The sequence below is a fragment of the Tenrec ecaudatus genome, chromosome 6 (genome assembly GCF_050624435.1).
Source record: "Tenrec ecaudatus isolate mTenEca1 chromosome 6, mTenEca1.hap1, whole genome shotgun sequence".
Classification (NCBI taxonomy): domain Eukaryota; kingdom Metazoa; phylum Chordata; class Mammalia; order Afrosoricida; family Tenrecidae; genus Tenrec; species Tenrec ecaudatus.
The window spans coordinates 85,345,754-85,449,833 of record NC_134535.1 but is presented as its reverse complement, the minus strand read 5'-3'; the positions used below and the strand labels follow the sequence as shown (position 1 = coordinate 85,449,833).

Here is a 104,080-nt window from a genome sequence, read left to right as displayed (position 1 = left end):
TACCATGGTTCCATCGACCATAATCAAGTTTACAGTAATCTCTGTCTCATAGTAAAGCTAGCTGTTCAGTCCCTTGCCTGTGGCTGGAGGTGATCTGTCAGGGATTTAACCTGACGAGATGCTCTGAAGTTGGATGGTGGACTCCCAATATCCTCCATAGCCGTCTACAAATTGAATATTTACAATTTAAGTTCTGGTACTGTTTCCTTTATCATATTTGGATATTGTTACAGACATCTTTGGATCACATAGATTGGTGTGCTTCTGTGTGGACTTGTTTGATACCTCAGTTAGATGGCTGGTTTTTTTACTACAAATCATTAAGACCCCAGACAGTATTCCAGTTGGTAACTGGGCATGATCCTCTTTCTTCAGCACACTTTGTTGTAGCACCCTTATCTTCAGTGATATGTTCATGAAAGCGAGTATTGAGCAGGGTCATGTTATAAGAAGTAACTGTGCCGGCAAAGAATAAGTGAAACTCACTATTTGCATATATGATCCTTTTTAAAAATCATTTTATTAGGGGCTCATATAACTCTTATCACAGTTCATGCATACATCAGTTGTGTAACGCACATTTGTACATTCATTGCCCTCATCATTCTCAAAACATTTGTTCTCTGGAGAAGTCTAGGGGCTGTCCCCAGTACCAAATACTAAGTGGATGGCTACCCCTCCCCCCAGAAGAATTCATTTCAAAGGACGGCATTGAATCTGCAGCTCCGGGAGAGAGACATATCTGATCGGAGCACATGGGAGCAGATGAAGAGGGAGTAGGAGAGAGTGGAGCCATCCTGGCCCACCAGGCCTTGAAGACGATGACCCCAATTAGAGCAGCCAGTCCACAGAGAGGACCACATGGCCAGCCCCACTGTGAAACATGATGCCCCACACTGACCCATAGCCCTATAGGGGACAGCACCAGAGACACAGGGTAGGAATTGCGCCCAACCTAATCCTGCCACATTGAGGCAAAGCACTGGGGGAGTGCAGTGGAACAGCACGGGAATGGAGCGGTAAGGTCCCCAGGGAATGCTGAAGGTGGACTTTGGGGCCAGGGCATGGTGCCTCAACAGACTGGACTGGAAAACACTCGTAAAGGCCAACAAACGATCCTTGAACTAACTACAAGCAAAAAAAATTGCTCTCCACTTAAGCCCCTGGCATCAGGTCCTCATTTTTACCCTTTCCTCCCCGCTCTCCCCTCCCTCATGAAACCTTGATAATTGATAAATTATTATTTTGTTATATCTTGCCCTGTCCAACGTCTCCCTTCACCTACTTTTTGTTGTCCGTTCCCCAGGGAGAAGGTCACATGTAGATCCTTATAATCGGTTCCCCCTTTTTAACCCACCCTCCCTCTACCATCCCAATATCGCCACTCACACCACTGGTCCTGAAGGGATCATCCGTCCTGGATTCCCTGTGTTTCCAGTTTCTTTCTGTACCAATGTACATCCTCTGGTCTAGCCAGATTTGTAAGGTAGAATTGGGATCATGATAGTGGGGTGGGGAGGAAGCATTTAGGAACTAGAGGAAAGTTGTATGTTTCATTGATGCTATACTGCACCCTGTCTGGCTCATCTCCTCCCCAAGACCCTCTGCAAGGGGATCTCCAGTGGCCTACATATGGGCTTTGGGTCTCCCCTCCGCACTTCCCCCCCTCATTCACTGTGGTAACATTTTTTGTTCTGATGATGCCTGATACCTTATCCCTTCAACACCTCGTGATAGCACAGGCTGGTGTGCTTCTTCCACGTGGGCTTTGTTGCTTCTGAGCTAGATGGTTGCGTGTTTACCTTCAAGCCGTTAAGACCCCAGACTATCTCTTTTGATAGCCGAACACCATCAGCTTTCTTCACCATATTTGCTTATTCACCTGCTTTGTCTTCAGCGGTTTTGTCGGGAAGGTGAGCATCATAGAATGCCAATTTAATAGAAGAAAGTATTCTTGCATTGAGGGAGTACTTGAGTGGAGGCCCAATGTCCTTCTGCTACCTTAATACTAAAACTATAAATATATGCACATAGACCTATTTCCCCATCCTCATATATAAATATATTTGCATATATACATGTCTTTATCTAGACCTCTATAAATGCCCTATGCCTCCCAGCTCTTTCCTCTATTTCCCTTGACTTTCCTCCTGTCCCACTATCATGCTCAGTCTCCACCAGGGTTTCAGCAATTCCACATTGTTACATTACCCTTGATCATGCCCTACCAGGCCTCCCAGACCCTCCTCACCACCAATTTGGATCACTTCTTGTTCCCTTGTCCCTGGGTTTGTTAACACCACTTCCTTTCCCCCACCTCCCCCTCTCCCATGTCCTCCCGGAACTGTCGGTCCCGTTGTTTTCTCCTCCAGATTGTTCATCCAGCCTATCTTATTGAGACAAACCTGCGGAGATAATAAAATGCACAAAACTAAGACAGAGCAAAACCAAACAACAATATACAACAGAACAACAATAACAAGCCAATGACAAAACAAAACACAACACAACAAGAAAGAAAATCTTGTAGTTAGTTCAAGAATCGTTTGTTGACCTTTACGAGTGTTTTCCAGTCCAGTCTGTTGGGGCACCACGCCCTGGCCCCAAAGTCCACCTTCAGCATTCCCTGGGGACCTCGCCGCTCCATTCCCTTGCTATTCTTTTGCACCCCCTTAGTGTTTTGCCTCAGTGTGGTGGGATCAGGTTGGGCGCAATTCCCACACTGTGTCTCCGGTGTTGTCCCCTATAGGGCTATGGGTCAGTGTGGGGTGTCGTGTCTCACAGTGGGGCTGGCCATGTGGTCCTCTCTGTGGACTGGTTGCTCTAATTGGGGTCGTCATCCTCAAGGCCTGGTGGGCCAGGATGGCTCCACTCTCTCCTACTCCCTCTTCGTCTGCTCCCGTGTGCTCCGATCAGATATGTCTCTCGACCGGATTTGCAGATTCAGTGCCATCTTTTGAAATAAATTCTTCTGTGGGGAGGGGCAGATGTCCACTTAGTAGTTGGGATTGGGGCCGGCCCCCCAGACCTCTCCACTGGTTCCCTACTCCACGCCAGCATGTTGCATTCACATCTTGGAGCACTGAGTTGAAGTCTGGTCCCTCTTTCCCTGTGGAGATATAAACAATACCCTCCCCTTGGGTGGCTTAGTACCCTGTGCCCCCGATACCCATTTGTTTTATTCTTTTTTTTTCCTTTCCCCACCTCCTTTTTAGTTGTCTACCATGTGTATATATGATCCTATGTGTAGAAAACCCAAAAGCCTCCCCAAAAAGCTTACTGAAAACAATTGAGGCATTCAGCCAGGTAGCAGGATACAAAATTCATAACCAGAAATCAATTGAATTCCTGTATACCAGCAAAGAGAGCTGTGAAAAAAGACATTAAGAAAATAGTACCGGCCTTAAGTGGAGAACAAATATTTTGAGAATGATGAGAGCAATGTATGTAAAAATGTACTTGATACAATAGATTATGTATGGATTGTGATAAGAGTTGTATGAGCTCCCAATAAAATGATTTTTAAAATACCATTTACAGTAACCACACAAAAGAAGAAATACTTAGGAATAAACCTAACTAAAGAAACAAAAGACTGGGGTGGGTGGGGAGGCAAAAAAAAGAAACAAAAGACCTATACAGAGAAAACTATAGAGCATGACTACAAGAAATCAAAAAAGACCTACATAAATGGAAGAGTATCCTATGCTTATAGGCAGGCAGACATTATTGTGAAAATAGCAATACGACCTCAAACAATATACAGATCCCAATCTTTAAAAAAAATTCTTCAAAGAAATGCAAAAACTAATTACTAATTTTATATGAGTATGCAAAAGACCATGATAAGCAAAGGACTTAAAAAGAGGAACCAAATAGGAGGCCTGGCATTACCTGACCTAAAAACCTACAACATAGTCACAGTAATCAAAACAGCCTGGCACTGGTACAGTGAGAGAGACCAATAGATCAGAACAGAAAACCAAGCCATAACTGCATCAGCCTCGAGGCAACTAAACTTCAACTAAGGGCCTAAAAATATCCAGTGGAAGAAAGACAGCCTTTTCAACAAATGATGTTGGACAAACTAGATTTCCATATGCAAAAGAATTGAAAAAGAGACCCTTATCTCTCACCATACACAAAAATGAACTCAAGATGGATTAAAGACCTAAGTGTAAAGTCCAAAGCTATCAGGATCATCAATGAGAAAGCTGGAGCAAATTTGAGTCCTCTTATAGGACATATGTAGACTATCAAGTATAATGGAGGCACACAGCAGAAGACAAGATAGGTGACTGGGACATGCTGACATGCCATCATTTGTGCACATCAAAAGACTTTATCAGGAGATGTGAAATAAAAACCTACAGATTGGGAAAATTTTTTACACATTGGACAAGGGTCTACCAAAATATACAGACCTCTATAACAGCTCAATAAGAAAATGTTTAGCAAATGACCCAATTAAGAAATAGGAAAAAGACATCAACAGACAGTTCACCAAAAATGGCTAACACATGAAAAAATGTTCAAAATCACTAGCCGTCAGGGAGATGCAAATTAAAACCGCAATGAGATATTACATTAAAACCAAAATGTGGGGAGGGAGGGGAAAAAAAAAAGAGGACCTGATGCAAGGGGCTTAAGTGGAGAGCAAATGCCTTGAGAATGATTGGGGCAGGGAATGTATGGATGTGCTTTATCCAATTGATGTATGTATATGTATGGATGGTGATAAGAGTTGTATGAGTCCCTAATAAAATGTAAAAAAAGAAAAGAGGAGAAAAAAATGATTAGGGCAAAGACTGTACAGATGTGCTTTATACAATTGATGTATGTATATGTATGAACTGTGATAAGAATTGTATGAGCCCCTAATAAATTGTTAAAATTAATAAAATAAATTTAAAACAAAAACAAAAAACCAAAATGTTAGTCTAATTAAAAAAAACTAAACCAATAAATGCTGCATAGGATGTGGAGAGATTGGAACTTATGTACACTGTTGGTGGACTTGTGAACACCCACACCCCTTTGGAAAATGATGTGGCGATAATAAAAGCAAGTGGGAATTGAAATCCCCTACAATCCAGCAATACCACTATTAGGCCTATACCCCAACGAAATGAGACACAACAGTGGTGGCTGTGTGCTCTCGCATGTCAGAGCACAGTTCTCAACAGCCAGAAACTGGAGGCAGCCCACATGCTCAACAGTAGAACAGTGGATAAAGAAACTATTGTACATACACACAATGGAATGCTTTGTACCCCCAAAAAACAGTGATGAAAGGCCACATGACATGGAACTTCCTGGAAACCATTATGCTGAGTAAAGTTAGTCACAAAAGGACCAATATTTTATGAGTGCACTACGATAAGGAGAAACACCAATCAAACCAATTTTAGAGACTAATTCCCCAACAAAAGGTTAGAAAGGCTACCTTCTGACCATGAACCATACATCACTCCCCTCATGTGCACTTCAAAAGAACCACCAGGAAAGAAGAGACCTCATATTGGCTGGGGTCACTCCTTCAAGCAGGGGGAAAGGGAGAAGAACATCTACTTGATGCCACACAAGGCTGCGACGGATCAACAGGCCCTCCACAGCCGTGAGAGCAGAACCTCACTGCAAAGTCAGGTTGAGACCAGGGGAGGGGGCTCTACATTCCAGAGGAGGCACTGCTATTTCTGTTGGTGGGTCTGGTGGGTGAATGGGTAGGGGCAACCTCACATGGAGAATGCATGCCAAACAATGATTGTAGGGAACAGGGGACAATAAACCTGATTTTATGTTCCTGGATAACACTACAAGTAAGTTTCCACCCAACCCTCAGTGAACCACGCCATCCCCCTGGGGTATGAGGTGATTGCATGGATAACATCAGTAGTTTTTCCAATGGCATAGAATGTAAGATACTGCTTATCTGAGGAATTTATGCAAGTAGTCAACTGTCAGATGTAATCCATGAGTTGCTTTGTACAGATGGATTTTTTTTAACAAATTGATTTCTTAATCGATTGAGGTCTGTTTACATTGAACATGGGGGTTGGTACTAGGGGGAATTTTCCTGTAACATTTCTTACAAGGGCAGATCCTTGCCTATCAGATTAATACTTGTCATATTAATGTAAGGGGAGCGTTGAGATACTAAATATATGGTGTTCTAGGTCCCCTTTCATTGGACACCCACTGAGCCAGGAATCCCATCCCAGGTCCAATGACAATTTCCACAGTCTTGGGGTGAGCCTCCTTGGCTTCCTTTCCCATCAGGGAATTTCAGTTCTAAGTCCAAGGGTACAAGTGGTTTTGAGGTAGAGCCCAGTTCATTCAGTCGGACTTCTACATCAAGTCCTTTTCGTGGATGTGGCCCTTGGGGGATGCCCTGTTCCCTGGAAGGCCGGCGTCTAAGGTCATCATAGTGCTTGGTCCGTGGCATGGTTCACCGAGGGTTGGATAGAAATATAATCAAAGTGTCTGCTCAGGCGCATAGAACCCAGCGTAATCTCCCCTTATGTTCCCTGCAGTCACTGTTTGGCATGCATTCTCCATGTGAGGTTGCCCTCCCCATTCACCCACCAGACCCACCAACAGAAATAGCAGTGCCTCCTCTGGAAGGTAGAGCCCCTCCCCTGGGCTCAACCTGACTTTGCAGTGAGGTTCTGCTCTCATGGCTGTGGAGGGCCTGTTGATCCATCGCAGCCTTGTCTCACTGTTGTGTGGCTCTTCTCCCTTTCCCCCTGCTTGAAGGAATGGCCCCAGCCGATGTGAGGTCTCCTCTTTCCAGGTGGTTCTTCTGAAATGTACATGAGAGGAGTGAAGTCTTTCTATCCTTTAGTTTTGGAATGAGTCTCTAAGATTTAATTGATGTTTCTCCTTATAGTAGTGGATGTATATAATATGTGTTCTTTTGTAATTGTCTAACTTCACTCAGCAAAATAGTTTCCAAGCCCTTCTATGCCATGTAGTGTTTCATGCTTTCATCACTGCTTTTGGTTTTTTATCATTGCGTTTTAGGGATTCATAATATTCCACTGTATGTGTGTTCTATAGTTTCTTTACCCATCCTTCCACTGTTGGGCATTTGGGCTGCTTCCAGTTTCTTGCTATTGTAGACTGTGCTGCTTTGAACATGGGAGAGCACACCTCCACTCGAGTTGTGTCTCATTTTGGGGAGGTATATGCCTAATAGTGATATTTCTGGATAATATATTATTTCAATTCTCAATTGCTGTAAGTATCGCCATATTGTTTCCCATAATGGTTGTATGTACTTACAAGTCCACCAACAGTGTCTACGAGTTCCAGTCTCTCTATAATCTGTCTATAGAATATTATGTTTAAATGGGGCTGGTACATTTTTAGTATATTTTAGTTTTATCCTGTTAGGCACAAACATGTTTTTATTATTGTTTTTGTTTTTAAATTATGTATGGTTAAAGAGGTGTGTGTAAAGATGTCAAGTTAACAGGGGTGGTCAATGAAATTTCGGTCATTTTATGTCTACTTGAAGATATGTAAAAGCGTAGGGTGGTATAGTGTCCAACCTATCGATCAGCCGCTGCCCGATGGGGCCTCCTTGTGGCGTGGCCTTGTGGGAAACTAACACGGAAGGAAATATGATGGGACTCTATTCCCTAACTTATAACAGAGGGAATCTGGAAAGCCAGTATTCCACAGTAGGAAAGCCACCACTTTGGTTAAGTACATTATTCTGTTTCAAATACCCTTTCCACAGATTCTCCCATAACAGCTATGCTGCCTTACAGTGAGCACGTGGTTGATTTTACCTCCCCATAGAAGCAGACATCCTGTTGCTATCTCTTCCCCCTGTGTCATGGAGCTCCCCACATACCTTCCCCCAATGCTGGTATTAGGTTTCCTCACCTGTGAGCTCAGGGATGTCACCTTGTGACATATGTAACTACTGAATACGCATGTCTTCTGGCTACCTATAAGTATCCCAAGATTCTCTCTCTTCTCCCACCTCCATGTGGACCATCAAGAGAGGCTGAGGTGAGCAGGCTACCATGAAATGTGTCTGACTCCTTCATTGTACTCTCTCTCCTATCTCTCCTATTCTCTATGACTTTACTATGATCTTTACATATTATAACCGGACAATTGCGCCTGCTGACCCTTTGGATGTTAGAGGCTGGTTTCCTCTGGCATGGCCATCTCAGCATGTGGGTCCTGGGGACCTCCCCCTCTCTCTCTGCCTTCACTTTCCTGCTTGCTGGCCAGCCTGAGAGCTGCCAGAACCCTAACATGTTTCCACCAACCTTGGATCCACGTAACTTCACCCACTGGCCTGGGATCTTCCTCCATTCTGCAGCATTGCATGTGACTCTCTGAGTCTGCAGATGGATTTAGTGACCTATGGACTTGAGTTACACTGAGCTGGGATACTTTCTTGATGCACAATTTTTCCTTGATATCAAGCTCTTTCTTACACATATATGAGTGTTACTGGATTTCTCTAGTCAACCAGCTTAACACAGGTATATTCCACTCAAGTTTCTAGAACAACTGGAGAACAAATTTGATGCAGTGAACACTAATGAGAGAACACCTGATGAGATGTAGGGGGACATCAAGGAGATCATTCATGAAGCAAGCAAAAAGTCATTTAAAAGGAAAGAAAAAAAATCAAAGCGGATGTCAGAAGAGACTCTCAAACTTGCTCTTAATCATAGAGTAGCTAAAGCAAATGGAAGAAATGATGAAGTTGAGGAGGTCGAAGACAAAGTAAACTTTTATAATGAAATGTGAAAAGGCCAAGAATTACAAAACCAAAAAGGATGAACACTAAGCATATCTTAAGCTGAAAAATGAAAAAAAAATCAAGCCTTGAGTTGCAATATTGAAAAATTCTATGGGAAAAATATTGAATGATGTCGGAAGCACCCAAAAAAGATAGGAAAAATACACAAAGTCACGGTACCAAAAAGAACTCGTCGCCATTCAGCTATTTCAGGAGGCAGCAGATGAGCTGAAGGAAGAAGTCCAAGCTGCACTGAAAGCATTAGCCAAAAACAAGGCTCCAGAATTGCTGGAATACCAATTGAAATGTTTCAACAAGCTGATGAAGCACTAGAAATGCCTCCTCATCTGTGCCAGGAAATTTAAAAGACAGCTACTTGACCAACTGACGAAGAGATACATACTTGTACCTATTCTAAAGAAAGGTGACCCAACAGAATGATGAAATTATAGAACAATATCACTGATAATACAAGTAAAATTTTGCTGAAGATCACCCAACAAAGATTGAGCAGTGTATTGACAAGGAGCTGCCAGAGGATCATGCCAGATTCAGATAAAGGAGTGGAGCAAGATCTGGTGGATGTTGGCTCCAGACAGAGACTACCAGAAAGATGTTTCCTTGTGTTTTATTGACTGCCAAGACATTTGACTGTGGATCATAACAAACCTTGAGAAGAACGGGAATTCCAAAACACTTGATTGTGCTTATGCAGAACTTGTACATGAATCAAGAGGCAGTTGTGCATAAAGAACATGGTTTAAAGTCATGAAAGGTGTGTGTCAGGGTTGTACGCTCTCACCATACCTATTCTGTATATGCTGAGCAAATAATGAGAGAAGATGGATTATATAAAGAAGAATGTGGCATCAGGATTTGGAGGAAGGTTTATTAATAACCTTCGATATGCAGATGGCAAAACTTTGCTTGCTGAAAGTGGAGGATTTGAGGTGCTTCTTGATAAAGATCAAGGATTACAGCCTTCAGTATAGATTACAACTCAAAGTAAAGAAGACCAAAATCTTCACAACTGAACCAACGTCATGATAAATGGAGAGAAGATTGACGTCAAGGATTTCATCTTGCTTGTATCCACAATCAGTGCTCATGGAACTGCAGGCAAGAGATCAAAAGACATGTTGCATTGGGTAAATCTCTTGTTATGAGACTTCTTTAGACCCCCTCCCAGGGGGATGGACAACAGAAAAGTGGGGGAAGAGACACATTGGTCAGTGTAAGACATGAAAAAAAAAGAAAAAATAGTAATAATTTATAAATTATCAAGGGTTCCGAGGGAGGAAGGGAGAGGGAAAGTGAGGAATTGATACCAAGGACTCAAGTAGAAAATGTTTTGAGAATGATGAGGGCAAATTTGCTTGACACATGAATGTATGTATGGATTGTGATAAGATCTGTATGATCTCCCAATAAAATGATTTTTTAAAAAGACTTCTTTCGAGTATTGAAAAGCAAGGATGTAACTTTGAGGATGAAGGTGCCTGAACCCAAGCCATGGTATTTTCAATTGCCTCATTGACATGTGAATGTTAAACATTGAATAAGGAAGGTAGAAGAAAAAAATGATTCAACTAAATTGTGGTGCTTGCGAACAGTATTGAAAGTTCCACGGACTGCTAAAAGAACAAAGATCTGTCTTGGAAGAAGTATGGTCAGAATGCTCCTTAGAGGCAAGGATAGTGAGACTTTCTCAAGAACTTTGGGCATGTTATCAGGAGAAACCAGACCCTGGAGAAGGACCTCATGCTTGGTAAAGTCGAGGGGCAGCGAAAGAGAGGAAGGCCCTCCAGGCCATCTCATTGGCACAGTGGCTGCAAGAATGAGCTCAGACCTGTGAACAGTTGTGAGGATGGCACAGAACTGGGTAGTGGTTTGTTCTGTTGTACACAGCGTCACTGAGAGGTGGAAACGGCTCAAGGGCACCCAACAACAACATCATCTTGGCTCCAGCAAACTTTCAGGTTCAAGGTAAAAAGTTCAACTCAGTAGGCTATGGTGACTGGTGTTTGGGGTGACTACAAAGAGGTGAGCTTGACAGATTTTTCTCAAAGGACACAGAACAACAATGGGGCTTATTTTGAAAAGGTTTTAAGAAAATTGTAAATTGTGGGGGTGAGAAAAAGTCCAGGCAAGTTGTTGCATTGAATTTTTTTTCCATCACAACCATGCACCTATTTATTCTTGTAAAGTAACAAGGCCTACCCTACAAGAATCTAATGGGGAAACCTTACCTCATCCATCCTAAGCCCTGATTCTGCCCCTTCAGGCTTCTTTTTGTTCCCCAAACTCAAAAGAACATTTAATAGTACCATTTACACCCTCAAGAATGCCAAAACTTGTTTTGAGAATAATGATGGCAACAAATGTACATATGTTCTTGACACAATGGATGGATGTATGGATTGTGATGGGAATTGTACGAGCCCCCAATAACATAATTTTAAAAAAGAAATTTAAAAAAAAGAATGCCAAAACTGCCCCTTTGTTGTGGTAGGATTTTGTGGGGACTGGTTAGAGAGATGGAAACCCCATCTCCAGAAGTGTTTACACCGAGTTGGAGGATATGTCAAGAAACTCTCTTCACATTTTGATAAGCCATTAAGTCCATTCCAACTCACAGCAACTCTGTAAGACAGAGTAGAACTATTCCTGTGGGTTTCCGAGACTGTAGCTTTTTACAGGAGTAGAGAGCTTCACCTTCCTCCCTCAGAGCAGCTGAGATGGTTTCGAACTGCTGACTTTGTGGTTAGCAGCCCAACATATAACCTACAGTGACTCCTTAGTTTTGTTTCATAAAGGTTCTCTGACTTTGTAGCAATACTTGTCAGCTTACATCTGCGTAGAGTAATATTAAATACCATGTCTTATGAAACAGACAATAAAACAATTTACATGTTACACACAAGCTTTCATGTTAAATGTTTCCACCATTTTTACATTTGTTATGTTAATATTATTTCCCATGTTAGTATTATATTAAATGTATGCTACATTTCAGCAAATATATACCACTTATGTTAAAGTTAAAATTATGAAGATTACTACTACAAACTTAGGACCTGACTTTGTATGTAAATGCTATACAATTAAAAAGTAATATGTTTGAACTCCTCACTTTTTTGTCCCCTGTGACTGGAGTTTTCTTTGCTTTTACTAGGACATGCACAGAAATACACTTTTTCTTTTTTTGTTTGTTTGTTTTTTGCGGGGGGTGGGGGGGGGAGTTATAGCCACTTTATTCTGAGTTTAACCTTTGTGTGTGTGTGTCAGTAGTGGAACGATCCACCCTTTGTACTTGCAAAGGGTGAACAGAATGCTACTATATTTCTCTAGGACATTTATAAAGAGTTATCTTCGAAATACACTTTTTCTTCTTCTTTTTTAATCATTTTATTGGGAACTCGTACAGTTCTTTTTTTTTTAATTTTTTTTTTACTCGTACAGTTCTTATAGCATTCCATACATCAATTGTATCAGGCATATTTGTACATATGTTGCCATCATCATGTTCTAAACCAATGGTTCTCAACCTGTGGGTTGCTAAGACCGTGGGAAAACACATGGTCTTAGGAACCGAGATACCGCTCCTCTATCCATCTCCAGGCGGGTCTGCCCACATGAGTACCTGGCGTGAAGACTGTTATTCATGCTACACCCTGCTTCAAGACAAAATTTCATTTATTTGTCATTAGAAATAAATATTTCACAATATATAATTATATATTGTTTTGTGATTAATCACTGTGCTTTAATGATGTTCAATTTGTAACAATGAAAATACATTCTGCTTATCAGATATTAACATGATGATTCATAACAGTAGCAAAATGAGTTATGAAGTAGCAACAAAAATAACTTTATGGCGGGGGTCCTCACACATGAGGAACTGTGTGAATGGGTCGTGGCATGAGGAAGGCTGAGAACCGCTGCCCTAAACATTTATTTTCTATTTGAGCCCTTGGCATCAGCTCCTTTTTATGCCCTCCCCGCCCTCCCGCCTTCATTATCCCTTGATAAATTACAAATTATTGTTTTCATATCTTACATCGACCTCTGTCTCCCTTCATCCATATTTCTGTTGTTCATTCCCCTGGGGTGAAGATTATGCACTGATCATTGTCATTGGTTCCACCTTCCTCCCCTTGTACCTTCTCCCTACCCTCCTGGTATCGATACTCCCAATTCTGTACCTGAGGGGTTTATCTGACCTGGATACCGTGTGTTGTGAGTTCTTATCTGTACCAGTGCACATGCTCCAGTGTAGCTAGAACTGAAAGGAGGCAGGACGGGTCATGATGCTGTGGGGGGGAGGGGAAAGGGGGAGGTGAGAAAACCTCAAAGACCAGAGGAATACAGTGTGTTTCATTGGTGATATACTGTGCCCTGGTTGACTCATTCCTTCCTTATGACCTTCCTGTGAGGGGATGTCCTATTGACTACAAATGGGTTTGGGGTCTCTGCTCTGACCCCCTTGTTCTCAACAATATGATTTTTGTTTGTTTGTTATGTGTCTTCTGATGCCTATTACACGGTCCCAATGACTCCTCATGATCGCATAGACGGTGTGCTTCTTCCATGTGGACTTGTTGCTTCTCTGCTGAATGGCTGCTTGTTTAACTTCAAGCCTTTAAGACCCCAGATACTGTATCTTTTAATATGCAGGCACAAGCAGCTTTCTGCATATTTGCTTACGTATCCATTTTGTCTTGAGCGATCATGTAGGAAGGGTGAGTATCACAGAATGCTAGGTTGTGAGAACAAAGCATTCTTGCATTGAGGGAGGACTTGAGCAGAGGCCCAAAGTCCGTCCACTTCCTCAATGTATTGCCATCTAAATATATGTACCTAGGCCAATACCTCTATTTTTATGAATCAATATATTTACATAAGTGGACACCTATGTTTATACCTCTATCCATAGCTTTGTTTCCTAGATCTTTCCTGTTTCCTTTTACCTTCCTCCAGCCCCACCATCACACTCTCCTTTCTTCTGCCTCTTAGTAATTCTTCTCAGCTAGATTACTGAAGAACATACCCTTGTGTTTGTATCATGGCAAAGAGCACTGCTGACCTGCTTGGTTGTAGTTGCTGGATCAGTAGGCATGATGTACAAGATGATTCTCTCAGAATGAACCGGAGGCCTGTTATCTACTAATATACTCTAACCTTAAGGAGCCCTGGTGGTGTCAATGTCAGAAGTTGGGCTGTGATCCAAAAGGTCAGCAGTTCAAACCACCAGCTGCTCCAAGAGAGAAAGATGAGGTTTTCAACTCCCATTAACAGTTACAGTCTCAGAACCTTACAGGGGAAATTCTACCCAGTTTTAGAAATTCACAGGGCAAGTTCTATCCCGCCCTGTAGAGTTGCGATGAGTCAGCATCAACTCGATTGCAATGCGTTTTGAGGTTTAGAGAATCTGTCCTTGTTCAGTAAACTCACATTAGATCCAGTTACATATAGGGTGATTGTGGCAAGTGTTAAACTCCACAGGCCTCCCTCACCTCTTGTGTTATTATAAAGTAATTATACTTTCTACTCTTGTAAAGAGTTGCAGTCTCAGAAACCCATGGGCAGTTCAGCATCAATTCAATGGCAATGAGATACTCCCAAGAGTTTCAACAGAAAGGCGCAGCAAAGCACAGATGGTTCTGTGACGTGCGGACTGCAATAGAGAACTTGCCTCTTACCTGTCCCTCACTCTGGGACTGTTTTAAGCAATTCACAAGAGTGGTGAGGTTTTGGATAGAATGCAGCATCCTGTTGATCTCCTAACAAACCCACTTCCCCCTTGCCCACCCCAGTCTTTCTAACCCCAACTTCTATGTCCATCGATTTAAGGCAACCGCAGATCCTGACTCTTTTTACTCTTACACAAACCACCCGCTCTTGCACGATTCCCATGTGTTATCCACTCTTGTCTCTAGAACTATTCCCTGGCCCCCTTTCTTTTGGGGTGAGTTTGCTTTGTTAGCAATACTCCTTTAGGTGATTTGACCCTTTTATGTCCACCTGCTCTTCCGCTTTGAATATTATCCCATATTCCAGTCATCCACATTCTTTTCCGGCCCCTTAGCTAGAGCTTTAATAGTAATGATAAAAATAAACCTATTCATATTCATGTACTTCACTCAAAGCACTATTACCATCATGATATTTTTAAATCATTCACAAAACTTTGAAGAATAGACTTTTTTTCCTTCTTCTTTCCTCCTAGTAGGTGTGAGTGTGTTAACATTCCTCTCAAAAGGGCCCACGTAAGCTTTCCTCATTACAGACGTACTGAAAACTCACAGTGAGTCAACACATGAAATCAAACATGCTGCCAGTCACAGCCTCCTTCCTTCCTTTCCCACCTCATTGTCCCCGACACCCCCAGTGCGCTGGAGTCCAGGCCTCTCTAGGACTGAGTAGAACGACCGCAATCCTGTAAATCTTTTACAGAAGGACTGTGTCCCATGTCACTCCTGCAGAGCGGTGGGTGGGCTCGACTGCCAACTTTTGGGTTAGCAACTGAGTGTCTTATCGCTATGCAGCCAGGGCTTTTCCCTCTTGACAAAAGAGCCAACACGGGGACCCAAGTAGACGGCTCATACAACTCCTATCACAGTCCATGCATACATCAATTGGGTAAAGCACATTTGTACATTAATTGCCCTCATCATTCTCAAAACATTTGCTCTTCACTTAAGCCCCTGGCATCAGGTCCTCATTTCCCCCTCCCTCCCCACTCCCACTCCCTCATGAACCCTTGATAATTTATAAATTATTATTTTGTTATATCTTTCCCTGTCCAACGTCTCCCTTCACCCACTTTTCTGTTGTCTGTCCCCCAGGGAGGAGGTCACATGTAGATCCTTGTAATCAGTTCCCCCTTTCCAACCCACCCTCCCTCTATGTTCCCAGTATCGCCACTCACACCACTGGTCCTGAAGGGAGCATACGCCCTGGATTCCCTGTGTTTCTGGTTCCTATCTGTACCAGTTTCCATCCTCTGCTCTAGCCAGACTTGTAAGGTAGAATTGGGATCATGATAGCTTGGGGGCCGGTTGGGGGAGGAAGCATTTAGGAACTAGAGGAAAGTTGTATTTTTCATCGTTGCTACATCGCACCCTGTCTGGCTCATCTCCTCCCCAAGACCCCTCTGCAAGGGGCTCTCCAGTGGCCTACAAATAGGCTTTGGGTCTCCACTCTGCACTCTCCCCTTCATTCACAGTGGTATGATTTTTTGTTCTGATAATGCCTGATACCTGGTCCCTTTGGCACCTCGTGATCGCACAGGCTGGTGTGCTTCTTCCATGTGGCCTTTGTTGTTGCTGAGCTAGATGGCCACTTGTTTACCTTTAAGCCTTTAAGACCCCAGAAGCTATATCTTTTGATAGCCAGGCACCATCAGTTTTCTTCGCCACCTTTGCTTATGCACCTGCTTTGTCTTCAGCGGTTGTGTCGGGAAGGTGAGCATCATATATCCTCAATCTTCAAAACTCAGCTTTATATCAGATACCCAAAGGCTAAAATTTAGTTCAAAGGGACTAGCTTACACTACTCGAATTTACCATGTCTCAATTTCCTCACCTGTAAATGAAGCTCATAATGCCTGCCTTCAAATTAAAAAAAGAAAAGAACCAGTGTTTTTGTTTTGTTTTGTTTTGTTTACATTTTATTAGGGGCTCATACAACTCTTATCACAATCCATACATATACATACATCAGTTGTATAAAGCACATCTGTACATTCTTTGCCCTGATCATTTTCAAAGCATTTGCTCTCCACTTAAGCCCTTTGCATCAGGTCCTCTTTTTTTCTTCCCCACCCTCCCCGCTCCCCACTCCCTCATGAGCCCTTGATAATTTATAGATTGTTATTTTGTCATATCTTGCCCTATCCAGAGTCTCCCTTCACCCCCTTCTCTGCCATCCGTCTCCCAGGGAGGAGGTCACATGTGGATCCTTGTAATCGGTTCCCCCTTTCCAACCCACTCACCCTCTGCTCTCCCAGTATCGCCCCTCACATCCCTGGTCCTGAAGGTATCCACCCTGGATTCCCTGTGCCTCCAGCTCCCATATGCACCAGTGTACAACCTCTGCCCTATCCAGTCCTGCAAGGTAGAATTCGGATCATGGTAGTTGGGGGGAAGAATAAGGTTTTATTGGCACTTCATTCACATATCATGCAATTCAAGAAGAGTTGTATCATCTTTACCACAAATGATTTTACATTTTCTTTTTCCCATATTCCTTGTTACTCATGTAATTGTTTTCTAATTTTGGCAAAAATATACACAACAAAACATTCACCAGTTCAATAACTTCTACATGTATAATTCATTGTCATTGATTATGCTCTTCATGTTGTGTACAACCATTATTGGTATCACTCTCCAAACTGTTTTACCACCATGAAATTGAACTCAGTGCCTCTTAAGCAAAAAACTCTTCCTCCTTCATCCATGCTAACCACCGAAGTCAAGTTTGCTTTCTTTCCTCTTTTTTTTAAGTAGTGCTCTTGATTCAATCCTCTTGGATCATACATGTCCATAGTTAAACCACTTCTAAAACAGAGTTGTATACACAGCATGACAGTCAGCACCAATGCTCCTTCCCCCCTTCTTGATAAACCATTGCATCAGTTATTGTCTTTTTTTTAATTGTACAACTCTCATCACAATCCATACATACGTCAATTTTGTAAAGCACGTTTGTGCATCCATTGCCATCATCATTCTCAAAATATTTGCTCTCCACTTAAGCCCTTGGCATCAGGTCCTCATTTCCCCCTCCCTCCCTGTTCCCCACTCCCTCAAGAACCCTTGATACCCTATAAATTATTATTTTGTCATATCTTACACTGTCTCCAACATCTCCCTTCACCCAATTTTCTGTTGTCCATTCCCCAGGGAGGAAGTTATATGTAGATCCCTGTAATCGACTCCCCCTCAGTGATTGTCTTTATGCATCCTTCTGTACTTCCGAAACTAGGAGCTCTACCAGAAACAATAAAAAGCTAAAACAAAATGAAATGAAACTGAAAGAAAAAAATTAGTAAATTATAAAAAGAGTATGAAAGAAAAACCACCAACAATATTTTATTTTTATTTATTCATTAATTTTTTTGACTGACAATATTTTAGAAACCAGAGAAGAAATTTCTTTCATGGAACTATCAAGAAATACTTTAGCATTGAGCAAATTCAGCTTGGGTCAGGAGGGAGGTCAACGGGCCAAATATTATACTATGGTTCAATTCACCATAATCAAGTTCACAATAATCTCTGTCTGATAGTAAAGCTGTTCAAGTTCCTCACCTGTGATTAGAGGGGATCTGCCAGAGGCCCAATCTGACCAAACACTCTGCAGATGGATTTTGAGTCCCCACCATCCTCCATAGCCTTCTATAAATTGCATGTTCCCAATTTAATTCTCTGATACTTTTTCCTTCATCATATTTATATTTTGTTATTGTCATCTGTTGGGGAAAGGCCAGCCCCCCACAACTAATCACGGGTTCAGTAAGCGCAATTGTACGGTTAGCAGTTAAGATACATAAAGATTATAATAAAGTCATAGTGGATGTAAAATAGAAGAGAGATTGAAATCATGGAGTCAGACACATTTCATGGTAGCATGCTCACCTCAGCCCCATTTGGTGGTCCTCATGGGGAGAGCCGGAGAGCGAGAGCAAGGGCCAGCGAGATATATATTGTGAACCAAGGCTTATAACTACTTAGGGGGGCATGATTACAGATAACCACATGTCACAGTAAGGGGCAGTACAATAAGCACACACATCATAGGGAGGGGATGTACGATAGGCATAAGCATGACAGGAAGGGGATGAGCTGGGGTGTGCACATTTGAAGGGGCGGAACTAGAGGTAAACATGTGACAAGATGGGCGGACCCTAGATTCATGATTGCGGCCTAACCTCGTCACCCTTGGGTGGGCTTGACCTCTCTGGGGTCTCCTACAAGGAAACAGTCAACTACTGTCTTTATCAGAAAGGAGTGGGCCCTACTTGTGAGATAAACAGTGTGACTGGTTGCTCTAGATGGCTGATAAACCTTCTGTTGACCTCCAAATGTATAGCCATTTGCCATGTGTAGCAAGCGGCTAAATTTGGCATATATTTACGGGAGACAACTTGGGAGAAATCTTTCTGTTTCCCACAGTCATTTTGATTCACACAGGCTGGTGTGCTTCCTCCTGGTGGACTTAGTGGATACCTCACTTCATAGCTGAATGCAAGCCTTTAAGACTCGAGATACTATTCCAATTGCAAGAACCATATGCTTTCTTCACCACCCTTCCTGCTTATTTAATGCTTGGTGGCTCGAAAGCACTCCACGGGAAAGGCAAACCAGCTGGTGATCTGCTCCCATAAAGAATAAGGGCAAGAAAACTCAACATTTTGAAAGCAATTTAACCATGGAAGTATATGATATGTGAAAACTATATCAAGAAGACTACTAACAAAGAAGAAAGAAACCAAACTTGCCGAATGGTGACCATGGGTGAAGGGGAAAGAGTCGTCGTGTAGGGGCGTTGAGTTTAAGTCAGTGCTAGTGGAATACTTGGGAACGGAGATCGACAATGGTTGCACACATGAAGAGTACAATCAATGGCATGGAATGGTAAAGGTAGAATTTGTGAAATTGGATGTTTTGTTGCGTATATTTTTGCCACAATTAGAAAAAAATATCATGGTAGTGATTGTATAAGTCCTCTTGATGTGGTTGAACAATTGAAGTGTTCAATTGTATGATAGCTGAGTTATGTGCCAATAAAACTGTTGGGAAAAATAAAGTGGTACCCAAGGCCTCTCCCACCCCGCACATAATATAATAATTACATGAATAATGATGAGTCCAGGGAAGAAGAAAGTGGTCGAGAATTGAATATGGTAATGATTGTACAACTCTCCTGGAAATGGTTGAATTATTGAATTGTATGGCATATGGATGAAGTGCTACCGAAACTGTTTAGATAAACAAATAAACAAGCAGTAGTTACAAAATAAAATGCTAAAAATAATCTAGTGGGGAAGTTCCACTGTCACATGGGGTTGTTGTGAGCCGGAATCAACTTGACAGCATCTGATAACACACATTTGAGAACTGTTCAGCAATGCTTGGGGAAATTATAAAGCATATATAACTTACTATTTACAGAAACTTTTCCTATGAGAAAAATATTTTTAATTATTTTATTGGGGGCTCATACAACTCATCACAATCCATCCATCCATTGTGTCAAGCACATTTGTACATTTGTTGCCCTCATCATTCTCAAAATTTTCTTTCTACTTGAGCCCTTGGTATCAGCTCCTCATTTGTTCCCCTCCCTCCCCGCCCCCACCTCCATCTTTAACCCTTGATACCTTATAAATTATTATTTTGTCATATCTTATACTGTCCAACATCTCCCTTCACCCACTATTCTGTTGTCCATCCCCCAGGGAGGAGGTTATACGTAAAGCCTTATAATCAGTTCCCCCTTTCCACTCCATCCTCCCTCCACCTTCCCAGTATCGTCATTCTCAGCACTAGTCCTGAAGGGATCATCTGTCCTGGATTCCCTGTGTTTCCAGTTCCTATCTGTAACAGTGTACATCCTCTGGTCTAGCTGGATGTGTAAGGTATAATTGGGATCATGATAGTGAGGGGAGGAAGCATTTAAGAACTAGAGGATGATTTAAAAAAAAACTAGAGGATGTATGTTTCATCGTTGCTACACTGCACCCTGACTGGCTTGTCTCCTCCCCTCTACACTTCTGTAAGGGGATGTCCAGTTGGCTACAGATGGGCTTTGGGTCCCCACTCCGTATTCCCCTTCATTCACATTGATAGATGTTTTGTTTTTTGATGTGATGCATGATACCTGATCCCCTGGACACCTCGTGATCAGACAGGCTGGTGTGCTGCTTCCATGTGACTTTGTTGCTTCTGAGCTAGATGGCCGCTTGTTTACTTTCAAGCCTTAAGACCCCAGACGCTGTATCTTTTGATAGCCAGGCACCATCAGCTTGATGAAAATATTTTTACCCACTACGCAAGATATTTGTGCAAAGATAGGGTAAAGCAGGGAAAGCGTTCATTTTAACATAGATTTCTTGAGGAGGCTTCAAAGGATATTTCATCCACATCCTGAAGCCTGGTCAGATCTAGTTGCACACAGAATACGTCTGACCTGTGACCAGAACTCTCATGCCCATCAGTCAGTAGATTCCTTCCGCTCTCAGACTCACCCTTCTTGCTTCTAATACCGGCTGTCCCTGCAAATTGAGCTCAGCTTTTAGCGGTTGGTCAATTGATGCCATCGTCTCTAAAGTGCCTGGCTTTTCCCTTGTCTCCCTTGCCCAGGGAAACACTGCCTTCTCCTTGGGTGAATCTCACTCTCTGCTTTGAGCGCTGGTCTCCTGTTTACCCACTCTTCCATTTGTAGCTAGAGCTCCTCTTCACCCAACTCTGGGCACTCAGAACCCAGGCTCAGGCAACTCGCTGGGAGTGGAAAGTAGGAAGAGACGACCTTCCTTCGTGTTCTAAGACAGTGGATGACACCTTTCCCTGCTAACTCTCCAGTGCCTGCCTTCTCGCCATCTGAGCGTCAAGACCCGGCATTCTAGAGGCCTGCCTCACACCAGCTTCTTCCACTGCTGCCCCTTTCTTCCCTGTGCCAGAGGCATTCACGCCATGGAGTGATCCTTGTTCCACATGAAGGCATTCAGAGAAAGGCTACACTCCAGGTCTTTGGACACAGCTGAGCATATCACACATATGCTTTCATTTCTGGCACCTGTCAGAAGACACAGTCGATGTCCTCCCACCCCCACTCTCCGCAGGGCAGTATTTTCTGCTAATCTCCTAGGTCTCCTGGTCTGTTTTCTGGCGCGCCTGGTTCATGTAGCGGGGCGATACCCTTCTCAAATTCCAGCAGAGGGCAGTGTTGTCCTGGCTTTTCAAACAAGTTCCTAGAACTCGCCCGAACTTTCCAAATCATTCTCAGTTGCTCTTGTCTGGAGTCAGAGTAGAACTGTGGTCCATGAAGTTTCTGTGGCAGGTCGCCAGGGCTTTCTTGTGAGGCGTGCCTGCGTGGACTCAAACCTCTGATCTTTCGGTGAGCAGCTGAGTGTTAACTGTGCCGCCCAGGGATTCCTAACAAAAGGAAATGATTTCCAGTTGCCGCTGACTCACAACAACCCAACAAGACTGCGTAGAACTGTTCCATAGGGTTTCCAGGGCTGGAATCTCCACTGAGGGAGACTGTCACGTCAGTCTCTGGCCTAGCAGCTAACGGGTTTGAACTGCTGACCTTCCACTTAGCTGAGTACTTAAGCACTGAGTCAGCGGAGCTCCACCCAATGGATGAACTGACTGGAGTTCTAGAAGCGTATCTTGGGAAGCACCCACATGGTCTCTTAGTTCCTTTAGACACATATCCCCTATTTTCGCCGGAAAGTGAGGAAGGAGCAGAGGGACTCAGGATACTCATAGCTGCGGCCGTCAAAGCTTGGAAGTGGGCCCACCTCCTGTCGGGCTGTGTGACTGTCTGTACTGCAGCAGACTGGCCACTTTCCCCACCGAGGCTCAGCCATCCCTTTCTGGCTTTTCCCATTATGACTGGTCCAATTCATGGGCAGAGTAGCCCACCAAATTCCAGTTTTCGCTCTTCCCTAGATACTGGCCACAGGAAATGATATTCCAGTTTGGGTGGAGTTCAGGGTAGCAGTGCTCTGCCCCTGGATCAAGGTAGTGGTCAACTAGTCATTACACAACTCTTGCTCCCGCCGCCCCCACCAATTCAAGTAGTGTGGGGAGAAAGGCATCCTTGGCAGGAGACTTCTACATCAGGAAGTCAATCAAGAGGTCAGTTCTATTAGTCCGTGTTTTCCTTAGTCCTGGGTCTTTTCTGGAAGCCCTGATTAAATATTTCAAGAAGTAATTTAGCATGGTGGTTAAGAGCATGGGCTCTGAAGCCAAGCTACTTGGACTAAAATTATAGTTCTGCTAAATGCCAGTTATGTGACCACAGACAAACTCCCAGGCTTTTCTCTGCTTCCTTTCCCTATTTGTAAAATACATATAACGGCGGGCGGGGGGCAGGGAGGGAGGGGAAAAATGAGGAGCTGATACCAAGGGCTCAAGTAGAAAGAACATGTTTTGAGAATGATGATGGCAACAAGTGTACAATGTGCTTGACACAATGGATGGATGTATGGATTGTGATAAGAGTTGTAAGAGCCCCCAATAAAATGATTTTTAAATGCAGATAATAATAGTACCTACCTTATAGAGTTGTACAAAGCACATTCAGTAAGTGTTAGCTTTTTAAATTATTCTTATTTCCTAGAAAATCCACCTCCTCCATCCATAGTCTGTAACCTGTGCGATTCAAGTCCTCCTTTGTCTCCTGTTCAGAATCCTGAACCCATGCATGACTCTGAGGAAGGACATGCAGGTGAAGGAGCTGCTGCCATATAGAAAATGTGCCCCTGGGGTTGTTGGGGTTCCCTAAGTTCATGCTCCTGATTAGCATGCCTACTTCCTCCCAAAGCCCTGAAAACATCCTTGCATCAGGGAAGACACAGGTACAAGGTCATCTTCCAAACACACTTCAGCCAATGCATCTTTTTTTTTTTAAACGTTTTATTAGGGGCTCATACAACTCTTATCACAGTCCATACATATACATACATCAATTGTATAAAGCACATCTGTACATTCTTTGCCCTAATCATTTTCTTTCTTTCTTTTTTTTTCCCCTTTTCTTTTTTTACATTTTATTAGGGACTCATACAACTCTTATCACAATCCTTACATATACATACATCAATTGTATAAAGCACATCCATACATTCCCTGCCCCAATCATTCTCAAAGCATTTGCTCTCCACTTAAGCCCTTTGCATCAGGTCCTCTTTTTTTTTTCCCCTCCCTCCCCGCTCCCCTTGTAATTTATACATCATTATTTTGTCATATCTTGCTCTATCCGGAGTCTCCCTTCCCCCCCCTTCTCTGCCGTCCCTCTCCCAGGGAGGAGGTCACATGTGGATCCCTGTAATCAGTTCCCCCTTTCCAACCCACTCACCCTCCACTCTCCCAGCATCGCCCCTCACACCCTTGGTCCTGAAGGTATCATCCACCCCGGATTCCCTGTGCCTCCAGCCCTCATATGTACCACTGTACAACCTCTGCCCTATCCAGCCCTGCAAGGTAGAATTCGGATCATGGTAGTTGGGGGAGGAAGCATCCAGGATCTGGGGGAAAGCTGTGCTCTTCGTCGGTACTACCTTGCACCCTGATTGACCCATCTCCTCTCCTAAACCCCTCTATGAGGGGATCTCCAGTGGCCGACACTTGGGCCTTGGGCCTTGGGTCTCCACTCTGCACTCTGCACTTCCCCCTTCATTCAATGTGGTATATATATATATATATATATATATACACACACATATATATACACACACACATATTCTTTTTTTTTTTGCATGATGCCTTATACCTGGTCCCTTTGGCACCTCGTGATCGTACTCAGCCAATGCATCTTAATGCTCCAGCCAACTTCACCAGACTAGTGCTCAGCATCTGATAGGATCTCTTGGACTGTGGTCATTTTCAGTGTCCCATGCTGTGACATTTTCTCTCAAGCTGACCCCGAATAAATTTCCAGACATGGTGCTGTTACTCTGTGTGTGGGAACATCACCAACGCCAGTACCGCTGCACGTATGGTTTGTTTCATGGTGTCTGTCACCACTATGCACCAGGCATCTGGGAGTACCAGGAAAATGCCCTCCACCAGAAGTTAGGGTTCTGGAAAGAGCTGGGTGATAGTTGTTATGAGGTACCAACAAGTTGGTTCTGGCTAATAACCCTATGGACCACAGAACAAAGCGCCGCCTGGTCTTGTGCCGTCTCCGCAGTCATGGGCTATGTCTGAATCCATAGATGCAGCTACTACATCTTCCTCTTTACCAAGCATAATGCTCTTCACAGACTGGTCCCTCCGGATAGCATGTCCAAAGTACCTGAGAGCAAGTCTCTCCACCCTCCTCAGGAGCATTCTAGCTGCCCTTCTTCCAAGGATGACTGGCTCAGTCTTCTGCCAGATTTGTTCAGTATTCTTCACCAACACCATCAACCAATTCTTCGTCAGTCTTCTTCATTTGTTGTCCAGTTTTCTTATGCATATGAGACAATTGAAAATAGCAAGGCTTGGGTCAGGTTCACCTGGTGCTTACAGTAAAATCTTTGCTTCCAAACACTTGAACGAGGCCCTCTGTAGCACACGTCCCCAGTAGAATTCGTTTGCTTCCTTGACTGCTGCTTCCACGGACATTGATTGTGGGTTCAAGTAAAATGAAAACCTGGACAACTTCCCTTGTCTCTCCATGTATCCTAATGTAGCTGATCGGGCCAGTTTGAGGATGTCTGCTTTCCTTTATGCCGACTCGCAATCCATACTGTAATGTTGGAGTGCGGCCCAAAGGCTGCAGACTTGGATCTTCATCAGGGAAATGCTTCAAGTCCTCGTCATTTTCAGCAAGCAAGAGAGTGTCACCTGTGCCTTGCAGGTGGTTGACCAGGCTTCCTCCTGTCCGAATGCCATATTTTTCAGGCGGCATCTTGGATTATTTACTCAGCACGTAGATTGAGTAAGTGTGGTGAAAAGCTACAATGCTAACATCGCAAACAGTTTTCCTGATTTTTGACCATGCACTACCCCCCTTGTTCTGTTAGAATGGCAGCTTCCTCGTGAGCACAATTAAATGTTCTGGATGGAGACCTATTCCTAACATTCTTCCTAACATTGTGGGAGCCAGTTATCCCTAGTTCCAACCAACAGAGGCAACAGATAACTAACATTATGTCACCGCCCCCCCGGAAGATCTCTAATACTAAGAAACCTACACCACTAAGTTGCACAGATGGAAGATCCACCCAAGCATGTTTGCATTGTCCCAGATGTTACACCTGCCCCAATCAAAGCATTACGTATGGCCTTGAACATGACAACCCACAATGTATGGCCCAGTTCTAAACACAGCTGTTTGGGACATTTCAAGTCTATTTACCACTAAAAACCATATGAATTATATTATTAACTGGGTTGGTGAAAAACCTGCTGAACCGGAGTGGACGTCTGAGTCCGGTTTGCTCTCTGCTGTCAGATCTGCTTGCCCTGCCACCAGACCCACAACGATGCTCTCCAAACTCGCACACCTGCAGGCGGCCACCCTCCTTCGCCGGGGACTTCACTCTTCAGTGGCCTCTGGCATGTCCGTGGCCACTAAAAAAACCGTCCAGGGCCCTCCGTCCCCCGAGTACATTTTCGAACGGGAATCTAAATATGGAGCACACAACTACCACCCCTGCCGGTGGCCCTGGAGAAGGGCAAAGGTGTTTACGTCTGGGTCGTAGAAGGCAGGAAGTACTTTGACTTCCTGAGTGCCTACAGTGCTGTCAACCAGGGGCATTGTCACCCCAAGATCGTGGACGCCCTGAAAAGCCAGGCCAAGAAACTGACCCTGACCTCCAGGGCGTTCTACAACACGGTGCTCGGCGAGTCCGAAGAACATGGCACCAAGCTCTTCAACTACCAAAACCTCCTGCCTATGAACACAGGCGTGGAGGCGGGGGAGACCGCCTGCAAGCTGGCCCCTAAGTGGGGCTACACCGTCAAGGGCATTCCGAAATACAAAGCAAAGATCATCTTTGCAGCCGGCAACTTCTGGGGCAGAACGTTGTCTGCCATCTCCAGCTCCACAGACCCGAGCAGCTATGATGGCTTTGGGCCATTCATGCCAGGTTTTGAAATCATTCCCTACAACGACCTGCCAGCTCTGGAGCATGCTCTTCAGGACCCCAACGTCCCCGCGTTCATGGTGGAGCCCATCCAGGGGGAGGTGGGGGTGATCATCCCCGAGCCGGGCTACCTCGCAGGCGTGCGCCAACTCTGCACCCAGCACCAGGTTCTGTTCATTGCTGACGAAATACAGACCGGCCTGGCCCGGACTGGCCGGTGGCTGGCGGTTGACCACGAACGCGTGAGGCCAGACATGGTGCTTCTGGGCAAAGCCCTCTCTGGTGGCTTGTACCCTGTCTCTACGGTGCTGTGTGATGACGAGGTGATGCTCACCATCAGGCCTGGGGAGCACGGCTCCACCTATGGAGGGAACCCCCTGGGCTGCCGAATGGCCATCACCGCCCTGAAGGTTTTGGAAGAAGAAAACCTGGTGGAAAATGCTGAGAAAATGGGTGCTCTCTTGAGACACGAGCTCATGAAGCTGCCTTCTGATGTTGTGACGGCTGTCCGAGGGAAAGGGTTATTGAACGCGATCGTTATCAAAGAGACCAAAGATTACGACGCCTGGAAGGTCTGCCTCCGCCTTCGAGACAATGGGCTCCTGGCCAAGCCGACCCACGGCGACATCATCCGACTTGCGCCGCCGCTGGTGATCAAGGAGGATGAGATCCAGGAGTCCGTGGAGATCATTCACAAGACCATCCGGTCTTTCTGAGGCGGTCCTCGCCGCCGGGGCCGCTGGGAGCCAGCCGAGGGTCTGCTGGGCGCCCTGTCCTTCCACTCCCACTGTCCCCAGGGACTGCCTGCCTTGCTGTGTGTAGCTCAAGCAGGTGGATCTCGGCCTGCACTGGGCTGTGTAGTGGAACCAGGACCTACTGGCACCTGCATCCTGTTCAGTGTCTTCTCCCTGGCAGCCTTCTCTAATCAAGCCCTTTGCGGATAATTTCTGTGTAATTGTTAGAACTCCTCTGCCGGGACGAGTGTCTAGTCTTTAGAAACAGCTTCAGAGCTGAGGCAGGGTACGTGGTTAAGGTACACTTAAGAGGGTGTACACTTAAGAGGGTGGGTGTCGGTGCATGTAGGTACCAGGATGCAGTCTGTGGACGTTAGTATTTGGAATCACAAAATGTTTAATATTTCCAAATGACTATTAAGTGTTTGATTAATTTGTTCAAAACAATAAATGTATTTCCAAAGTGAAAAAAAAAAAACCTGCTGAACCAACAAATGATGGGTTTTCCTACCTTGTCACAGTGATGTTTGCCTATACATCACTCATTACATCCAGACCATGCCCTTTTACTGCAGCTGTGGCATGATTCCCCCCCCTGATGCTTTCCAAATCCTGGCAGCTTAAGGAAGCTATAGGTTACCAAGAGTACCTTTCAACTTCCCAGGCAGTGATGCAGGAAGCATGCCAACCGTTGCTTGATTCGGAGGAAGGCATCCAAGTAGGTGACACTGCCCAGCATAGCCATATGGAAACCTGGTTGCCAGCTACTTGGAAAGTGAGATCACGGAGACCATCAGCTGGCTGTGCCCTTAAGGACTATCAGTCAGAGGCCTCAGGACCACATAAAGAGCTTCCGCCGTCACTTGCCCGCAGACCAGCAATTACTCATGGCTCTGCCATCTGGTGTTATATGACCTTGGGCGAATTACTAAACTTGTCCGTGCCTCTGTTTCCCCGTGTGTAAAAGAAGGATAATAATAATCCCTACCTTACAGACTGTGCCAAGCATCTTCAGTAAACATTAGCTATTTTTATCTCCTCGAAAACCCACATGCTCTGCTTTACCTCCTGTCCCACTGCCCACTTAGGAATATGCTCTGGTGCTTTCTCCTTGAGTTACAACTATGTAAGCACCAACATTCTGCTACCTTCATGCTGCCCAAAGTCAAATGGTCAGATTCAAATGACACTGACTCCAGGAACATGGCTATAGCCCAAGGTAATGTGCAAATCAGCTCGCTGGTTCCATCCAGGATTCCAGAACCAACCGTACACTCTGAGCACAACTTCAATCTCACCACCACTCCAAGGTCATAGGTGAGGATTCAGACAGTGGCTCTTCTGGTGGTGCCGCTCTGAGACGGAGTGTGTTAAAGATGCTCATTGGAGGGTCAAAGGGAGGAAGGACAGAGGTGAAATCATGAACAACAAACCCCAAACCAAACTCACTGCCATTGAGTCAATGCCGACTCAGGACAGCCCTGTATGACAGAGTAGAACTGCCCCTGTTCTGAGACTGTACCCCTTGGTGAGAGTAGAAAGTCCTGTCTTTCTCCCTCGACAGCTGGTTTTCAAACTGCAGACCTTGTGGACCTCAGCCAAATGTGTAACCACGACTCCACTAGGGCTCCTTTGATCATGAACCTGTGAGGCCAAATCAAGAAGAAGGGGAGCAAGCAGGAGCTGGAGGAGAATTCCAGAATAAAAGTGGCATTCCCACCCTCTCCCTCAACTAAGTCTGTGCTTGTCAGCGAACCGCTCACTTCCAGTGAGAATGGCAAATTCCGATCCAACGCCTGACAAACATCAGTAACCGTGAACAATACAGATCTGATGGAGTCGAACAGGCTGCCGCTCCCTGAAAAAAACAGAAGGGACGCCTTGCAAACCTCAGCTGCAGGGCCAGGTTTTAATCTGCAGCTGAAACTGAAGGGGCGGAGCGGGCAAGGGGCCTAGTCCTTTTCTGGTTTGAGTGGTGGAATGGATGAAAGGCACAACTATCCACTCATCCGAGGTAGGAATCGTTTGTTTGTTTTTTAACGTTCTTTTAGGGCTCACACAGTGCTTATCACAATCCATACACACATCCATTGTGTCAAGCACATTTGTACATTTGTTGCCATCATCATCCACAAAACATTTGCTTTCCACTTGAGTCCTTGGTATCAGTTCCTCATTTTCCCCCTCCCTCCCTGCTCCCCACTCTCTCATGAACCCTTGGTACTTTATAAATTATTATTATTTTGTCATGTCTTACACTGTCCGACGTCTCCCTTTACCCACTTTTCTGTTGTCCATCCCCCAAGGAGGGGGTTATATGTAGATCATTGTGATTGGTTTCTCCCTTCTCCCCCCATCTTTCCCTTACCCTCCTGGTTTCGCGACTCCCATTATTGGCCCTGAGGGGTTTATCTGTCCTGGATTCCCTGTGTTTCCAGTTCTTATCTGTACCAGTGTACATGCTCTGGTCTATCCGGATTTGTAAGGTAGAATTGGGATCATGATAGTGGAGGGGAGCATTAAAGAACTAGAGTGTTGTATGTTTCATTGTTGCTATACTGCACCCTGACTGGCTTCTCTCCTCCCCTCGACCCTTCTGTAAGGGAATGCCCAGTTGCCTACCGATGGACTTTGGGTCTCCACTCCACACTCCCTCTCATTCACAATGACGTGATTTTTTTGTTCTTTGATACCTGATCCCATCCACACCTCGTGATCGCACAGGCTGGTGTGCTTCTGAGCTAGATGGCTGCTTGTTCACCTTCAAGCCTTTAAGACCCCAGACGCTATCTCTTTTGAAAGCCGGGCACCATCAGCTTTATTCACCACATTTGCTTATGCACCCACTTTGTCTTCAGCGATCGTGTCTGGAAGGTGAGCATCATGGAATGCCAGGTTAATAGAACAAAGTGTTCTTGCACTGAGGGAGTACTTGAGTAGAGGCCCAATGTCCATCTGCTACCTTAATACTAAACCTATAAATATATGCCATAGACCTATTTCCCCATAGTCATATATAAATATATTTACATATAAATGCCCTTTGCCTCCTACTTCTTTCCTCTGTTCCCTTTTACTTTCCTCTTGTCCCACTCTCATGCTCAGCCTTCATTTGGGTTTCAGTAATTCCTCTCGGTTACATGCCCTCAGTCAAGCCCTGCCAGGTCTCCCACGCCCTCCGAGGCAGGATTCTTGGAGCCACTAAAGACCAGGTAGTCCCTCTGCTCATCCCTCCACTAAGTCTGCTTTTAAATTAAAAAATTTTTTTCTTGCCATATAATTCATAGGCCATACAATTCAGTGGTTTGAATATATTAAAAAGAGCTAGCTATGCTTTCATTACCACAATCACGTTTAGAACATTGTCTTTATTGTTGTACTCGGTGTTAACAAGTCATGCTCTTTTGTGTCTTACATTTTTCTCAAAACCATCCACTCTTGTGAAGGGTTCTAAGATACACGCTAACCCTGGCTTGCTTAGGCAGAACGTGGGCTTATGAAGGGTTTATTGAGGGAATACATTAACAACTTTGGTAAGAATGGAGAATGGAACTAGACCAGATGTATTTTATTGGTTTAGCCCAAGCTCTATGCCCATGCCCGGCTGCAAAAGAGGCTGCCCTGCGTAGACGGGCGGGTCTTTCCCGTTCCTAGAGAGCAGTGGTTCTCAACCTTTGGTTCAAGACCTCTTTGGGAGTCGAATGACCCTTTCACAGGGTCGCCCAATTCATAACAGTAGCAAAATGACAGTGATGAAGTAGCAGCAAAAATTTATGGTTGGGGGGGTCACAACATGAAGAACTGTATTCAAGGGTCATGGCATTAGGTAGGTTGAGAACCACTGATCTAGCGCTACCGGCTTTGCTTTATTCAGAGGGGATTCCCAAACAACATGAGGGGTTGATTTGCTAGGAAACCACTGCACTGCCTTTCCAACCTCAGCCTCTGCCCCTCTGCTCTTCATCTGAAAAGGAACACTAAGTCCACAGCCAGCTTTCTGGTGCCTTTCTACCACTTCATCACAGTAGTCTGGATGCCAGGATTAGGGATTACCACAATGGTACTCTGTCCCAGGGATTCTTTTTGATTTACCCTCCAAGGCATCACTCAGCATAAATTCTTCTCATACCAATTGAAGCTTTGCAAGTATGCAAGCCCCAGGAAAGAAGTATCCACCAATAGAAAGGTCTTTAAAAAAAAAACAACAAAACCCTACACCAAACCTGTGTATCTATCCAATATTCTGGTCCCACCAGGAGACCCCTCAAGGTGAGGTTCCAGTAAGAGATGGATGAAGGAGGACTTATGAACACTAAGCTTTCCCTCCTCCCTCCCTCCTGTCACAACCCTTGGATTTGACTCGGAAAGCCTGAGACCCGGGAGTCAAGCCTGCTTTCATTTCAGAGCAACAAGAACCGGAGTCCACTTGGCTTCCCCACATCGTCTCCGAAGATGGGAATTATTCTGTGCACCAGAACAGCTACCGAAGATACCAGGAAGCTGTACAGAAGGTGTTGTTAAAAACATGTAAGTATACATCTGAGCCCATCAAAAATTGTCTGGGATCTGATGGGTCATGGGTAGTCGCAGAGCCAGGAAGAGAGTGGGCTTGAAGAGTCAAATGGGAATGGTAGCATCACTCCATCAGCTTGGAAGCAGGGGGCCCAGTGTGAGGCCTCGTTCTGCCTCACTTTGGATGTCGCACTGCAGGAAAGTCACACATTATTCTTTTTTTAATGTGATGTGGGTGAAAGTTTAAAACAAATTGGTTTTTCCATTCAACACTTCATACATATTTTGTTTGGTATATCATACTTTATTAACCAGCTTCATTTGCCAAATAAGTGGGGGTGGGGGGGCGGGGTGCCTGCTTATAATCGCACAGAATTAGTGAAGATTCCATCAAAAATGCACTAATTTAGGAAGCTAGTTTGTACACTATCATGTACTATTTCTGTGAGGCATGGTCAACCACGTACTGGCTTTGGAATTGGACTGTTTAAACTCCACTTGGACCCAACTAGCTGTGTACCTTGGGGAATGATACTATTCTTAGCATTGTTGTGAAAGTCAGAGGAGAGGCACCTTTACCAAAGCCTTTGGACCAACCACTGATTCGGGTATCTACATGGTGAACCATTGCAGGGCGTCATGTTGTGTGGAAACAGCCAGTCCCAAGAAGGCTGCACAGGAAGTGAGCTCTGGGCCCCGGTGTAGCTCCATTTGTGTTGCATGCTAAAAATGACAACACTATAGAAACAGAGAACAGACGACTGGCCTCCAAGTCCACAGGGTCAGGGTGGATGGAGGAGGTGGGTGTGGGTGTGGGTGTGGGTGTGGGTGTGGCTGTGAGGGCACAAGGGGAGGGTCCTGTGCTAATGGAATTGTTCTGTGTCAGTAGCTGAGCTTGGGACACTGAACTATAGTTTCACAAGGTGTTACTGTTGGGGGGCAGGCGGAAATAAGTTAACGGTACCCAGGAGCTCTCTGGATTACACCTTTGAACTACATGTGAATCTATTAAAAAACAACTCCAAACTCACGCCACTGAGTCAATGTTGACTCAAAGCAACCCTACAGGACAGGGTAGAACTGCTCCTGTGGGTTCTCAGACTGTCACTCCTTATGAGTCTTTCTTGAAGCAGCTAGTGGTTTCCAACTGCTGGCCTTGCAGTTAGCAACTCAGTGCATAACCACTACACCGCTAGGGCTCTATTCGAATCTAAATTTAAATTAAAAAATACTTTCAGAGCAAAGTTTTCAAGAAATACAAATAAAGGTGATTATTTGTCTCTAGTAGCAACTATTTTTACATTTATCAATTCAGAGGAAAACAGCTAAGCTAAAAATATAACATCCGAAGACATCAGAATTTTTTTAAATGTATATAAAGACTATATACTAGGAAATATAACTCTAAGTGAAGAAAATACGTAAGACTTTCATGTAAAATTCACTGGTATAATTAGATTAGATTTATCCAAATTAGTGAAAAGAAATTAAAGCACCAAGGTAAGTCTAGTATCTTTAAATTTTTCAAAGTATCTAAGGCAGTGGTTCTCAACCTTCTTAATGCGATGACCCTTGAATCCAGTTCCTCATGTGGTGGTGACCGCCCCCAACCTAATATTATTTTCGTTACTACTTCATAACTGTCATTTTGCTACTGTTAAGAATCGGCTGACCCCTGTGAAAGGATCATTCGACTCCCAAAGGGGTCTTGACTTACAGGTTGAGAACCACTGATCTAATGTATCATGGCAAGGATCCCTGGTGATGGAGTGGTTGCATGTTGGGTTGTGACCCAGATGGTAGGCAGTTCAAAACCACCAGCAGCTCCCCAGGAGAAAGGCTGAGCTTTCTATTCCCATACACAGCGACAGTCCCGGAAGCACACAAGCATCTGCAATGAGCCAGCACTGACTCGACGGCAAAGCAAATGTAAGATGTGGAGCATGAGAGGAGGCACTTGATAAATGACGAGTAATATCCAAAGATGAGGTGGTATCATTGTTGAGGTTTCTGTTGTTGTCTAACGGTTTTGTACTTGTATTTTATTCATATATCATAAAATTGAATAGTGCAGTCATCATTGTTGAGTTTTAAAGAACTACCCAGCACATACAAAGGATGGCACTGTTTCAGAGACAAAGAAAAGGAGAGAGATGAGTAAGCCCCCAAATAAGAAAAATAATGAACCAGTGGGCCCCATCTAAGAGGCTCACTTTCTAAGAGGGTGTACCACTTGCTTCCCACCTCTCAGCCTATGGGCAGAGCTGTCTTGGAGATGTGCTCACTGGCAGTGGGAAGAACCAAGACTGATGCGTCTGACCGTGAAGGCTGTGAGAGGTCAGAATCCAGAAGTGAGGCAGGCCAACAGGGGGTGGCACCCACATTCCCAGGATCTCTCAGCACCTGATCAGGCCCAGCTGCTGGGCTGCACTTGTGCTGCTTTCATGCAGCAACCGGGAACAGAGAGCGCAAGGAATTTGCCAACCTGCGCATTCTCCAACCCATTCAGTCCCGAATCAGGTCTTCAGGGTCCCTTTGACTGATGCCCAGAACTTCAGCTTCTGGCGGTCACATGATCCTGGAGTGCGTCCAGAGGACACCGTGCCGTGGATCCGGGGCCCCCATTACGGTCTCAGGAGAAGTCCAGTGACCAGGTGAGGCTGGGAGGGGTTGTACGGCCCCCTCACCTGATGTAACCCTTGGATATGGCTTCATCTCAGCTCTGAGGTGGGGAAGAGGAGCTGAGGTTGGGCACTACCAGGAAAAGCCGGCACCTGAATCTAGGCAGTAGGGGCACTCACAGGAGTAAATGGCCTGTGTCTTTGGGTGTCCCCTGCCCTGTGTGGAACCCCTGAGCAGACGCCAAGATGTGTCTCCAGACTTCCTATGAGAGCCCAGGCTTGCTGCATTCCCTGCAGGACTGCCTTCCTAGCCCGCCAACCACCATCCATCAGCAGTATCCCAACTTCCTCTTCACCACCCCTGTCCACCTGCCTCATGGCCAGTCTTCAGGACTATATTTAGAGAGGCCCCCCACCCCTGTTCCAGTCTGGCCAGGCTGAATCTGACCACCTTCTCTCACCTTTCCAGGTTCATGAATCACTCTATCCTCAATGACAAGCTCTTCTGTCTGTATTAAGCAAGTCATGTCTGCAGAAGAACCAGATGGACCGTGGAGGAAGTATAAGTGTGGGGGGTGGAGTGGGGTGATGATAGCCTGGTTCAGACGACTGACTAAAGAGAAGGGGCATCCGGAAAGCAGAGTAAACAGCTTGGACTAGAAGACACTCGTGTGTTCTGGAAGGTGTGTGTGTGGGGGGGGGGCGGGCAGGGAAGTGGTGGGCCATTCCTGTGAGAGCAGGAGGGAGAGGTTCCTGTGGGAGCCAGACCTCCCTGTGAATGGCTTGGGAGGAGTCTGCACATCAGGAAGGCCCCTCCCAGGGAGGTTGAGATGTCACGTGTGACAAGGGGACCTCATGAGACTGCAAGGCCTAGCATCATCACTCTGTGAAGACACTGCAGTTGTGCCTTGGCAGGAGGGAACCCAGGCGAGCCAGCCCTCTGGCGACAGACAAGAAAGTTCCATTTCTGACCCCGCCGGAGGCCCAGGACAGTCCCAGAGAACGGAATTTTACAAAGAAGTTGATTTTATTGATATTTAAATATATTAAATATTTCACTGAAATACATGGTACACCCTCCCCTCCCACCTCCCACAGTGGTTACATTATAAAACCAAAGTCCGTGGGCCTTCCCTCCCCTGTCCCCCCCCACAGCCTCCCACCTAGTGGTGAGAAAGAGGGCCGTGGTAGCCAGGAGAAGTGCATGGCTGGCACTGTGGTACAGGGAGCCAGGGTGTGGACAAGCCCCTCTCACCTGGCAAGAAGCAAAGGCAAGTCCCCCAAGGGGTGCCCCGCATTCCCCTCCTAGCCAGAGAGCAGCGGGTTTTCTGTTTGGACCAACGAGTCCCCTTCTCCTTCTGCCTGGACAAATGAAGTGCCTGGTGCCCCATTGAGTAATGCAGGAAGACCCCTCCTGCCTCAAGACAGGCAGTACCAAGTCAGAAACCAGCCCCCTGTAGGGAACTAGGGTCAGAAGGTGCCATGAGCTAGGGTCAGAGAGCCACCAGGCCCTTCCATCCCCCATACCTAGCCACTCTGGGGACCCCTCTCTAGTCACCTCCAAGACAAGGATCTCCAAGAAAAAATTAGGCTGATGCCTCTGGCTTAAACAGGCACAGAGAGTCCAAGGCACCAGTTTAATTCGGGCCCTACCCAAGGAGACTGGGAGGAGGAAAGGGGTAGAAGAAAAGCAAGGCTAGGAAGAGAACCTAGAATCCACTCTCCTAACCCTTCCACCAGCCCTTGCAGGCTTCATTCATCTGGGGAGCTGGGGACATGCTAGAATCAGGCTGAAGGCTAGTGAAGGGGAAGGCAAAGGTCAAGGTTCCCCTGCCCACCCCCTAGTACCGAGATCGGGGTCCTCCGAGGGATCCCTTGCTCCCCCATCCCCAAGGCTTACCATGCCCCAAGACACAAGGCGGGGGACCCAGGAAATCCTGAGCCTTAGCCCACCGAACCCCAGGCAGTTTTAAGTGCACAAGGCGCTAGGGCTGAAGCAGGCTCTTGGGTCCCTGCCCCAGGCAGGGAGACTGTCATGCTGCACATTTGGCCCCCAAAGGGCACTTAGGGTTTTGGCACAGAAAGGACTCTTCTCCCTGGGGCCACCCTTCCTTTTGCTACCACACCCCATCCTACTCCTGTGCAACCTGGGCACCTCTCCCCACCCCTGGCTACGGGGAGCCCGGCCTTACTCCCAGAAGTCAGGCCGGCAGGAGAGAGGCAACTGGGTGCATAGCTGAGGAGCAGGAGCACAAGTACACACACCGACCAGGAAAGCATGGTGACAATATGTACCACAGATCCATGCATGCCCATGAGTGTACACACACGCACATACTCATGCCATCCCTAGAGCCAAACCAGGGAGGGTAGGTTTGGGGTCAGGGGACATCTTCCTTCATGCCCTGACCTGCCTATTTGGCAATGGAAGAGGGCAAAGATGCTCTGTGCCCCCTTGCCAGCAGACAGCGAGAGAGCTGGGGCAGAGTGCCTTGACCCTGCCCATGCCAGGCCCATCAGGGCTGGCACTACCTCTCACTGGTCAGCCTGCTCTCTTTGGCACCTGCAGGTGAGCTTCCAGCTCCTGATCTTCTGCCATCCTCACACATGCCCTGGCTCTCCGCTCGGGCATTTTCACAGTTACCAATGAGGCCAGTCGCCCCTTTGCCGAGAGCCGTGTAGTGGCTGCAAGTCCCTTTGTTCCCCTTTGGAGACAGATTGTTGACCTGGGTTTTGGCAAATGGAAACATGCCTCTGAAATAACGGGCAGAGCAGGGTCCCTAGGGCGTCCCCCTCCTCTGCCCAGGCAAGAGGAGACCCAGCTGGGGATACAGGCATAGCAAAGGCAAGCGTGGAATAGGCACTCCTCATGCCTGCCCCAGTCTGTGTACAAAATATTCCCAGAAAAAAGAGGGAGAGAGAGGGCCCAGCCCTGAGCCTGCCGCCCAGACAGACAAGTCAGGGTCAGGCCTGGTGAGCTGCCATTGTAATCAGTCTCTCAGAGAGGAAGGGGCTTCCCCTGCCTCCACTGCCACCTGCTCTTCTGCTCCCAAAAGCTGTGAGAGAGAAGCAGGAACAGCCATGGCCCAGTTGAAAGAAAGAGTCACTTGCATAATCCTCTGGGTAGTTAGTCCCTTGCTCGAGCCAGGCTGAGGCAGAGGAGCATGGTCGAGCACAGCTGGCTGGCCTTTCCCCTGTGTGGCTGGCCGGGAGCCTGCCGTGGTTCCACCAGTAAGCACAGAGCCTGCTCAATGCCCACCTTGGTCCCTTCTGCCGAGTCTGCAGCCAGGCCCTGCTAACTGCTCGGGCCCCCATTGAGGAAGTAGGTGGTCATCTCCCCTTTGCCCTTCACCTTGACCACCCCTCGGCACTCCAGCTGATAGCCCTTGGAGGCTAAAACCTGGTACAGGTCCGTGGTCACCTGGGGGTTGGGAAAGGGGACCCATTTGGCCTGGGTTCCTGCCAATTGGGTTTGCAGGAGCTCAGGGCTTCTCTAAGCACGGGGCTCCCCCTAACCCCCACCCCCACCCAATACTGCCTCCCTACCCTTGTGCCCACTATCAAGGGCAGCAGAGGGGGCCCGACCTTGCTCATATCCCCCCTCACCTGGATTCGATCAGGGACCCCCGTGCTGTCCATACGGCTAGAGACATTGACCGTGTTCCCCCAGATGTCATACTGTGGCTTCCGAGCACCAATGACGCCTGCCACCACTGGGCCCATGTTCAGCCCTGCGGGAGGGAAAGCACAGCAGGTGGCAGCATCAGGGTCAGTCCAGGGACACCTCACACCGCCTCTGACAGAGCAGAAAAGTGCCAGCCAGCTTCCTGGTTGTCAAAAGGGGAAGGTCTGGGCAGCTCCATGGCTCAGGAGCTAACCTCCCAGCTGCCCTCCTGCAGCCTTCCAGACTGGCTAGCACTCTGCCTGGCTGGCTTCAGCCCCACACGGGGTGCCATCACCCCCACTCCACAGATGGGTGTGGTGGTCGTTTGTGACTGTCCTGTCCCTTCCGACTCACGGGGACCCCAGAAGAGCAGAGTAAACCGCTCCACAAGGTTTGCACGGCTGTGGCCTTTCAGAAACAGGCGGCCAAGCCGCTCTCCTGGCCAGCCTCCCAGTCTAGTGCTTAACTGTCTGGGCCACCTGGGGGCTTACTGGATGAATAGCTGGATACAATGTCACCGAAACTGAGAAAAGGTAGGCCGCTTACGAAATTCGCCAGTTATCGAATGGCCCAAATTTAAATCCCAACTCTTGGACTCCAGAACCCATGCTATTATCAACTACTCCACTATAGTTCCTGTGACTATCACCTGCTTCAGTAGGTACTAATAGTACGTAACTTATTAATATTGTTATCTACTATCTGCTAGTTCCTCGGAAAGGAGCCCTGGGATTGTAAGGGTTAAGTATTGGGATGTTAACCCCCAGGTCAGCAGTTCAAAGCCACCAGCTGCTCTAAAGAAAAATGAAGCTTTCTACTCCTATAAGCAGTTATGGTTATATGGAAACCCATCAGGGCCACGCTACTCCATCCTATAGGGCCTGCTCTGAGTCGGAATCCACTCCAAGGCAGTGAGTTTGGTCTGGTTTGGAGTTCATCTGCAAAGAAATTCATCTTAATCAGACTTGCCATAGATAAGGGCCCTGGAGTTCAGACAAACCTAGTTTGGAATCTCAGCCTCAACCCTGACCAGCTGACCTTGGGTGAGGTAGTGACTTGACGCTCCCTGATAGCCCCCATATCTCTGGCTGTGGTCGCTGGGTGCCAGTGAGTTGACTCTGACTCGGAGCTCACGCCAGGGCAGAGCAGAGCCACCCGAGGGTGTCCCAGGCTGGACTCTACAGGAGCCCACTGCAGGGCGTTGCTCTGCCGGGTCACCAGGAGCTTCAAGCCACCAACCTTCTGTGAGTCACACACTTCACCGTGGCGACACTGGGCCCATTGCCAATCTAATAACGGGGATGATAGTAATTCCAGGATTCATATGTGCTTAAAAAGTAGGGCCTAGCACATAGTAGGGACTTGAAAAATGAGCTCAGTTCTTAACATCAAGGTGTAGTGGGGTATGCATTAAGCTGTTATCTGAAATGTCAGTGGTTCAAATCCCCCAATCAATCCACAGGAGACAGAGAAGGTTGTCTGCTCCTGTGAAGAAGGTGAGAATTCTTAACCTGGGGGTCGGATGACCCTTCCACAGGGGTCGCCTGATTCATAACAGTAGCAAAATGACAGTTATGAAGTAGCAATGAAAATAATGTTATGGTTGGGGGTGGGGGAGGTCACCACCACATGAGGAACTGTATGAAAGGGTCTCGGCATGAGAAAGGCTGAGAACCACTAATTTAGAGTCTCATAACCTCGAAGAGGAAGATCTGTCCTGTCCAACAGGGTCACTATGGGTCACAATCAACCCAGTGGCAGTGGTTTGGTTCTTAAGGTTTGGAACGTCAGCTTGACTTGATACAGGAGGTGGCAGGAAGGAGACACCCCTCACCCCCACCGCCACCAGGCACCTGGCGGAGAATCAGTGATCCCATCCCCAACCTGCGGCCTTGCCTCCACCCAGAAAGCGTCCAGGAAGGGCGGCCGGCCCACTCACCAATCTTCATCTGGAAGTTGTTGAAGGAGTGCTCGTTGATGTGCTCCATCTGCGCCATCAGGCGCATGGCGTAGTCGGCCAGAGCCGTGACGTGAGAGCGGCCCACCTGGTCATAGGTGCTAGCGTTCAGCCCGGAAGCTGCCATGTAGGTGCTGCCAATGGTCTTGATCTTCTCCAGCTGCCGGAACCGCTCCTCGCTGATGATCTGGACACCACCGGAGACCCGGCTGTCACAGCACAGAGGCCCAGCCCAGCCCTGGCCCAACACTCACTCACTCCCATGCCTTGCCACTAAGCCACTGATGCACTGAGCCACCAAGCAAAAGGATGAGACTGTCTGCTCCCATGGAGATTCACAACCTCGGAAGCCCAGGACAGACGGTTGGACTCTCCTACAAGGGCTGTTCTGAGTTGGAATTGACTCGATGGCAGTGAGCTCCTATGACTGAGCCCTCTTCCAGCTGTGACTCTCAGTGTGGGACTGAGGAGCTGGAGAAAGAGGTCTCCTCTACCAGGTGGCCATCAAAGACCCAGGCCGGGACTTGGGCAGAGAGCTCTAGGTCAACTTCAACTGCTCTTTCCTAGGACCCAGAGTCTCAAAAAGGACACCACCCATGGCAGGCAAGTTGATTGGAATGCAGAGCAACTGCACGTGATACAGAGCAGAGCTGCTCCCCGGCGTGGTATTGCCCTGGCTGCCACCTCTACAGACCACAGTGCGTTGTGGGGGAGGAGGGTGCACATGGTGAGGTGTTCAATGGCCAGCTCAGAGGCATCTTGGAAGACAGGCCTGGCGGTCCCTTTCTGAAGCGTCTCTTCCTGGAGCACCCTCTGGGGCAGTTCTGCTCTACAACAATGGGGTCGCCAGGAGTCACAGCTGGCTCAATGGCAACTGGCGACAACCATCTCGACCGAGGCAGAAAACCAGGCCTTTTTCTCAAAAGCCATGATGTCAGCAAATGGGTGCACACAGCTGCCACGGCCCAGGCAGGCCAGCCTGTGGGGACACTGAGTCCTCGAGGGAGGGAGCGACTTCCCTTCAAGCCCAGAGCAGCCTCTTCCTCACCTGGACGCTAGCACTCTTCCTCCAGTTTGGCCTCCGCTTCCTACCCAGGGGACCGTCATGCTTGCTGGTCTCTTCCCACAGATTCTAATGTCCTCCACCTCCCCCTTCTATCACAGGAGGCCCCTGACCCAACCACCTGTGTCATCTTCCTGGGGGGCCTGTCCTCCCGCCATGCCTCCGCTGTACCCACACTGGCTCCCCCTCCTCACAACTCATGGGTCTCATCTAGTCTCCCTCCTTCCAGTGCTGCCCCCCCCCCCCCATGATGTTGGCCTTCTCGCCACAGTCCCCACCCCACCCCATCCTGCCCAGGCCCCAAGCTTGTCTGGGCAATGGGACAAGGCACCTCGTCAAAGTCGGCAATGATCTCATTGAGCAGCCTCAGGCACTCGACACCCTCGTTGTTGGCCTCGAGCTCCACGTAGAACTCGGAGAAGTTGGCGATGGAGGCGAACATCACGGCCACGCACTCACATGACTGGTAGTAGAGCTCGTCGTTCCGGCGCTCACGGGCCAGAAAGTGGGCGGCCACGTCCTTGGGCAGTATGTTGTGCAGCAGCCGCCGGTTGTAGGCCTGGAGCTCCTCCATCTCCTCCTTCTCCCCAGTTGCCTGCGGGCACCCTGCCCATCACCTATTGCCCAATGCTATGGAGGGGCAGGTGCAGTGCCATGGCCTGGGTAGGGCACCCCAGGGAGCCATGGGGAGGAAGGGAGGCCCACAGCACAGGCAGAGGGTGAAGCATGAGGACGGAGGGGTGGGAAGGGGGGTGCCAGGGCAGGGGGCTTGGGATGAGCAGAGAAGACACCAGCAGGAAGCCAGGGTGGGTGTGGGGTGACCAGTGAACCAGAGGGGTGCTTCCAACATCACCCAGACTTGGAATGGAAGCTCTCAGGCCCACCCTCACTCCCCTGTGGGCCCGCCCAGTCACCTGCAGTTTCCAGAGGAAGTCCAGGCGGGCAGTCGACTCCACCTGCTGGGCATGCAGATACAGGGCCAGGGCAAACACCAGCAGGATCACTGGGGTCATATACTTGAGGGCCACCCTCCCCGGAGCTGGGCTGAGGGTAAGCAGAGGCATGCTCAGCGTCAGGAGGAGGCAGGTGGCCGCCCTCACTGCCCCAGAGCCTCACTCACCAGTCCAGCCCATCAAAGGTCCCATTGGAGGAAGCCCTGGCAAGGAGACAAGAGCAATGCCATCAGTGTTTGCTGCATCACAGGTAGAGCACAGCAGGTGACAGAGACCACACGAACCAAGCACGTGCCACACGGAAGGCATCGGGCCAGCCCTCAAAGTCGTCAAGAAGGGGTTAAGGTTACTGCTGGCTCCTCTACTTACAAGGTCTGTGGCCTTGGTCAAGTTGCTTCCTCTCTTAAGGCTCAGCTTTCCCGGCCAGAAACACGGGAGTCAGGCCAACAGTAAGGGCCTTTGATCAGCCTGAGTTACAGCACTCTCTAGAGCTACCCCGTGCCAGGGCTGGCCGTGCCATTTTACAGATGCGAGAATGGAAGCTCAGAGAGGTTACCTCACCTATCCAAGGTCACACAGCCCATGAGAGGCCAAGCAGCAATTCGAGCCTAGGGCACTCGGCTCTGCAGGCTTTTTCTACCACCTCAAGCTGTAAAAGCCCACCACAGCTGAGTCGACTCCGACACACCTAATCTACGGGGCAGAGGGACCACTCCACAGGGCTTCTACGACTGTCCACGTTCACGGGAGCAGACAGCGAACTTCTCTCCCAAGGCACGGCTGGTGGATCTGAACTGCTGACCCTGTGCTGGGCAGCCCAGTGGCTAACCCACTGCATCACGATGGGTGGGTTTGAAGGAAAAAGCTCATGTGCTGCCCCAGGAAAAGACCTCGGGCAGGAGTCAGATGTTTTGGTCCCCACCTGTTACCCCACTCCCCTTGCCCCCCCTCCACACCACCACCAAGCAGCCGTGTGATGTACAGGTGGTCACGTGATTTTTACAGCAGTGAAAAACGAAAGCGCTATGAGTGGGAGGGCACAGTGTCTAGTCTGGAAACACAGGGAGCCCTGGTGGAACAGTTATTCGCTGGGCTGCTAACCGTGAGTCTAAACCAGCGGTTCTCCACCCTCCTCATGCCGAGACCCTTTCATACATGTCCTCATGTCGTAATGACCCCCTCCCCCAACCATAACATGATTTTCATCGCTACTCCATAACTGTAATCCTGCTTCTGTCATGAATTGGGCAACCCCTGCGAAACGGTCATTTGACCCCGCAATGGGTTCACGACCCATGGGTTGAGGACCACTGGTCTAAAGCAACAGGCATTTTCCAGGATTGGGGTCTCCTTGGGGTGACTGGGGGGGGGGGTCATACACTGGGAGCATCTGCATCTGCTTCAAGGGAAAGATGCATGTCCAGGGCAGGGGACCTGGGATGGGCAGTAGCATGGCACTGGCAGGGGCAGGGGGTTCCTGGAGGCCCTCGGGGGCTGAGAGCAGACTCACAAGCCGTGGACGCCAAGCAGCAGATCATAGTTGTCAAAGACAGTGGCCGGAGGACCGAGCAGAAGGACCACCAAATAAATGAGCCCCAGGACAAGGGTCATGGCCAACTTCCCGATGCTGCTGATGTGCAGGAAGACGGAGCTGGCCAGCAGGCTCAGTAGCATGTTGCCCAGGAAGTACTGCAAGGAGGGATGGTGGAGAAGGCAGCATTAGGTGAAAGCTGAGACCATGGTGCCCTGGACAGGGGAAGCCTGCACTCCCCTCCACAACCCTCAGACCCCACCATCCTTATCCCTCCACTACACCAGGCTCCTGGGCTACTTATGGTGTTAGGGACTCTGGTGAGCTCATGAGTCCCTGGGCCCTGTCACAGGCCTGGCCTGGAGGGGTCCATAGCTGTACCAGTCAGGACCTTCCCCTACCCCCCCCCGCCCCCGCCTGAGCACTGCTCTGACGGACACCTCGGGGAAGCTGCAGGTGGGTGCGGTGCCCTCACACAGGGAAGTATCCAGGCCCAGGGAGTAATTGAGCTGCTGCAGGTGGCAGGCGGTGATGTCGGCAGGGGTTAAGTTTAACATCTGGGCTGCGCAGGTCCGGATGGGGATGTGGTTACATGTGAACTGTAAAGGCGGGGAGGCGTTTCAGGGTTTCTGAGGAGGGTAAGCGTCTTGAGGGCCACGCCCAGGGCCCAAAGTTTTCACTGAGGCATCCAAAGCCAAGGGAAGAAAACAGGGGAAGGGCCGTGGGAAAAAACCCCACCCCCCTTCTTCCGGACAGTGGCTCTTTGCCCACCCCATCTCCCCACCCCCAGTGTCCAAAGCAGCGCTTGACCAGCACAGAGGTGAGGCATGTCCCACTAGACGTTTACCATGTTGGCGATAGCAGAGGTGAAGACGAGCAGGACGGAGAAGATGCCAACGGCAGTGCTGTGTGCCCGTGAGCGGACGATGCTGCGGGACAGACGTTGCAGGGCCTTAGGGAACAGCTGGAGGCAGGCAAGAGACTGAGAGTTGGAGGAGCCCCAACAGGCGGGGCAGAGGCCGGCAAGGGTGGAGCCACCTCTTCCCTCGAGACCCCAGCTGAACCTGCCAGGCAGGCTGGCAGGCAGCCTGCATACCGAGCCGCAGGAGTACACGGCACAGATCAGCACGGTGACCAGCAGCAGCACGAAGGTACCAGCAGAGACGCCGAGCATCAGGTGGGAGCTGGGGAGACAGGGCCGGTAGGCCGGCCGGGGTAGCATGAGTCTGCACGGCCCCTGACCCACCCCGAGGCTGCAGGACTTGCAGGCCCAGGGACTGAGGACCAGCATGGGCACCGGGGCACGTTCTGGAGGGGCAGCGAGTAGAGGTGCAGGGCTCTCACCGTGGGAAGACCAGGAGCTGGATGAAGCAAATGAAGCAGAAGACCAGCAGGGCACAGGCTACGTAGGCTCCGAAGCGGGGGTCCACCTTTCTTGAGTACTGAAGTAGAGAAGGCTGAACTGGGGGCTGGGCCAGCCCTCGGGGAGGTGGGGCTTCAGGGGGCTGGCTACACACTACCAGGGCCTCAACGGGGAGGAGGAGCAGGTGGTCCAATTAATATTGACCCACCCCCGGCTCTGGCTGTGGTCCCCTTGGCATCCCCCAAAGCCCTCTCCTGTGTCACCAGTGCACAAAGGTCCCTGCCTGGACCCGCCCTGTCCCCAGCTGTCCAGCTGCCCTGGTGGGCCCACACCTTCTTCTCCAGGTCCTCTCTCTGGAAAGTGAGCAGGAAGCGGCGCACGTGGTCCTTGCGGAGTTGGTCGATGCTGCGCGCATCGATGGCCCGGCCCAGGAACTCATCCACCTCATCCTCGGGGTTCAAGGCATCCTGGGCGCCCCGGCTGATGGCAGGGGATATGGCTCGGCATGGAGTGCCAGAGCACTGCCCATGGGGGGCAGGGCCCACCCAGTGCCCCTGGAGTGTGAGGCAGGCAGTGGTACCTGCTCCCAGACTATCCTCGGGCTCCCCACAGCCCGATCCCAGGGGGCAAGGACCTTCTCTCCTGCCTGTCCCCCCTCCTTCAAACCCAGACTCACTTGTCTTTGCTGGAATCATCAATACCCTAGAGAGAGAGAGAGAGAACAAGAGTGAGGTGAGGGGCAGGCCATCACCATCCACGGCCCCTCCCTCCAGCCCTGACACTGTGTGCGCTAAGGGATTCCCCACCGCATCCTCAGGGGAGGGCGAGCAAGTGAAATCACCATCCATGCCAGGGAGCCCTGAGCGCAGCCTCAACAGGCAGACAGAAGAGGGAGGGGCGTAGTGCTAGGGAGGTGCCCTGGTCTCACCATCTGCCGGAAAGCCTTGGAGTCCTTGGTGCGGGAAAAGGCGCGGTCAGGCACCCAGCGTGGGATCAGCCCCTCCATGGAGTTGGCCCGAGTCCGCTGCAGCTTGGCCAGCATGGCCTTCTCCTCTTTCTGTGCAGGCAGTGTGGACACAGGCTCAGAAGAGAGACCCCCTCGACCCCCCCTGCAGCAAGGCCTACGCCTGCTCCTCCAGCTCCCCGAGGCCCGCCCCCGGTCATGCCCAGGACCTGACCCGCTTCTGGCTGGCACCCAGGATGAGGAAGGTCTCAATGTGCTGCTCCTTGAGGTATGCGTTGCGCTCCCCGCCTCGGCCCAGCTCCACCTCGTAGTCCCCATTCAGGTACTGCAGTGTGGCCCGGGTGATGTGGATGCGGCTGTGTGGTGGGATCCAGAGGGTGAGACCTTGCTTCCCGCCTCTACCTCCCCTCCTGTCCGGTCCTCCCCCCACTGCTGCCTGGACCCACTCCACGCACCCGGCCCGGCCCCCTGCCTCCATGTGGTTGGCTAGGGTCACGTCATTGGACCACACGTCGAACTGCCATTTCCGCAGGCCCAGGACCCCGCAGTGTACACGCCCACTGTGGATGCCGACACGCATGTTCACGTTCACGCCAGTCACTTCACGCACCAGCCTGGGAGGAGGGGGCTCCGGCTCAGCTCCTGGCACAGCCTGCCCCACTCCCACCTTACTCCCCTCGGGGGCAAGCCAGCCAGTAAGATGGGGAACCCAGGGGCAGGAGCAGGGGCAGGAACCGTGGCTGGACAGGTGCACACGGGGCTCAAGGATGACGTCTGCATTTGCCAGCAGGGGCTGGGCAGCATCTTGGGGCACTTGCTCTTGAGGTGTCACCTCAGCCCAGCCCAGTGCGCATCCTCTGAGGGCCCAGATCCTCCCCCACCCCCACCCTGGCCAGAGTCTGTGTGTGCACGTGGGCTTGCACGGACTGGAGGGCAGCAGCCTGAGAATGTCCCCAGAGAAGAGGCCATGCCCCTGCCCAGTGAGGGGTCTTGGTGACAGAGGGTGGAGGGGTGTGGGAGCCCAGGGCACCACAGTGCAGGAAGCCTGACATTGGGGTGCTGCTTACGAGATGGCCTCGATCATATCCACCCCCATCTCCACGCAGCAGTGGGCATGGTCAGCTCGGGCCTCGGGCAGCCCTGACACGCAGTAGTAGCAGTCCCCCAAGATCTTGATCCTCAGGCAGTGATTTTCCTGAGGTGGGGAGGAGAGTTGGAGGGAGGGACCACCTCTGGTCTTGCCCCCTTCCCCAGGCTGCCTAGCCCACCCGCTTCCCTGCAGACTCCATCAGCCCCGGCACCCTCACCGCGGCAAGCTTGTCGAAGCGTGCAAAGAGCTCATTCAGGGTCATGACCAGCTCCTGTGCAGTGCACTGGGAGGCCAGGCTGGTGAAGCCTTCGATGTCAGCAAACAGGATGCTGGGGGTGACACCAGAGGATGGAGGAGTCATGTACCTGGAAAGATGTCCAGACCCTGCACCCCTCCTGGCCCTTCCCATGGCCACCCTACCTGACATTGTCATGCTTCTGGATGTAGATCTTGTGGAACATCATGTCTTCCTTTTTTGTGTTGATGTCCTCTTTCATCTCCATGGCAACATGCTGGGGCAACACGGACAACAGCAGCCGCTCCTAGACCAGTGGCTCCGTCAGGGCACTGCTCTCCCCTGCCCCACAACCCACCCCTCTTGTCCCTTACATCTTCAGGGACCTCCCGGGCCTTTCTGAAAGCCTGAGCCTCTCTTCAGGACAGACAGTGGCCTGCCCCGACCCTCAGCAGATATATAGCCCAGCTCTGCCCCTTGGGCAGGATGGATGCCCCGTGTTAACAGGACCACTGATAAACAGCCCAGGAGATGACCACACGGGGCTCCCACGAACCAGACAGCAGCAAATATGCTCCGGGGAGCTGGTGGGCGGGTCAGGCCCAGGGAGGCCCTGGCTGGGGCCCTGGGGAGAGTGGGGGGGGGGGGTGGTGTAAGCAATAGCACCTGCTGCCGATTCTCGTGCTGCAGGTGCAGCCGAGCCTGGATGTAGCCACGGGTCTCCTGGAAGGCCTGGCGCTGAGACACCTCAGCCGGGTAGTGTGTGCAGATGCCCACGATATTGGTGCACACGAACAGCAGCACATTGGCGCCGAGCTGTGGGAGGGTGGCGGAGGCAGGGAGGGTGACGACCTTCCTGATACCCTCCCATCCACCCACTCCAATGCCTCCTTGGAAGCTCCTTTGGGGAGGAGAAGTCAGGGGCCTGCAGTTCAAGCCCCACTCTCCTCACAGGACTCCTGCCCCTACCCAGCACACAGCCACAGCGAGAAATGAGATCCTTTCAAAGCTCCCAGGAGAAGACACCCCAGAGGCCCGAGGACCCAGCTTCAAAAACACCCCAAACAAAAGGCAAACGTGGCCCCTTCTGCATGTGACTCTCCTTAGAGGTCAACACTCAGGAGACCCTGAGCTGGACTCCTGTGAGTGACCCAGACAAGTGACCACATCTCCATGGGCGTCATCTGCCCCTCTAGCTCCTGCACTCAGGGGTAGTGGGTGGGGATGGCTGAAAACTCTTTGGCTCCTCCCCGCACTGATATAATGGACAAGAATTGTGATCACTAGTATTCTGATCACGATCACGTCACTGTGACTGGTTTATCGGACCGCTAACGGTGTTACAGGATTGGATAGGGACACCTGCCATGCATTTCTGACAGTCTATGAGTCAGATGATCAGATAGGATTTTAAAGGCAGGGGCCCAGGCAGAGAGGGTGAGTAACTCGCTGAAGATCATACAGCTCCACATATCCAGCGGGGAATTTGTGTCCAGAACAGTTAGATTCCAAAGCCTGAGTCCAAGCCCTACTGTCCAGTTCCCTCCAAGTCTCCATGGTCCCTATGCAGGCTCTTCACTCAGAGTTCTGCAGACCCAGGGCCCAGGCTGGGGAGTCATCCATCCTGGCACAAAGTACGCTGTCCAGCTGGGGATGGAGAGCCACCAGGACATGCCTCGAGCTTCCAGTCCCCACTCCTTGGAGCCTTTATCCTAGGGTCACCCAGACCCTCTGCCCCCACCCCTAATCATCACCCATCAAACGGGCTGAGGATCAAGTCTCAGAGTGTTTTCGGAGAGGCAGGGGTTAACGTGGCACTCTGGGCTCCACCCCAGACTTGGCAGGGGCAGGGCTCTGGTTCTAGTAGGGAGGAAAAGAGCACCAACTGGAAGCCAGGAGTTCTGGGCTCTTCCTGGAACCAGAGCTAGTTGGGCACACTTGGCTGGCTCACTTACTTCCGGGGACCTCGGGGTCCTCTCAGGGGAACTGGGAGAGTGGGGTCTGCTAAGCCCCTAGCCTCCTCCAGGCCTGACCTCTAGGATTGACTCCCAGCTCCCATGCCAGGCCAACTCCCAATGCCCAAACCAACTAGTCTGAGGTCCCTGCCCTTCCCCCTAACTGCACAGGGGTGATGAGGGGGGCACACTCTCTCCCTTCCCTTGGGGGGAGGGGGCTTCTAAGAATAGCCCCCAGTGGGGGAGAAGGGAAGGGGGAGTAAAACCAGGCAACTTCCCTTCCTGGCCCCAGGAGCCCAAGAGGAAAATGTGAGTCACAGCAGAGGGAAGGGGAAGGGGGACGAGAGACTGAAATAACTCTGTACACACACACACACACACACACACCATCTGACTGTGAGAAAAAATGGACGCCAGGGGACTGGAGGCGACTCCTGGCTGGGCCTGGGTCACTGGGTGAGCCAGCTCAGACTGAGCCGGTGTGTCAGAGGAGGAGGAAGGCTGCTTCCTGGAGCAGAGTGAGGAGGGGACTGGAACAGAACGCCAGCCCAATCTCCACAGAGAAACCCACAGGCCCACCTGGGAGCTGTTCTCAGCGCAGCAGGGGGCAAGGTGCTCAAGGACTGGCATGGAAGAGGAACTTAACCCCAAGAATGTGCTTGCTGGGACCCAGTGAGTTAGGCTGTAGACAGGTGCCCCTCGGGAGGCGGGCACCTGGCACGGTCCTGGCCTCTGTGGGGCTGCACCTCCCCAATCTGGTGCTGGTCTGGCTCTGGGCACCATGCCAGCCATGAGCAGGGTTGAGACACCCACCTACCCCCTGGCTGGCCAGAGGAAGGGGGAGGGGAGGCACCCAAGAAGTCAGTCCAGCAACCAAGCCCAGCTGGAGAGCTAACCTGAAAAAGGAGGTGGGGGCTAGTGAAAGCAAAAGAACCTGGCCCTTTAAGAGACCTGTCAGTGCCCCGTAGGCACGTGCTCCACAAACAAAGTCTGTGGCCTATAAAGTTACTTTTAAAAAGGTCCTGTTTGTTCCCCAGTGTGCTGAGCACAGGGCAGGCAGGGAGAGTGACATGCCAGGGCACCAGCTTCTCACCTTCGGAGCCCAGGCCAGGAAACTTCCTCTTGTGGTGGGGGCTCTGGCGGCTACAGACAGCCCTGGGTAAGGCTCTCCCAAACCCTGGGAAGGCAGAGGCCACCCCCACATCTCCAGCGGGTAAGGTGTGCGGGTGAGGGAACTATGTCTATAGCAACCTCAGAAGGGCTGGCTGGGGAGGACGCCCTGGTTCCGGCTCTCTGCACTGGCACCTGGTGGCACCCAGCCCATGTTCTACCTCCCTTAGTGAGAAGGCAGTCTCCTCCCAGAAGCCCCTCACGGGGTACGTGCCCAGCCACACTCCCTGGCCCCTGGTGAGAATGCTGCCCCTCGGTCTTCCACACCATTCTAGGGAAGAGTAGGACCCTAACCGTGGCATCTTGAGAGAGAAACGATTCTTATCCCGTGTCACAGCTCGGGAGGGAGAGGTGAGGCTAGCTGTCTGAGATGCCACAGCAGAGACTGAAGCCTCTTGGAAGGCCAAGCACACATCAAAGAGCCCTGAGGCAGTACCGGCTTGGGCAGAGGATTTCCGGGCCAGGCTGCCAGGCTCCCGATGCCCAGGATGAGAGAGGCAGGTTAAAGATCAGACCCTCAATGCTCCCTCTCCTTTACAGTCCAGCCCTGGGAGAGAAGTATCCCAGCTCTTGACCTTCCCTGTCCTCTCAGAGGTGGCTGTTGGCCAGGGAAGGGGCACCTCTGCCCTCCCAAAGCCTGCCCAAACCCTCTGCAGTCACCACCTCGAGGTGCTCTTCGGGGTTAGCAGCAGGGCCTCTGTCTCAGGTGTCACGAGAGGCCAGAGATGCCCACGTCTGGCCACAGCCTGGGCTGCCCTTGGACGTCCCAAATGGGAAGCATCAGGGGCACCTCACGCACCCCCCCAACCTCCAGTCGCCTCTCTATTGGCTGTACTAGTTTGGGGGCCTCAAGCCTATTAGCTGGAGACTGTCCTATAGTGTCACCTCAAGATCAGACCTGAGTCCTCATAACTGAATTCATTCCTTCCACAGGACCCTCTGCCCCGGGGACCCTAATGGAGGCCGATCCCTAAACCTGGACCTCCAGCTCTCGACACTGCTCCCAGGTATACCTACATCACCCACTGCCCGGCCATGGACTCGTCCTGACTTGTAGCAGCCCTATGGAGACTTTCTAAGACTACTTTTATTTTTATGGGAGCAGACAGCCTCATCTTTCTCCTGCAGAGTGGCTGAGGGGTTTGAACCTCCAACCTTTCAGTCACAGGTGCTAACCCACAGAGACCCAGGGGTCCCTGTTAGCTATCACTAGACGCCCCAAACCCAGTCTCTATTCACAACCCACATAGCTACTCCATTACTATGCCCTTTTGCACCCACACCTGGGAGCTCCCCAGGCCTACCCCCCTCACCGCGTACCTGCTTCCAGAGGAGGGCATCTCCACGGTTGAGCTGCCAGGCCAAGATCAAGTGCAGGATGGAGAGACCCAGGCCGCTGAAGACGGCTGCGCGCATGCGGATGGGAAGGAGCGTGTAGGTGATGTAGACAAAGAACACAGGGCACCAGAGGCCATCCGAGGGGCTGTGAGGGGTGGCTGCGAGGGCCCCTCCAACCTGCACGGCGGCCAGGATGCCCAGCACCACGTAGCTCACCACCCACATCGAGTCCTGATGGAAACTCTGTCTGTTGCAAACCACCATGAGCGCCACGAAGAGGGTGGCCGCGCAGGCCAGCAGGGCCACGTAGGCCGGCTGCAGGCGGGCGGGCGCGGCGTGGAAGGCCAGCAGCACGGCCATGAGCAGCACCAGCACGGCCATGAGCAGCGTCAGGCTGCTCTGGTTCATCTGGAAGAAGTACCGCTGATACAGGCGCTCCAGCTTGGCGGAGCGGAACTGCTTCGACTGGAACACCTGCGCCAGGCGGCGCCAGCAGGACCGCGCGCTTCCCGGCGCCAGCTCGGGCACGGCCTCTGGCGCCCCGACCCCCGCCGCCTCCGTGTCCTCGAAGCCCAGGGCCACAGCGCGCAGCCCCAGCTCGGTGCCCTTGCCTGGGCCCCCCCTGCGGATGAAGCCTTCATCCTGCCAGGGGCACCGAGGGGAGGCTGCGGGCGTGGGGCTGGGCGGCTCGGCGGTGTCCCGGAGGCAGCTCATGTAGCGGGGCGTGCAGAAGCCACTGGGGCGCATCCCATGGCGCGCACGCTTTTGCCCGTTGCGTTCACCCCAGGCGGTTTTCCGTTCATCCACTTTGGGGACCAGGAGGCCACTGAACCACGACATGCTGCTGAGAGGGAAGGAAGGAAGGAGATGATACGAATACCACCGTTGTGGTCACTGCCCCGCCACCCGAAGAGGTCATTGAGTACTTCCTCTTGCCAGGCAAAGAGCCCCAGACACATCCCCCTTAGAAAATCATGCCAGCCAGGGAGGAACCCTGGACACAAGGAGGGGAAGCAACTTGCCCGAGATCAAGTGGTCACAGAAGTGGGAGAGCCAAGATTCCAACCCAGACCCCCGCGTGGCTTCAGGGACCATACACTTTTAAGAACCTCCTTTTCCCTAAAAGCCACTGATTTCTGGAAGGTCACAAGGGCAAGTGCCTAGGGTCAAGGAGCACCCCGCCCAGGTCAGCTTCTGGAAAATGGGGGAGAGCTAGAGGGTTCACACCCTGAGCCATCCCGCATCTGCCACCAGCAGGTTGTCCATCCTGGGAGGTTTATCAGTCATGTAAGAGAAAGTCATTCTAAATTCTAACGTTTTGTCTCCTGGTGGCGCTGTCGGGTAAGCATTGGACTGAGAACTTCAAGATCACGGGTTCAAACCCACCAGGGGATCTTTTGGAGATGAGGCTTCTTGCTCCCATAAAATTCATTCGATGGGGGTGGGTTTGGAGTTCTCTCGTGATTTTTAAGTGTTGGCAACTAATTCACAGTTTAGCACTTCAGGCCAAATAAGTCAGGCCCATAGATAAATTCAGCCTGTGACCTCTATACAAAGGCATTTTTTCCACATCCTTGTCCACTCCTCCACCCCCCTTCCCCTCCACACACACACAACCACTGTGCACACTTCACTCCGCTGAAGCTAACTTCGCCAGGTCACAGCTTAAATGTCACTTCCTCAGGGAAAGCTTCCCTGCCCCTCTCACAGAGTAAGTCTGCTCCCCCAGTTTGCCCTCTGTGAGATTCCCCTACAGTACTTCTCACAGTGACAATCACGTGATTCCGTGTTGCCCCGGGTCTCTGCCCTCCGACTATGAGCTCGGTGACATGGGATGAGATGCTTTGTTGGGCCTGGCTCACAGTCCCAACCAACAACCTAGGCCCGTTGGCACCAGATCCTTCTGACTCATGCGATCTTAAAATGCATTAAGGAGAACTGTTCCATAGGGGTTTCTTGGTTAATCTTTACAGGGCTCAGGAACTACACGTTGGGCTGCTAACCACAAGGTCAGCAGTTTGAAAACAACGATTCCATGGGAGAAAAATGGGGCTTTCTACTCCCATAAAGTTACAGTCTCAGAAACTCACAAGAGCACTTCTACCGTGTCCTGTAGGATCACTATGAGTCGGCATCATCTCAATGGCAGTGAGGAATCCTTTTTTTTTTTTTCTTAATCATTTTATTGGGGGCTCTTACAGCTCTTATCACAATCCACACATCCATTATGTCAAGCACATTTGCACCTCTGTTGCCATCATCCTCTCCTCAGGAATCTTTACAGAGGCGCATCACCAGGCCTTTCTTCCACGAGGCAGATGGGTCCGTTTGAACCTTCAGGTGAGTGCTCAAGGGCAAATCATTTGTGCTACCCAGGGATCATAGTAAACCCCAAACCAAACTCCCTGCCATCAAGTCAATGCCAACTCACAGCGACCCCATCAGGCAGACTAGAATTGCCCCTGTGAGTTTATAACTATAACTCTTTAGAGGAGTAGAAAGTTCCATGGAGCCCCTGGTGGTTTTGAACTGCTGACTTTGAGATTAACAGCCCAACATGAAACCACTATGCCACCAGGGCACCTTTGGATCATAGTAGACACTCCATGGATACTTTAAAAGCTCACGGGCATTGGTATGGAGCAGCTATTGTGAACTACTCCCAATGATAATCCTATGCCTTTCTTCTTCCCAGCCCTCAGTCCTTTAGCCTTTCTGCAGGTCAACGCACCATGCCCTGGGCTGCTCCATGCGCCTGGAGTGGGAGCTGCAGGCCCAGCTCCCTTACCTCTGCCAGGGCACAGCTCAAATTGCTCCCTCATCAGCGCGGTTTTCCCTGCTGGTCCTACTAAAATAAGAACCCCCTTTCCTGGAGCGCCTTTATCTTTTCCCCCCAGCTTGATGCTTTAATTTCTCCACCCCTGCCCCCTACAGCTCTTATCAGCAACTGTCATTCTGTGTATTTTTCTTATTTATTCCTTGCTGGTCTCCACCAGAACATCAACTCCACAAGGACAAGCATGTGGGCCTGGTTTTGCTCACTGCTGTATCTGCAACACCAAACGCCAAACCAAACCCATTGCCACCGAGTTGATTCCAGCTCACAGCAACCCCAGGGGTGGCAGCATGTAACTGGCACTTCATAAGATTGTCAAGGCTGGGGCCTTTCAGAAACGGAAGGCCAGGACTTTGCTTCTAGTCATCTCTGGGTGAATTTGAACCACCAACCCTTGGTTTAGCAGTCAAGCGCTTAATCCTTGGCATCACCCAGGGCCTCCCTGAAACACCTATCAAGCAAGATCTAAGTACACGTCCGCTGCGTAGATAGATGGGTGATAGGCAGTACTCCCCTACGCTTGCTCTGGGCTACGAACTTTTCAAGGTCCTTCCACATGCCCAATTCCAGCCGATCCTCACCCCAAACTCGGCGACGCTCATCTAAGCATGACAGAAAACCAGCCTGAAGGGTCTTGGCGGTTTTCCGTGGTTGGCCCAGGTTACAGGAATCACGGTACCCAAGTCGGCCCCAGACCACAGGCTTCCTGGGGAAGGCAGGCTGCTGACAATACCCTTGAAGAGTCTCCTAGCCAGGTGAGAAGGATGCGAGGATAAGAGGATTATGATGCGCAGATGCCTAGGTCCCCACCTGGGCTGAGCTGCTCCAGACTCACAGGGTACCTTGAGGGCACCTTGACCGACCTCCCTCCGCGCTCCCCCCCACCCCCACCCACACAGCCATACATAAATCTGCTGAGTCTGCAGCCTTGGCACTTGCACTCACTGCAGGTGAGAGTGCTTACCCCAGGTGGCCACAGGAGCAGGTGCTCTAGAGCTGTACTCCAAGCACACAGCCCGCCCACTGCCCTGGAGTCACCTGACTCACAGCGACCCTCCAAAGGGCTTCTGAAGCTGTAAATCTTTGCAGGCGCAGACAGCCTCTTCTATCTCTTCAGCAGCAGCTGGTGGGTTGGAAACACTGACCCAAATACACTGCCAGAGCTTCTAGACGTGCCCAGGGGCCCTCGGTGCAGAAGCTAGCCTGGGGATCCTTCTGCACACCCGGAAACGCCTGCTCCAGGCTCACCCTGAGCCAGGTTCTCTCAGTTCTACTTCTGAGTTATCTCCAAGCAACATGCCCGTCAACCCCTTCACACCTTCACCAGCCCTCCGCCCTCTCCAATACACGCAAGATATGGGATCCAAAACTTTTGGTCAGGCTAGCATCTGGAAAAAGTTGTCCAACAAGGCCCAGCTCTTCAAAATACTTCCTTAGAAGTAAGAAATTGGGGATGAGACCAGGCTTCAACCTTCAGCACGGTTATTTACTAACCGCGTGACCTTGGGCACGTTCACTTCTCTTGCCTGAGTCAGTCTCTCCATCTGTACAATGGGGCTAACAATGGCTGCGAGCCAAGACTCTAACAGGACCCGTCACAGGGAACACACTTGGTAAACATTAGTTCTCCTCGCTCTACATCACTTCCAATACAAACCGCTGCCGGTTTCCAAGAGATGGAAGGACAGGAGAGTCGAGCTAGAACACGTGTCTCCCCAGCCAGCCAGACGCTGGGCTCTATCAGTCCCTGTGTCCTCACTGTCAGTCCTGGGAACTGCCAGGGACAGAGACCAGAGCAAGTCCCCCACCCCACCCCACCCCACCCTCCCATGACATTCTGCTTCAGCCTCTTCCTGTTCACCAGCCCACTGCCCTTTTCCCAATCACCAACCTCCCTTGTGCCCACCCCGGCCCCCCACTGGCTCAGACCTCTGCTTCCAAAAAACCTGTTTGTGGCCATATTCCCTGTCCCCTGGGAGCACACCCTAGCATCTGGCTCATACCCACACAGCAAGGGGCAGACACTGTCCAGAAGAACGCATGACCCTTCTAAGAACATGCTGAAGCCCCAAGGGGATAGCTTCAAGGCTCTGGAACTGCCCAACCAACTGCAACCACCACCACCACCACCACCACCACCCTCACCCTCTGGGCTTCCACCCCAGGGACTGCCCATACTGCTGACCTTCGGCGCGCCCAGCGCCCTCCAAGCCAGGCTGGAAATGCAGGGATGAGGTGAGGGCACAATTGAAAATGACAAAGCCAGGAACCCCTTCATTCCCTGAGCACAACCCACCTCCTTCTTCCCCACAGTCAGGCTCCTGAACTTGTGTTTCTGACCTCTTGCTCCCCTGGGCCCTGGTCTCTCTGCACTCTCTCACAGATCTGCAGCTCTGGTCTCACACGGCCTCGGGGCAGCAGCCCTTCCCCCAGCTCATGCCTTTCCCACCCCCTGGGCAGTCCCAGGCCCGGTGCCTCCTAACCGCGGCTCCGCTCAGCCCAGCCTGAGCCGAGTCTGAAGCAGGCCACAGCCCAGCCCTGAGGAGGGCCCATCGCCTTCGCCCAAATCCTCTTCCGGGCCGCCTACCGTGGTCCCGTCCCGAGAGTCCGCTGGCCCCTGCCCTCCTTGGCAAAAGGAGGCTCCCGGGGACAGAACACCAGGATTTCAGAAAGTTCGCGGCAGAAGGCACTGCCCAGGCGGGGCCCTCCAGTGCCAGCACCGCCCACCCTGCTGGAACGCGGGCCTCGATTCCAGGCCTTCCCAGATGCATAGGAGCCTCCCTGCGGATCTATAGGTCCCGGGTGGCCCCTTCCTCGGGCTACCTAAAGACTGCAGCAGGCTTCCCACCAGACCCCACCCAACACAGCCCCCCATTCGGTTCCTCACGGGGTACTCTGGTGGGGAGGGGGGATGTGAGGAAAGGTCCACTACCGCCGGATTCCACCTCGAGCCTTGCAGTCCCGCCCGGAGCTAGTCTGCCCACCTCAGCCCACCCAGCAGCAGAGGGAGAAGGGGAAGCGGACCCCACCCCTTCTTCCAAGGCTTTGGGGTAAGAGGATGAGAGGGGAAGGTATGCCCACATGTCCCGGGGTAGGGGTGGGAGCACCCTCTCCGTCTGCCCAGCCTCCCTCTCCTCATCCCTAAACAGAGTCGTACTACCCCAAACTCAGAGGCTCACCTACCACCTCCACTCACCCAGCTCGGCGGCAGAAACTCGGGGCAGCCCTTCCCCCAGCTCGTGCCTTGCCCACTCCCCTGGGCAAGCTGGGAACTCGGAGCGCGTGGAGGAAGGGAAGCGAGTGGAAGGCTGGCGCGAACCCCGGACCTCGAACTCCACGGTCCCCCAGCCCCCACTTCCCCGCAGCCGCCCACCCTCATTGCCCAAGGCTGCCCTCCAGCACTCTCGAGCCCCTCTCCCCATCTCAGGCCTCCGGGCTCCTCACCCCACCCCCCAAAAGCTCGCGGCAGCCACGCGGGGATCCCCGAGCCCCACGGAGATCCGAGCGCCCGGCGCAGCCACTTCCCCGGCGCCCCGCCCGCGGTCTCACCTGGCGGCCCGGGTCGGCGCCTTCCGGGGACCCCCGCCCCGCCGCCCCCGCGGGCTCCGGCCCGCCGGCCGGCAGTCCCGCGGTCCTTCTCCGTGCCCGCGCGTCCCGGCCGTCCCTCCCGCCGTCGGTCCGTCCGGCCAGCCCTCGCCCCCTCCCTTGTTGTCCAGCGCAGCCGCCCTCTACCCCGGATCCAGAAGTCCCCTCCCCGCCGGCTCCCGGACTCCCCGCCTTAAAGGCACAAGCTCCTTTTGTCTGGGCACCCCCTCCCCCTCCCTCCGCAGAAGCGGGGGGCCCAGGGGCCCACTCCCCTTCCAAGGAGCCGAGTAGGGGTGGGAGCGAGACGGAAAGAATAGGACGCCTCCCTCCGCGCGCCCCCTCCCCTCCTCCCGCCCTCTGTCTCCCAGGCTTGGGAGGACAAGCGGCTACTGTTCGGGAATCAAGACCCCGGGGGAAGGGGGCTGCCCGGCCCGCCACCCCCCTTCCTGCCCTCCACCCAGTCCAGCCTCCTTCAGAACCCCCCTCCCACCCTCACCCCTGGGATCTCCAAGGGCGCCAGCAAGCCCGCCCTCTCCTGCCCCGCCCCGCCCCCTGAGAGTCCGGGTCCTTCCAGCCCTGGCTCCCCCCCAAGTGTCCAGCGCCCACTCCTCACCCCTTCTCTTCCCTCCCCCAACCCTCAAGCTGCCTGCCCTTCCCGCCCTGCCTGCCACGGCCCGCTCCCTACCTCCCTCCCTCCCGCGGGAACTCAGTTTAATAATTAATTAAGATTTCATTCCACTAGGGCGCCAGGTGTGTGTGGTCTGGTTCCTCGCAAAGCACCCTTCTCTCCTCCTCCCTCCACCCTCTGGGGCACCTGCCCTGACGCGAACCTGCTACACCCAGAGCCCAGCAGGCTGCCGACGGGCACTATCCACGCCCGCCCTCCGGGCCCCACGCTCTGGGACCTTCTCCTCATCAACTCGCAGGGTCCCTCCCCTGGGCACCTTTTGCCCCAAGGATTGTGCTTCCCTAATGCCGGGGAACGGGGGCGGGGGGGGGGGCGGTTAGGTACACGTACTGAGAAATTGTTAAGGACTTTAATTTCGCACGTTTTCCAGCATGGAGCAGCTGCCCAAATTACCTGGGAGATGGGGACTATCACGTGGAAACCGCTTTTAACCCTTGAGGGTTCAAATGATGGTGGAGTCAGAAATAGAAGGAGTGTTAAATTCCAGAATATGGTAGAGGGAGTGGCTGCCATCCAGAGCCCGGAAGCGGACGGTTTTCTGGATTTTTCTCTGAGGGCCCCCTCCCCATTCCTTCCATGGGCCCAGTAACTCCTCCTTCCATTTCAGTCCTTGCCTTGATGACCCCTTCCCTGGCCAAGGCAGCTTGTCCCTGTCCCAGCATTCCTAACGTTCTTCTGCAAAACCCAACCTGCCAGTGACCACTGCGAACAGGGACCCCAAGGCCGGCTGGGGACAGAGCTTGAGGCAGGGAAGAGAGGGGAAAGGTGAGGAAAACCAGTTTCCATCATTTATGGAAACTCTATAACTTCAAATTGTGTAAATCACCACTTTGCACCTCCATCTACAAAACAGGGTTAAACCCACCGTCATGCCTTGCTGACAAGCCTTGAAGGACAGAGGTTGGTGGCGTGTTGTTTGGGAATGGTCCAGTGGTCTCTGTAAGGGAGTGGATTCAGCACAGAGGATTCTCCGTGTCTGTCCTTTGCCTCACGGGGCCTGTTTGCCAGCTTCTCCCTTGAGCAGCCAGTATTTCCCCGTTATCAGAATGCCCTCTCCAACCTAGGTCAGGTATCTGGCATTTACCCTTGAGAATAATGTATCTATTATCATGTGCGGAAAATGCAGAGGACAATTGAGATCAAGAAGTGTGTGCAGTATGAAGTGGGGATCTTTCTGGGGGTGGGGGGCATGAAAAGAAAATTGCATATTAACCAAATATATGAAAGACTAGGAGACCTACTCTGCCCTAGTGGGTGGTTAGCGGGTTCATCTGGCCCCCTGCAGTCTGTTTTCAGTTCCTGGAGGGCAGGGCCCTATCAGCACCTGTCTTTGATCCCCCATCAGTGCTTTACGCTGGAGAGCTAGTCTTACTCTGTAGAATGTTGGGCCGGTGGTCATCATTCTAGCCCCTAGCTTGTAGATAGGAGACACATGCGCTGGTAGTTACATAATCGGTTGTCAGTTTGAGAGGATTAAGAATGAAGGGGTGGTGTCTAGCCTGTCAATCAGGTCATCACTTGATCTCATTTGGAGGCGATAAGGAGATGGATAGCTTGATGGAGTCGGGACACAGGCTGACTCCCTGGGGGACAGCAGCTGACAAGACACATGGAGCTACCTAGTGCCCTGAGCTGGAAGAACCACATAGAGACCCCTGCCAGTGCTGAGAAGCTTACACCACCACTGGATCCACAAGACTTTCCACCCACTGGCCCGCTCAACGTCATTGTGTGTTTCATGAGTCTGAAGAGAACTTTATAGATTGGTATCGGACCTATGGGCTAATACCGGACTTACGGACTTGATCTGGATTGGGCTGGAATGTTTTCTCAATATGCAATTGCTCTTGTATATAAAGCTCTTCCTAACACACATGAGTGTATCTATGAATTTGATTCTCTAGTCTGCTCAGACTGACACACGTGCTAATGCTAGCTACATGGGATCTGCTCAATTACAAATTTAAAAGTTTACAGGATGTTCTAAGGCAGCGATTCTCAACCTGTGGGTCGCCACTCCTTTGGGGATTGAACTACCCTTTCACAGGGGCCGCCCAATTCAGAACAGTAGCAAAATTACAGTTATAAAGTAGCAACGAAAACAATGCTATGTTTGGGGAGGTCACCACAACATGAGCAACTGTATGAAAGGATCTTGGCATTAGGAAGGTTGAGAACCACTGTCTAAGGGAATCGTGAGGTTGATTGAATTCAGCTGCCATGCTTTTAGTCCTTATAAACACGCGCTTCAATGAGGGCACTTCAGAAAGTTGGTGGGAAAGTGGAATTAGAAGATAATGGCGTTTTCCCACGAACTTTTTGAAACCTGCTTGAGGAGCATTGCCTATTCACGATGGGCCGAGCAGTCGCCTAAGCCCTTTGCACAAAACAAGGAATTGACCTGTCATACCAACTTCGTGATGCGGTTATTGTCAGCTGCGCCCCCCCCACCCCACCCCACCCCCCACACACACACACTTAGAGACAGAGAAAAGTGCGGCATAGAGGGAGTTAACAATTTTTCCAAACTCAAAGACAAACAACCTCAGTGTCATCGAGGCCATTCTGACTCAGGGATCCCGTAGGACAAGGTGGAACTGCCTCTGTCACTTTCCAAGACGGTCACTCTTTATGGGAGCAGGAAGCCCCATCTTTCTCCAGAGGAGAGACTGGTTAGCAGCCCAACCCCAGCATGTAACCACAACACCACCAGGGCGCCTCAAAATCAGAGAGGAAGCGGTAAGCGAATTCTAGGCGGTGAACTTTGCATTGAAGCTTCAGGGGGCATGTTTTCAACCATCATGCTAACTGATTAAGGAAAGGCAGCCCCAGAAATGAGCGGTGACTTACCAACAGTCACATAATTGGTCAGTGGCAGAGATAGGACCAGAACTCATAATCACCGACCCTGATCCATTGCTGTTTCCATATTCCGTTCTTCCCTGTGTTCTTCGGAAGCACATTCGTCCACTGACTGGTTAATGTGCTCAGCTGCTAACTGAAAGTTAGATTGTTTAAGTCCATCCGATGTGCCTCAAAGGAAAAGCCTGGAGATCTATTTTCAAAAGCTCAGCCATGAAAAAAAAAAAAAACACCCTCTGCAGCGGACAGCTCTGTCTGTCCTGACGGTCAGGGAGGAGCCACAGGGAGCGAGGAGTTGGCAGCACCTGGTATCAAGAGTAAATGTGGCCCGATCTGCAGCTTTGATGTCCCCAGAGGGTGAGAACTGGTGCCACTGACCCATTGCAAGGACCAGAAAGTCCTCCTTGGGCCTGCAAGGATTAGGTCTGGGCCCTCAGCCAACCCCTATTGTGATAAAAGATAGCCTGTGCTTTAAGTACCTTGTCATCTACCTTGAAAGGCAGCAAGCCTGTTTCCATGAGTTTGCAAGTGAGTAGCCTGGTAGGAAGCACCTGGTCCACAGCTGTACTGTGAGTCCCTGGAAGAAATGCTGCCCTTAGCAGGACACCATGAGATATTCAGATAGTAAAGTCCATACAAAAATTTGTGCTGTGTCAGATCTAGAGTAGCAGGCACCAAAAGGTTTTGTTTTAATATGAAAAGGGAAAGAAGAAAAAAACCTTGACTTTGAGAAAATTCTATCTAGTGCCTCCATTTTCTTCCCTTTGAACTGAGGACAAGATGGCAGTTATTCAATTTTCATGACAGAACAACTCGATCCAGCTCGGGAACATGAGTCCTGCCGCGTGTGGTTTGAGGAGCAATGTAGTAAGTGAAATATTCAGAAAGGGCCTCCTTATCCCAGAGTGAAAAATAAACACCAAAGCATGGAGTAACTGGAAGGTTCTAACCCCAACAAAGAGACCGCTGGCAGGAGCTGTTTCCATTTCTCCAAGCCTGGTTTGTTCTGAACGACCTTTTGGGTTTTCGAACACAGACCAGAGGCATAAGAGTGATGGGTGGGGCAACTCCTTATTTTCAGGAAGAGGCCATTCCTGCAAGGAGGATGGTCTTACATGCAACTCCAAATGCCGTTAATCATATCTGGACAGCACTCGAAATATCCGGTACTGAAAACACCCTGTAATGTAAGGAATGAATGAGCTTTGGGTTTCGGAACTTTCCCAGGTTGCTTGAGTAAAAGCTAAGCTACCCTTTGCCTCCTCCCTTCCACAAAGCACGGAGTACTTTCCCAATGCAAATAAGCACTCCCCATCTTTTGGTCTAGAAGATTTCTGCCCCTACTACTTCCTGGAAGTGAAACAGCTGTACCCACAGGGGTGGTTCCTGGGGAGAATTCTCACCTTTGAGACAGGAGACTCACAAGGAACAGTTCTACCTTGTCCTGTAGGCTCGCGATCAGGTTCATTCACTCATAGTGATCTTCTGTAGAGGTTGCTCTGAAGCTCAGGTGGTGTCGTGGTTATGCAATGGGCGGTGACTCGAACATCAACAGTTCAAAACTACCAACCGCTCTGCAGGAGAAAGACGGGACTTTCTATGCCCATCAACCGTTGCAGTGTCGGGAACTCACAGCATCCCTGTGAGTTGGCCGTAACGCTGATGGCAGAGAGTTCTTGAGATACAGGTCACCGAGAGTCTCCCATAGAGAAAGTCACTTTGTGTCAGAATCAACCAGATGGCAGAGGGTTTGGCTTATTTTTTGTTGTTTTGGTTTTTTTTCCACAGGAGATCCACTGTCGGTGGGTGACGTTTGCGATGTCGCTGTGATGTTGAACATGTTTCAGTAAAGACTGGGACCTAATTCTGGAAACCAGCCAGTGGCAACCCTGTGGGTCACAGGGAACTGATCCCAATGTGTGTGCATGTCCTTCTGTTTGGTTCAAGCCAACAAATAGGCCCTGTTTGTGTCACTATCCTTAACATAAGTTCACACAAACACACCACCACCACCACCACCCTTCCCCAAAAGATTCATGGCTTTGGGAAGGTCCCGTAGTTGAAATGGGCCTTGGCCATTTCTAGTATCACAGCCGCCACCACCTAGTGATGAATGACTGGCTGTTATCTCCAGAAGGATATAAACTTCCCTTTCCCATCATTCACTTGTTTATTTATTGAGTGCCCATTATACCTACTGTGTGTCAGGCAGTGTTCTATGAATAACTACGGGGAGCACAATAATTGAACTCAGCCCCCACCCATGCTAGTCTCATGGAGCTTGTCTGCAAGTGGAAGAAGGAAAGAAACAAACAGATCAGCAACCAGATAAGAAGTGATGCTGAGAGACGTGTAGGGATAAAGTCTGTGACGATGATTCGAAGCGCAGGGGGATAAGAAGTGACCAGGAAAGAAGCCTGCATTGGGTTGTTCAAAGAAGTCCCTCAAAGAAATGGACATTCACGTGGACACTAGAAGGACAGAGTCAGCCTCGCAAAGTATCTGAGCAAAGCTTCTATCGAATTCCGAAAGCACTTGAGCTGATGCAGAAGCCCTGAGGCAAGAGCAAGCTCAAGATGCTCAAAGAAAAAAGATGCTGAAAGAAAGAAAGAGAGAGAGAAAGGCAGTGTAGCTGAAGCTTGGTGGGTGTGTACGATGGGGTTTGGTTTAACAGAGAGACCCATGCTAACTACTCTAGAACCTCCTACCCCTGGGTAAGGGGTTTGGATTCTATTCAATGTGCAGGAAGAAGCCATTGGAAGGTATTGAACTTAGAAGCAGCACAATCTTATTTATGGTTTTAAAAGATCACCCTGACTTCTGGGTGGATAATAAATAACAAAGGAAAGGAATTCGTGGTATCTGGTTATCTAAGCTACTATCAAAGAAATGTAAGTGGACATGATTCAGTCTATAACACTCCACCCTGGGGCCCCTCCAAAAGTCGTGTCCTTGTCACAAGAGGTCTTCCGAGGAAGCAGCCTTCCCCTCGTCGCCTTGTCAATAATCACCCCCCCCCAATCATCTCTGAAGTCCTTTCTCTTTTCCACCTTGTTTGTTTGTTTGAAACTAGCTTGTGTGTCACAGAAGAATTTAAGTCCGTTTTGATTTTACGTGTCCTCCTTCAATAACAACTCTGACCAGTGCTGAGGTCTGATGGATAAAGAACCTGTTCAAGATGTTCAAGGAAGCCTATGGCCCTTCTCTCTCTCTCCCGCCATTTAAAAAAATATTAAATCTATTTACTTTTTTCCCTTTGCGGAATCTAACACATACAAAGAAAATCATCGCATCAGAGCAGTATCCCAAAAGTCTTAAATCAACTCCAAATCCAGAATCTCATCTTCTGACGCATCTAGGCAGATATAGGTGAGACTTTAGGGCATATTCCACCCTGAGGCAAAATTCACCTGCATACCTGTGCCATCTCAAATACAAGTTATCTGCTGCCAAAGCACATTGGTAGATCAGGTGCAAGGTAGGCATTTCCATTACAAATGGAGGAAAGTTGAGGGAAAGACGGATAACTGGCCTCAAACAAGTCCCGACCCCAGCAGAAAAAATGACATTAGCTCCCAAGGAAAAATCTTCCTTTCTTCTCTGAGACCATATGGCAGGCATGGAGAACTCAATAAGCAAAGTCAACACTTGCTTAGGGCATTAACACCACAGGGGCACCAGTTGGCCAAGGCAAAGACCAATTGATGCCAACCGACATAAGTGCTATAGTGAAAAGGAACTGGCAGGGCACAACATGAAATCAGTACCAGCTTTAGTGCGTGAGAATGTGCCAGCCAGAAATAAAATTTACAGTGTCACGAGGCACCCGTGAGCAAGGTTGTTTAAGCTATAAAGCCTTTAGCACTTCAACACTGTCATTGACATCTGCCTCCTCTGTTCCCCGGGCATGTAACTGAGACTCCTTATCTCAACACGTCTCTCAGGAACATGCAATTTCTTCTAATAAACTGGAGGTGGAGATTGCTGTCTTTCTACATGCACCCCGTATGGAACTGGATCCAACATGAGGACAAGGATGGATTACATTTATAGATAATAGGTCTCTAATCAATCTTGAACATCCACATCTGCTGGTCCAACAACTCTAGGCAGAATGGCCAAATACACTCTTTACCATGATACCAACACAAGGGTATGTTTTGCCCACATCCTGGAAAACCACCAATGGAAAGCCCAGTCTCAGATGACACACAAAAGTGAGGGAACATGAATAAGTAAACCATTGCAACTCATTCAATTAAGTTTTTAATTGTACAGCATTTACATACAGAATGATGTTCTAAGTTTGGTAAACAATAATATTTATTGCTATCATGTTAAAACATGGTTGGCACACACTTAGCCTCAATCCAGTAAAAATTTAATATGACACTAACATGAGTAATCATTTAATGTAATAGTAAGATGGTGTGCAATTGTACTGCAAATATTAATCTTCATCTCATATAAAAAAGTTTTGTGAATCAAGTGAGTTTCATTTTTTTATTATCTGCTGTATAGGACGTAGTACTATTACTCTCTATATGGTTATAAATAAGGTATTAGACATGCTAAGAAAATGTAAAATTCAATATTTATGTATTTATTATATTGAATGTTTCTGTTTTGAAAAAAATAGTACATTTCTAACTTCATCTTCCAAGAAAGCAAAAAGGAACATCTATCAGCTTATCAGAATATTTATGAATTTCAGTACAAAGAAATGGAATAATTCCTTGAAGAAATGAATGAATATGTATACAATAAAGATTAAATAACTGTATTTTCTTTCCCATTTTCCTTCAGACTGACTCTCTTTTAAGAAACTGACTGATGGGAGGTGATCGGGGAGCCAACAACGACAGGGATAGGGGAATAGTAACTGTTCTAAAACTGTTGGCAAGGAAAGTATAGCTTTTCTGGTCATGTTTGATCAATCGAGCTGTATCTGAGAGGGATTACTGAGAGGTGAAAGATGGGTAAACACGATAGTGGGGCAGGAGGGGAAAAAAGAAAAGGGGAAGAAGAAAAAAATATGTATATATGTAAGTCTATAAATATGTGTACTTGTTTATCTATGTATTTATATGCGATTCAACAAGGAAGCAGATGGACTTTGGGCCTCTACTCAAGTCTTACTTCAACCCAAGAACACTGTGTCCTAATTCCCTGGCTTTGTATGATACTCACTTTCCTGACAGGATCCCCGAAGACACAATGGGTGCATAAGCAAATGTGGTGAAGAAAACTGATGGTGTCCGGCTATCAAAAGATATAGCATCTGAGATCTTAAAGGCCCAGCAGTCATCTAGCAGGGAAGCAACAAAGCCCACATGGAAAAAGCACACCAGCCTGTGGGATCATGAGGTGTCAATGGAAAGAGGTATCAGAAGTTCAAAAGCAAGCAAACAGATAGATGTGTAGGGGTGTGGATATAGTGGAGACCCAAAACTCACCTGTAAGATAATTGGACAGGCCCTCTCAGAAGGGCCACCCGGAAGGGATGATAAATCTAGGAAGCAGTACAGCACTGATGAACCGCATAACTGTCCTCTAGTTCTTTAATATTTCCTCCCCTTACTATTATGGTTTTTATTTGCTTTATCTCATTAACCATGTGAGATTTGCATATGTTCATTTGTATATTTAAGATCAATAGGTACATGAAAGCGAAGGTAGATAACCCTTCAGAAACAGTAACAAGAGTAATGTTTCCCTGAGGGTATGGGAAGGGAGAAGAGGGGGGAATAGGGAGCTGATAGCATTGGTGACGGTATAACCCCACTCGATGGGATCAAACAACAGAATTATATGTGAGTAGATATATTTGATTGTGTAAGATATGGTCAACCCCCCCAAAAAAAACATTATAAGGAAAATAAATAAATAAGGGTTTCTGGGGGGAAAGGTGAGGGAGGAAGGAGATAAAGGTGAGCTGATATCAAGGAGTTCAAAAACAAAGAAAATGTTTTGAAATGATTGTGGTACCAATTGTATAATACTGCTTGATGTGATTAAACTATGGAATGTTATGATATCTGTAAGAGCTCCCAATAAAATGATTAAAAAGAAAAAAGAAACTGATATTTTATGACTGGCAAAACAGACTTGCTCAATAAGTGATATTATTGTTACATCAAGTATGTACATACCTCTGAATATGTGCATTGAACAATTCTGCAAAGAAATAAAATGTACATTTTATAAATGTCACATGTGATCGCAATTATATTTTCTTTTTCATTTCAGGCCAATTGCGTATAAGGTCACATTCCCTTCTTTCCAGTCAACTGCTTTGAGAATTTGCCAGCAGCACTCTCCTCATGTAGCTTGTGATGGATCTGGTGTCCAGAGCAAAGCAAACCGAAACATGTCTTCAGATTGAATATATGTTTTTGCATTGGCATCATGCTCTTTGTGATTGCACTTATTTCAGTTATACTTCTTTAATAAAATTTATTTATTTTGATTATTCAGATGTACTTACTATGGTAGGACCAAATTTTCGAAGTGACATAATTTTATATCTAGGTAGAATGATGTGTCAACAACAGAGTGGAACACAAAAAAATCACGGCGGATGAAAAGACAAGGAGCTGTAGGTCTCTAAAGACAAGTCCAAAATGAACTTCCTCTGTTAGATAGTGAATCAGAAGAGACTTCTCCCATCCAACCCTGAGGCTTAATGGGTACAAATCATTGTACTAGTACCACTGGCACTGACCTTACTACTAGCAATACGAAGCCAACAAAATCTGTTCTAACTCCTGCACTCAATCCTTGCTGTAGTGAATATATATATATGCAGAAAGTGAAACTATTTTAGAATCTGAATGGTCGATTCCACAGACTCCACAGACAATGAAGCCACAGCTCCTGCTTTGTGGAATATTTTTTGGTCTAATGATGTAGATTGGTAACTCAAGAGAAGACCACGGGCCCCCTTTTAAAAGCACTTCATTGGACCATTTGCCGGTGACCCACTGAGCCATCAAAAAGGGCAGATTAAAAAACACCACAGCTTCAATCGGTGATACGACAAGAGTAAGAAAACAGAGAGAGAGAAGACCATGTGATGCCAGCGTCACGGTAGACCATTTGAAAGTTCGTGTGAAACATTTCTGGCTGATACATACACAAGGTTCTGTAGCCAGAATATATTTCTAGGACGTAAAAGCTAACGGTGAAGATTATGAAAGTGAGTGGCTAATGTCTTCCCCGTCAGCTGACTCTGTACATAGTTTTCTTTGAAATTTATATGGCCCTAGATCATTTAAGTCTCAGTTTTCTATTATTAGATTTAGTGATTGGTGCAACTCAAATATGACAGATAAACATGGAAACAGTTGAATTCTCGCAGATTGCATGTTGCTGTGTTTAAACTGCAGACATGGTTTTAACTTAATTCATGCCTGGAAACACAAATGAATGAAGAATGCCAGTTTTGGAAAGTTGTCTCGCAAGGCACTGTTACTGTCATTATAATCATCACCATATATAAAAATGTGGGATGTATTTTCAGGGAAGAAATGAAGTGCTTATCTGCACAAAATGGAAATTGGGGGGTTACTGGCACTTGTTGCTTATTTTGATCCATTTTTAGCAGGTTGTGTCTCAAAATATGGCAATACTGGAAAGAGCAACCCATCATAGATGTCTAAAACAATATGAGAAGTAGTAAATTTAAGAAGCGATAAGATTTTCTTTTTTTTGATAAGATTTTCAATGAATGATTTTTTTGAATAAAATTTTCAAAGATCAATACAACTCAATCTTTCAGTTTGTCTGTAGATTCTGATATTCCTCAGACAAATCAGCAGCGCTTGTTTTAAGAGCTCTGGTTATGAATTGGGCTGCTAACCGCGTGGTCCGAGGTTCAAAACTACTAGCCTCTCCTCGGGAGAAAGAGCTTTCTACTCCCATAGTCACAATCGCAGAAACGGACAGAGCCCTTCTACCCTGCCCTATCGGGTTGTTATGAGTCCATGTCAACTTGATGGCAATGAGTTTGTTTTGTTTGTTTGTTTGTTTTTTATCTCAGACTGATGGAAAACTTGTTGAGTGGTTTATCACATTTACTACCTGAAAAGCCTTACCAGTGACGAAATTGAAAATCAAGTACTTCACTATTTATGTGAAGTTTGTAAAATAGATTTTTTTCCAAGTGCAGAGGCCAGTGCTTTGATCACGGTGCCAACATGTCAGAGTGTTTTACAAGCATGCAACAGAAAATTGTAGAACGTAACTAATGTGCCATTTTTAGACCAGGTGCTGTGCATTCACTTAATCTTGTAGGTTGTAGGGAAGTCGTTTGTTGTCCAGAAACTATTGATTTTGTTTCAAAGGTTCAGTTACGATACACATTTTTGACACCTCGACTCACCAATGGGCAGTTCTGAAAACGTATTTCGGCTATAATTGAGTATTAAAATGGCTTTCTAATTCATATTGAGAAGTGCAAAGCAGTGAATGCAAGCTTGGAATCATAAACTCATATTCTAGAGGCCTTAGAAAATATTGTTGAAGACCTGACACAAAAAGGAGATGCTAAAAGAGGGGCTGCAACATCACCAGCAAAATGCAAACATTAAAGTATGTATTTATGCTGGTTACGTGGAATAACATATTGCAGCATTTTCATCAGATAAGCCAAGCCCTGCAAGACTCGGAAGTAAAATTAAGGACATATATAGATCTCTATCAGTCATTAACAGTGTATCTATGTAAGAGAAGATTTTGAAAATACAACAAAACAAAAACTGATGATCAAGCAGATTACAATTGTGTAAACAAAAGAAAGAAACAAGTAAATAATGGAAGTGCTCCCAAAGCATCGAGTGCCAGAGATCAATTTTGCATAACCACATACCACATTATTGACACACTTGAATCTTGCATAAAAAGGAGGGTGAAATTGTATTAGATTCCTCAAAATATTTTCCTCCTTAAACATTGTGAATATACCTGATGAAGAATACATAAATATATTGCTACAGCAAAGTGTGGTGAAGAGAGCAGATGGTGCCCAGCTAGCAATCAGAATAGTTTCTGGGGTCTTAAAGGTTTGTATTCAAACAAGCAGTCATCTAAGCAAGGAGTCAACTAAGTCCACACAGAAAAAGCACACCAACTTGTGTGATCCAAAGATGACAATGAGAAGATTTGAATACGGTGCAGGGAAAAGTGTCAAAACTAAAATGATGAACACCCACTTTGTAGAAGGCCGTGGAGGACAGTGGGAGCCCCAAACCCATCTGAGGAGGGTCCAGGCAGACTGAGCGCTGGCAGAGCCACAATGGCCACAAGCAAGCATCTCGAGTAGCCTTACTACCGGGCACTGTAATCTTGAGGTCTAAATACAGGCATGTACATATGTAAATATATTTATATATAAGGATGGGGAAATAGATCTAGATGTACATAGTTATAGGTTTAGTATTAAAGTAGGAGATGGACATTGGGCCTCTACTCAAGTACTCCCTCAATGCAAGAACACTTTGCTCTATTAACCTGGCATTCCATGATGCTCACCTTCCCGACACAAATGCTGAAGACAAAGCCGGTGCATAAGCAAATGTGGTGAAGAAAGCTGGTGGTGCCCGGCTATCAAAAGATGCAGCATCTCAGGTCTTAAAAGCTTAAAGATAAACAAGCAGCCATTTAGCTGAGAAGCAACAAAGCCCACATGGAAGAAGCGCGACAGCCTGTGTGGATGGGATCAGGTATCAGGCATCAAAGACCCAGAACAAAAAAAGGGTATCGTTGTGAATAAGGGGGGAGTGTGGAGTGGAGACCCAAAGCCCATCTGTAGGCAACTGGACATCCCCTTACAGAAGGGTAGCAGGGAGGAGACAAGCCAGTCAGGGTTCAGTATAGCACTGATGAAACATACAACTTTCCTCTAGTTCTTTAATGCTCACTGTGGCCCCCCGACACCCCCACCCCCCAGTGATGATCCCAATTCTACCTTACAAATCCGACTAGACCAGAGGATGTACATGGGTACAGATAAGAGCTGGAAACATGGGAGGGTGGAGGGAAGGTGAGGGAGAAAGGGGGAACAGATTACAAGGATCTACATATAACCTCCTCCCTGGAGGACAGACAGCAGAGAAGTGGGTGATGGGAGATGTAGGATGGTGTAAAATATGACAAAATAATAATCATTTATAAATTATCAAGGGTTCATGGGGGAAGGAGAGGAGGGGAGGGAAGGGAAAAATGAGCTGATACCAAGGGCTCAAGTAGAAAGCAAATGTTTTGAGTATGATGATGGTAACATATGTACAAATGTGCTTGACACAATGGATGAATGGATGGATTATGATAAGAATTGTACGAGCCCTAACAAAATGATTTTAAAAAAACAAATAAACACAGATATGAAAAGAAAAGAGCTGGAAACACAAGGAATCCAGGACAGATAAACCCCTCAGGACCACTATTGAGAATAGCCATACCAGGAGGGGCAGGGGAAGGTGGGGGAAGCTAGGGGTAACCGATCACAATGATCTACCTATAACCCCCTCCCTGGGGGACGGACAACAGAAAAGTGGGTGAAGGGAGACATCAGTCAGTGTCAGACATGAAAAAATAATAATAATTTATAAATTATCAAGGGTTCATGAGGGAGGAAGGGTGGGGAGGGAGGGAAAAAATGAGGAGCTGATATCAAAGACTCAAGTAGAAAGCAAATTTTTTAGAAGGATTATAGTAACAAATGTGCTTGACACAATGGATGTATGTATGGATTGTGATAATAGTTGTATGAGCCCCCAATGAAATATTTGTTTTTTTTAAAAAAAGAATCTTTTCATTTGCTCATTTGTAATGACAGCATTTGTTACAAACCAAGCATCAGAATTAAAGGATAAACTGTATAAATCAAAGTCAGTGGATGTCAATTTTGTGGGAGACTACATTGATTGTTGACTCTGAATTCACTGACTCAGTGTCCTTGCTGTAGATTCTGTGGCCTATTCTTTCTTGTAAAAATGTGAAAAGAATGTGGGAGATAGTCATAATCTCAGTCCCCGGCATCCATACAATTTTTATAATCAACTTAATCCCACTCTACTAAAACGGCCTATGGCATTTGAGACTCAATTGCTAATATCACTGTATTGAAGTTGCATTATGCATAGTCCCACACAAGCCTGCCCTGGTAAACTGCTCACATAGCCCATTATAATGTGTGAGTGAGTCAGCAGAAAGGAGGGACTCCAGGCTATCAACGTCTAGGGTCCTCACATGCTTCATACTAGCCCACCACCTGCCTGGTCAATGGCCCCACCCTCCGGGTTCTGGGTGATGGCCACATTTCCTGGATTCTAGGTGGTGGACCCTCCCCCCCCTGAGCTTCAGCTCCACCTTCGGGGCCCTCTGTTCCCTTGGCTTTTGGAGGTCCCCTTCTCCTAGAGCATCGGGATGGCAACCCCACACCCTCTGCCCCAACAGGGCTCCTGCTTCCATTCCTCTGCCACTTGGGCATGGCCATCCTGCCCCCTCAGATTTGAATGGCAGTGCCATTTCCTTAGCACATCTTAACAGTAGTAGCCCCACACCCTGGAATTGAGTTGTCCAAGCTCTGACTTTGAAACCTAAGAGACTGTGGCTCCACCCTTTGAGACCCAGGAGAATATGAGCTTACCCTTCGAAACCAGGAAGGTCCGGTCCACCTTCTGTGCTCTTAACAGTTCTGCCGATCTCTAAGCTGTCTCAGGGCTGGGCCTTTGCCTTTCTAGGAGGCTAACAAATGCAGGCGTTTGGCCTGAGAGCTGCCTATGGAACCCCAAGAGGGAGACAGTATTCTTTCTTTTTGTTCTTGCTTTGACCCCTATAGCCTGCGCTTATGATCCCTCTGTCACAGGCTTAATCTCTGGGGCCGTGGTGAACATTGAAGGACATGGGTCCTTAGTTTACACAACAGGATTTTCCAAGTTGTTTAACGTTTGTGTTCATTGTGCAAAGTTCATTTTTAAGTCCATCTCTTTCCTCTCAAGTTTGACTGTAAGTGGCAAAGAGAAACCACCCGGCTTCTTTAAGATCTTGCTTAGGAATCTCACCAGCCAGTTATCCAAGTTCACCACTTAAAAGTTCCACCTTTCACCAAACATTTGGATGTAGTTCAAACAAGTCCTTTGTCACTGAATATAAAGTATCACCTTTTCACCACTGTCCAATCGTGTGCCCACCATTGTCTTTTAAAACCCCACCTGAAGCACATTCAATGTCTGCATCTCTAGCAACATCCTGTGTCAGAGCAAAGCAGCCTCTAACAACTGAGGGGGTCGGTAGGTGCAGTTGTTAGGTTATAATATATAAAGGTTCGAATAAAGGCAGAGAACACAGGAGAGATAGGAGAGAGACTAGAATAAAGGAGTCAGACACAATTTATGGTAGCATGCTCACCTCAGGGAGGGCCATGATCTCAGCAGCCAGGTCCCAAGCAGAGTGAGAAAGTGTTTACTGTCTTGGGATATTTATAGGGAGCCATCAGACATGCATATTCAATAGTTACATATGCCACCAGGTGGGTGGTAACCACAGTAAAGTCCCTGAGTTCACAGGTGAGGAAGCCTAATGCCTGCATGGGGAGCAGGCATGAGCGGGCAGAAGTTGATAACACGAATGTCTGTTTCTGCAGGGAGACAGAATCCGCCAGGTGCTCACTTTAAGGCAGCATAGCTGTTAGGGGAGAATTTGTGGGAATTCAAGCAGATTTGGTGATTATCTCTAATTACCAAAGTGGTGGCTTTCCTACCTTGGAATAATGGCTTTCCAGATTCCCGCTGTTGTAAATAGGGAATAGACTCCGCGTCCCACTTCCCTAGTGTTAGTTTCCCACAATCCTGTTGCTGGCACCACGTGTTTTCTCCAGAATGATAAAGCCTTTCTTGGGAGCGCCCTCCTTTCCTTCTGAGCCCTCACCATGGCATGCCTTTGATGTCGGTGAGCTCAGCCCACGGGCTCTTCAAGACTATCCGGGCTTTTCTTACGAGGCACTTTGAAACTCTCCCAGCCTCTACCCATTCCCTAATTCCGGACAAGAAGGCTTCCGAAATGCAGGCACCTGTTAAAACAGCATCTCCCACTTCTGTTTCCAAACGCTGCCTTGTCCTCTGTTGCTGTCACTGTTAGGTGGCCTCTACAGTGGTGTCCTAGACAGAAAGCACCAGCAAGTGCTGCTGCCACGGAAACGGCACGGCGGCTCTAGCAGAGAAAGGTCCTTTTCACAGTTTACCCGCCCAGTGGGTTCTGACTCACTGTGACCTTAGAGCAGGGGTTCTCTGCCTTCCTCACGCTGTACCCCATTCATACAGTGCCTCATGTGGGGTGACCCCCCAACCACAACATTATTTTCATTGCTAATTCATAACTGTCCTTTTGCTACTGTTATGAATCGGGCAACCCCTTTGAAAGGGTCGTTGACCCCCACCCTCCAAAAGGGTTGCGACCCACAGGTTGAGAACCGCTGCCTTAGAGGCCAGCGCAGAACGGCTTCATTGGGTGTTGGAGGCTGTATATCTTTACAGGAGCAGACAGCCTCATCTTTCCCCCAAGGAGGGCTAGTGGGTTTGAAATGTTAACCTTGTGGTTGGCAGTCCAGGGCTTACCCTGCAGCAGCACCAGGGTGCCTTTCTCACAATGAGGAGGGGCAGGTCTACGGGAAGGCTTTCTCTACCGCATTTGGAGGAAGGTCCTCTGTCTCTGAGCTTGGCTCCGGGTGATCCATCCTCCTGTGAGGTGGAGCAGGTCGCATGCTCTAAGTCTGTTCTATTCAAATGTTTACTCTCTAATTATTGATCTCAAAAGAGATTGGCCCAAGATACATCCTCTGTCATTCCATTCTTCCTTATTAGCCTAACAAAGACTGCCCGTTCTCAATTGAGATTATAACCACAAGTAGAGAGGATTCACAACACACATATTTGGGGACACCCAATTCAATCCATAGCATAAAGGTAGCCACTTAGAGCACTATTACATACACCAGGTATAACGTGACAGTCGGACAAGGATGGTAATAGCGGGCTATTGAACTTTTTAAAATTCAAGATATGTTTTGGGGAGAGGGAGGGGAAATAAGAGGAGCTGATTGATCCCAAGGGATCAAGTGGAAAGAAAATGTTTTGGAAATGTCAATGACAACATATGTAGAAGTGTACTGAATACAATTGAGTAATGAATTGTTATAAGATTTATAAGAGGGCAACAGAAAAGTGGGAGGAGGGAGACGTCAGACAATGTAAGACATGACAAACTAATAATAATTGATAAATTATCATGAGGGAAGGGAGCCGGGGAGGGAGGGGGAAAATGAGGAGCTGATACCAAGGGCTCAAGTAGAAACAAATGTACAAATGTGCTTGACACAATGGATGGATGGATGGATGGATGGATGGATGGATGGATGGATGGATGAATGGATGGATGTAGGAGTTGTATGCGCCCCCAATAAAATTATTTTTAAAAGAAAAAAAATGTTTGTAAGAGCCCCCCAATAGAATGATTAATATATATATTTTTAAAGACACGTTTATGGGAGAGTTGGAGCATCCTAATGACCTGCCTTGGTGTCCTCTGCATGGTTGCGCACATCAACTCCTTCTTGACCGCAGCTGACACCTGTTGAGGGACACTGTTGAGTGTCATCAGTGAGCCCAGAGTCCTCGGGACCCCACGTCCAGCACAGCGAACCATCAGAATGAGACGCTTCCAGTCCCGCACCAGCCTCACAATTGTTCACAATTGTTCTTCTATGTGCGCCCATTGTGGCAGCCTTGGGCCAGTCCATCTCAGCATGGGCCTTCCTCCCTTTCACTGTTTAGCTAGTCTCTACTCTTTGTCAGGGAGCCCCGTGGTAGCTGAGTAGATCCATCTAACGTGCCCTGGGCTTGGCATTCGGCTGCTAACTGTGAGGGCAGCAGTTCCAACTCACCAGCCCCTCCCCAGTAGAAAGATGAGGCTTTCTGCTCCCGTGAACAGTCACAGGTTCCCACGAACGACACTGAGTGCAAGGAAGAAGAAAATGTTCTAAGATTGATGTGGTCGTGATTGTACAGCCTTCTTGATATGGCTGAATTATTGAATTGTGTGACATGTGGACGAAGTGTCAATAAAACTGTTAACAACAACAAAAAAATGTTTACAGGTTCTGAAATCCAAAGGGGATTTCAAAGTCGACTTCAATGTCAATGAGTTTGGTTTCTTGGTTTACTCTGTCAGGCACTGAAAGTTACCGTCTAGGGAAGTCACATCCCCTCCTCTTGTCCCACTGCCATGGAAAGCTCTCTGGGCTAGGAAAGCTACTGCCCATCCCAACCCTGTCCTGTTTTCAGGGCCACAGTCCTCCGCCCTCCATATCCCCACCCCCACACTCTGCTCTGAACCTGAGCTCCTATTGATGGGCTGGGGGGAGTGTTTACAGTCGGAGAGTTGACACCATAAAAAAAAAAAGAGTCCAAAGTCCTTTCAAGATCTCAGAGCAAAGATCAGGGGAGCACAAAGCTTCCAGAGTTGGGAGAGGTTAAAGTGAGGGTCATGAAACAAGAGAAACATCTCAGTTCCCCACCACTGCTGGTCCTTCTGGGCATCCCCAGAGCCCAGCCCATCAGAGCCCCCTGCAAGCCAGACTGCAGCCCCTTCAGCCGAGTCTCGTGTGCCCTCTGGTGGTATACTGCTGGTAGTCTATACTCAGTCTCCTCCGCTTCTCACTATTCAGATACACAATCTTTTCCTCTGGCTCACATACTTCTAGAGGCAGGATGGAAAATTCCAGAAATCCTGGGAAGGCCTGAGACTGTCACTGCAGAAAGGCAAAGGGTCCCACTGGTTCTGGGCCTCTGAGAGAGTCCTCCATCTAGTCTGTGCAAATGCCAGGCTTGTCTTTTGTGCACGGATTACAAAGAAACCATTTTTCCATGCCTACTGTGAGCTGATTGCAGACACCAACGTGTGGTGTCCATAGCTGACCCAAGCCCAGACGGTCCGCCTCCTTCTTGAGTCGGGAGCCGGTCACGTGAAGCAGCGGGCATTCAGAGCTCCTGCTTCCCTAGCAGCAGTGCAGTGCAGTCGCACGGAGCCAGACGCTTCCATGGCTCCCTGTTCCTGCCTATTCTTTAAGTCCAAGACTCTGGAATGGCCATTCATTCCATGAGTAAGTTGTTCACTAGCCCTCCAATAAATATCGGAATAATTCATCGCAATCTGTTTCTATTTTTTGCAACCAAGAAGCTGACTGGCACTTTGGACGACTGATAAAGCCTCTCTGGTCCGTAGTTTCCTCCTCAGTGAAAAGGAATGATTACAGTGACTTTCATATACAAGGCTTTGGGGTTTGGGTTTGGTTTGGGTTTTTTGCCAACTGTGGTAAAGTATTTGTCTTGTCTTTTCTTTTTTTATATATAAAGTATTTGTCTTTTCAGCAGTCTTCACTATATCCAGTGGACATCAATGACTTTCATCAAGTTCTTTAAGGACCACCACTCTCCATTGACAAAACAACATCCTTTATCTATGACAGAACAGAGACAGCACTGTGGCTCCCAAAGAATACTCTCTCCCCTCATCCTCCAACTTGGCCCCTACAACTCCTGGAAATCTTTGGTCTTGACATTTGCCTATTCGAGATATTTCCTATTAGTGGGATCATTCAATAGTTGTCCTTTTGTGACTGATGTATTTCACCCAGCGTAGTGTTTTTGAGGTTCACCCACCTGGTGGCCTTCCTTAGGACTTCACTTGTCTTCATCAATGAGTAATACTCCTGTTTGTGCCAGATTGTTTATCCATTCATCTGTCAATGGGACAAAGTTGTTTTGTTAGAGAGCATCTCCAGGATCTATTTCTGCAAAAAGAAAAACCATCACAAATCTAAAACGACATATTAGCTCACGGTCTCTGTAGGTGAGGAGTCTGGTCATGGTTTAGCTGGGTGCCTTGCTTCAGCTTCTCCCGAAGTTGCAATCCCAGATACCAGTTGGGGCTGCGGTCTGATCTGAAGCTCAGTTAGGGAAGGCTCTCCCAAGACCCTGTGTTTGCTGGCAGAATGTAGTTCTGGTTGGACTGCGTGCTTCAGTCCTTCACAACACAGGCCTCTCCTACACAGCCGTGCCTTGCCTCATCGAAGCTAGCAAATGAGTCAGCCAGTTGACATTCACAATTGTTTGTAGCCTAATCACCGTAGGGAGGGCCCATTCTTTTGCCTTATGCTACTGATGAGGAATAAACCACTGTGCTTGACCTCTCCAGGCAAGGGCAGGGGCGGAGGCAAACCCCAGGCTGGAGCACCAGCTCCCTGAGATTGGCTATCTCCCTGCCCACTGCTGGAATTGTCTCACAGCTTTGGGGTGGGGTGGGGGATGTTAAACACTTTGAACAAAGATTCTCTTTTAACTTGGTCCTTGACCTCGGTGATCTCAAATCTTATTTCAGGACTGGGAAGAAGAGAAGATGAGAAGAGGGTGGTACAGGGATCACCTCCACTGCTCGTGGGCTTGGTTTAGATCGGAACCGAGGCTCTGCGGCAGGGAGCAGGACACAGGAAACCCCTACTCACTTCAGCTGTCAGAGCCCCCGGAAACATTATGAACCAAAGCCTCTCCTCTCTGGGCCTTTCTTTCCTTGTTGGCCTTTCTACTTTTCTTTAGAGGGAAGTCATCATTTCTCTCCAAGGTAACATCCTCTCTGATTGAGAAAAAGGTCCTAGACACCATCTTAACCCAGTGGTCCAACTGAACCTGGGACGCACTGACATCAGGTGTCCCCAGTGGGATGCACTGAGGACATGAGCACACTGTTTTAGAGTTCATGCGTTTTCATGATTTGCTTTCCTTGGGTTTCTTCCTTAAATGACAATATTACATAGTAGCTGGTCCCTGGAAGGCCAAAACCCCACTTCTTCCTGGAAGGCTGGCCTTCTAAATCCACTCAGACACCTGGAAGAAAGGGCTGAGATCTAGCCCCAATATTGACAGCTGTGGGAATTACGAAGGAGCATCTCTACTATCAGACCCAGGAGGTTGCCTCATATGAATCAGTCGGTCTGATAGCTACCAATATAGTTGCTATTTGCTTAGATAAACTCAGGCTCTCTCAGTGAAGTTTAGCCTCTCTCAAGGAAAGGAGTGTAGCCACTCCTGTGAGGAGCTCTGCGGGGGTGGGGGGACGCGGGGGTGGGGTGGGGGGGGAGGAATTTCTGGCCCAACCTTCCATAGCTACCTTCCTGACCACCATTGTCTTGTAGAAAAGCCAATGGTGCTCAGCCCTCCTTCTTTGCCTCCTCTCCTCTCCCCCTTGAGTGAGTGTGCTACTGCCAATGGGCAGGTGAGCATGTCTGTCTGGGTTGTGAAGTCCAGGAGATCTGGATTCCAGTCCATTGGAGTGTGACCTGAGCAAATGTCAAACCTTATTAATCCTTTCCACAAATGCTCCGTAGTGCTTATTCCAGGCACTGGCAATACAGTGGTGAAGCAAGAAGTCGTCCTCTTGGCGTGACTTGCCCTCTCAGGCAGAGAAGCAGATGATGAGCCCGTGGCCAAAGAAGAAGAAGTTTACAGCTCAAGAAAAGCATGTGGCCTCACAATAAAAAGTTTTAAATGCACATGCAACACACACATACACACACACGGTGTGTTTTTAAAACACTCGGATTCTATTAAACTGTCATGAAGAGCGAGTCATTCAAGTATTCCTTGTATTTGAATGAATTCATGTGGGTCAATATTCTCTGAAATACAAGGGGCCTTCAAAAAGGTCGTGAAGAAATGGAATGAGAGGACAATGGCATCTTTTCACAAGCTTCTTGAAGCCCCCTTGTACATCACATATCCATCAAGGAACCAAACTTTTGGTTTTTTTTAATAATGAAGAGTCAAAATCTACAAAAATCCAGAGTGGAAATTTAAACTAAACCAATAATTAAAGTGCCATGGCAAAGCAGTTGAAAGAGGCAGGCGGGGATGGGGGCATGGAAGAAGAAAATATCTTTTTGGAAAAGAAGACACAGTAAATGATTCAAATAAAGTTCAATACTTCAATTGCAATCGACACCAAAAGAAGTGATGAATTACTATCTGATTAACCTCATGTTCTAATTGTATTTGCTGTACTTAAATATACAGAATTAAATGTCAGCTTTTTAATCCATTAAAAAAATCTCCAAACTAGAAAGAAGCATGTTGCAGGAAATTAGCACGTGACACACAGCAACTGCTGGGCCCTCCTGTGCTGTCCTTTGCCCTCTAGTGGGCTCTGACTCAGAGCAAGGGCACAATAAGCCCTGCCCGTCTTGCAGCCGTCCTCACCGTCTTCCCCATGGACGGAGCTACTATGTCGCTCTCGGGTTGATGTGCTGTCTTCCGTTTTTTGCCGACACTGCTTTGCCAAGCATCGTGTCCTTCTCCGGGGACTGGTTTCTCCTACTACTACATCCAAAGTATACCAGTCGCCGTCTCACCATCCTTGCTCCTAAGGAGCATTCCGATTGAACTTCTTCTAAGACAGATGTGTTGTTCTCTGGCAGTCCATGGTATAGTCTTCACTAACACCACAGGTAAGGTGGAAAAGGACAGTCTCCCCAGTAGTCTACATCTTCCTCTATAAAATGCAGATCGGGATCTGTGCCTTCACAGGGTGGTTTTGAAGTTCAAATAATATAGATAGAAGTTCTCTTAACCTGCCAGGCAGCTCTCCTAGGATAAAATGTGCACTATTACCTATACCAGTGGATTTATGGGAGACAGGTTCTGCAGGGCTCTCGGTGATGTGCCTCCTGATATCCAAGCCCTTATGAAATGTCCTGTCTTTTGAAGGTGACTTCTCTTCTCTTCTCTTCCCTTCTCTCTCTCTCTCTCTCTCTCTCTCTCTCTCTCACACACACACACACACACACACACACACACACACCTCTTCAGAAGGTATAAGCTGTGAGTAACTTTATGAAGAGGCTCCTGCAGAAGGGGAAGGATGACACGCAATAGCCAGGTTGCGCTTGATCTAACCAACTACTCGATCCCATGTGTGCGCAAGCAATGTGTGTGGTGCTCAGTTGGATACTGCTTAGGATGACAGGAATTCGATAATCAGATGAAAACAAGTGAAACTAAAAAGGTGGATACCATTGACCAGTACCCAAGTTTTTGTGTTGTTGTTTTTTTTAAAGACCCACATCAAAACAGTGTGTTCACCGACAGGGGCAGTTCTACCTGTCCTGTAGGGTCACTGAGTCAGCATCACCTCGACGGCAGTGGGGAGTTCCTTTGCTTTCACTTGCGGTTGGAGTTCTCCTACAGCCGATCTACCCCTGGCTCTGTTTTGCCCAAGGGATGACCTTGAAGCCACTGAAGAGTTTGTAAATTATCGGGAGGGCACTATGCTCTGGAATGTGTTGTTAAAACGCTCAGCTTTACAGACAATTTTACAAGACTAACATGAATGCTTTAACAAAACACAACACACACCAAAAAAACCCCGGTCTGCTCATTATGATTTCCTCTTGTTAAACATATTTATGCGTGTACACATTAAAAAAGACGCAGTCTACCCCATGAAGAGGCCTTGAAGCACTTGCTGGTGGGAATCAGGGGCTGCAACCCTCCACACAAGGTGAAGAAAACTCACAATGGGCTAATCAACACCATCATGACCAACAGAGAAAAGCCGGACATTGTCAGGGATTTCCTTTTGCTTGGATCCACAGGCAGTGCTCGTGGAAGCAGCACGCGGGCCCGCCAAACGCCCTATTGTATTGGGCACATCTACTGCAGAAGGCCTTCAAAGAGCCTGGAGAAAAAGGGTGTCGCTTTGAAGACTAGGGGACCCTGGCTCAAGCCATGGTCTTTCCAGTGACCTGAGACGCATGTGAAAGGGAGACAAGGAATAAGGAAGACCACAGAAGATGCCTTTGAATTGTGGCATTGGAGAAGAACATTCCAAACACCTGGACTGCCAGAAGAACACACGGCTGTCTTGGAAAAAGTATCGCCAGAATGCTCCTGGGCAGTGGGGATGATGACACTTTGGCCACGTGCCAAGCGAGACTAGTCTCTGGAAAGGAGGGCATGTTTGCTGAAGCAGAGGGGGAAGGAAACGAGGAAGACGGTCAAGGAGGTGGATTGACACAGTAGCCCTGACCACGGGCTCCAGCATGGTGACCGCTACGAGGCCAGCCCAGGACAGGCAAGTGACCCCTTCCGTTGTACAAAGGGTCGCTGCCAATCAGATCCGGCCGCACACCTGACAATCACCACCTCGCAGCAACGTCACATGCACCAGGGTCTAATTCTGAGGCCTAGGTTTTCGGAAGGGTACGATTGATGGTGGAAGTTCTAAATCCACTTTGTGTCTCAGCATAAAAGCCGCCTCCATCGAGTTCTTTCTGACCACTGACCTGCGATGTAAAAAGTTTTGTTCTCGAGCAGGGTGTGTGAAAGTAGCTTATCTTGGCAGTCTCCATTAGGGTCCCGTCTCTGCTTCCACCACCCACACCCGTGATGAATTGATCCGCCACTAGTCATGATGTTGGGACAAACATCATTCATGTCCCAGGCTTTACAATGTCGCCAGACAGCTAGGAATCCTCTGGCCATCATTGGGGCCTCATGCTGGTGGTCTCTGTCAGGAGGACTCATTTATGTCTTTTCCAGTCCTTTCCTAATCTTCAAGAGTGCGTGCATCTCGATCATGGTTCCTTCATAAAGGGATCATTGTAAAGCATATTTGGATTTGAGATCATTTCTCCCCTAGAACATATAGAACCCAGCAATGACTTTTTTCTTTAGAAATTCGATTCCAAGAGACATGAGCTCCTATGTCTACCAAAAGACATGTTCAAAGACGTTTGTGGCAACTTCATCCATGATCGACACAATTATTGCAACCGGTGAATGATAGACACACTATGGCACAGTCTAACAAAGGGCCATTACTCAACAATTAAAAAAATAAAAGAGCAAACTGCTGATAAATGCAACAAGGATGGATTTAAAAACCATAGAAACTTTGGCAAAAATCCAGATAAATACTCAAGAGTACACACTGCTCTTCTTACATGAAGTTTAAGATCAGATCGGTGGTGATAACAGTAAATGGTTGTGACCTATGAAAACCAAGATGCAAGAGGAAAACGCCCACCATGAGGCTGGCCTAGACCTTGATTTTGATGTGGTTACATAGTTGCAAAAATTCATCCAGTTGGACACTTAAAATTTCTGCATTTTACATAATTGTATTTTTTTAATGCTGGAGGAAATACACAAAATGTAGTCATCAACTAGTGATTTCTGGGTGCTGGGAATATGATGCTTTTCATATTTTTGCTCTTGGCGCTTGTTGGTGTTTTCTTTCTGCGATAACTTTCTACAGTAGAGTGTCTTGTTCTGATAAGTGTTATTTTTAGAGCTACACCCCAAATACTCCATGATATTATTCATGCTACGTCAAGGGAAAAATCAAGAAATGTACTTGAAGGAGGAGGCCCGAGTCTTGCGAACAACACAGAGGAATAAAGTGCTTGCTAATCCCCGTGGCATCCAGCGCAGGGCCTTTTCTGGGGAAGTCCCGGCTCCGGCCCTGACCCATGCAAGGTTGGAACGGACCCAGAGGTTCCGGTCCACGCGGATGTAACGGAAAGAACCCAGAAGTTTGAATCTGAAGATCTGGGTTTGCAGCCAGATCTAACCATTGACTAATTGTGGACTTTGGCAAGTCATTTAACCTCAGGAGTGGAAGGAAGCTTAGAACTCTTTCGATAATTAGTCACAGAGCAAGGAAATAAACCCAGGTCACTGACTCGTGCGGGTTCTTTCCACTGCAAGCGACTTCCCTGTTTATATGCGGAGCCCCAACAATAACAACTGATTTTTAAAGCAGTTGTACTGGCATATGATTCACAGATAGAACAAGGAACTTTTATACGGCGATTTTCATCTTAGGGAACCACAGATGTTCCTTCCTGCTGAGTTCTCCACGCGGACGACTTGTCAAGCAAGCGCTGTTCTTTCCTCCTTTGCGAAGGGACGCACACTGCACAGGTCTCGCCTGCGATAAGGACGTGGTAGGACTAGGGCTGGCCCTCTGCCTCCAAAGGCAGGGTCCTTTCCACTCTGCCACACAGCGTGTCCAGGACCCCGATAGTCTACTGCCCCTTTCCTCACACTGCATTCATGCCACCGTCCGCAGGACACCAGAGGACCCAGCACCGGGCATCCCTGGATGACCGCCGAGAGTCCGTATGGTGCTGACCCCAGGTCATTCCAGGAAAAGCCCGGCCCCTTGCGAGCTCTGTGTTATCCCACAGGCACAGGGACGTCTGGTGCTGAGGAGCCAGTTGGACCCAGAGCCTTCCAGTCTCACCTCCCAACTTGGTGCAGGGTGGCTGCCAGCTCCGTCCTCAGGGTATCTGACTGTCCACGAGGAGATACCAAAACTCTTCCCTCCTGCTTGAAGGCTTCGCTCCAAGACCCCATCTCGTTTCGGCCTCTGCCTCCCAGCCCCTCCGACTCCATCCTGCTCCAGCGGAAGAGCCGTGGGACGGCTGCAGAGCAAGCAGCCCTGGGTGGGTCTGGATGGCTGCAGCTGGGAGCAGCCCTGTCCTCACCAAGCATTCATTCTGGGCAGGCTGCAGGCACCATGCCCTCCGCGCGGGGAGCTGGAGCAGCCTACAGCAACCTGGATCCTTACAGAGAGAGCAAGAGACGCTGCAGGGGGCAGAGGACTGGAAGGAGCAAGTGGAGGGGGACTACCCGGCCTTCAGCCCTAGCACAGTCCCCTAGGCTGCCGGTCTTGGCTGCTCAGGGGTTCTAGTCTGGGCTGAGAGCAAGAACCTGCTGGGAGAGAAGGAACTAAACTGCGGAGTGCCGTGCCCCATTCCCACGCTCTCCGGGTCCACATGCCAGAGCCAACCTCTCTCTGCCTCTCAAAGTTTCTGATGCCCTGCCACTCCCAGCCCTGCACCCTGGTCTCCTGTCTGCAGTCCCACCCCCTAATGGATGCCCACCTGCCCTGTGCCCCAGGTTGGTGGAAGCTCTGGGAGGTTTCAGCTGCTTGCCACCCAAGGAAACTCCTTCCCAAAGGGCCCCCTGCCCCACTTGGCCTGTAATTTGAATCACATCTCAGAGCCCCTTCCAGGGGTCCCAGTACTTCATCCCATCCCTTTAGCAGTGGTTCTCAACCTTCTTCATGCAGTGCCCCTTTCATATAGTTCCTCATGTGGTGGGGACCCCCCAACCATAACATTATTTTTGCGGCTATTTCATCACAGTCATTTTGCTACTGTTATGAATTGGGCAACCCCTGTGAAAGGGTCGTTCGACCCCCAGTTGAGAACGGCTGCTTTATAGGCATACTCTGCCAGCAGAGCCCTGGGGGTGCCGTGGTTACACGCTGGGCTGCAATCAGCATGGTGGGAGGCTGGAGACCAGCAGCAGCTCCTTAGGAGGAAGACTGGGCTTTCTGCTCCCCTAAACCGTTAGAGTCTCCGGAACCCCAGGGGGGCACTGGGAGTCAGCACTGGCTCTATGGCAGTGACTTGGAGTCTGGTTTTGGCTGTTCCCACGCTAACCTCTGAGGCAAGCAGGGATCCTCAAACTTTTTAAACAGGGGGCCAGCTCACTGTCTCTCAGACCTGTTGGAGGGCCAGACTATAGTTAAAAAAAAAACTATGAACAAATTCCTATGCATACTGTACATACCTTATTTTGAAGCAAAAAACCCAAACAGGGCAAAAACACCTGGCGGACCGGATAAATGTCCTCAGCGGGCCACATGTGGCCCGCGGGCCGTAGTTTGAGGACACCTGCTCTGAGGTTTCACAAAGCTTGCTTAAGCTTGCAAATGCGTGAGAGCGGAGGACTGACTTGAACTGGCCCCTTAAGCAGTGCTGCAACTCAGAGCCCTGAAGGGTCAGTCTGTCCACACAGGTTCTTTACTCCTATGGTAGGGAGAGACGGCTGCAACGTTGGAGCTGCAACATTGTGGCCAGGCCTAGTTATCCTGCAGATCTTCCTCAAGCCTAGCGTCCCTCTTACACCCCAGCCTCATTCTTCACTCCAACCCCTTCTGTGGGGTCACGCAGAACAGGTCCTGGACCCAGAGTGAGCCCTGTGACTTAGAATACCCACACCAGCTATAGGCCGGGCCCAGCCACACTCTGGGCAGCCAGAGCGGGAGAGCTACCAGGAAGAAGTCCCAAATCCACAGAGCCATCATACCACCCATCCCCCAGTAGGCAAGAGTTGGGTCCTGAAGCCATCGCTGACTCCCAGTTCTTCCATAGGAGATGCCTAGCAGGAGGAGGAGGGTGTGATCTTGCTGGGCTCCTCAGCAAGAAACTCTCCAGATGTATTTATAGCAAATGCTGTGTCAGGGGATGAAGTCTGCAAGTGCCTGGGAGCATCAAATAACACCCTGGGCTCAGCGGTGGAGCCCAGCAGCAGGAGGCAGAGGTTGCAGCAGGAAGGATTGAGGCTTGATGTTGGAGGAACTTCCCCAGAGTAATATCTGGAACTGGCCACGGTGCGGGGGGGGGGGGCAAGGGGGATTTCCTATGGAAGCTACTTGAGCAGCACCTCTCAGAAGAAAAGGGACAGGGGCGTCCGGATGGACAGGTCTGGGTAGACTCCGACACACAGCCATCGGCCATCATAAACTTTGTTCCCTGTCCTTGTGGTGCACATTCTCCAGTGTCAGGGCCACTAAGTGAGTGGGGATTGAAGTCCAGCCCCAGATCAGTGAGCCAAATCCTTGGGGCAGAAGTGCACTTATGGGAAGAGGGTTTCTTTCTAAAATTTACAGGGAGGATAGACAAAAGGGCTATATTCTGAGGCCTTCATAACCCAGGGGTCTGGGAGGTCAGACAAGAGAGAACTGAACCCAGGGAGGAGTGGAGGGACCCTGCCATGCCTGGGGCCCTGGAGGCTGGCCCACGCCCACACCAGGGTATGGCTGCCAGGAGTGTCGCCATGTTAGTAACTGCTCTTAGCAGGGGCCCTGCCCAGCCACTGTGTGATCAGACTAGAAATGGTGTGTGTTGGGGTGGGGGTGGGGGCCTAAAGGCACTTAGTGGATCCTGGACAGAGCTCAAGAGAGAATCTTCCCCTGTCCTTTTACACTGGGGGCCTGGGAAAGGGCAGTTCTGGGGGGTTGGGGCTGGCTTCCAGGACCTAGTTCTATGTCTTCTGTTCAACGACAGAAGGGAGGGACATGGAGTCCAGTAGCTGGAGTGGAAATGAGAAAAAACAAAAGGTGCTGACCTGCCCCGGGGCCTTCAGATTCTCTGTGATAGGCACAGGGCGAAAGAAGTGGCATTTCTATTGTAAAGGAAGGGTGGGGAGATGCTGTTCTAGGCTGCAGGTTCTGTGGGGGGGGGGGGGAAGAGTAGGAAAGAAGCTCAGAGGGAGGGGGGAGCCAGAGACAATTACTGGCCTTGGCCAGCAACCCCCTTCTCCTATGGAAACTTAAGCTGCCCCAAGGCCCAGAGGAGCTAGTCCATTAGCTGTGGTCAGCAGGGGTGCAAGAAGGAGGGGGGTGAGGGGGGACCTCTCTTTCTCCAGGTCTTATTTTGCCAAATGAAAGGCAAAGTTTCTCTCTAGATTAGGGTCAGAAAACAAAAATAAAACCAACAAAGCCATAAGCACCACCAAACTTAATTCACACACATAAGCTCTTTTCTCTTCTGCATAGATGAAGCTGAGTAACTTGGGGGCTGGGGGATGGACTGGACCACAAAGGGAGGAAAGGAGGTTACCCCCCACCAAACAAAACAAAAACTACCTTCCAGATTACATCCAGCCTGAGAATAGGGGTGCGGGAAGACTCCACTCTCCCCCAACCTACCTCCCCTCCTAGGAGCATGGCAATCAGAGTTTCAGCCAAGCAGAAAGGGTCAGAAAGGGCCACTGGCCTGGGGACTGGGGTGGTAGGATTGAGGGGATGGGTTCAAGGAGGGATGGGAAGGGCGATGGAGCTTCTTAGATCTGAAAGGGAAGAGTTCTAGTGGATGCTGAGAAGTTGGGGTCCCGGGTCATTCAGTCCCAAGGTATGTTCTTTTCAAAACAGTGGTCTTTGGTATGGATGGGCAAGGGTTGTTCCAGCCTGGGGCTGTTAGGGGGACATCGAAGGACCAGTTAAGAGGGAAGTTCACTCTTCAAGGTTCGGGCAAAGAGCCAGCTGGGGCTATGCTCTCCCTGCCCCCACCCCCTTCCCCTGCCAGAACTTGGGCTTGTCCTGTTTGACGTGCCACTGAAGGGGCGGGAAGGGGGGTACTGACCCATGAAGCAGCCCTGCGGTTCCGTACACCCAGCTGCCCAGTCTTGGCTGGGACACTGCTCGGTCAGTCGGTTCAGCAGGGGCGTTCCCACAAGAACAGCATGGAGGTAAGCGCGGGCTGGGGGTCTGTCTGGGGGACGTCTCCTGGAAACCCCACAGGGTTGGGGTACAGAGAGTGCACGTTGTGACAGCTACTGGGGATTTGGACATCCGCTCCTTGGGAGAGGGGTTCCTCCTAAGCGACCGTGGGTCCGGCGGTCTGCTCGGCTCCGGCCCGGAAGCGCCTCCTGCCGGCAGAGCCACACCCCTGCCGGTGAGTGCTAGACCCGGCAGCTGCAGCCGCCGGAGGGCGTGTGCCCCTGGGGGCGGGGGGGGGGGCACTGGAATCCAGGGGCGCTGCAGGACAGAGCTGCCGGGCTTGGCGCGAGCTCCCGGGGAAGGGGGACAGAGCAGCAGAGCCCACCCGGCGCCCGCAGGCAGGCAGGCACATCCCACTGCGTGTCTCCGAACGCGATCCCTCCCGCAGGAGCCACAGGGCTTGGGTCTGGGGAGGGTGGATGGACGTGGCGAGCACTCGTCCTTCGGGCTCCTTCCTCCTTCGCTGAAGTCTCCTGTCTTCTTGGCGGCCAGAGATGGGGGGGCGGGGGACGGGGGGCGTGCGTGAGCCCAGGTGCCTGCTGCAGTGGGTGCTCCCAAACCCCTACCCTTTCTAGGAAGAGGCAGAGGGGAGGGGGGAGAAGGGGGGCCTGGGAGGACAGTGGGAGGTACCCAGATAAGCAGGGGTGGGGGTAGGTGAGAGTCGGAGCAGAGACCAGGGCAGAAAGGCAGGACTGGAAGCAGAGAGAGGCGGACGGAGGTCGCCGGGAAGGCAGGCGAACGAAAGGGAGGAGGGAGGAAGAAGGGAGGGGAAAGGGGAGGGAACCCGGTGAGCGGAGGGAAGAGGCGGCAGCAGAGCCCTGGCGGGCGGGCAGGCGCGGGGCGAGGCCGGGCGTGCAGGAGGGAGTCAGTGTGCGGAGCCGCCGGGTCCTGCTCCCGCCTCGGAGCCCCGGCCCGGGGAAGGGCCGCAAGCCCGGTCTATGTCTTTTTCTGACTCCAGTGCAACCTTCCTGCTGAACGAGGTAACCTCGGCGGGGGGGCGGGGTCGGCGGGATCGACGGGGAGGGGGCTTCCCCAGGGGTGGGAAAAAGCCCTCCTCCAAGCTAGGTAGAGGGCCTGCATTTGGGGGGGGGGGGGTTGATTTCAGGGAAGGGGAAGGAGGGAGGTGAGAAGAGGGAGGCACGATGGAAGAAAAGAGGGGGCATTCTAGACCTCCAAAGGAGGAGCGGTGGGGAGGGCTGTCTGGGGGACCTTGAGGGGCTTGATTACAATATGGAGAGGGGAGGGCTCTGCCAATCGCCCCTGGCGCCTCTCTAAATTAATTCCCTGGGGACTACCTAGCAGTCTGCAGGCTAATGTCTTCTGCCCAGTCCTTGGACCCCACTGGGAAGTCCTTCCCAGAGCTGCTAGCTCCTGCCTCGGTTTCCCTATTCAATACTCGGGAATTGGGATTTCCCTAGCATCCCAGTGCACATAGAAATATTAGACTCTATTTTGGAGGCCCCTAGGGGCTCCAGCTCGCATACCTGATTATTCGGATTTTGTCTAGATGCCTGGCTACCTGCCCACCAACAGGCTAACAGCTCTCTTCTAAGCAAAGGCAGGCAGGCGAGTCTTCTCACCAAGGGCTCTGGATCTTCATCCTTATATGCCTTCAGCTCCCTCTCTTTAAACCCAACCATGGGAAAGAATGGGGCTTGGAGCCCAGATGGGTTCTGACAGACACATGTGCTACTACAGGGCTCAGGAAGCCATTCGATTGCCATGAATACCTGAATAGGCAGGTGTGGGTAGGTGAGAAATGGCAGAGAATTTGGGGTAGCAACTCAGGAGTGGGCAGGAGATAGGGAGGCTCTGCAGCTCCTGCAGGACCCAGGGGAGGGCCCAGGTATGAGGAGCCTGAATCATCTCCTGGGGATGGTTGACAAGGCAACTCCAGCCTCAGAAGCAGGCTTAGGTAGCTCTGTCCCAGATGAAGACGAAGACAACAAGGAGTTCGAGGCAGGAAGGGGTGCTGCTGATAGCAGACCTACTGTTCTCTACTAGTTCCTAGGACCTCTCGGAGGTTGGGGGATCCCCCATAGGAGTGGATTCAGGGATGTGAGGAGAACCAGCTGCCTTCAGCAGCATCTCCTAAGGAGGCCACCTTGGCCTTACTCTCATCGCACGCCATGGCTCTGCTATCCATCTGGAAAGACAGATGGAAAGAGACGAAGAATGAAGAGCCTACAAGGACAGCCCCTGGGACAGCACAACAGTGAAAGGGCAGTGTGTCTGGGGATTCTAATCCAGAAGAATCCAGCATCTAACAAATCCCCAAATGATGCTGGACTCAGCAGGACTTGCGAAGGCAGACTACCTCCCCAAATAGTAGCCAGTCCCCTTAGCCACAGGGGCATCAGCAGAGTCCAGTTTGACAAACCTGTAGGAGGAAGAGAAGGCTGGGGTGGGCTGGATCATTTACAGGGCTAGACAGACTAAAGGTAGGCTACAGATCATCTTAAAGTGAGGCTCTTTCTTTCTCCTTTCCTTGCTAAGGCATAGAAGGAAGTGACAGGTGGTAGTCTTCCTTTCCCTCATGCACAGTGCTTTCTACCATACCAAACCCAAAACCACCGCCATCGAGTTGCTTCTGACTCATAGCATCCTTTCTAAGTCTTCTTATGTAGAGCTCATCTCATCCTGTCAAGGGTTTGTGCGTTAGCCTGGGTTGACTAGAGAAACAAACCCAGAGACACTCCCAGCCCGGTCCAACTCAAGTCCATAAATACGATACTAGTCCATAAATCCCTCTCAGACTCTCGCAGCCCCGTGCACTGATGCGGAATGCAGGAGCACAGGCCAGTGGGCACAGAGTCCTGTGGGTCCAAAGGCAGTAACTGAATTCTGGCAACAATCAGGATCAGCCAGCAGGAAGGGGAAGGCAGAGAGAGGAGAGGTTCCTAGCCCCCCCCCCCCCCCCCCCCCCCCCCCGCCTTATGAGGCCACGCCCACAAGGAGTCACTGAGTCTGGCCTGACTTACAGGTTGACTACCGCACCTACACTTTTCTATATCTTCAGGTTGACATGAAGATTTATGTAACTGCCACAGTTGATTCCCCTCTAACTCTCAAGCTAAGATCAAGAGGGATGAGGAATTGCTTAGAACAGGTGCCTCATAAATATTTGTGGCAAAACAAAAAAACAAATTCATGGCCATCTAGCCAATTCTGACCCAGAGAGACCCTACAGGAGAGAATAGAGCTGCCCCTGTGGGTTTCTGAGACTGTACAGGAGTAAAAAGCCTTATCTTTTCCCCACAAGCCCTCTGGTGGTTTCAAAGTGCTGGGCCTGCAGTTGGCAGCCCAACATGGAACCACCACATCAATATCTCTGGCAGGAATAAATCAACGTGTGAGCAGAAATGGGTCAGGACTAGCTAGTGTCCTGTCTCATAGATTCAAGCTTCAGAGCAAAAAGAGTCCCTAGCTCAATTTCTTTTTAGAGAGGCAACCGGGGCTCAAAGAGGATAACTAGGATCTCACAGCTTACTATTGACCAAAACTTAACACCCAGCTGTCTTGACTTTGAACCATGTATTAGCCACTGTACTACCTGCTCCCCTTCCCTCCTGGCCCAGCTGGAGCAAGCGTTCCTGAGTGAAGCACAGCCTTTCACAATGGGGCAGGGATTGTGTTTGGTTTAATGAAACTCTCCCATCTATTTTCTTCCCATCCTCACCCCTGGCCCCATACAGCAGATTCCCAAGCTCACCCTCCTGGGTATGAGAATTTGAGAAAGAGAAAGGCCGGCCTCTGGAACAAGACTTACCCCACGGGTAATTCCCTATCTACCGCCTATCTCCATCTGGGGGTGGAGAAGGTAGGCAAGCATGATTCAAAGGACAGTTTTGCTCCAGTGAAAAGAGAGTGCTCAGAGAGGGGAGGTGATGGAAGACAGGGCTGCTGCTCTTTCAAGGTATAAGCCTTGGCTGGAACCTGGGTACCCCCCCACCCACCCTTTGGCCAAAGAGAGAACCTGGCTTCACGCTTGTGACTCAGACTCAGTCCTCCCACCCAAGCCTGGTGAGGCCAGGGTTCCAACCAATGCCCCACCTACAGCAGCCCGCTACGGCCTCCTGGTTCTTTCTGACTCCCTTAAGGCAGCCCTCTCTGCCCCAGTTCCCACCGACGTCTTGGCCCTGTGACCTTGGCCGGGAAGTGAGCAAGGGAACCCCTATCTCAGCCAGACTAGGATGAAATCTGTGTGGGGCCAGCCTAAAGCAGCTCTTCCAAACCTGCCCGGGTCACGCGGCCTGGACGGCGTGGCCCTTTGCGGCTGTGAGTCTGGCGGGAGGGGTTGAGCACCTGTTGGGGGGGCCAGGGGGACTTTCAAGGCACGATCCTGGTGCCGCCAAACCGACTCCTTCCCTGGTACCGCCGCTGGATTCGCTCTAAGAGTCTCCGGAACTGCCCGGCCTTCTCACCTGGGGCCCCACCCGCCTGCCGCCCTTCCCCCCGCCTTTCGGCCCCTCTCCGCCTGCCGTCTCCGGGTTCCTCCCGCAGCCTCTCCACGCTCGCCCTCCCGGCCACCCCCGGCCCGGGTCGGGGCCCTCCGGGCGACCCCGCACCCCCTCCCCCGCGCCGCGCGGCCCTTTGTTTCCCGGCGGAGTATTTCCTGGGTTGCCGGGCGTCTGGGGCTTCGCGGCTCCTCGCCCCGCCTCCGCCGAGCTGGCCCCGCCCCGCCCGCCGTCTCTCCTCCCCTTCCTCCCGCAGCCCCTCGGCCCCGGGGTGCTCGGGGACCCACCTTCGGCCCGGCGGGCGGCCGTCTACTCCCCTCGCCCGGCGGCGTCCGCGCCCCCCGCCTCCGCCCGGGGAGGGGGCAGGTGGGCGGGCACTATTGTAGGAGTCGGCGCCAGATTCCCCAGCCGCGCTCGGGGTGGGACCAGCAGGGCTGGGGGGTGCGGGGTGGGGGGGGCGGTGATTTGAGCTGGGAGCAGCTGGGCTTCGCAGCTCGCTCCCTCCTTCGCGCACTCCCTCGCCGTCGCCGCCGCCCGCCGGGCTGCGGGGCTCGGTGGCATCTCTCGGGGCGCGGCCGTGGCCGTGGACCCCTGCCTCCGGGTCGCTCCCGCCCCGGGCGCCGCTCGCTTCCCCCCCACCCCCACCCCACACCCGGACTCCCCCATGTATGACGACTCCTACGTGCCCGGGTTTGAGGACTCGGAGGCGGTGAGTGCCCACGGGTGGTGGGGGATGGGAGTGGGGAAGTTGGGATGTCACTGCCTCTCCTTTGGACCCTTCCCCCAGTTCAGGACTTGGGAAAAGACGCCCCAGTGGCGGGGCAGGATGCATGGGGTGGGGAGTGATCTAGGAAAGTGGGGAGATGCTAAGGGCGCCAGTACCTCATTGATCATATCACCTAGGGGATCCAGGTCTGTGCCAGGAGAGGGCAGTGGGGGAGGAAAGGATAGGGCAGGTGACTCCAAAACCCAGGACAGCCGAAGCGGAGGGAGAATGGGGTGGGGTGGGTAGGTAGAGGCCAGGGGCATATAGGCATTAGAGGGAGCAAGAAACCATGTCTGGGGTTCTGAACAGATGATTTCCGGAGAAGCTGGGGGGTCCCAGCAAGCTCTGTGGTTCAGGGCAACAGCAAATGGGGGCGTGGGAGAGGGCACTGGCGAGTTGAGTCCCAGCCTCATGGAAAAGAGACATCATAGAGCTCCAGGGCCTCCGTCACCCTCTTCCACCTTCTGTCTCTGGGTCTTTCCTCTGACCCCAGCTAGAACCCAATACCCAGCAAATGGGTGGACCAGCTGCCTGAGCCCGTCCATTCCCCAGCCTCCTGCTGAGATGCCCTCAGAGCAGCCGGCGCCCTGAGATCCAGCTCAGCACGGAGTCCTGGAGGTGAGGCCAGAGGAGCCAAAGGCCTGGGGATGGAGAGGAAGCTCTCTGCTCAGAGAAACCAGGCAACTGATAAATATTTAATTCTCCTCTTTGCTTTTATCTCCTGGCCCACTGAGACAAATCAGCTCATTAGGCAGTGATTCCCGGAGAACAGGGAGAGTGCCTGGAAGGATGGGGAGAAGCTGCTCAGCCCCCCTGGAACTGCCAGCCTTCCTTCCCCACCCCCTGAAAGGGAGCCTTCTTGGAAGAGAACCATTAGATGGCTTGGAGGAGGCCCCTGGCAGGTGTGCAGGTTAGAGCTATACCATTGTCAGCCATCTGCAGTCTGAAAAGGGGTCAAGCCCTCGCCCCTCTCTTCCTGCCAGAGCAGGACAGAGGAGTGAATGCTAAAGGCTCAGAAGGGAGGCTTTTCTGGGACTGGGCTCTTGCTCGGATCAATGTCCCATCAAACTGCTGGAGCTAAGAACCTCGCAGCGCTCGAGTAGGTAATTTTCAAGGCGCTGGTGGCTGTCTCTTCTGTTAACAGTTGAAGGGACAGCTGGCATGGCTCAGGGTGCCAAGAAGGCAAGGCAAGCTTGAGAAAGGGCTCCTCTGGGAGGTTCTTCCCATCCCTGGTGAGAAGGCAGGGAATGCTGTAAGGTGAAAGCTGCCACGTGGATCTGGATGTGCCCCCTGGCTTCCTCCCCACCTCGATCCAGTTCCTGGATTACCCTCCCCCACTTCCTTTCTCTCGCCTGGCTCCTGGTTCTCCCGAGGCCCCCTCTGAAGCAGTAGGAGGGAGATCAGGCTCTAAATAAATCCACCGGCTCATCTCCTCCTCTCCTTCCCCGTGCCAGGCAAGAGTGGAGCTGTAGCCTGCCCACACACTCACCAGGCAAGGGGGGCACCACCAGGGCACTGTGCCAACTCCTAGCAGCTCTACAGTGCTGCGCCTCAGTGGCTGGTTTGGCCTGGTAGGGAGTGGGGGAGACAAGACCCTAGAGTGTCCTTGGCAGGACAGCCCTGGCCTCCCCAAGAGAGGCTACCACTTCAGAGCCGAGTGACCCCTGAGAACTTGGGAGGAAGGGAGACAGCACAACAGAGTAACCCACTGTCCCAGCCAGGGGTATTGAGACGGGTGGTGCACTGGTTACGAGCTAGCCTGCAATCCAGTCAGCAAGGTCGGCAGTTCAAAACCGCCAGTCACTCCATGGTAGAAAGACGAGGCTTTGTACTCCTGTGCACAATTCCCGTCTCGGCCACCCACAGGGGCAGGCCTACCCTGTCCTATAGGGTCGATATGAGTTGGCCTCGACTCCATGGCAGTGGGTGATCAGGCTAAGAACCTGGAGGACTGCTCTATAAGGTTAGAGCCCTCTCCCAGCCCGAACTGGGCATCCAGGTGCTATCTGAAGTACCCTTATTAAATCGAGTGGCCATTCTACCTTTCTTGATAACCTCTTCACAAGCCATGCCCTGCAGACGTGCCTCCTGTGCCCTGAGACTCCTGTGCCCTGAGACTCCTTACAGGGCAAAGGTCCTTCCTGGAGCAGGCCTCTCTCCTTCTTCTACTCTTGCTCTCAGCGGAGAGGGGCAAGGACAAGCCAACTGTGGTTAGCTCCCGTTACACTGGCTCAGTCATGGTGATCCCTCTACAAGAGAGGGACTCGCTAGCCAGTCAACCGTCGCCGTGATCAGTGGAGGGTCAGACACGTGTGATCCATCGGGTCTTCACTGGCAGCTGTTTGGAAGTAGATCGCCTGGCCTTTCTTCTTGTGTTGTGTTAGTCTAGACACCCTGCTGAAACCTGTTCATCTTAACACATGAGCCTCTACTGACGGGTGGGGGGCGGCTGTGTGTGGGGTGCATTGGCCAGAAACCGAACCCTGGTCTCCCACGTGGACGGCATGAGTTCTTCCATGGGGGGACAAGCAGTGGTCCTGCCTCCCTGCCTCCCTCCCTTGGCAGAGTCTGTTCATCTGTCCGCTAGGACTTGGCCCTTCGTGCTGTCTTCAAACCTCTGGTTGACCACAGATACTGTCGACAGCTCACACTCAAGCCACCAAGCCCATGCCATCCCGGCAGGGCCACGGTGCGTGGCAGAAATGTGATCCTGCTCCCCACTGAACTTGGTTTTGGCTTTTGTTGCCTTCTGCGAGGGGGTCACGTACAATGGACTTGCAGGCACATTTTGCGGTCTGCGAGGGTCGTCTAAAGCCCCTTCCTGTATGCACCTTCTCTCCCACATAAACCCCATATTCAGGCTCCTAACTCTCTCTGCCCCATGTCCCACAGAACTTAGAAAGCACCATTTCAGTCCCTGAAGGGTGGTGGTGGTATGTGTGTTGTGGTGGATTCCCTTCTCCCTAGACTGAGGGGGAAACTGACATACTGGCTTCGGGCTTCTTGTCCCACGGGTGAACTCCTTTGACGCTTCTGTTCAGCTAGTTCACGGCCTTACAGGGGAACTCTCCAAACGTGGCCCGCTCGTCAACAGACCCTTCCTATCGGCCAGACTCAAGAGACTGGCCTTGCTCAGGTTATCAAGGACCCCTTCCCGGAGTCTCCAGGGTCCTGTTCCTCAGCGAGGTTGCCTGGTACCAACCTGGCCTCCCTCCAGGGCCAGAGATCCCCAGGGCTTGGGGAGATGTCTGCCAGCTAGGAGGCGTGGCCAGGGAGATTGCTTTGTGTTGTGTCTCAGCCTTGTTGGCTGCCCACAGCTAGCTGGCTGCCCCAGCAGGTGTGGGAGGAAAGGAGATGGGGGTGGGGAGAAGAAACAAGAGGTCACTTCTCGGAGTTGGCAGCTCTGTGCCCACCACTTCACCCTGAAATGGTGGAGACTCACGAAAGGTAGCTCTGCCCAGACTCTCAGGGCCTGTGTCATGCCGACCAGCATCTCTCAACCGGCTTTACTCCTGCTAGGCGTTGGAAAGGGATCGTGTCCAGGCTGCTCTGCAGGCTAGGATGAACAGGGGGGCCGGGTCCCCTGGATTCAGAATCTGCTCCAGCTTCAGGACAGCTCCCTACTCCGGGGCCTGGGAAGATGGGTCAAGGGGAGCAAAGAGAGGAAGGAGGGAAGTGTGGCGGACTCTCTTCAAAGCCGCAGTATGACTAGGCTTGGGGAAAGGGTACACATTTTAGCACATACAGTGGAGCTGATAGGGAGAGAGCCCTGGGGTCCCACCACCCCCATGGAGAGGAGAGCTTGGGCATCAGTGGTGGCAGGGGAAGGGGGAGGTGCTGCACCTCTCCACAGCACCCTTCTCTTCTGAGCCAGGGGCACAGCCTCTCTGCTGTCTATGCCAGGGTTCAGCCGACTCCTATACCAGCCGCCCCTCACTGGACTCAGACGTCTCCCTGGAGGAGGACCGGGAGAGTGCCCGGCGCGAAGTGGAGAGCCAGGCCCAGCAGCAGCTGGAAAGGGCCAAGGTACCACCTTCTGGGGCAAGATGGGGTGGAAAGCTGTGCTTGGTCCTATGCTGCGGGCGGCGAGGTCACTGGGCAGTGTGTGTGAGTGTGGGTGGTGGGCAGAGGCTCGGGCCCTCAGCGGGGAGGACACCCCCCACCACCTTCTTCCCACCCACCTACCCATGTTCTCCAGCACAAGCCTGTGGCATTTGCGGTGCGGACCAATGTCAGCTACTGTGGCGTGCTGGATGAGGAGTGCCCAGTCCAGGGCTCTGGGGTCAACTTCGAAGCCAAAGACTTCCTGCACATTAAAGAGGTGATCGGTACCCTGCCCTCTCTTCCCCTCAAAGCAGCACCCGCCCCTTCATCTCCCTGACTGCTTTTGCCCGTATCCTTAGCACACACCCACACAGCCTTCCTCTCTGAACTTGAGTTGACACCGGGGGGCGGCGGGGGGGTCTCAGCGTCCTCGGCTGTAAAGGGAATGGTTAGATTAGCCGCTTCATAGGTCGGTCGCATGGAGCCCTGGCAATGTAGTGGGTTACTTACGCTGGGCTGTTAACCAGTGTCGGCAGTTTGAAACCACCAGCCCCGCTCTGTGGGAGTAAGTCAAGGCTTTCTATTCCATAAAGAGTGAACAGTCTCAGAAGCCCACAGGGCAGTTCCTCCTCCCTGTGCTGTAGGGTCACTCTGAGTCAGAATGGCATTGAGGGACATAGTGGGAACCTGTAGGACAACTCTACACAGGTTCTCCCTGCGATCTTGGGTCTGTCGCATCCAGCTGCTCTGCCCTCTGGCACCTTCTGCCCAGCTCCCCTTGAGCTGCCTCCTCAGACCATCGGCCCCAGCTCACCCACTGCCTCCATGGCTTCTTTGCCTCTAAGATCTAGGACTTAGGCCTGTGTGGCCATCTCTCACTGCCCTTTCTGCGCCTCCCCACCCCTAGAAATACAGCAATGACTGGTGGATCGGGCGGCTAGTGAAAGAGGGTGGGGACATCGCCTTCATCCCCAGCCCCCAGCGCCTGGAGAGCATCCGGCTCAAACAGGAGCAGAAGGCCAGGTGAGAGCGGGACTGTGACCCAATATGCACACCCACCCGTGTGCACACCTAACCCTGTGTGCACATCATCCCTACCCGTGTGCACACCACCCCTAGATGACACCTACCCCTGTGCGCACATCATCCCTACCCGTGTGCACACCACCCCTAGATCACACCACCCCTGTGTGCACTTCATCCCTACCCATGTGCACACCACCCCTGGTGCACATCCTGCACAAAATACTTGCCTGTGCTCAGCTCTTCATGATGGCACGTCTACACAAGAAATAGGCACACACGCATAAATACAGACATATCCCACGTTCACTCCCTCACCAGATAGTCTCTGGTGGAAACTTACCCAGCTGTTAGACAATGTGTAGACACCCAGGGGAGAGAGCTTCAAATGGGAAAACTCCATTCTCTTTCAAATCCATGTTTCCACGGAGCTTTTGAAGCCCCCTCTTTCAGACAGTGCCACCTACACACCCTCTCTCTGGCCTTTTCTGCTCGCAGGAGATCCGGGAACCCCTCCAGCCTGAGTGACATCGGCAACCGACGTTCCCCTCCTCCGTCTCTAGGTAGCCTCTTCCCCACCCCCGCAGCCCCCACCACCTGCCAACCACCCCAGGTTGACTCTGTGGGAAGGGGCTGGTGGGGGATCCAGCGAGCTGGGGGAACACCATTCCCCGTGGCCTTTCCCCTTCACCGACTTTAATCTATTTCCTTTTCCGAAAGCCAAGCAGAAGCAAAAGCAGGTGAGCCATGGGAGGGGCCCCGGGCTGGGGGGACACCGTGGTCGGTGGGGACAAAAGGATTCAGAAGGGAGGGAGTGCCAGGACCACGTGGGCGCAGTGCAGGCACCTGGCCACGGTTTTGCCTGACACTGTGCCTGCTCTGCAGGCAGAGCATGTGCCCCCGTATGACGTGGTGCCCTCCATGAGGCCGGTGGTGCTGGTGGGGCCCTCTCTGAAAGGCTATGAGGTGAGGTCCTTGTCATCCAGGACGGTGGGGGTGTGTGCGTGCGTGCCGTGGGTCATGCCTGCAGCAGCTGAGGCTTAGTCAGCTCCCCATCCCCACCCCTAGGTCACGGACATGATGCAGAAGGCTCTCTTTGACTTCCTCAAGCATAGATTTGACGGCAGGTAGGCTGCCTGACCTCGGGACTTTGCTGAAGGGCAAGTTGGCGGGAAGGGAGGGAAGGGCCTGGGGCTTTAGGTTTGGAGGTGAGCCGTGGCTCCCCTCCCTCACCCCAGGATCTCCATCACCCGCGTCACGGCCGACCTCTCGCTGGCCAAGCGCTCTGTGCTCAACAACCCAGGCAAGAGGACCATCATAGAACGGTCCTCCGCCCGCTCCAGCATCGGTGAGAAGCCCCGGGCTCCCTGCTGCTCTGCCCAGGCAGGCCTCAGTGAGGAGCCGCCACAGCCTCCTTTCTTCCCCACTTCCTTCCTCCCGTTTCTGCCCGGCAAATCCTCTGACCGCCTCAGTAGATGAGTAAGGACCGATCTCAGGATCTCAGTCGTTTCCTGCTCCTCTCCTCCGCCTTCTGAGCCCTTCCTTCCCTAGCGGTCCTCTGGGCGCCCCAGCAGCTGTGTTGGAGTACCAAGTGGGTGGGCCACAGGTGGTCACGCCTGCACGCTCCCTCCACAGCTGAGGTCCAGAGTGAGATCGAGCGCATCTTTGAGCTGGCCAAATCCCTGCAGCTAGTGGTCCTGGATGCCGACACCATCAACCACCCAGCACAGCTGGCCAAGACCTCCTTGGCCCCTATTATTGTGTTCGTCAAAGTCTCTTCACCAAAGGTAGGTTGGCAGGGCGACGGGGCTGCCCCTCCTGAGGGTACCACGGTGCCTAGTCTCTGCACCAGGAGTCCCCTTTCCCCACAGCCCCTTGACGCCACTCATCCATCCTCATGTGCTGCTGAGGCCCAGGTCACTAGTGGGGAAAGCATACCGGCCCTTCCCAGGCCTGGTCCAGCTCAGCTCAGGAGACACAGGCTCGACTCCTTCCTTTCCCTCAGGTGCTGCAGCGTCTCATCCGCTCCCGGGGGAAGTCGCAGATGAAGCACCTGACTGTACAGATGATGGCGTATGATAAACTGGTCCAGTGTCCACCCGTGAGTGCCTGCAAGGAGCTCCTGCTGTGCCCTCCCTTGCTTTCCCAGGGCTGGGAACGGGGGGGGGGGGGGGGGGGTGTTACTGCTGCTGAGAAGAGCCGGACATTGCCTTTGCCCCAGGAGTCCTTCGATGTGATTCTGGATGAGAACCAGCTGGAGGATGCCTGCGAGCACCTGGCTGAATACCTAGAGGTTTACTGGCGAGCCACCCACCACCCAGCCCCCAGTCCCGGTCTTTTGGGCCCTCCCAGCGCCATCCCTGGACTTCAGGTATCCGTTTCCTGAAGTGGGCTCAGACCTTCAAACTCAGCCAGCCAAAGCACTGCCTTCCCCCACTCAGCCCAGCCCTGCCCAGCCCAAGGCCCACGAGTGCCCTCGGCCTCCGATTCAAAGGCCCGTAGCCCTCTTAACTCTGGAGACGGAGCTGGCAAACACAGCCAAAGAACTTTCTGGTGAGACGGGGAATTAAGTCAACGAGATGCATCATCAGAGATGTGATTTCTAGGGCTCAAGAGACACAGGCTCCAAGCCCCACTCCTGAGCTGTCTGGAAGGCTGAGCCTAGATCTCAGTGATCCGGAGAGGGAGTATCGACCTTCCCCAGAGGGCTTCCCAGGGAGCCTTCTTCCCGGGGACCAAAAGGCCAGGTCTCCTGCCCACAGAGCAGCTGATGGGTTGGGATCCCGGGCTTTGTGGTTGGCAGCCCAGCACGGAACCCGAGACAGTTGCCCAGCTCTGCAGAGGAAGACTGCCTTAGCGTGCGTCTTCTTCCTTGTGCTATTTCTTGTACCCAGAACTTGAGAGTGGAGGGGGAAGAGCCCCTCCAGAGTGGGGAGGGAGGCCCCCCAGCCCCGGCGTAATCTGCACTGCCTGAGGGCTGCCTGTGTCACCCCCAGAACCAGCAGCTGCTGGGGGAGCGTGGTGAGGAACACTCCCCACTGGAGCGGGACAGCCTGATGCCCTCAGATGAGGCCAGTGAGAGCTCTCGCCAAGCCTGGACGGGGTCTTCACAGCGCAGCTCCCGCCACCTGGAGGACTATGCCGATGCCTACCAGGACCTGTACCAGCCTCACCGCCAACACACCTCGGGGCTGCCCAGCGCTAACGGGCACGACCCCCAGGACCGGCTCCTGGCCCAGGACTCGGAGCACAACCACAATGACCGGAACTGGCAGCGCAACCGGCCCTGGCCCAAGGATAGCTACTGACAGCCACCTGCTGCCCTGCCCAGGCAGGCCCAGGCCCAGCTGACTGGAGTGCCTACTCTCAGCAGGCAGGTTGGAGTTAGACTGGCATGAGGCTGGCTCTAGGCTCAGCCCCCAAAACCCCCTGCCCAGCCCCAGCTGCAGGGCTGCCTGTGGTCCCCAGGTCCTAGGAGCAAGGGCCCCCCCCCACTTCCTGGGCAGTGACCCCCCTCTAGGCGCCCATTCCAGGTACTAGCTGTGTTCTGCACCCCTGGCACCTTCCTACCCTGCACAAGAAGCTGCCTATTTGGGCAGTGCCCTCAGGCCAGGATCCCCTTAGCAGGGGCCTTCCCCCCACTCAGGGAAGGGATATCCCCTCGAACGGACAAGAGGGTGGTATGGCTAGCAAGAGCACACAGCAGCAGCAAGACCTTGAGCAAGCGGGCACAGGTCGCAACAGTTAGGGGCTTGGAGATTGTACTTTGGGGCCCACAGGCCTCCGCTCACCTCACTGCCACACATTTGAAACAAGACAATCAAAGCCCATCGGATGGCACTCCAGGCCATTAGCTGGGGTGGGGTATCCCAGTGCAGGACTGGGGCAGCAGGCAGCCGAGACTGGGGCCAGAGCAGCCTCCTCATGGCTGCAGCTCTGGGAGGGCGGGCTCTCCTCGCCCGGCGCAGCACCAAGAACTAGGAGTATGGGTCAAGCCACACCAGGCTGAAGGCAGGAGGCCACTTGGACTGGGGGCTTGGCGGGAGGGCATGTATAGCACGGGATGTGTGGAACAACTCCAGAGGCCTGCTCGCCCCCTCATTCTTTTGCCCTGGCATCTGGTCATTCCTGTTTCACCCCTCATGTGCCCTGGGAATCCGAGCCCCATCTTCATTACCATTCATAGCTGCTGCTTAAGTTAGGGTTAGATGGGGAGAGGTAAGACACCGGGGACAGCCCCAGAGGCCCGTCTCCCCGGCTACCCTTGCCCATGGCTCTAGTCTGTGACCTACAGAGCATGCTCCACAAGACCCTGCCTCCGGCACACCGTCAGCACCAATAAACACCATGCACAGTCCTCGGGCTTCTGTTGTGTCTGCGGGCTCAGGCCTGGGTGCCCTGCTTCTGGCTGGAGTGTGGACACAAACCTCTCCTCGCACAAAGGACTCATTGACAAGCTAAGGAAGAGAAAGGGCAGAACTGGGAGAGCCCGCCCTCCCCTCATCCTCTCCCCTGGTGCCCGAGGGGAGACAGCAGCACAGATGGAACTGGTCCTGGGAGGAAAGGAGGTAGAGGCTTAGTCACTGCTTTACCTTGTCCCTGCCTCCAGCCACAAAAGTCCTAGAAGCATCAACTTGAACTTGTAGTTATCGGGCATCAGTAGACGGGCCCAGACACTG

The 104,080-nt window shown here is 50.6% G+C and overlaps 4 protein-coding genes and 2 pseudogenes across 8 annotated transcripts; 4 read left to right on the top strand and 2 right to left on the bottom strand.

Annotated features, from left to right (window-relative positions):
- Positions 1-12,049: 12,049 nt before the first annotated feature.
- Positions 12,050-12,154, bottom strand: LOC142452226 (small Cajal body-specific RNA 24; annotated as a pseudogene).
- Positions 12,155-25,918: 13,764 nt separating this feature from the next.
- Positions 25,919-27,453, top strand: LOC142450169 (ornithine aminotransferase, mitochondrial pseudogene; annotated as a pseudogene).
- A 1,069-nt stretch (positions 27,454-28,522) lies between these two features.
- Positions 28,523-35,126, top strand: SPMIP11 (sperm microtubule inner protein 11). Its single transcript, XM_075553298.1, has 4 exons — positions 28,523-28,538; positions 31,724-31,846; positions 34,341-34,485; positions 34,922-35,126. Exons 1-4 carry the CDS (start codon positions 28,523-28,525, stop codon positions 34,968-34,970), a joined length of 333 nt encoding a protein of 110 aa, XP_075409413.1. The 3' UTR covers positions 34,971-35,126.
- Positions 35,127-35,596: 470 nt separating this feature from the next.
- On the bottom strand, positions 35,597-58,275 carry ADCY6 (adenylate cyclase 6). 4 transcript variants are annotated; one of them, XM_075551788.1, is made up of 23 exons: positions 58,121-58,250; positions 55,153-55,318; positions 51,718-52,579; positions 47,939-48,088; positions 47,458-47,579; positions 47,255-47,366; positions 47,015-47,142; positions 46,403-46,561; positions 46,162-46,303; positions 45,912-46,040; positions 45,660-45,685; positions 45,316-45,463; positions 44,965-45,062; positions 44,717-44,804; positions 44,468-44,584; positions 44,061-44,219; positions 43,600-43,778; positions 42,257-42,292; positions 42,051-42,180; positions 41,468-41,731; positions 40,056-40,260; positions 38,059-38,183; positions 35,597-37,873 (listed from the first exon to the last, which is right to left on the bottom strand). In XM_075551788.1, exons 3-23 carry the CDS (start codon positions 52,573-52,575, stop codon positions 37,748-37,750), a joined length of 3,501 nt encoding a protein of 1,166 aa, XP_075407903.1. In that variant the 5' UTR covers positions 52,576-52,579; positions 55,153-55,318; positions 58,121-58,250; the 3' UTR covers positions 35,597-37,747. The 4 variants fall into 4 exon arrangements, with proteins under 4 accessions (XP_075407903.1, XP_075407902.1, XP_075407900.1 ...); XM_075551787.1 differs by having other exon boundaries at positions 51,718-52,576; XM_075551785.1 differs by lacking the exon at positions 55,153-55,318 and having other exon boundaries at positions 51,718-52,576; positions 58,121-58,275.
- Positions 54,054-58,932, top strand: LOC142451513 (uncharacterized). Its single transcript, XM_075553297.1, has 3 exons — positions 54,054-54,075; positions 57,096-57,621; positions 57,772-58,932. The coding sequence occupies exons 1-3, from the start codon at positions 54,054-54,056 to the stop codon at positions 58,445-58,447; spliced, it is 1,224 nt and encodes a 407-aa protein (XP_075409412.1). The 3' UTR covers positions 58,448-58,932.
- A 31,001-nt stretch (positions 58,933-89,933) lies between these two features.
- CACNB3 (calcium voltage-gated channel auxiliary subunit beta 3) lies at positions 89,934-103,758 on the top strand. 2 transcript variants are annotated; one of them, XM_075551783.1, is made up of 13 exons: positions 89,934-90,091; positions 98,238-98,360; positions 98,533-98,655; positions 99,286-99,401; positions 99,900-99,964; positions 100,122-100,141; positions 100,287-100,367; positions 100,470-100,528; positions 100,640-100,749; positions 101,037-101,188; positions 101,407-101,502; positions 101,623-101,772; positions 102,398-103,758. In XM_075551783.1, exons 1-13 carry the CDS (start codon positions 90,050-90,052, stop codon positions 102,707-102,709), a joined length of 1,449 nt encoding a protein of 482 aa, XP_075407898.1. In that variant the 5' UTR covers positions 89,934-90,049; the 3' UTR covers positions 102,710-103,758. The 2 variants fall into 2 exon arrangements, with proteins under 2 accessions (XP_075407898.1, XP_075407897.1); XM_075551782.1 differs by lacking the exon at positions 89,934-90,091 and adding an exon at positions 93,809-94,277.
- The last annotated feature ends 322 nt before the right edge of the window (positions 103,759-104,080 follow it).

What these genes read in the sequence shown, in the direction of transcription:
- SPMIP11 (XM_075553298.1), top strand. An exon ending in GAAGGTGTTGTTAAAAACAT is followed by an intron (nt 31,847 to 34,340) that starts GTAAGTATACAT and finishes CAACCCATTCAG; the next exon opens with TCCCGAATCAGGTCTTCAGG. An exon ending in AGGAGAAGTCCAGTGACCAG is followed by an intron (nt 34,486 to 34,921) that starts GTGAGGCTGGGA and finishes TCACCTTTCCAG; the next exon opens with GTTCATGAATCACTCTATCC.
- ADCY6 (XM_075551785.1), bottom strand. Translation starts at nt 52,575, where the DNA reads ATGTCGTGGTTCAGTGGCCTCCTGGTCCCCAAAGTGGATGAACGGAAA. An exon ending in CCTCTGCTATCGCCAACATG is followed by an intron (nt 44,220 to 44,467) that starts GTAAACGTCTAG and finishes CCGCCTTTACAG; the next exon opens with TTCACATGTAACCACATCCC. An exon ending in ACTTCCTCTGGAAACTGCAG is followed by an intron (nt 41,732 to 42,050) that starts GTGACTGGGCGG and finishes GGGTGCCCGCAG; the next exon opens with GCAACTGGGGAGAAGGAGGA.
- LOC142451513 (XM_075553297.1), top strand. Translation starts at nt 54,054, where the DNA reads ATGGGTCCGTTTGAACCTTCAG. An exon ending in GGGTCCGTTTGAACCTTCAG is followed by an intron (nt 54,076 to 57,095) that starts GTGAGTGCTCAA and finishes AGTCTGAAGCAG; the next exon opens with GCCACAGCCCAGCCCTGAGG. An exon ending in CCTTCTTCCAAGGCTTTGGG is followed by an intron (nt 57,622 to 57,771) that starts GTAAGAGGATGA and finishes CCACTCACCCAG; the next exon opens with CTCGGCGGCAGAAACTCGGG.
- CACNB3 (XM_075551782.1), top strand. Translation starts at nt 94,233, where the DNA reads ATGTATGACGACTCCTACGTGCCCGGGTTTGAGGACTCGGAGGCG. An exon ending in CCAAGCAGAAGCAAAAGCAG is followed by an intron (nt 100,142 to 100,286) that starts GTGAGCCATGGG and finishes CCTGCTCTGCAG; the next exon opens with GCAGAGCATGTGCCCCCGTA. An exon ending in GCGCCATCCCTGGACTTCAG is followed by an intron (nt 101,773 to 102,397) that starts GTATCCGTTTCC and finishes TGTCACCCCCAG; the next exon opens with AACCAGCAGCTGCTGGGGGA.